Raw genomic sequence first — 106,325 nt, forward strand, 5'->3', positions numbered from 1 at the left:
CACTGATGCTGGGATTTCTCCATGAACACCGTCAGGAAGTGTAGGTCTGATATAGATCTGGGGTTTCTGTCGGGCAAATCTGACAGCCTCGGACAGAGTCAGAGAGGTCAGGAGAGCCCACTGAGAGCTCAGCTGCTGGGATGTGAAGGAGCGGGTGGGGCTCCTCCCCGGGTGGAGTGAGGGTGGAGTGAACCCCCCAGCGTGCAGGAGGAGGTCAGACTTCCCCCAAACAGCCCAGCAGCCATCCTGGAACTCCTTGTTCAGCAAGAAACACTGGGAGGCGACAGTTTGAGGAGAAACAAGATATTTACATCTTTCCACAGCATCTCCCCAAATATACTGTTTCACAACAAATAGAAAACAGGAGCCAAATTCAAATCCAATTTAGAAAATTACTTTAAATGTGATATACATTCAATGCCACATTGTGGCCAACCCAGTCCAGTTGCCCGGGGCCAGTCCATGAGGCAGTGCCCGGGGCCTGTCCTGCTAAGATCGCAATATTCAGACAGGCAGACAGCTGGGGTCTGGTGGGCCCTCTGGGCTGGCCAGGGGGGCTGGGGGTGTGGTCCCTGAGCGCGAGGCAACTGGCGCTCTTCCTCAAGGCTCTTGGGAGCTCAGGCTGCAGCAGAAGGGAGGCCCCAGGCCCTCACTGGCCCATGGGAATGGCATGGGGCGTCTCCAGCCCTACCCCAGCAGGGGCTCCACCTCTCCCTCCACTGGAGGAGATGGAAGCCAGCCCAGGGGGGAGCCCCCAGGCCTCCCCGCTCCTGTGGTTCCACCAGGTAGACAGCCTCTTTCAGCAGCCGTCGCTCCGGGTATCTCTGGCGTCGGGGTACAGAGTCTGTAGGTCAGTGGTTTCAGCTCCTCCCAGTGAATGCAGGTTCTGTCTCCTCCACGGCCACCGTGGTGATGTCCGGAGGGGCCTGCACGGCCTCAGTGACTATGGCTTCACCTTCTGCCTCCTGTCTTTTCCGCTGCGGGCACACAAAGCGTGGAGACCCCGCCTGCTCAGGCGCCCCTGGGACTCCAGGTTCTCGGTTCATTTTACTGTTTTCAATTTGAGGAGTTGGGTTCTCTCCTGAGCTACCGTGGCTGTACTTGAAGGACTCGGGACCCTCAGAGAACTGGGAGCCCCCACCATATACACCAGAAACACCAGACTCAGCGGGGAGGGGGGAGGGAGAGGGGGAGGGGGAGGAGATCAATACCTGGACGGAGACGATCACCTTGACTACATCGCCTGCAATGCACAGACACACAGGTCAGGGAGGGGCAGTGTCTGATCAGGGGACACACGCTCATGGCAATTGGGGTCTCACGGTGGTGGCAGGGGCACCAACTCCTGCTTCTCCCTGGGAGACCGTCCCCAAGGGACTGACCCTCTCTGAGAGCGGAGGAGGCCAGCTGTGTTGGGACTACTAGCCCAGCCCATCCCCCCAGGAGGCCCAGCATGGGTGAGAGGACTGGGGGCGCCCAGCCCACCTCCCCAGCTGCCGCCCCCAAGTGCATAACTAACCCTAATTCAACCGTCGTCTATGGGAGGGGGACAAGTGCTTCACAGTGGCGAGGCCCTGCCCACCACACCAGCAGGTGCCCAGCTGGCTGAAACTAAGCTGCTCCCCCGCCTGCCCCAGAGCCTGAGGCCCTGAGACCTCCCTGCATTGGAGGCCCCGGGTGAGGATTGGGGGCTTTGCTGCCGCCTGGCCGGAGGATGGGGCTGACTTTCCCTTCGGACCTCAACGCTTAGAAGCTGCATTCCCAGGGACTGTGCACAGGGCTCCCAGGGCCACAGCCAGGTCCACACTGCTGGGTCAGTGCCCAGGAGGCCAGGCACAGCACAGGTGCCCAGACCAGGGCGGGTAGGTGGAGGAATGAATGAATGGCCTTACTCAGTGAGGATATAGCCTTGTCCCCAGCAGGGCGGCTGTTGACCCTCAACCCAGAGCCTCTCCCAGCTGAACACAGCCTGTCCTGTTCCCCACAGCCCTGGGAGGCAGGCGGAAGCATGGGGTCATGGAGTACGTGGGCAGGGGCGGCAGAGGGCTCCCTGGTCGGGGTCCCACCTTCCCTTCCCCCAAGGAGGCCACCTGACATCTGGGCTCCAGTCACAGCAGGAAGCCCACCTGCCCCAGCCTGCAGCTCCCCCTCCTGGGAGGAGCCGTGGATCCTGGAAAAGCTCTGGGGCCACCTCCCAGGTTTGGGGGGACAGAGCTCCGAGAGGCAACGACTGGGGACATGAGCCCTGATGGGGCTGCCGTGTGCTCACCCCTTGACTTTCTTCTTTTCACACATATGATTAGGCGAAGTATGATTAGGCCAACAATGACAATGACGATGAGGCTCCCTGAGAGAAGCCACCACACCCAGCGGGAGCTGCTGGTCCCAGGTCCGGCCTCCGTCACCAGCCATTTGCTGCACCTGCGGGAGTGGGGCCGAGGATGTGGGAGCGGCAGGTGCAGCAGCCGGTGTTCACTCAGTCCCAGGGAGCGTCCCTGGCTCACAGGGCCCCAGGCAGTGAAGACAGGTCCCAGGGAGGCTGTGCTGGTGGCAGCTCCTCAGGATGAGACCTCAGAGGTCTGTCTGACTTTTCCAAGCCCGGCTATGGGGAGGTGGAGAGAAGGAAGGAGGAGAAGAGAAACAAGGAGAGATTGGGCAAAGAAGACAGGACAGCAGAGGGAGGGGGAGAGAAGCGCGAGGCAGCCAGCAGTGCAGAGACCCCCAGAGAAGGGGAGACCAGTGGCAGACAAGGACAGAAAGTGGAGGGAGAGCCAGTGTCGGGACAGAAACGGTTAGAGCTGGAGATGGACAGGACCAGAGGACGAGGAGGGCAGAGTAGGATGGAAGGCCCCACCGCCGCCTCCCTGGGGGCCACCCCTGCCCTATCCCAGGCTCCACTGGAGGACCCCAGCTCCTCCCAAGAAGCTCTGAAGTCTCAGGTCAACCAGAGGCCCGGGGTCAGCATTTAAAGGTGTCCTCCCATAGGCAGACGAAGAGCAGAGTGCTCACTTTCCCCCTCCCCTGAAGCCCAGGGGCTCCTCCCATGGCCCTGACATTCAGGGACACCCTGGGTCAGTGACCCAGGAGTGTCAGGGAACAGGGGCTCTGGAGGCAGCCTGCCTCTGGGCCTGCTTCTGGGAAGGCCCATCCTGAGCCTCCAGGAAGCTCGGCTCTGATAAGGCTTTGTCTGGGCCCCTGGAAGGGGTTATCTGGGGCACACAGGCTTCAGTCATGCAGCTCTCCTGGACGCAGGCATGTAACCAGGGTGCCATCCAGGGTGGGACCTTTAGGCCTTTCTGCTGGAGAAGACGGTCATCTCCCAGGGAAGCAACGTGGAGCCCCCTCCCCCGGGCACAGCGCTGGGCCTCCCCCGGGGCCGCTTACTTGTTCCCGTGCTGGCATTCCTCCAGGGTCCCATTGGAAGAGAAGGTCCCCGGGGGGCAGTTCTGACACAGGGTGTCCTGACTCTCGGTACCTGAGAAGAGAGTAACAGGCAGAGGATGCTGAGGGCACCAGGTGGGGAGGGGCTGGCGGCTAGGGACTGTTCGTCTGTGAGCTTCTAGACCTGGGTGCTCTGCGGGCGATGGGAGGCCTCGCCGGGAGGGCCAGGCCCGCTGTTGGCAGTATCAGAGGTGAGGCCTGGGGCGGTGGCTCTGGCTGTCCTGGACCTTGAGTAGTTGGAATTTCATGAGTCCAGGAGTCCCTCTGTGTCCACACCCTGCAGTGTTGTGGCGGCTGCCCGGCCAGGTGCCAGGCCAGGGCTGGACACTTACTCCTCCTAGACTTAGCTTGAACAGTGGCATTGACCGTGGTCACTCCCATAAACCCAGGCACCATGCCTGGGACCCGAGAATGAGGCCTGGGGACTGGGGAGTCCCAGAACCCCGAGGTGGAGCCACCTGGGGTGGCCTTTCCCTGCCCCCTCCCCCACCTCCATTGCCTGTTCCCCACTGGGCTGCTTCCAGGACAGGACTAAAGTGGGTGGGCCTGGTGCTGGCCAAGGTTCTGTCTCACCAGGGCCCCTGGGCAGGCCATGACGTCAAGGAGACCTGGGGCTCCAGACAGCGGGGCACTAGGGACTAGGGTGGAAATGGGAGGGATGTCCGCCACCCACTGCTTACCTCCCTTCTGTACCCTCTGGCCCGGGCTGGAGGTGGCGTAAGCGCGGCACGCGGCACAGTGGTCCCCATCCTGGATGATGCAGAAGTGGCCTGGGCTGCAGCCACACAGGGCGTTCGCTGTCGTGGAGCAGTTCCGGCTTGTGCGCAGGCCCATGGCTGGGGTCCAAGAGGAGGGGCTGAGAGGGATACGTGGAGGCCAGGACACCACCCACAGGCCAAGGACTGCTGCCAGGGCCCCCGGCCAGGCTGAACCCCTGGCTCAGCCAAATGAGGTGCCCGGAGGTGCCTGGCATGGAGGACCTGAGGCTGGGAGGGATACCCAGGGACGGCAGAGTTGCGTGTGGGATGAGGGCCTGAAGGCAGGTCCTGGGAGGGCCTTGTTAACGAGAGCCAGGCCTCCTGGAGAAACCAGCCTTCTACCAGATGGGCAGGATGCCAAGCTCGCACTGTCAGTTCCAGGACAGGGTAACTCAGGCGGGTCCTCGCCCCACATGCCCACCCCAGACACCTGCCCCTCAGATGGGCTTCCCATCTATGCAAACCAGGCCATTCCAATGGCAGAGGCAGGTAGGGTGAGAGCCCCACTTCTTCAGGTACTGGTGGAGGGGAGGTACCAGCTGGGCCTGAGCCCCTCCTGAGGGCAGCCTCACCTGCCACCTGTGCCCCCACATCCTCAGCCCAGGCAGATAGGTGCTTTCACAAGAGGGGAGGGGCATGGGGGCACGCAGGTTGAGGTGTGAGCCCCAAATCCCAGCCTGCATGCATGAACCCCCAAAGCACTCCAGCTTCCTCTTCTGTTCCTGGCTAGCCCACCTGCCTCGTGCCTCCCTGTAGGCTCAGGCCCTGCCCCCAGGTGTGCCATCAGCCCTGTCCTGCAGATGCCGCACTGCCTGGCCCCAGGGAGCACTTGCCATGCTGAGCCTGGCATGAGGCTCCAAGAGGACGAAGCCACTGGCCGCCATGGACAGGCTCTGCGCTCAGTGACTCAAAGGCACGCCTCTGGGTCTGGCTCCCCTTTCTGTCTGCCTGGACTCAGGTGGGCACCAGCCTCCAGGTGACCCCTTCCCCTGAGGTCATGGGGAAACCAATATCTGGAGGAGAAAGGGACAAGAAGCCCTGTGGGGAAGCAGCAGGTCCCAGTGCCGGCCGGAGAGCCCCAGCACCACCCCACTCCACTTTGCAGCTAGGGACGTGGGAACAGGAGAGGTCTGGGCACCCACCCAGGGCACCAGAGGAGCCAAGGACGAGGGCTAATGGTCAGTCGCCAAGCTCAGGATGGCCCACCTGATGGCCCCGTGACAAAGTGAGAGGTGAGACAGAGGTAGACGGGGGCCGGAGGCTGGCCTGAAGGTGTCCCCTGCAGGATGCACTCATGGAGATGGGGTTGGGACCTGGCCTGGGGCAGCCAGGGCCCTCCTGGGGCACTGTGGTCATGGAGAGAGGGTGTGGGGTGCCCGAGCACAGGCTGGGCCGGCTGTGTTGGCCTCCTACCTGGGTCACACATTTGGCACTGCAGACACTTGCTCAGGCCATTGAAGTGAGCAATGTAGGTCCCCGGAGAGCAGGGTTCACACACCGTGCCCGTCTGCTCCCCACAGGCCTGCCTCACGTGGAAACCTGCCACCCAGAGAGTGGGAACTTCGCAAGTCTGCAGGAAGCCCCTTCAGGAGCCCATCCACCACTCCGCCTGCGCCCGGAGCCTGAGCAGGGAGACACCAGCTAAGGGGACTCAAATGGCCCATGAGCTGTTCCCCGAGGGACACAGCAGCCCATCAGCCACGAGTGGAGCCGCTCTGGGGAAAATCAGAAAGTTCTGGAAGCACGTGGGGCCTCCTGGGACACCTGGCCCGGCTCTGGTATGAGCCTGTGTCTCTGGTCACGGTGGGTCAGCCACGTCTCTCAGACCATTTCCCGTGCAGTGTGGCTGTGAGGGTCCCCCAGGGTGAAGAGTCCAAGCTGCTGGCCTGGGGCTCCTGCCCTCCGTGTCTGTGCACCTGGGCCCACACCCATGGCCAGGGAGCAGAGAACACAGGGGTGTCTGGGGCAGGACAGGGCAAGAGTGTCTGCCCTCGGCCCACGGAGCTGGCCGCCAAAGGGCCGCACATACCTGGACCGCACTTGGGACAGCACTCGGAGCCCACTGGGTACTCGTCCTCTTTGCAGGAGGGCAGAGCTGGGGCGTAGCAGGAGGATCCCAGGAAGGTGAGATACAGCACCTAAGGGGGTCAGGACAGGCGTTGGGAGATGTCCTGGCTGCCCCTGTGGGCTCTGCCAGACTTGGCGTCACAGCCTGAGTCTCCCCTCTGTGCAGTGGGGAGGAGCGGTAGTGCCTGGTGGAGAGGAGAGAAGCGGGCCCCAGGCCAGGCTCATGGGACAACCTTGCCAACCTGTGGAGCCCGGGACTGGGTGGGGACCGCCCTTCCTCCAGCCGTGATGACCCTGCCTTGCAGCATGGAGCCCTGGGAACTGGCACTCTGCCCTCGTCAGGGACTCCCCACCCCACACCTGGGAGCCTTGAGCCCACCGGGCAGACAACCTGTCGGCCCCCTGCTGGCCTAGGCTGGATCTGCTGACCCCGAAGAGCCAGCAGGGGCAGCCGGGGATGGGCCCCAGGGGCTCACAAGCCAGACAGTGGGTCGCATCAGCGAGGGTGGCTCTGCTGTGACCTTGTTCCTGGGCTGGCTCATGGGCAGTCGGGAGCCCCTGATGGGGAAAGGGGCTGGACAGACAGGAGGGTCACATGAGCACGGAGGGTGTCCCCACCCCTGTCCAGCCCCCTGCTGCACACTGATCTTATCACCTGTCACCAAGGTCAGGGCTGCTGGAGAGTTGGGTCACCTGCTCCAGGGCCCCGCCCAGAGACGCCCAGAGACACCCAGCCCCCAGAAGTGCCCACATCCTGCCAAATGGGGGCTCACCAGCTGCCCGTGGATGGAGTGGTGAGTGGGGAGCACACACAGGAAGAGGTCTGCTGGGTAGGGCTGTTGCTCTGCCACTCACCTCACTGTGGTAAGCCCAGTGCTGGGGGTCTGGGTTGGCCCGAGATCCCCGGGCAGCTGGGAACAGGCTAGACGCAGGACCCAGCAACGGCCAGGACAGGGGCATGGGGAAGAGATCTCCGGGAGGCCCTGGGGTCAGAAGTGGGATCTGCGAGGCTCACCAGCGTCAAGATGTCGGCTTTGGGGGCGGGTCTCCGGGGAGGAGACCCCCAACCTCCAGGAGGCTCCATGCCTCAGGCTCAGACTGGCAGCCCAGGAACCCAGCTAGCAAGACGAACTCCAGCAGAGGAACTCAGCGCCATTGCTGCGACCGTCAGCTAAAAGAGAAAGCAAAAGAGAAACCGCCTCGGTGTGACAAGCTGTGCCTCAGAACCCCAGTGGCAGGAGAGTGGGCAGCGGTGGGTGTCTGGGAGCAGAAAGGGGCTCAGGCCTGCTGGGCGGAGCAGCGCTGGGGGACACAGGTGGGCCCTGCGGGAGGCAGGAGCTGTCCAGGCAAAGCCGAGGGGAAGGGCCAGTGTGGAGGAGGCACCTGATGGGAGGGGCCATTTCTCCCCCTGCACCGTTCCAGTCGGCCATGGGTTTCCTGTAGAAGGGGGAGCCCCCCAAAGTGCATCTGTGTTTCCCCACCTCACTCACACACTCAGGGACCCCTGGCTGCTCCCCGTGGCGCTGACTGACATTTTTGCCGAATAAAGGGGCCCTGTGGGTTTCCTGTTCCCATCTCAACTTCTGCTGAACAGGGTAAACTTCCCTTCTGAATCAAACCGCCAGAATGCGGTCTGGCCAGTTTCAGTCACAGGCCCACCAGGGCTGTGTCCCTGTGTGAGGGATGGGAAAAGCCCAGAGTGCCCCCGCCCGTCCCCTGGGAGGGTGGAAGCGCAGCTCTTACTCCCCCTGCAGAGACGCTCCTCGGGCTGGGAAAGCTGCTGGCCTCACCCGGTATCCCTGTGGACCCTGCACCCCAGCCTCCTGGCTCCCTGTGCCCCACTGGGCTTCCCTGCCCTGCAGAGCCTGGCGGTGGGGAGACCACTGCACGGAGGCGGCCCACAGCCCCAGAGCCCCAAGGCAGGCACCAGTGACTCCCTCGTGATGGCCTCACTCCCCACATCACATGGAACCTTGTGACCCATGTGACGACACTAGTGCCCCGTGGCCCCTTCCTGCTGCTGGACGTGGTGCAGCCAATGGAAGCCCAGGTCTGTCACACACCGCCTGTGCTTGCCCAGAGCAGGTCCCGGTCACCCCCTCTGGGAGCTCCCGCTCCATACCAGGAACTCCCCACCTCCAGCAAGCCCATCTGCTGGACGCCTGGCCCAGGACTGCCCCAAGCCCCTCCTGGTCCTGACTTCTGCCGGGGACTCCCTCCAGGGTCCAGCCCTGGCCCCTGGGGGACTCAGTGGCATCTGGTGGAAAGGACCTTGGGGATCGTGCCCACCCTGACCTGCAGAAGAGTTGGCAGGGTGGCTGGCCACAGGAAGCTGTGGCAGGAGCCTGGGACCCGCACCCCGACTAGAAAGTGTGCAGCCCCGCAGGCCAGCACTGGAGAGGGAGCAGGCAGGGGTGAGGTGAGGCAGGCTGTGGTGTGCGCCCCTGTGGGACGAAGCATCCTGAGCTCCCGAGCTCCAGAGGCAGGTGCACCGCCGACCACCATCCGGGCTGGATGAGCCCAGGCCCCAGACCCCAGCACTCTGAGGCAGGGTGGGGGACCAGGTGGCACCCAGTGGAGGAAAAGCCCCCAAGAGACACCCAGGAGCATGGACTCCCACCCCACGGCTGGAGCCTGGGCGAGGAGCCCTCTCTGCTGTTTCCCTGGTGCACTCACATCCTTGGCCCTCAGTGCCCCCTGCCAGGAATGCCCCCCACATACAGAGCCCCCCCAGCCCACAGAGCTGCATGGGGCTTTCAAAGAAGAAGGGGGCCCCTTGCATCCTACACTCCCAGGTGCCCCAGGAGGGCATGGGGGCTCCAGGGTGCAGGGACAGCACATTCCCTCCCCAACTCCCCAAGAACGCCCAGCCTCCAAGAGCAGACACAGCGCCTACACCTGCTGGTACAGGCCTCCAACCCCACTCTCTCAGACACGTCCTCAAGTCATCTCATCCACCCCACCCTGGGAAGGAGGGAAACTGAGGCATGGCAAGAGACAAGGCTAACACAGGCATCAGTGAGACTCGGCCCCTCCGGCCCCCACTTCAGCTTCCCACGCCAAGGCCCCGAGCCTGACACAGGGTCCCAGGTACCAGGCCTCAAGGGGGCTGAAGGGAGCCCGTCTGCCCCACCGAGAGTGGAGACAGTGCCAGGTCTTTGTTGAAACGTCACCTCTTCCTTGAGGCCTTCTCTGATTGCTAAATAAGCCCTGTCCCCGGTCTCTGCTCCGTGTGTCTGCCCGCCTCGGCCCTCCGCCCGTTTTCTCTCCTCTCTGTGGTCTGCCCGCCTCGGCCCTCCGCCCCTTTTCCCCCTCTCTGTGGTCTGCCCGCTCTCCTGGAATGCAGACTCCAGGGGTCCAGGGTGTTCCCTCCGGGCAGCAGGAGGAAAGGTCCTGGGCTCCTGACCTAGCGCTCAGCGCCCCCGCTAAGTACAGCACTCACACCTTCATCCATCCAGCGCGGGCTCTCCCGGCACCAGCACCTCCAGGCCCTGTCCAGGACACCAGGGTCATCAGGGCATCAGGGAGGAAATGAGGCAGCCCAGGGAGGCCGGAGACGGGGCCCTCCCCAGCCCGCAGCCATCCCCACCCACACAGTTGCCTGCAGGATATCACCACCCCCATCCCCGGGCCCACCAGAACCAGCAGGGAGAGGGAGGCAGGTGAGCCCCCCAGCCTCGTGCCTGCGGTCGCAGGGACTCCACAGACCCAATGCTGTACCAGTGCAGGTCAGGCAGGGGACTGAGGCTGAGGCCTGGTCATTGCCTTCCTGGTTATGGTCTGGTGAAGGATTTGAGTCCAGAAGCCAAACATCTACAGTCGTGTGGTGCAGACACTCATGATGGACTGTCCAGGCCATGGGGGGCTCTAACAGATGAAGAGGGGCCTGCAGGGGGCGAGGCGGGCTGCGCTTCCCTGAGAAAGTGCAGGAGTTGAGCGCTGCTGCAGAGGGAAGCTGGGCTCCACTGCTGGTGAGTGGGGAGGGGACGGGACACAGAATAGGCCGTGGCCCACCCGGAGAGGGAGGCACAGACACCAGGCCCATTGTGTGCTCCGGAGGCTTTGGGCAGCTGTCAGGCTGGTTGGACGGTGTGCAGAGCAGATAGAAGCGTGAGGAGGAGACTCTGGGGTCACCCAGGTGGGCAGCCCTCACAGGGGAGGCCGCCGGGGAGGGCAGGAGGGTGGAGCAGGTGCTGGTGCAGGAGGCCCTCGGAACCTGGAGGACTCTGTGTCCAGCTCTCATGGCCTAAGGCAGGGGCAGCTCCAACGCCTCGGGCCTGGGGACAGAAGGGAGAGGACTTGGGGGTTGGGGGCGGTCAGAGCATTGTGGGAGGGTTCTGGGGCAGCTGGGGCTTCCCAGAGGGTGAGGCGTCTGCTGGGAATCGGGGCAGCCCCAGGCATCCCCAGGCCTCCAGTCCAGCCCTGCTTCCTCCACGCTGCAGGCCAGGGTATCAGTTGCCTGCTGGGAAACCTCAGGGTGCCTCTGACTCAGGTACCCACCCCCGACACTCCTGGCTCTGGGCTCCCCCCGCCTCCCCTCTGTCTGCTTCCCCCACCTCCTCCCCTCCCCTGGCCACCATTCTGCCTCAGGGATGGCGTCTCCTCTCACCCCATATCAGGACCCTGGGCCCCAGCTCTGTTCCCCACCTCTCCTTCCTAGTGACCAACTCCAGACCTCCCATAGGCTTCGGGTCTCTGTGGCCGGAACATTCTTCAGACCCTCTCCTCTAGCCCCGCTGTGTCCCACCACCCGGGCATCCCCACCTGGGTTCCAGCCCTCCAAGGGGCCCCACGCTCTGTGTCCATGATCAGGACACTCACACCCACCCAGCTGGCACCCTTCCTTCCAGACATTCGAGCTCTCGAAGCTCACAGTCACCTTAGGTTAGTGCACAGCCACAACCCAGGCACCTTCAACATCCCCACCTTCCAGGTGAGGAAACCGAGGCACGGAGAGCTGGGGTCCAGGCCAGCGGGGCCTCCCTGGGGGAGCAAAGGAGTGTCAGACCTCAGAAGAGGCTCTGGGGGTCTGAGCCACCACTGGGCACTGCCGTCCAGGTTCAGCTCAGGCACAGAGCTCAGGAGGAAGGCGCCTCCTGTCCTGGTTCAACAGATGGACCCCTGACCCTGGGAAAGGGACTGAGCCAGGGGAAGCCTCAGGTCACTGCACCGTGAAGTTGTGGGGAGCTGCGGGGGCCTTTGGGCTCTGAGCTGGGCAGGCACAGTGTGGGGACCACCTGCTGAGGGGAAGAAGCGTGCCAGGGTGGACATCTCTGCACACACAGGAACCTGAAAAGGCTGAGGCGGCCCAGAGAGGCAGCGGGGCGTGTGCGGGGCAACTGGCACAGGAGCAGCAGGATCCCAGGCGGGAGCGCACGGCCTTTTCGGAGGCAGGTTCCAGGTCAATACTCAGTGTTTACATCATTACACTATTTGATCCAGGAGATCCCATTGGGGCGTTTCATGGATAAACGCACATGCGAGGTGGAGGGTGGCCGGTGTGGGATGTGCCTGGAAGCCTTCATAGCAAAGGAGAATTCTGGAACCAACCGGAGTGCCGCTCTGAAGGGAGCTGGTCCCGTCGGCTCCACCTGCCGTGGAGTAACAGAGCTGGCAGTCTCCCTTCTGCCGCGGAAGCTTGAGACTGAAACTCAGGATGGACTGTTGTCAGCACCAGGGCACCATGGAGCCGGATCCCCAGCAGGAGGGGCAGGCGGGCTCGAGCGCCAGGAGGGTTCCCCAGCCCTGGGGTGGAGGCCCATTGAGGACGGCCGGGCAGGGGCAGCCGTCCAAGCGGGTCGGGCGGTCCTCGGGGGTGAGGAGAAGGAGGTCAGGGCTCAGGAAGGCGTCTGCAGAGGGACCTGGAAGGCAGAGCTCCGGAAGGGAGGGAACTGCGCAGACACAGAGCTCCAGAAGGCTGCCTGAGAGTCTCTGAGGCCTCCGGAGTCGGCACCACGCATGTGGAAGGTGAACTCTTCAGCATGGGCGGGAGCCCTAGGGGGACCCCCGGCCCCCAGAACTCACAGGCGGGAGACAGGAGTTCCGACCGCCAGAGGGAGAGTCCTGGAGGATCCTGGGCTGTCGGCAGCCACCCAGCAGGGCCGTCCTGGGAGTGGGGCTGGACTCTTCCTGCAGAAAGGCTGGGCCAGACCTGCTCTAAGAGGCTTCAGAACCAGCCACAGGAAGACCAAAGTGAACAGGAAGGAGCTGAACTCCACGCCGGAACACAGCGCAGCGTCCTTTAAAGGAAGGCCAAAACAACCCAACAAAAAAGGTAGGTGATGAAAGCCGCCACAACACAATGTCCACACCCAACAAGCAACCGCTGCTATGCCCAGACGCAGGGCAAGGTGGCGGTGGGAACGTGAGTCAGCGACAACAGGCCCAGAAGGGCAGCCACGGTGGAACTGTCAGACGTGAATCCTGAGATAACAATCACAATGTCCTCTAAAGGAAAATGGAAGCCCAGTGTGAGAAACGGAGGACAAAACAAAGAACCAGGTCTGAAATGAATAACGTGCTTGTAGGCGCACCAGTCCCCCGGGGTGGCTGCGCAGTCTGCCTGGCTTCCCCGACAGAAATGCTGTCTCAGGCCCGGAGGCTGGAAGCCGGGGTGAGGGTGGCAGCAGTTTTTGTTCCCTGGGAGCTCGGCTGTGGTCTGCAGATGGCGTCTTTCCGTGTGTCCTCACGTGGTCTCTTGTCTGTGCGCGCTGCTCCCGGACGTGTCTCTGTCCAAACTTCCTCCTCTCAGGAGGACTCCAGTCTTTCTGGACCGGGGCCCATCCACATGGCCTCATTCAGCCGGTCACCTCTTTACGGTCCAATCTCTGCATCCCGTCCCATTCTGAGCGTGAATTCTGGAGGGTTGCAGTTCAGCTGATAACAGTAGGATTAGGCCAGGTGTGGTGGCTCACACCTGTTATCCCAGCACTTTGGGAGACTGAGGCAGGAGGATCGCTTCAGCCCAGGAATTCCAGACCCGCCTATGCACAGGCAAAACTCCGTCTCTCCAAAAAAGACAGAAATTAGCCAGGCCTGAGGGCGCACACCTGGAGTCCCAGCTACTCGGGAGGCTGAGGAGGGAGGATCAGTTGAGCCCGTGAGCCCCAGAGGTCGAGGCCGCAGAGAGCCATGATCACACCACTGCACTCCTGCCTGGCCAGCGACGGAGGAGGCCCTGCCTCTAAACAGAAACAAAACCAGGAGGATTAACAACAGATCAGACAGCTCAAAAGGAAACACCAGGGAACGTGAAGATACAGTATCAGAATCTACCCCAAATGAAAAGCACACAGAAAATGAATAAATGAATATGTTCTCAAAGATCTCCTGGAAAATATCGAGCTGCCTAACAGAAGTGCACTTAGAAAGATCTCCTGGAAAATATCGAGCTGCCTAACAGAAGTGCAGTTAGAGTCCCAGAGAAGCAGAGAGAAGAAGGAACAGAAAATCATTTGAAGAAAAAGTGGTGAAAATTTTCTAAACTACAAGAAAACTGTGATCCCACAAATGCAAAAAGATCAACAGACCCCACGACGGGTAAATAGAGAGGCACCCACAGCCCAGCAAATCCTAATCAATGGCCGGAAACCAGGGACACAGAGGGGACCTGGACACCGGGCTCAGGGGAGGCCACCTTTGGGTACAAAGACGCAAAGATAAGGGCCCCGTGGACTTGTCCCCAGGAACGGTGCAGGTCAGAAGGGAAGCAAAGCGTTTTTATGATGCTGAAAGAACATTTCAATTTTGAATTCCAAACCCAGTGAATCTGTCTGTCAAAAGTAGGCCAAGCACAGTGGCCTGCGCCTGGGGTCCCAGCAACTCGGAAGTCGAGGCAGGAGGATCACCTGAGCCCAGGATTCAAGGCCAGCTCGGGCAACACGGCAAGATCTTCTCTGTTCAGTTACAAAAATAAATGAACTGGAGGCCGGGCCCAGTCTGGGGCACTGAGGCGGGCGGATCATTTGAATTCAGGAGTTTGAGGGCAGCCTGGCCAACATGGCGAAATCCCATCTCTACTAAAAATATAAAAATTAGCCAGGCGTGGTGGCGCACGCCTGTATTCCCAGCTACTCTGGAGGTTGAGGCATGAGAATCGCTTGAACCCAGGAGGCAGAGGTTGCAGTGAGGGAAGCTCATGCCACTGCACTCCAGCCTGGGCGACAGAGTGAGACTATATCGCAAAAAAAACAAAACAAAACAAAAAATATATATAGAGAGAGAAATGAATGGAAGCAAATCAAAGACTGAGGACACACAGTTGAGAGAATTTCTCAGCAGCAGACAGACTTGCATGACAAGAAACATCCAAGGACTTTCTTCAAGCACAAGGAATTTTTTTTTCACATGGACATTTTTTATTTTTTGTCTTTTTGAGAGGGAGTCTCCCTCTGTCGCCCAGGTTGGAGTGCAATGGCACAATCTCAGCTCACTGCAAGCTCCACCTCCCGAGTTCAAGGCATCCTCCCGCCTCAGCCTCCCCAGCAGCTGGGACTACAGGGGCACGCTGCGAAGCCCTGCTAATTTTTTGTATATGTAGTAGAGACGGGGTTTCACCGTGTTAGCCAGGATGGTCTCGATCACCTGAGCTTGCGATCCGCCTGCCTCGGCCTCCCAAAGTGCTGGGATTACAGGCATGAGCCACCGAACGTGGCCCCCCTTTTTTTTTTCTTTTTAGATGGAGTCTCACTCTGTCTCCGTGCAGTGGTGCCATCTTGGCTCAGTGCAACCTCTGCCTCTTGGGTTCAAGGGATTCTCCTGCCTCAGCCTCCCGAGTAGCTGGGATTACAGGTGTGCACCACCACACCTGGCTAATTTTTGTATTTTTAGTAGGGATGGGTTTTCACCATGTTAGCCAGGCTGGTCTCGAACTCCTGACCTCAGGTGATCTGCCCACCTTGGCCTTCCAGAGTGTTGGGATTACAGGCGTGAGCCAACTTGCCTGGCCTCATGTGGAAATTGAAATCTGCTGAAAGGAATTATGGATGAAAGAAATGGCAAATGTGGGAGGAAATTTTTCTCATTTTTAAATATCTTCAAAAATAATAAAATGCTTAATGCAAGCATGTTAGCAATGCATTGTGACACTTATGGCATGTACAATTAAAACCTACCACAGGAGAACAAGTTACGAAGGGGAAAGGCAAGGGCGTGACTGTGAGGTTCTTCTGCATTTCACGCTGCGTGGGAAGGTGCAGGCGTGTTCAGTGACCACACAACCTGAAGACAGGCTGTGATAAGTGCAGATGGATGTCACAAACGCTGCAACAACCACTAAATAAGGAAAACAAAGATGTATCACTAAGAAGCCAACCACGCGGATAAAATGAAATACTACAAAAAGAATCAAACAGAAGAACAGCAAGTCAGAAATATGAAACAGCAAATAATAGAGAGATAGTATGCCCACATTCAACCGTATAGGTAATGACTTTGATTATAAATGATTTAAATATTCCAGTTAAATACAGAAATGGCCATATTAGATACAAAACCAAGAGCCAACTAAAGGCTGACTACAAGAAACCCACTTTACATTTTAAGAAATGGTCTGGTTAAGTCCAGTGAGGTGGCTCATGCCTGTGATCCCAGCACTTAGGGAGGCAGAGGTGGGAGGATCGCTTGAGCCCAGGAGTTCAAGACCTGCCCGGGCAATATAGAGAGACCCTGTTCTCCAGAAAAAGGGGGAAAACAGATACACACAAAACAAGAAAAATTGGCTGGTTAAAAGCAAAAGGATGGCAGCTGGAAATTGCAAGACAGAGCTTCAGAGACCAGGGAGCAGCACAGAAGCTGAGCCAGGAGGCGGCATGCAGAGGGGCCCCATGCCTCAAGTCTGCAGGTGAAACGGGACACGTCTTCCTGGGGGTCAGGAGCCAGGGAAGGACTCCCGTCCCACCACCTGCACTCAGCATGGCACTGGAGGTCCTAGCCAGTGCAATAAGACAAGAAAAAGAAATGGAAGGCAAAGAGATTGGACACAAAGGGGGAAAAGATATTTTGCCTCTTTGCAGAGAATGTGCTCGTGTGTATAAAAGTCCTAAGAAATCGACAAAATGGCTATGGGAACTAGTAACTTTATTATCAAGGTCACAAGATGCAAGGCCAATATTTTAAAAAGTAAACACTGGATTTTGAAGTATAAGGGAAACAAGAACATATTAGCATCAAAAAACAGGAAATGCTTAGGGGAAATTTAACAAAAACCCGCAAGGCCAGCAAAAACGTTGCCGAGAGAAGTGAAAGAAGACCTAGTAACTGGAAAGGAATGGCATGTGGATAAATGAGAAGACTGAGTATGAGGAAAATACGCATTCTCCCCCAAATGGACCGATGCAATCTCAGTCAACATTCCAGGCGGCTTGGTCATCTAGAAACTGATTCTAAACATGTATATGAAAACAGACAGGACATTTGCCAGCCAAGATAATAGTGAAAAGGAAAAGAAAAGTTGGGGTATTTTCATTTCCTGACTTAAAGACTTACTGTAGAGCTTCAGCCATTGAGAGAGACTGGGGCGGGCGTGAGGAGTGCCAATAGGTCAATGAAACAGGAGCGGCCAGAGAGACCCATTCACGGATGATGCAGACGTTTCTGACACGGGTGTCGAGGGAATGCAACATGAAGAAGATAGCCTTTTTGGCAAACAAGTTCTACAATACTGGATAAATGACAGGGGACAATGGCCTTAATCCTTACCTACATGACACAAAAAGTTAGCTTGAAACAGACGATAGGCCTGAATGTAAAGCTCAAACTATAAAGCTTCCTGGGAAAAACACTGGAGAAAATATCTGTGATCTGGACGTGAACAAAGATTTCTTGAACAAGACACGGAACACAAGAGCCACGAGAGAAAATGAAATTGGGACTCATCGACACTAGCGACTCCTGCTCTTGGAGGTATGCTTTTCAGGAAATGAAAAGGCAAACCGTGCACTGGGTGGCAATTCTCACAACATTTCTTAGAAAATTCTTACAAGTCAACACGAGGACAAACAGCACTATTGTTTTTTAAAGGGCAGGATTTGAACCTCACCAAATCCACGCCCCCGTGGCCACGAAAGGGTGGCCAGCGTCCGCAGTCATTTGGGAAACGGCGTGAAAACCACCGTGAGATTCCACTCCACACCCGTCACGGTGATGGAGAGGAAACGCTCTGACCACACCAAGTGTGGGAAGGACACAGAGTAATTCAAGCTTCCACGTGCTGCTGGTGGGAGCCTAAAATGGTACAACTTTGGACGCCAGTTTGGCCAATTCTTTTAGAGAGAAACATACACCTTCCCTAGGGCCCGGCAACTCCACTCCTAGTAACCAAGTGAAATGAAAGGATTTGTCCTCAGCAAAACCTGCGTGCGGAAGTTCACACTCACTTTCTCTGTGATAACCAAGAGCTGGAAACCACTGCCACGCCCACCAGCCGGTGAACAGATTAACCCACTGGGCTAGAGCCACACAATGAGATGCTACTTGGCAACCGTGGACACACACTGCATGGCAGACGAATGTGCAGACATGAGGCCACGTGAGGGGAGCCAGGCCCCGAGGCGCCACACTTTGTGCTTCAGGTGAAATTCTGGGACAGACAGATCTAATCTGCAGAGAGAGAGAGGTCAAGGAAGAGGGGGCCAGGGCTGGGGAGGGGTTGGGAAGGGGTTCATGGTGCTGGGGTATCAACACAAAGCAAAGGGCCACAGAGTTGGGGGTCCAAGAGATGGAAGCACGATGTTCTCATTGTTCTGAGGGCTGGAAGTCCAAATGCAGGGGCAGGTGGGGTTGGTTCCCTCCTGGGCCTGAGACGGTACCTGCTCCCTATGTCCTCACAGCTTCGTCCCTCTGCCCCCAGGACCCTGCTGCCTCCTCCTCTTCCTGGCTGCAGGGAGTGCTCGTGTCTGAAGAACGCCAGGCAGGTGTCCCCAGACGGTGGCTGCAGGGGCTCCGAGGCCACTTTCACTTTCTCCCTCCTCCACGTCTGCATTGTTTGGGTTTGCATCCGTCTGTGTCGCTTTTGCACCGTAAGTGGGATGGAGAGACGTGTGAACCACCATTGCTGGGGGAAGGCTGGCCCCAGGGGACCATGGCTTTTCCAGAAGGGAGCCCTGCCATTGGACAGCCGGTCTCAGGCTGCTGCACAGGCCCCTCCCCGCCCTCAGCCCTGGCCTGCTGGAATCGGGAAAGGGTGGGGTCCAGCTGCATTACAAAGGGACTAAAGCCACTGATTTGCACACTTGCCAGTGGCTGAAATGGTCAATAAAACGTCATGTACCTTTTGCCACAGAGAAGAAAGCCTGCAGCCAAAGAGTGTAAAGAAGCTCCAAGGAGGCCCGGGTGCCCTGGAGAGACCCTGCGTCCTCACGACACGGCGTTCCTGTGCTGCAGCGGAGGTTTCCTAGATGAAGGGGTCCCTGGCGGGAGACAGGGCCCTGCACACGGGTCCTCTGCCATGCTGCTCACCATGCCTGTGCGTTCTCTCACCATGAAGTCACCTAGGCCGGGCATGGTGGCTCATGCCTGTCATCCTAGCACTTTGGGAGGCGGAGGTGGGCGGATCACCTGAGATCCAGAGTTTGAGACCATCCTGACTAACATGGTGAAACCCTGTCTCTATGAAAAATACAAAAATTAACTGGGCATGGTGTTGGGTGCCTTGTAATCCCAGCTACTTGGGAGGCTGAGGCAGGAGAATCGCTTGAACCTGGGAGGCAGAGGTTGCAGTCATAGCGTTTACAGCAAAGTGGCTCCCAGAGCTGGGAGGAAACCCCGACGGCAGCCAAGCTCCTGCTCCACCACCCCAGGTGCAGAGGGGCTGCCCCAGTCTGGGGACTCCAGCTCCCTCTCAGCCAGGGCCAGGCCTCTGGGGTCGGGGCTTTCTCAGGGCCGAAGCCTCACTGCCCGAGTGCGGGGCCTGCCTGCAGCAGCCACGCGGACGGTTCTTTTTTAAACGCAGGAGCCGCTGTCACCTTGTCTCACTGAACGGTCATGATGGAGAGTGAAAAAGACGGCACAGCTCCTTCCACGGAGGAGAGACAAGGTCACAGGTGGGGCAACCAGACCCTCGAGTGTGAAGTGGGGGCACAGCCCTGCCCTCCCTCAGATGCCCCGAGATAGGCCAGGGTGGGAGAAAGGGGCACCTGTCCTAGGCACTGAGTGGCCACTGCCCGGCAAAGGTTCTCTGCTCCCATCAAAGGGAAGTGGAGGCCCCCAGGGTAGGTTCTGTTCAGCCCACATTTATGAGGCACCTGCTGTATGCCTGCCAGTGAGGGGGCCCCCAGGGGTAGGTTCAGCCCACATTTATGAGGCACCCACTCTATGCTGGGCAGTGGGCACAGGGATGGCTGCCCAGGCTGGCCCCTCCCACGGAGGAGAGACAGTCTCACAGCGGGGAAGCCAGAACCCCAAGTGTGAAGTGGTGGGTACTGGATCGGGGTGGCCCAGATTCCATGAGCTGGGGCTGCACCAGGCACAGAAGGAGCAGTGGCAGCGACTCATGACTTTGGGCGGCTCAGGTCCTGCCCATGCCAGTCTGCAGGAAAATACCAAGACTTCCGCCTCCCTGCCCTCCCTCCCCCACACCCGCCCACGTGGCCAGGACGTGACTGTCACCATGGGGACTTCCGCAGGGCCTGGTGCTTTCCCAGACAGGTGACTGCCCGTCTGGTCTCAGCCTCCCCTAAGCAACATTCCAGGATCCCGCGGAAAGGCCCACCCAGGCCTGGGCCTTCCCTGGTCGGTGCGGGGCTGTGGCCGTGATCCCTGGCAGCAGGCCAGGATGTGGGGGCCGCCCTACGGGAGCTGGGGCAGGGCCCAGGCACCCTCCACCTCTGAGTTTGTCCTGGGAGCTGAGACTTCCTGGTGGGAGACCTAGACCTCTGTCTCTTCCTCTGAGCCACTGGGGCTGCAGGTCCAGGCCTTTTGCCTGGACAGGCCACAAGCCACCAGGGGGCAGCAAAATCCAGGCCCTGCCTCCCTGGCCGCAGATGCCGCTTCCCAGAACCTGGGCTCCCTGTGCCATCACCTGCATGCCTAACCCCGGGTGTGCATTTGCGACCACACCCGCTGCAGCCCTTTAAAAATCCGCGTCCTCCTCCCTTCCCTCCCTCTGGGAAAACACAAGGGCTGCCCTCCGTGGTCTGGTTGTCAGTGAGGGACACTGGGCTGGACCTAGACATTAGAATAAATTATTCGGGGAATACATGGGGTTTGTTGAGGGGCCAGGTAAGACTGTGGGGGCGGGGTAGCCATGGTCAGGGCGGATCGAGGTCCAAGGCCAGCCCCCGCTGCTGCAGGGCCTCAGCCCCCTCTCTCACATCCTGTGTCCTTGTCATGGTCCCAAAGTGCAGGAGCCCCCATTTGGTCATCTCTAAAATGGGGTCATGTCGCTCTGCCTATTGGGAGGCGACTGGCGGACACTCCCACAGGTGGTTGACACACAGCGGGGCTCACGGGGGCAGTGGGCAAACCGGGGCTCCCCCAGACTGCTGTGGGCAGGAAGGAGCTGTCCCGGGCTCAGAGCAGCCCTGAGGGGCTTTCCAGCGGGGCCAGGGGAGAGCCAGCAGGGCAGGGCCCCAGCCCGGGGAGCCCCAAGCTCTCTGCCCATGTCCTGAGCAGAGGCCTCTAATCTCAGGGGTTGCAGTCGGCCAAGCCGTGGGCCAGAAACTCAGGAAGAAATTGCAGGGCCAGTGCCTTTATTAAAGCTCCACGGAGGGGCAGCTCCAAGGCCTGCACGCCACAGTTGGCCGCCATTGTTCAAATGACACACCGCATCCCCCCCAGTGCCGCCACAGCCCCATACCGCGGGGCAGTCAGCACAGGACCATGCTCTTCCATTGCGCAGCGTTCACCCACCCCACCACCACTTCAGCATAAACCGTGGAGTCCTTTCCCAGGCTGAACGGAGCCGGGGTACAGCTGCAGGGCCTGACTGGGGAGGCGCTGCCCAGGCCCGCCCCACACACCTGCCCCTCCCCACCAGGCGCCTCCCCACCTCCCGCTGCCTCCAACCGCCTGCCTAACAACACCCGTTCCCCAGAGCCCCTCCTCCAACACGTAGACTGGCCGCTCCGTCCATGGGAGGGGCTGCTCAGCCCCCGCCCCGCCCTGGCGCTGGGCACCAAGCAGGAGGGGAACGGAAACCCCCTCTGGTTATCTGGGAGATGAGGGGTCTGGCAAAGTGGCCACCAGGGCGTCCACCGGTCCCCTGTAGGCAGGTTTGCTGGGCGCTGCTCCTGGGCAGAGGCCGAGGTCTCTCCGGCCCGTCGCTCTTCATTCACCGTGGTCTGAGGCTCCCCAGTACTCGGTGCAGGGGGAAGGTCCGAAGGCTTCCCGGAGGCGGCGCGCTAGGCCTTCCCTGAGGTCCATCCGCGGCGCTCTCGGAGGCCTGGGCTGCGGAGTGAGGTGGCTGGTGAGGCGACTGGTGAGGCCTGCGGAGCGGGAGGCCGGTGGGACGTGCGCCCTGCCCAGCGCAGGCGACAGACACCCCTGCCGCCACCCCCGCCAGGCTCGCCGGGGACGTTTCCTGCTCTGTCCCCAGCTGGGGGCTGGGCTGGCACCGCAGGAACTTCTCGGACAGCAGGGAAAGCAGAAAGGTGGCAAGGAGCGCCCACCAGCCCCTGCCCGGCCCGGCACGAGCGCCTTGCGCTGCCGCCGCACCGCCACGCTCCTCACTGGAGCACCGGCCTCACCGAGGGCGCGGATCGGAGGCCGGCCGGGGGGAGGCGGCGGCGGCGGCGCAGGTGGTGGAGGCGCCTTTATGGGCGCCCGGCGGAGGTACACGCTTTCCCACGCCCGGCAGCCAATTGGCGGCCAGGGCTGGAAGACGCATGGCCCCCGCCCCCTAGCTCCGGGTTGGGCTGGGGTAGGGACGAGCCCTCCCTCCAACCCGCCTCCAGCAGCGGGTGTGGGCAGGCGTGGCCGGGGGACACGTGGGGCCTGACCCGGAGGAGGTGCCTGCCCCTAAGTCCCTCCCTCAAACCTGATCCCTCCCTGTTCCCAGCTTTCCGGCCACCTGACCTGTCCTCCGTCTGACAGTCTTCCCGCCTGGCCAGGAGCAGCCCCAGCCCAGGCGTCTGCCCAGGCCTGGCCCCCTTAGGGGTGAGGACAGAGGCCGCAGAAGCAGCTCCAGCTGTGGAAGCAACAGGGAGACAGAAAGGCCAGGGAAGAGGCTGAGCAGCAGTCACTGCACAGGGAGGCCAGGGCCACTGCTCCAGGAAGCCCCCACCCTCCTCCTGCACTTCCTGATAATCCAGGCCAGCGGCCACCTCCCCCAGGAAGCCCCCTGACTCCTCCTCCCTCCCCTGGGCTGGCTCTCATATTAAAAAGTCATCCTTGGAGGTGCTCTGGGCAGTTAATTCCGGGGAGCAGCCCCCCGCCGCAGCTTCTCCAAACCTGCTATTCGTTAACCAACCGCTCTCGGGGGTCTTTCCATCAGCCTTGGGAGGCGGCAGTGCTGTCCCACACCTCAGATGAGGAGACAGGTCCAGGGAGGAGGCCTTGCCCAGCTCGCTGCCCCACCATGCCCCTCTCCTGCCCCCTGCACTGAGTGACAGGGTGGGTTGCTGTGTGGGCAGGAGGATGGATGCAAAGGGTGTGAGAGCCATGCAGGCCAGACTTGGAAGCAAGGAAGGTGCAGCCCCAGGGACTCACGGCCAGAGTGTGGGGGCGAGCGATGGGTGGCCTGACAGTGGAGGCACGACGTCAGGCATGGCAGTGGGTGCCTGCAGGGTCCTCCTAAGCCATCCTTTACCCAGGCACCCATGATAAATGATGGGCCCAGGAACGGTGCCAGTGTCGGGCCAAAAGAGAGGGGGTGGCAGCTGGCCTGGGTGGTTGCACAAGACTGCCCCTATGCCCCCAGCCCTGCAGACCTCCCGCCCCGATGGCCAGCAGGGAACTGCCTCCCTATCACGAAAGTCCTGCTGGGGGTGGCCAGGTAGGCTGTGACTGCCTCTCTGCCAGCCCCGCCTGCCTGAGGCCATGAATGGCCGGGAGCCTTTTGTGGGTGAGCAGCTGGCTGCCGGCCCTTTCTGTGGGGCTGTGGGAAAGTCCTCGGGCCAGCCTCTCACAGCCTCTCAAAGCCCGGATTATCTCTGGGTCTGCAGGACACCCTCTCAAGGACGCCCCCAGCATGGCTGGGGGCAGGGGCGCCTCTGCAGAGGCCCTGTCTGCGGAGCTCTGGCCCCAGAAGTCTCTTGGCCAGGAACGGTCTCCTGAGTGAAAATCCCCTCGGATACCCGGCTCCATGCCCCCTACCCCATCCGACTGCCCAGACTCAGAAATGCCCACCACGCCAGGCAGGCTGTCCTGGAACCCTGGTCTGCTGTTGTCCTGGCCTCTGGCCCTCTGGGGGAGGGTGTGCTCAGCAGAAGAGCTTGCTGGGGGCTGCCAGTCCCCCGCTGACCCCAGGCCACGTGGCTGCACCCACAGCTGGGCAGACCCAAGCCAGGTCCAGGGCTGAGATCAGACTTGGAGATGCTCAGGGCTGAGGGCCTCAAGGCAAGTGCTCACTTACTCAGCACCTACTGCATACAGGCCATACCTACTGCATACAGGCCAGGCAGAAGCTGCTCAGAGTCCTAAGACGGGGGCAGGACCACAGCTGCCCCATCCCCACCGAGCAGGGGTGGGCCCAGCTCTAAGCATAGCTGCTGGCAGCCAGCTGGCCTTTCCCTGACCCCCAGCCAGTTCCCAGGAAGCCTGGGACATGGGCAGGGGTCGCCCACCCAGGAAACCGAATGAAGAAGGTGAGCAGAAGCAGAGCCTGGCAGTGCCTGGGGCAGGGGTCTGCCTGCTGAGGCCACTGCGCATGCCTCATCCACTCTCCGTCCTCAGCACAGGCCTTGGGTGGGACTGTTATCAGCTCCATTGCACAGTGAGGAAACAGCCCCCAGAGGGCCCACCTACTGAGGGGCACTCCCTAGATTTGAACCCTGTGCCCACAGCTCTCCCCACTGGGCCATGTGCACATAGCCTGCATCACGGGTAGGGCAGGGAGGCAGGTGCCTGCCTTGGTACCCTTCTGGTGCCTAGTGCCATGCCAGGACCAGAGCATGCAGGGGACAGCCAGGAGGCTGTGGGAACTGGAAGGTTCTGAACAGGCCAGATGTGTGTGGTTTCCAGCGCGGTTGCTCAGGGAGCCTCGGCTGCTTCCTGGGCCTCAAAGGCAGCCTGGAGGGGGCCCTGCCGCCCGCTGGGACGACTGCTCCCCAGATGGCCTCTGAGGCCCGAGCTCAGCACACAAAGCCCAGGCAGCCCGTGGCGAATGAGTTTGTTGCCGCGCACGCGCCTTTTGTGCAGGATGAATGTCCGCGGAGCAGGGTGGGGTGTGGGAACCCACCCAGAGCGGGCTCCAGCCCAAATGCCCCTCCAGGCAGGGGAGGCAGGCGGATGCCTGGGGCAGCACACAGACTCGGTGCCAGCCCCAAGCCCTGACACAGGCAACAGTGCCAGGCTCCCTCCCTCCCCCACACCTCACGTAGGAGCCACAGGTGAGGGAGGGCTGAGGGTGGCTGCCACTCTGCTCTGAGGGTGGCTCCAGGGCAGGGGAGCTGCCTGATGGGACTGGAGCCCAGTGGGCTGAGGGCCACTGAGCAGGAGGCTGGACACAGCCCCAGGGGCTCCAGGGGCTGGGTCGGGGGGTTGGGGGGAAGCAGGATCTTCTGGAACCTGCCCTGGGCACCTTCAAGTCCAGAGGGTGGCTGCCCTCCAGAAGCCAGAGTCTCCCCTGGTTGAAGCCAGGATGCATCTCAGTCCGGGGGTGGGGACAAGAGGCTGAAGGTCTCTGCCAGACCTGGGGGTCAACCAGAGGATGAAGCCCAGACTCCCAGAGCCCCTCCCGTTCCTCTTCCCCCACCTCGGGACCAGCAGACTCAGCCCTGAACCCAGCACGCAGAGGCCACTTAATGAAAAGGGGTGTTTCCTGCCCTGCTGGGCTGGCAGCCTGACCTCTCCTCTGCCTAAGCTGGCCAGGCCTTCCCTCCCTTCCCTCCATCTGTGACGGTGGTGCCGTGTCCACTGTGCTGCAGCAGGTCCCGGGAGACCCCCATCCGTGGCTGTCGGGGTGCCCCAGGCATGGGTCCTCCCTGCTGGTCACTGCTGAGAGTCCCAACGCTGGGCTGGAAGCCCCTGCCTGAGACAGCTGGCCCTCCGTAATGGGGGTGGGGGGGATGGGAGCCCCACTCGGCACCACACCCCAAATAGAGTGCTGGTAAAGGCCAGCATCCCCTGTAAGAGTTAGGGTAGGGGTTGGGGGTATGTCAAGGGAAGGGCTGGGATCCAAGGCTCAGAGAGAAATGATCACTGGGGCCTGGGACCTGAGCCCACATCTGTGATCTCCCTGGCCCCCACACGCGGATGACAGAGGTTCATAGACGGAGGGTCCCCCCACCCTGGCCAGACAGTGCTTACAGAGCTAGGGCACCAGATGGGGCAGGTGCTGGCACAGGGGCAGTGCAACAAGGCCAGGGCCACAGTAAGGGCCAAGCATCTGCAGGCCAGTGGGACAAGAGAATGGACTTCCAGATCCAGAGTCCCGGAGCTGCCTGCCCTCACCCAGGGCTTCCTAGGTAACCAGAGCTGCCGGCCCCCACCCAGGGCTTCTTAGGTAACCGACAACCAGCAGCCCCCTCCCACCCCCCACCACCCCGGCGGTGTGGCCCAGACTCCAGCCCCTCACAGGCCCTAATCTGCTTCAGGAGCAAGCAAGCTGCCATCTCACAAAGCCCCCAGCACTGCCCCAGGCTGCTGCTCCCCCTGGACTCTGCTCCCCGCAGAAGGCATATTGACCCTATCCTGTGTCTGTTTGGGGAGCCCCAAAGATCAACCAGGCCACCCCCTCAATAACAGATGGGGAAAAAGGCAAGAAGTCAGCCCACGACCCCAGCGAGTTATGTGGAGCTGCCAGACTAGCTGGGAGGGGAGCTGGGACGCTTTTCGGTACAAAGTGGGTCTTTCCCAGCAGTGGAAGAGCAGATCCGCATGCATGCTCTGTGGCAGGGACCCGAGGAAGTGCTTGAGGCCAGCGTGAGGGCCAGATAAGCAAAGCAGGTGCCCGACCTGGGTGGGTGAGGCTGCCCACCTGCCCTAGCCCAGGGTTCTCTCCAGACTCTGCCTCCACCTGGCAGCTGGGCCCTGGGTTTCCATGGGCCTCAGTTTGCCTCCCTGTCCAATGGGTATGATGATGAAGCCTCAGGATGGTGTGGTCACACCCGAGTGCACACTCACTCAGTCCCCTCCTGAGGCTGCCACATCAGCCCCAGAAGTGAGAGGAAAGGGGCACACCCCCGGGGGCAGTGAGGACAGCGATTGTGGAAGGCTCTGCCTGGCACAGGTAGTCCTTCACTGTGGGTGGGGCCAGTGCTTATGAAGAGAGCCAAGCAGTAATCACTGCAGACCGTGTGGCCAGGCGTCTGTCCTCCCACACCACTGGTGTTGCACCAGGAGGTGGCCCTCCTGGACAGCAGTGGCTGTGGTGCCTGGCTATGTCTCTGTACAATGTTATTTATGGATGCTGAAACTTGAATTTCATCTTTTTCACATGTAGTGAAATATCCTTCTCTATTTATTTGTTTCAGCCGGTGCTGAGACCCGCTGGCCTATAATCCCAGCTAGTCAGGAGGCCAAGACAGGAGGATCGCTTGAGCCCTGGAGTTCAAGACCAGCCTGGGCAACACAGGGAGACCCTGTCTCAAAAAAAAAAAAAAAAAAAAAAAAAAAAATTAAAAAACACTCTTGGGTGGGGGTGGGGGGTGGTACAAAATCAGTGAGAGGCCCCGACGCTCACTCCTTTTCTAAAAACTTTACAAATATTAACGCGTCTGATCCTCCCAAAACCTAGTGAGGGGCCTATCACTGTCTCCATTTAACAGATGAGGAAACTGAGGCACGGGTAGGGTTAAGTGCCCTGCCCGAGGTCCCACAGCTGGGGGATACCCTGGGAGTCCTCCCCGCTCCCGCCTCCCCAGCCTCTAAGAACCAGGGATTTTGGGGCTGGGGACGAGCCTGCTGAGCGTTTCCTCAGCCCCTAACTCGAGAGCCCTCCCGACCTGGGCGAGCCAGGACGCAGCCCTCCCCACCCCTCCCCAGCTCTCCGGTGCGCGGGTTTCCGAGCCCCTCCCTCCGCGGGGCTGTGGGTTCGCGCTCGCCGGCAGTTCCCACACTGCGCGGGCGGGCGGCGAGGGAAGCGTGCCTGGGCCCCCCCGCGGCATTAGTGCCGGGGTCTGACTCTGAATGAATGAGGGCGGCGGCGGGGGGCGCGGGGGGGCAACTCCCAAAAGACCATCTGGCTCCGCGTTATAATAGAGCAATAAAGGGCTTGTCTGCCTTTCAGAGGTTGGGAACGAGCTGCTCTCTGACACCGCGGGGTTTTTAACCAGCTTGGGACGGCGACCCGGCCCTGCCCCGGGGCGCACGGGGGCTGGGGGGAGACAGGCAGGGCGGGGCGCGCGGCCACGTGGGCCCGGGCGGCCCCTAATCCCCTCGCCCGTGAGACCGCGGGCCTCGGGCTTTCCCACCGCCCACCCCTGCGCGCCGGGGGAGCCCACCCCGCAGGTGTCCCCATGGCCGCTACAGCAGCCTGGCTTTACACTAGGGAAACCGAGGCCCGGAAGGCTGGGCAGGGGGAGCCTGAGGTTGTGCCCATGCCCTCCGGGTTGTGGACTCCAGCCCCTTGGAGAAGGTGGGGTCTGGAATGGTGCACAAAGCTGAGGCCTCAAGCCTGGCCTGGGACTTGGGAAGGCTGCAGTCTGTCGGGGGTGCCCTCATGGGCTACAGGAGCCCCCTCGGCTTCAGGAACACTCACCCCATCTCTACAGATGCCCAGGTGCGCTAGGAGCAGTTGGTGCACCCTGCCCAGGGGTGTGGGCTACTGTCTCAGTGGGGGCCCCAGTGGCCTGTCAGGTGTCAGCCCCAAGAGAATGGGGTCCTGGAGAACCCAGGCCCAAGCCAGGGCACCAAAAGGCTTCAGCTCAGTGGGCCTGGTGCACCCCCAATTCTCCAGCAAGGGCCTTTCCCCCGAGGTTCTTGGGCCAGGGAGCCCGGCCACAGGTCCCAGTGGAGGGATGGAGCCTTACCTTAGTCAGATGAGAAAAGGAGCCCTGGGCCCAGAGCACTCACCAGGCTCTCACCACAGCCTGGAGAGGAAGCCTCACTGCCCCCACTCTTTCCTGAGTAAACTGGAATTCAAAGCTGAGCAGCTGGCGGGGAGAAGGATCTGCGTCCCTGAACCACAGAATCTCAGTCTGTGGGTTTGAGACCCACAGCCTCCGCAGAGAGTCAGACCCTAGCCAAGATGGGCCTCGGAAGTGGTACCTCCACGGCCCAGCCCAGCCCACCCATAGTGCTCCCACACAGGGCTTTAGGCTTGCCCTCCCTGTTCAGACCCCACAGGTCCCCGTGTCTTGGGCCAGGTTGGTGTGAGATCAGGAGATGGGTAGAGGGCCCTGCCGCCGACCAGGTGCCCCTGGCCAGGTGCGGTGTGCAGTGCGGGGACTGGGACACCTGTTTGGGCCCACAGGCCAAATTTCAGGTGAGAATCAGACAACAGGTGACCTGCCCCAGCACAGAGACTCCTTCTGGGCTGGGGCTAACTGGGTATGGAGGGGGTGGACGCTACTCTGCAGTGCCCCAGCTCTTTCCCAGCCATCTTCAGGGTTTGTCTCACTTCCAGCAACCTGGAGCCAGGCTTCCTGAGGCCAAGATGAGCCTTGGCAGGGAAAGCCCATTTTACAGACCCATAAGCTGAGGCTCAGAGAGGAGTGGGGTGTGTCCAACAGTCTCTGAGTGAGAAAGACAAGGGCGGAGCCCAGCCTTGGCCTGGACCTGCCGCTTTCACCAAGCCACTCAGTGCCTGCCCCGGGGCCTCTCGGAAGGAAACACTCCTGGGGGACCCCTGCAGGTTCTAGCTGCTCCCAGACTCTGCACCCCAGCTCTGCACCCCAGCACACCACTGAAATGCCGCAGGAGACAGGGCAGTCTGTCTCCACAGGCACAGGAAGAGCAGACCTGAGGAACAGTGGGACCCTGCTGCAGGGCCTGGCCCGCTGGCAGAACAATTCCACACAGCCACTGTCCTGGGCATTGTCAGTGGCTGTCAGTGGTGCCGCTGGAGATGACAAGCAGGTCTGGGAGGCACCCAGCTCACGGCGGGGGATGTGGAGGCCCCACAGAGATGGTTTAAGCAGGTGTCTGTGTTCCCAGCCTCAATAACCCAGAGCCTGAGGAGTTGCTGCAGAGTGGGAGCTGAGAGGCTGACCCCCGTGAGGGCCCCAGGAGCACACCTAGACAGGCCGGTCCCCTCACTTTGTGAAGCCTCAGTTTCCTCATCTGTACAATGGACTTGATCATCATAATCCAGAATCACAGAGCTGCTGTGCAGGTGCGAAGCGCTTCTGGGCTCTGCACACAGTGGGTGCTCACTTGGAGGTCAGACTGCAGAGGCTGCGAGCCCTGTCCCACCACAACCCAGCTTCTCAGCCGGGTCTCTGTCCCACCACAACCCAGCTTCTCAGCCGGGTCTCTTGCCGGTTGTGACACCCCTAGGTGCTGCCAACAGGTGTTACTCAAGGCAGACTCTCTAACCCGCTTGGGATGCTTAGGACCCCCGGTAGAATTCAGGCGCAAGGGGTGATTGGGAAGGGGCGTCTGATGTCCTGACCTCAGCAAATGGGAGTGCCTCACATCCAGGGGAGGCGCCACATACTGGGGGGCTCAGCACACAGCAGTGGCTCAGCACACAGAGGATGATCTGCACACAAGAAGGGCTCTGCACATGACAAGTAACGACACACAGGCATGCTCTCTACACGGGAGGGGCTCTGCACACAGAACACAGAGGGGACTGCACACAGGAGGGGCTCTGCACACAGAGGAAACTCTGCACACAGGAGGGGCTCTGCACACAGGAAGGGCTCTGCACACAGGAAGGGCTTTGCACACAGGAGGGACTCTGCATACAGAGGGGACTCTGCACACAGGAGGGGCTCAGGAACTGCTATTTACTTTAGCACAGTGTGAACAGGGAGGCCTGTCCAGCCTCCACCTTGGATGATGAGAGAGTTCTCAGCCCACTCTCTCACCGAGGTCACTCCAGGTCAGGGGTGCAGAGACAGGCCCAGCAGCTCCCAAGGACATCAGACCCCCCTTCCCCAATCACCCCTTGGGCCTGAATTCTACCCTGGGGCTTGAGCATCCCAAGCGGGTTACAGAGTCTGCCTCGAGTAACACCTGTGGGCACCACCAGGGGTGTCACAGCCAGTGGGGGGACCCAACTGAGAAGCCAGGCTGTGGTGGGACAGGGCTGGCAGCATCTGCAGCCTGACCTCCACCCCAGGAGAAGGCTCTGGCCCCTGCCCACCTCTCCTCGGGCCTCGGCTTCCCCACTGGACTCTGCACGCCCTGACCCCCCTCCTGGGTCTGAGCAGCACACAGCAGCACCTCCTATGGGAAACCAGTGTCACCCTGGGGAGGAGTGGCTGATCCTAAGCACTGAGGGCCGCACCCTGAGCTCTGTCCCTTCTTGGTTCTGCTGCCAACTGACTGGCAGCATGCCCCTCGCCAAGACCCGCCCCCGGGCGTGGGGGGGGCACGGCCGTGAGACCCGGGCAAGTTACTTTGCCCTTCAGCACCTCTGTCCCTCACCTGCAGATGGGGATGCACTTACCTGCCTCGGAGGGCTGCCAGGGGCCTGGCTGAGCACTGTTCCTACTGGGCAGGGCAGGGTGGGGGCACTCCTGTCAGGGTTTTTCCCCACAGTCACCCCAGGGCCCAGGGTTCACGTGGCACAGAGCAGTGCTCGGCCAATGCGGGCACTCTGGGAGTGAGGGCAGTGGGGCAGGGTGGGGACGGGTGGCCCAGCTGAGGACATCTGAGCAGCCGTAAGCATTCCTGGGCACATGCACACAGATGTATGTATAGACACACATGGGCACACAGGCACACCCACACTGGTACACACAGACACATGGGCACACACACACAAGTACACAAGCGCACACACTTGTACACACAGACACATGGGCACACACACGTACACAAGCACACACATTGGTACATAAACACATGGGCGCACACACACTGGGACACACAGGCACATGCACACACACATACACACAAACACATGGGCACGCATACACACAGGGACACAGACACACACATGTACACAAGTGCACACACACACTGGTACACACATACAGGCACACACACACATACACATGCACAGGTGCACTCACACAGGTGTATACACAGGAGCCTCCTGGGATGGGCACGCTGGCTCACACCTATAATCCCAGCATTTTGGGAGGCTGAGGCGGGCGGATCACCTGGGGTCAGGAGTTCAAGACCAGCCTGGCCAACATGATGAAACCCTGTCTCTACTAAAAGTACAAAATTAGCCGAGTGTGGTGGCGCGTGCCTATAATCCCAGCTACTCAGGAGGCTGAGGCAGGAGAATTGCTTGAACCCAGGAGGCGCAGCTTACAGTGAGCCCAGATCATACCACTGCACTCCAGCCTGGGCAACAAGAGCAAGACTGTCTCAAAAAAACAAACCAAAAAAAAAAAAAAACACAGGCGCCTCCTTCCAGACTTGGAGACGTGGGTCCTGGTCACTGGGTCTCTCCTGCCCCAAGCTGGTGTCCCTGTAGTGCCCTCTGCCTGGAAGGTGCTTCCCAGAACTCCTCACCCAGAACTCGCCAACACCCTCCTCAGTTACTGCCCCGTCTGGAAGCCCCTCTTGGTCACCCACCTTCCCCTTCGTCTCCATCTCAGGGATTCTTTCTCGCCCTTCTGAAGATGCAATGACTTCCTCCCAGGGACCCCTGCAGGAACCTATGCGTGTGGATGCATGTATGTGTGTATGTGGGTGTGTGTGTGTCTGTGTGTGTGCGTGTCTCTGTGTGTGTGTCTGTGTGTTCGTGTCTGTGTGCATGTGTGCATGTCTCTGTGTGTGTGTGTGCATGGGCGTGTCTGTGTGTGTGTGTGTGCGCGCGTGTCTCTGTGTGTGTATGTGTGTGTGCGTGTCTGTGTGGATGCACATCTGTGCGCGCGTGTCTCTGTGTGTGTGTGTGTCTCTATGTGGGGGAGCCCTTTCAAAAACTGCACAAGTAATAAATGCTCATTCAAGAAAACACAGACATGAAAAATTAACCAAATCTATGCCCCCAAAACTGTGTTGGCTCTGCCAGGGGGCGTGTTGCTGCCCGATTCTGCCCCCAGTGTCAGGCGGGCTCCAGCCCAGCTGTTGTGCCTGACTTCACCACAGGTCCATGCCGGGCCCAGTCTACATCCCCAAGGCATCTCAACAGGTAAGAGTGTCCCCCGCCCCCAGTGCAGGAGCCAAGCCTCAGTCCCTGCTCAGCGTGTGTGCCCAAGCACCTGCTGACCAAGGAAAGAGAAGCTGCCCACCGAGGGGGACTGGCTCTGGGGAGGAGCTGGAACCAGCCCCATTTCTGGACCCAGGTCTTTGGTCCAGTTCTTTATTTAGAAGGGGAGGGGTGCAAGGAACTGAGGCCACAGGGAGGCCACCACCAGCCTAGCAGAGGGGCCAGGGTGTGGAAAGGGCCGAGGACTTCCTCTTGGCCTCATGGTGGTGCCACCACCCCCACAGAGCACCCCCAAAGACGAGAGCCAAGAGGAGGCGTGCAGCCGGCAGTTCCCACACTCCACGCTCCTGGCAGCCTTCCCTGGCGACAAAGGGCATCGCGCGTGCCTCGCTGGCCGCCTTCATGCTGCAGCCTCCCTTTGTCTGTGCGTCCGTGCAGGCCACCCGCCATCTGGAGCTCCAGCTCCCAGCGCTGATCGGATCGATGCGCTGCTCTGCCAACGCCAGAGGGTGGAGGGCTGCAGGGAGCGGGGGAGGCCACACTGTCCCTCAATAATGCCCCCTCCCCACCAGAGGGCTCCGTGCACGTGAGCACCCCAGGCTCCCTTCCCCAGCTCCACTCACCCCTCCCTTCCCACCACCCCACCTCCCTAAGCTCCTCAGGAAGAAGAGGGGGCGCACCACTGCAGGTCCCGTCTCACGTCAGACCCTCACCAGTTGTGCGGTGTGAGCACCGCTCTGCACTGCAGACTCAGTGTCAACAGAAAATAAACAGCACTTACCTCCCAGCTTCGTAGTCAAGTCTAAACTGGCAAGTACACGTGAAGTGCATAATAAATACTTGAGTGTTGACTCCTCCTATTAGCTGACCCAGAATACATGTGACCTTGGGCACGTCACTTAACCTCTGTGACCCTCTCGCCCCCAGACCCCCAGCGGTAGAGTGAGCAAAGGGCACACAGGAAGTCGGATTTCCACGTTCCATACCTGCCTGGTGCTTCACAGGTAGATGCTCAGCGCCTGGGACTCTTCCTCCCTCCCCCACTGCAGCTCCTGCCTGGAGCCTCAAAGAGAGATCTCAACCCCCTCCCAGCCACTCCTCCTCCCGTGAACAGGTGCCCTCCCTGGCTGTGGGTGGAGACTCGGAGCCACACCTGGTCCAGCTGCATCTGTTCACACCTGGGGAAACAAGCCGGTGCCTCCTTGAGGCAGATGGACTGACTGCTGATGGAGGGGGTGGCCTGGCTCCAGGGCCACCGTGTGTGGATGGGCCCAGGGCAAAGGCAGGCAGTGCAGGACGATGGCAGGCAGTGCCAGCCACCGTTCAGGCAGGGGTCCTGGATGTGGGGGAGGCCACTGTCTCTGAAATCCGGAACGGGGCCATCTCCCGGAACTCGCTTCTCAGGAAGCAGAGCATTTTGCAGACTTCAAGCAGAGTTTCCACCCAGAGGCCCGCAAGCAAGGGCTTCAGGGGCTGGAAGAGGGAAAAGCTGGGAGCTGTGGTTACCCTGACCCTCCTTCCCCAGGTCAGCCTGGCTCCTGGACCCCACCAGCCTGCCTGCTCCCCACACCCCAAACTGGAAACCCTTGGGGACAGGAGCACCAGGTTGGGAGTGCCCGGCACCACACCCGGCTCCTCTGCTGGAGGCCGGGGTATGGCCATAAGGAGGCGGGGCCTGAGGGGGATTGGGGGCTATGACTGCCTGGGTGGGGAGGGGGCAGCAGAAGGGAGTTCATAGTTCTTCTCCAAAAAAGCTCCTCCTTCTTGTTTTCTCCAATTGTGGCAATATATATATAACATAAAACCACCATCTTAGCCATTTTTCAATGTAGAGTTCCGGACCATGAGGAGTATTCATGATGTTATGCCCCTGTCACCACTGTCCACCTCCAGAAAATGTCCATCTCCCAAGTCGAACCTCTGTCCCCAGGAACAGAGGTTCTGCCTAATCACCCCAGCCCCTGGCACCCACCATTCCACTTTCTGTCTGTGAATCTGACGACTCTAGGGGCCTCGTACTGTGGCATCACCTGGGATGGGCCCTTTTGTGACTGCTTTACGTCACTGAGCACAGTGTCCTCAAGGTGCAGGCCTGCTGTGGCCTGCGTCACAAGCTCCTTCTCTTCTGAGGCTGAGGAACGGTCCACTATGTGGATGGACCACATTTGTCTGTTCACGGACACTGGGGTGGGGCCACCTCTTGGGTTAGGGAACCACGCTGCTCTGAAGACAGGACCCAAATACATCCCTGAGGTCCTGCTTTCCATTCTCTAGTGCATGGACCCAGAAGTGGAGCTGCTGGGTCTGTGCTTCATTTTTTGGAGAACTGCCAGGCTGTTTTCTAATGTCTGCACTGTTTGACCTTGCCAGCTTCACGTTCTGCTTTGGAGCTGGGAGCAAATGCCCCTGGAGCTTCCTACCGCTCCCCACCCCCACGGGTCCCTCCTCTCCAGGGAGCTCTTCACTTTACTGTCAGCCCTGGAGGGGAGTGGTGCTGGGCATGTAGATTATTTAGAAATGGGTCATGATTCTAGACGCACGCATTCTAACTTAATCATGCCCAACTTGTAGGTTTTGCCTGAAGGCCCCCAGCAAAGTGCCCAGCCTCAACAGCTGCTGAGCTGCAGAGGGGAACAGGGAGTCCGTGTTTCGTGGGGACAGAGGTTCAGCCTGGGGAGAAGGACATTTTCTGGAGATGGACAGTGGTGATGGTGGCACAGCATCGTGAATTGACGCAGCAAAGCGCCCTGCCTCAATGGCTGTGTGTGTGGAGGCAGGAGGAGTATTACCAACTCTAGATGCACCAACCCCACCCCAACTATCAAGCCCCTCAGACTTACGGAGCCCTCCAGGGTAGGGGGCTCAGACAGGTGCAGGCAGGACAAACTCCCTCCCTCCTCAAAGCCGGGCTAGGGGAAGAACTCCCCCATCCCACACTGAGGCAGCCAAGGTGGAGGCTCCCAGCCCCCCACACTCCACAGCGTGTCTACGTGGCAGAGCCTCTGCCAGCCTGGAGCAGCCTCCAGCCCTCCCTCCTCCAGCCCCCTCCGCAGCCCGCCGTGGATGGTGTGAGCCGGGAGCCTAGTGAGTTTCCCACACTTTGGCCCCATTCACAGTGTTAAACGGCCCACAAAGGCCAGGCGTGTGCCTCGGAGGCCGCCAGAGCTGCCATCTGGCCCGAACTCAGGGAGGGAACCAGCCTTTCATCCGGCCAGGATTCAACACCATTCATTTCATATTTCCCACAACTGAAAATTGGATCAAAGCTGCTCCAGTCCAGGGGGAGGGAGGAGGAGGCGGGAGGCGGCAGCCCCCACATGGCCCACCCACCACCCTCACCGCCGGCAGGCCGCCGTCCTGGCCCACTGCGGGTGGGCAGGCCGTGGGGGTGAGGGGGGTTGGACCACATCTCCCGGCGGCACGTGTCTCCTGTGGGCCGAAGAGCTGGCTCAGGGGAAGGGACCAGGACACAAGCCCCAGCCACCTGCCCCTCCAAAGCCTGCAGGAACAGGGCCTGGCCTGGGTGCCACCCCCATATCTGGGCACAGGCCCGGGTCCTCGCTGCCAGCAGCCTGGTGGTCAAGGCACACGTGGCTCAGGTTCTGTTTCCTGCTGGCAGAGGTGGTGGCCAGGGCCTGCCTGGGCTGGGGCCACCTGCCCATGCTCCTGCATCTCCTAGCCCGTGGCTGAGCACCTCCTTGGTGTGGGCACTGGACCAGCAGGGTGTAGGTCATGGGCACACAGGTGACTACCTCATCCTGCCCTCCCCATCCCCAGTCCAACCCCAGGGAGCCCATAGCCAGGCAACGGACATGCCACAATGTCACTGCCGCCAGTATGAACCCCACTTTGGCTGCAAAATGGCTCCACTGAACACTACCAGATCCCCTGTGTAGCTGAGAGTCCACCACCCATAGCCAGTGCCAGCCGCCATCAGTGCCCAGAGCTGTGGGAGCCATGGCATGAGCGTGTGGCCTGCACACCCCCACACAGGTTTGCCCTCCTGCATCCATCAAGTGCCAGAGCGTTCTGGTGGGACCCCACCTGCTCAGAGAAGAGCCCCCAGCTCAGGGTGCAGCAGTCCCAGCCCCCAGTGTCACTGCCTCCCTCTGACAGGCTGGGGCATGAGTCCCCTTCAAGGGAGGTGTTGTGGGAGTCCAGCGGGGCTATGACGGTGAATAGGGGTTCCCTTCCTGCCACCTCCAAAGTCACTTGAGGTTTCCGCCTGGGAGCCTCCCAGCCTAACTCTTCACGATGGCGTCCAGCTGGCCTGTGGGAGGGCCACCCTGCACTGGCTTGAAGTCCTGCCTTCCCCTGCTGTCCCAGCACTGTCCTGGTTGCCCCCTGGACCATCCATCCTTGTGCTGAGGGCCTCCTGGAGCTAGGCCCACCAAGCGGGTCACTCAGAGCCGGGGTCACTGCCAAGAGCCTCAGGGGAAGGCTCCTCATTGGACTCTGCCAGCTGGCCAGGGAACCCCACTCCTGGATTCAAACTCTGCCTAACCAGCCCTGATGCCAGCCCCAGCTCCGGGGGCTGAGGCCCTTCCGCTAGGACCTGGCAGGGTCCCAACCTGTCCCTAGGAGGCAGCCCAGGCCCCGAATCCTCTCCTAGTCTTTGCTGCAGAGCATCAGAGGAACTGTAACCACAGGCTACGGGGTGGGGGTCTCCCAAGGGACTCTCCCCTAAGGACCCAGGGTGGGATTCATTGCTCCAAAGTGGCTGCGGGCGCTCGGCTCAGTTGGCCAGGTACCAGGGTTATTAGCTCATCCCACGGACCGGTGTGGGGAGGGGGGTCTAGGGCTGGCATAGCCTCTGATCCTCAAGTCTGCCACCTGGCACCCACTCCCCTCCCACTGGCAAAATGCCGGAGGAAAGCAAGCCCTACAAGTGCCCTGGCTGCCAGAGGGATGAGGTGGGGCTGTGGCATGCAGGAACAGTGGCCACAGCAAGTATGCCAAGAGCCGAGGCCTCCCAAGCTGCATGGACACCGAGTCAGATCCCTGGCCAGACAGGGGTGGGGAGAGGCCCCTGAGGGACAACTGCCAGCTCGTGGAGCAGCCCCAGTGCTGCTGTGGGTTACAGTGCTCCTGGGAGGACAGAGCGCAGGAAGCGGAGAGAGCTGCCGGGTGCCGGGCTCCACGTGGAGCACAGGCCCCAGCTTCGTGGAGCTGCCCGGAGCCCAGCCAGGAAGGTGCGAGGCCCGTTTTCTAGGTCTGGAGATGTCAGGAGTCTCAGGTGACAGTCAGGGGACTTGTAACATAGGCACGTAGGGCTGATCCTGAGTGTAGACCCCTCTGTTCCCCTCCCCTGGAGAGGCAGCAGGTCCCAGCCAGGGAAGATGCCCATCCCCCAGGAAGCCGTGGCACTTGTTCATTCTACAGCTTTTCCCTTATCTGTGCCTGCGGCCTCTGCCAGCCAGCAGTGGGGAGCCGCTGGGGAGAGGCAGGGGAGGGGAGCTGAGGGGAGGGCGGGAGAGGGGGCCCTCCTTCCTGCCCCCCTCCCCGCTTGGCGGCCTGGGAAAAGGCAGCATATTGAGGCGCGGGGCTCCCGGCATCAGGCCCCGGGATGCTAATGAGGGCGAGCGCGTTCCCACAGCCCGGACATTGTGCCGCGCGGCCCACCTGCTCCTTGGGGAGCGCCCATTGTGCCCGCGCCAATTCACAGGCAATTTAGCGTGCGCTAATGGGCCGGCGCCTTTGTGCGGCCCGCGCGGCCATTGGCCGCGGAGTGTGGGAACGGCGGCGGCGCCCGGACCCCAGGCGCCAGGCCGTCGCCCGCGCCTATATAGAGCGCCAGCGCGCGGGGCCGGTGTCCGCTCCAGCCCGGGACCAGCTCGGCCCTGCCCGCGCCCGCTCGCTTCGTCTTGCCCGGCCTCCCCGCGTTGCCTCCTCGCCTGTTCCGCGCCAGGCATGGCCCCCAGCACCGTGGCCGTGGAGCTGCTAAGCCCTAAAGAGAAAAACCGAGTAAGTATCGGGCTCGCCCAGCGCGCTGTCCCCGCGGCGTCTGGTCCCCGGGTGTCCCCGCGCCGGGCTGGGCCAGCCTGACGCCCTCTCCTCCCGCAGCTGCGGAAGCCAGTGGTGGAGAAGATGCGTCGCGACCGCATCAACAGCAGCATCGAACAGCTGAAGCTGCTGCTGGAGCAGGAGTTCGCGCGGCACCAGCCCAACTCCAAGCTGGAGAAGGCCGACATCCTGGAGATGGCTGTCAGCTACCTGAAGCACAGCAAAGGTGAGCGCACCCGGGCCCCCCGGGCTCCGAGTTCCCACCGCGCCCCGGCTCCCCCGCGCCCCGCCGTCCGCTCACCGCCGCCGCGTCCCCCCGCAGCCTTCGTCGCCGCCGCCGGCCCCAAGAGCCTGCACCAGGACTACAGCGAAGGCTACTCGTGGTGCCTGCAGGAGGCCGTGCAGTTCCTGACGCTCCACGCCGCCAGCGACACGCAGATGAAGCTGCTGTACCACTTCCAGCGGCCCCCGGCCGCGCCCGCCGCGCCCGCCAAGGAGCCCAAGGCGCCGGGCGCCGCGACCCCACCCGCGCTCTCCGCCAAGGCCACCGCCGCCGCCGCCGCCGCGCGCCAGCCCGCCTGCGGCCTCTGGCGGCCCTGGTGACCCGGCGGGACCTGCGGGCGCGCGGCCCGAGGACCAGAGAGCGAGCCTGCTCCTCTCGCCTGTAGGGAAGCGCCTTCCCGCCGTCGTCCGCCCAGGGCTTGGACGCGCCCTTCTTCGGAAGGCTCCAGCCCCAGGCTGGCCGGCCCGCAGGAGCCCCATTCTCAGAGAATGTGTGTGCAGAGTCCCTGCCGTTTTAGGACAGTCAGGGCCCATCTTCTGCCAAGTGTCTGACCCCATGGGGTTGTTCTGTGTTTGCATTTAAGCAAGTGACTTCTGGGAAGTCCCTGGCCGCCCGGGGTTCTATGATATTTGTAGTGCCGGGGTTCGCACGCCGGTGCCCCCAGCCTGTAGAGGACTTTCTTCAGGGCCCGTAGCTGCTGGGCGCACCCCTGGCAGGCGGGCTGTGCCGCGGGCACATTTGCCTTTTGTGAAGGCCGAACTTGAGCTGTATCCTCATAGGAAGCGGTGATCACCCCGGACGGGCGCCCAGGACCCTGCGGGCTGTGGCCAAAAGGCTCCCAGTGTGCCTGGTGGTCTGGCTGGAGCTCACAGTGGGCTGTCTGGGGAGGGTGGGTGCCTCCACTATGATCCTTAAAGGATTCCTCTGTGTGGGTGGATGCGTGTGGCATGACTGCACTCAGAAATTGAACTCTCGGTCACGTGGAAGCCACGGGACTGCTCTGAAGCCGCTAATAAAATCTGACTGTTCAGCCCCTCTCCCCACCCATGGTCTATCTTCTGCTGTGCCTCACACCTGTCCTTGGCAGCCACGGGGCGGGTCTGCAGGGGGTGAATGGGAATGGGCAGGGCCACGGTAGCAGTTAAGCAGGGAGGGACCCCTGCCAGTGGCCCGCTGGACCCAGGAAGAAGGGTGGGATCCTTGCTCCTGAAGAACAGCGGGAGGGAGGGAGGGAGGAAGGGAAAGCAGGTGAGGAGCAGGGGCGGGGGAAGGTGGGCTGGAGGGGTGGAGGTGGTCAGAGCCCTGGGTGGGTCTCCCTCCCACGCCTTTCACTAGCTCCCAGAAGGTAGGGGTGGGGCAAGATGACAGTGCAAGACCTTAGGCTCTGTCCACTGAGAGGGGACCCAGGGCCACAGCCCACAGTAGACCTCTCGCTACAGTCAAAGGGGCTTGACCGGGCCAAACAGGAGAAAACATTTGCCCCTAGTTGCTGCCGCACTCCCACGGCCTGCAGCACCCGTCCTGGCATGGGCTCCAGGGACACCTGCCCACTGGCCACTGTGACAGAGCAGAATCCAGCAGTCCTGGCGGGAGCCTGTGCGGGGCCATCCCTCGCCTCAGAAAGGGCATGTATTTTTAGGCAGGCCACAGGGTGTTGGCCGAGTCTGCAAGAACTGAGGCCTACAGCTCCCAGGAACCAGCTCCCAGGGGGCAAAATCCATCCAGCAAGGATTGGGCCCGAGTGGGCCGCATTCCCATCCCCATTGAGTGGCAGCCCCGGGTGTGGGCCTGCCCGGCCTGCTCCTTCCTGCTCAGCCCCTCTCACCCTGCTCAGCCTTCAGCCCCTTTCTGGCTACTCCGCAGACAATGTCTAGACAAAGTGCCCCCCGCCAGGCCAACCCAGTGCCTGCCAGTGGCCTCCTGAAGTCCCTACCAAGCCGCCAGGAATGGTGGGCAGAGCACAAGGAGGGCCCCCATTCGCCTGCATTTTTCCAGCATGTTCAGTGGGCACACAGGTGGGCGCCCCTCGTGGAGGGCACCTCCTGCCAGGCTGGCCCATGGCACACCATGCTGCCAGGGGTCTGAGCTGCCAGAGGTCTAAGCCGCCTGGGGTGTGCTCCACTCTTCCACTCAGGCCTCCCTGGGGCAGGCTCCGCGTCCAGAGCCACACACCCACACCCTTAGAAGACACAGGCAAGGATGCTTCCTCTCCAAAGCCTTGCCCTGCGCACACAGATGCATTATCCCTGGGGTTTGTGCTGCCCCACAGGCCTGTGCTCCCAGGAGCCCTGCCAGGCAGCTGGTGGCATTCTCCACGTGCAGACAGAGGCTGAGGGCCAGAGACGTGCAGTAATGACCCCGGATTACCCGGGAGGGGCGGATCTGTCTGCTTCCAACACTGGGCTCTTTCCCAAGGTGCCCAGAGCCTCTAGAGAAGATGCATCTCTTCATGCCAGCACGGCTTCCCAGCCACTCACCCTGGAACCCTGGCCTGCCCCACCTATACCCCTCTCCTGGCTCCAGTTGCTTCCGAGGCTTGTTCCTGCAGCCTCCCAGGCATCTGTCTTGCCTGCAGGCAGCCTGCCTGGCTTCTCCCGACCACAGCACTTTCCACGGATCGCCATTACAGCACACATCTTCCCTTCCCGCAGGTGCTATGCCAGGCTGGGCTCCTCCCACACGGGGCACAGTTCCCTACTCCTCTAGTTTGCATGGGACTTTTAACATTGAAAGTCCCACGCCCCTGGGAAGCCAGGATTGAGTCACCCTGGCAAAGACCGCATCACATTCGCCCTGGTGTGCAAGACCAAGCTTACAGCAGGCATTCGCTGAAGGGCAGGGCTCTCTGACGGTCTGCAGACCCACGTGCCCCCTTAGAAGCAGGTGGGCGGTCTTCGCGGCCTCCCTCAGCAAGGCTCAGAGCACCTGAGTTAAGCCTGTGGACAGCGCGGTAAAAGAACATCAGATGTTCTGCGCTGATGTGCGATCTCTGGAAAATAACCGCCCGCCGCCCCGGGCCTCTCGGACCCCTGCCCAGGACTGGCCCTAGTCAGCGGCCCAGACTTCAGTGGCCGGGGGGCGGGGCCGGCACCTCATTAACATAATCTATGCGAGGGGCGTTTAGCAGTCAAATATATGCGCATATATCTCCATGGCTGATGAGCTGGCCGGGCACTTTCAAAATGGCGGAGTGTGGAGCAAGCGGCAGCGGGAGCAGCGGGGACAGCCTGGACAAGAGCATCACGCTGCCCCCCGACGAGATCTTCCGCAACCTGGAGAACGCCAAGCGCTTCGCCATCGACATAGGTAGCCGCGGGCCGGGCGCTGGGTGCGGGCGGCGGGGGCGGGCGGGGCGCCGGCGGTGGGCCGGCGAGCGGGGGCGGTGGGAAGGACGAAGGGCGGGGGCGCGGGCCTCGCGCACAGCCTCACGGGCCTTGTAGTCCGCGGACCCCGCGCACAGTCTCACGGGCCTTGTAGTCCGCGGTGGCGCCGATGCGCAGGCTCGGGGCGACGGCCGGACTACAGCTCCCGGCAGGCGCCGCAGGGACCAGAGCGGGGCCTGACGGGCCTGGTAGTTCGCGCGGTCGTCCTGGGAGGCTGGGGGCCGGGGTCCTGCGTTACCCGCCGCGAGGTGGGAGGGTCGGCGGCCAACCTGGCCCTGGAGCAGACGGAATTTTATGTCTTCGGCTGCATGGGCAGCTGGGCGGCCCGGCTCTGCCGCTTGGCCGGTGGCTGGCCTGAGAATTGGGGTCCTTAGTTCTGGTCTAGATGAGGACGAGCTCGGCGGGAAGCCCTTGGTAGAGTGGCCCCGAAAAGGCCGCGCGTTCCCGAGGCCTGGGCAGCTGTGGCCCGCGGGCCGGACAGGCCGTGCATAGGTCCCGCTCTCTGGAGAGTGGACACCGGGCGTGAGTTCAGGCAGCCGTGGTCGTAGGTCCTGGGAACTCGTGCCTCTGGTTTAAAAGCCACCCGTGCCTTCCGTGGCCTTCAAGGCGGCCTACATTTCTGCCCTGGCCTCTCCAGGGTCCGCTGCAGACCCTCCTGCCTGATAGCAGTGCTCTCAGTAATGACGGCTGGCCAGGCTCTGTTCTAGACCCTTTTCCCACGCTCCTGACTCCTGGACACCTCCCAACCAGCCACCCCTAGAGGAGGAACGCGAATTACTCCCATTTCCTAGATGAGGATACTAAGACCCAGAAAGGTGAACTAATTTGCCCAGGGTCATCCGGCTAGAAAGTGGCAGAACCAGGATTTGAATCTGCCACTCCCTGCTCTCCTACTCTGCCCATATTTCAGACGTGAGGGCTTCCTGGGGGCAGCTTCACCAGGAGAAACCCCCTTGAATAGCCACTGCCGCTTCACACATCTCTCCCTCTTAGCACACGTTTCTGCTGTAGGCTGAGTCCACTTATGTGTGAATCCCACAAAAGCGGGGGTGTGTCTTGTAGCCCCAGCCCCCAAAAGGATACCCGACCTGTCTTTGCCACCCAGTAAATACTGGGATGAATAGGCCTGCCGCTGACTGCTTCCCACCTCCCTGGAAAAGTTGGGACTCAGACCCAGGCCATTCCCTCTGAACTGTGTGCTCCTGCATCCAACATGTTTGCTGCTGTGATGTCCTTGGGGTCGTTGGTGTCACCATCTCTCTGAGGTGCCCAGCCAGGGAAGGGTGTCCTCTAGGGAAGTGGGGGCATGAGAATGGAAGCAGCTGTAGGTCCTGGCTCCCACCTTGCAGTGAGCTTATGAGAGGCAGTGCTTCTTAGGGGTGTGGCCTGGTGCCAGGTATGAGGATGTGTGAGTAGCATCTTTAGGGAACCCTGATAGGACTTGGAACCGACTGCCTATTGGACTGCAGGTGCTGAGCTTGCAGCCCCAGCTTAGGGGATCGTCTACTGCAGGCCTCGCCAGAGGCTCCCCAGCCTTCTGAGACCTTTGGGCTCGGTAGAGCGTGTGCTCTGAAAGGTTCTGCTGCCCTTACACTGGGGGATTCTGTTACTGGGAACAAGTCGGGATTAAATATCTGTGAAATGCAATTGCAGTTGACCTGCATAAGTCACCTGGGGAATGGCCAGGAGAACAGGGCTCACCATGGATGTTCTGTGTGGCCACCAGAGGCCAGCGAAACTGCAGAGCTGGAACCGTCCAGGAAGGGCTGTCGCAGCCCTGCAGGGCCCTGGAGCACCAGCCTCTTCTCCGGGCTGAGCCCAGAGGGTTTCCTGGTAGAAGAACACTCTAAGAGGTCTGTTTAGTGCTGGTATTTATTTCCTCTCTTCAGAGTTTCTCCCTGTGTCTGGGTCCTGTGTCTCTGGTTCTTAGGAGGACCTATTGACTGACGCTGAGAGAAGACCTTTTGTTTGTTGCTCCTGACCGAGCTGCTGGGAGGCCATGGCTGAGGGTGGGGTGTCTTCAACCCAGGAACCCTCAAAGACAATGTACTTGTCAATAGTATTGTTTAAAAGCAGGCTTCTTCCATTTCCTCTTCCCTTGCCCATGTTTCCCGATCCAGGAAAGCTCACCTGCCCTGGGTTTTGGCAAGCTGGTTTCCCCTCGATGGGACGCTGGTATCTGCTGAGCAGGTTCACCTCTTTGAAAGCAGCAGGGACATTGTGTTTCTCCAAACATACCTGCAGCTTTGATCTGATTTTAGGTTTCTGCGGGCTGTGGAGAGGGTTTCTCGGGGGCTTGTGGGACGGAAGGGGCCACAGGGCCGTGGTGTCTGCTGGGCTGTCCTGCCCTCCATTGGTGCCCAAAGAGGAAAGACAGGACCAGAGGGAGTGGAAGAAGGGACGGGGGCCTGTGGGACAGGGAGAACTACAAGGCCTTGGCTCAGGTGTGAAGAGCGCATGTGACCAGACCTCTGGGAAGCCCCCTTCCCCACCAGCCAGGCAATACTGTTGGCCTCAGAGCGGAGCGCGGGCAGCCTGGAGAGCCCTGGGGGCAAGCCTGTCACTGCCTTGCCAGGCGGTTTGTTGTGATTCCAAGGGGCCCCTGAGCTCAGCCCGGAAGGATCCCCACGCACAGGCTCCCTCGCTCCAAAAGACCTCCTGCCATGGGTGCCCTCCTCGCGCCTCAGGCCCCCTTTTGTTCCCCCGGGTGTGGGGAGTAGGAAGACGGAACACTGGCTTTGCTAGGCTTCTTAGTGCAGGGGGTCTCGGGGAGGGAGGATGCGTATCTTGCAGAAACCAACCCACCCCCACCGGTGTCCCAACCCCAGTACATCCTGTTTGGGCGTGTATTTAACACAAAGAACCCAGGTCCTGAAACTGGATTTCTGTGACCTGAGAGTTTGTTTATAGTGACTTTTGATGAGTCTCTTAAAATAGATCTTCATCCTCTTGCATCATCTGTCATTTTAGAAAATGATTTATTTGCCGAGATGAGTCGACAACATGGTGCATTTTAGTGAGACTCTCCAGGCCTGGCCAGGATTGGGGGCAGAGGGAGGGACGAGGAGGCTTAAAGCCACGGGCCAGGGGATCAGATTGATCCTGTGACGCGTCCACTGGACTGTACGCCGGCCGTCAGGGAACCCGCGCTCACCACCAGGCAGGCAGTGCCATGAGGCAGCTGCTGTGGGGCCTGGCCACGATGGGTTTTGTTACGTGAACAACACTGGCTGTTTCCAGATCTCTTTACTGATGAGCGTTTGTTCTCAACCTTATAGTATTTTGTCAAAACACAATCATTTGAACATCGCTTTAGCCTCCTTACTCTCATGATGCGGGATTTTTGCCTCTTTTTTCCAGGCCCCGTAAAAAATGCACTCTGTTCAGTCACTGTACACCACACGGTGAGCTTAAAGTCACACATTTTGTTTCTTTTTCTGTTTGTCATTCATGGAGCTTCAAATCTATGAATACTACTGTAGCCTCAAAAATGTCCTTTTTTTTTTTTAAAACTTAGAAGAATTTGTCCTTAAAGGCCTTCTCCGAGAATCTTTTCACCTTTCCCTGAAACCTGGCTCAGGTGCGTAAAGCCCCTTCCAACCTTTGATCACAGCATCATCCTGGGAGCCACAGGGCTTCTCTGGAACCGCAGAGAGACGTTGGCCCATGGGGAAAGAGACTTTGGTGGCCTCTGGCTTCTTCTGGCTACTTTGGGGCTGGGCCTGCATTTTCTGCCCAGAGCCTCTCAAGAGTAGCCAGCGGCACTGTTTGCCTCTCCAGGGTAGGGGAGCTGCTCAGGCCGGGTTACTGTCCTGGGCTGTGAAAAGAGCCTCCTTTGTGTTGAGGGTGTACTTCTTTTTTTTTTTTTTTTTTTTTTGAGGCGGAGTTTCGCTCTGTCGCCCAGGCTGGAGTGCAGTGGCCGGATCTCAGCTCACTGCAAGCTCCGCCTCCTGGGTTCACGCCATTCTCCTGCCTCAGCCTCCCGAGTAGCTGGGACTACAGGCGCCTGCCACCTCGCCCGGCTAGATTTTTGTATTTTTTAGTAGAGACGGGGTTTCACCGGGTTAGCCAGGATGGTCTCGATCTCCTGACCTCGTGATCCGCCCGTCTCGGCCTCCCAAAGTGCTGGGATTACAGGCTTGAGCCACCGCGCCCGGCCAAGGGTGTACTTCTTAAAATGAGGGTGTACTTCTTAAAACGCCTGGATTTGTCAGCTTTTTGCTTTGGGTCATTAGCAAGATCACTTGAAACTGAATTTTCTTAAAGCAATGAGGATAACCAAGGTTACCCAAAGCAAGACAGCTCTCCCTTTCATCTGCAGGACTTGGTGCCATGGGGAAGTGGGACCTCTTGAACTCAGTTTAGCCAGGGAGCTGAGGAGGAACAGAATTTGGAAAAAGAAAAGTGTAGATTTGATTGTTCATTTTCCCATTGTCTCTTTTGCGCCCACAGGGTTTTTAAGTTCCAGTAGCCCCAAACCCCTCATCCACAGAGATTTTAGTCTCCAAGACACCCAGAGAGCGTGGGGGATGGACCCCCAGCCCTGCTCTGTCCTGGTCCTGAATTCTGCCCGGTGTATGTCTCCCCTGCAGGCGGGTCGTTAACCAAGCTGGCCTACTATTCAACAGTGCAGCACAAAGTCGCCAAGGTGCGGTCTTTCGACCACTCGGGAAAGGTGAGCCTGCGCCGTGACCTTCCGGGGCGGGGCAGCCGCTCCTCTGTCATCTTGAACCTGGCACTTGTCACTCAGTCACCCCTCTGCTGCTGCAGACCTCGGCTTCCATGTCCTGGGAGTTTCTAGCACGGACAGCCTCCCCTGCCTCCCACCGTGTCCCTGTAAGACCCTTTTCAGGAACCTGTGCCTGCCCGTGCTCCCGCTGGGGGAGGCTTATGCTCCTGCTGGGTGGCCCTGAGGTCGCCACAGTCCTGGGCTCCTCCCTCTTGCCCAGAATTCTGCCTCAGAGCACTGCCTGGTTGAAGGCTGGTGTGAACGGCCAGCTCCGCTAGGGCAGGGTGTGCCCCGCCCAGCCCAGCACGGTGCCCCACACTCATGCGGCCTCCCCTACTCTGTTTTCCAGGACACAGAACGTGATCACGAGCCGCCCTACGAGATCTCAGTTCAAGAAGAGATCACTGCTCGACTGCACTTCATTAAGTTTGAGAATACCTACATTGAAGCCTGCCTGGACTTCATCAAAGACCATCTCGTCAACACAGAGACCAAGGTCATCCAGGCGACCGGGGGCGGGGCCTACAAGTTCAAGGACCTCATCGAAGAGAAGCTGCGGCTGAAGTGAGTGGGGACCTTGAGGGTGAGGAAGGAACATGTGGCTGCCCTGAGTCCCTGGTGCTTGTGCGTCCGATCGTGCCTTGGATCATGCATGGGCCCGGCTGCCCCTCTGGGCCGGGCAGGCCTGCGTGTTGCACCCGTCTGTAGCCTGTACTGGGCCCGGCTGCCCGTCTGGGCCGGGCAGGCCTGCGTGCTGCACCCGTCTGTGGCCTGTACTCTTTAAAGGGTTGGCACTTTCTTTTCAGAGTCGACAAGGAGGATGTGATGACATGCCTGATTAAGGGGTGCAACTTTGTGCTCAAGAACATCCCCCACGAGGCCTTCGTGTACCAGAAGGATTCCGACCCTGAGTTCCGGTTCCAGACCAACCACCCCCACATTTTCCCCTATCTTCTTGTCAATATTGGCTCTGGAGTCTCCATTGTGAAGGTGAGACCTGGCTTCGTGAATGAATGAGTGGATGGTTCAGCCACAGTTTGTTAAGCTGTGTGCAGGAGCAGGAGCCAGGACTGGGGCCCAGTGGGTGGGGGGTGAAGCCATGAGCGCAGAGCCGCTGTGGGAGGGGCATCAGCGCCCCCAGGCTCTGCCATCGAGAGAGTTCGCCCACTGGTGGTTCTGGGGTGGGGGCGGGGCTCACCCCAGCGCAGCACATGGTGCGGGGATGGCGGGGGGGACCTGTGTGGCTGAGGGCCTGCTGTGCACACACCTGCCCTGGCTTTGCTGCAGGTGGAGACGGAGGACAGGTTCGAGTGGGTCGGCGGCAGCTCCATTGGAGGCGGCACCTTCTGGGGGCTCGGGGCTCTGCTCACCAAAACGAAGGTACGTGGTGGCTGCCAGAGGCCCTCCAGGGTCTGCAGAGATGTCCACTTCTTGTTCTCCAAAGGCCTGTGGCTGGGAGGCGCAAAAGCTGCTTCCGGGCCTCCATCCTGACTCGCTTCGGCGGGTCTCTGGCCTCTGCGGCTCGGCTCTGCGCCCTGAAGGATGGGTGTCCCAGCAGCCAGAGCTGCTTCTGACTGGGTGGCCTGAGGGTCCCCCTTGGTGCCTCCTGCCTTTGGTCCCGCATGATGAGGGCCTATTCACCCCCTGCCCACGTGTGCCTCCTCCCGTGGGCTTGGTTTCTGGGGTCGTGGGGATTCCAGCAGCTCCCGGCGCCTCACCCGCCCCCTCGCCGTGTCCCGCAGAAGTTTGACGAACTCCTGCACCTGGCCTCGAGGGGCCAGCACAGCAACGTGGACATGCTGGTGCGGGACGTCTACGGTGGTGCCCACCAGACACTTGGGCTGAGCGGGAACCTCATCGCCAGCAGCTTCGGGAAGTCAGCCACCGCCGACCAAGGTGCTGACCCTCGCCTCTGCCGCCAGAGAGAAGGGGGGTGGGGACACTTGGGGTCTTGGGGACAGGAGCTTCCCCCATTGTTAACTTTCCCACACCCGCTCCCTGGAGAGTCGGTGTCCTGCAACCTCTTCCTGCCAAGTCACCATGGCGCAGGCCGGGTGCTCAGAATGTTGGCGAATAAACACCGTGGTCTTGGTTTTGGAGGAAAAAACAGTTCCTCTGAGTTAGGAAAAGCGATTCGGGTTTTCTTCTCTTTGAAAACAAAGCCTAATCCGTCCAGGAATGATTCACGCATCACACACAGCCTCCCACGCTCGGGCTCCGGTTCCCATACTCAGCTCTCTCTCCCCTCCCATGCTCGGGCTCAGGTTCCCCCACTCAGCTCTCTCTCCCCTCCCCTCCTGTGCTCGGGCTCAGGTTCCCCCACTCAGCTCTCTCTCCCCTCCCGTCCTGTGCTCGGGCTCAGGTTCCCCCACTCAGCTCTCTCTCCCCTCCCCTCCTATGCTCGGGCTCCGGTTCCCCCACTCAGCTCTCTCTCCCCTCCCCTCCTGTGCTCGGGCTCCGGTTCCCCCACTCAGCTCTCTCTCCCCTCCCCTCCTGTGCTTGGGCTCCGGTTCCCCCCCTCAGCTCTCTCTCCCCTCCCCTCCGGCGCTCGGGCTTCGGTTCCCCCACTCAGCTCTCTCTCCCCTCCCCTCCGGCGCTCGGGCTTCGGTTCCCCCACTCAGCTCTCTCTCCCCTCCCCTCCGGCGCTCGGGCTTCGGTTCCCCCACTCAGCTCTCTCTCCCCTCCCCTCCGGCGCTCGGGCTTCGGTTCCCCCACTCAGCTCTCTCTCCCCTCCCCTCCTGTGCTTGGGCTCCAGTTCCCCCACTCAGCTCTCTCTCCCCTCCCATGCTCGGGCTCCAGTTCCCCCACTCGGCTCTCTCTCCCCTCCCCTCCTATGCTCGGGCTCAGGTTCCCCCACTCAGCTCTCTCTCCCCTCCCCTCCGGCGCTCGGGCTTCGGTTCCCCCACTCAGTTCTCTTTCCCCTCCCATGCTCGGGCTTCGGTTCCCCCACTCGGCTCTCTTTCCCTTCCCCTCCGGCGCTCGGGCTCCGGTTCCCCCACTCAGCTCTCTCTCCCCTCCCCTCCCGTGCTCGGGCTCAGGTTCCCCCACTCAGCTCTCTCTCCCCTTCCCTCCCGTGCTCGGGCTCTAGTTCCCCCACTCAGCTCTCTCTCCCCTCCCCTCCCAGGCATCATACGCAGCCTCCCACACTGGGGCTCCGGTTCCCCCAGTCACCTCTCTCTCCCCCTCCCCTCCCACTCAGCTCTCTCCCCCATCCCCTCCCGCTCAGCTCTCTCTCCCCCTCCCCTCCCACTCAGCTCTCTCCCCCATCCCCTCCCACTCAGCTCACTCTCCCCTTCTGCTCCCGCTTGCTGTCACATCAGGCACTTGCTGTGCTTGGACGCGAGCGCCTTTTCCTTCCCTTCTCCAGAGTTCTCCAAGGAAGACATGGCCAAGAGCCTGCTGCACATGATCAGCAACGACATCGGGCAGCTGGCCTGTCTCCACGCGCGGCTGCACAGCCTGGACCGCGTGTACTTTGGAGGCTTCTTCATCCGGGGCCACCCCGTGACCATGCGCACCATCACCTACAGCATCAACTTCTTCTCCAAGGTAACGGGCGCGCCGCCTTCCCCGGCCTCTGACGCGGACCCCCGGGGTCTTCAAAATCAGTCGTGCTGGTCAGACACCACAGCAGCCCAGGGAGGTCGAGAGGCCGGGGGGCCTGGAGGGCGGGTGGCCGAGAAGCCCAGCACCCCTCTCTTCTGGCTGGTTCTGGGGAGCCTACGTTTTGTGGCACCGTGGCCGCCTGAGTCTGAGCAAATCACCAGTGATGAGCATTCTAGAGAGTTCTGGGGGAGTCCACCGATCTGCACTGGGGTCAGGGTGCCTGTGCCCCTGCAGAGGCGCACCCACCCACGTCCCCGACGCAGAGACTTGTGGGCTAGGGACTCGCCGCATGGGAGAAGCTATCTCACACCCTTAGCTTTCTTCAAACAGCAGCCCGCCCTCTGGCGCCAGGCGCGATTCCACCGGCAAGTATGCTGTGGATGCCTCTTGGAGGGTTTGGGCTGCGCAGTGCGAGGCCCACCCGTGCTGAGTTGGTTTGCGGAGGCATCGGGTGTTGTGTGGGGCCGACAGCAGCACGTGTGCTTTGGCCATGGCAGGGGGAAGTGCAAGCGCTGTTTCTGAGGCACGAAGGCTACCTGGGAGCCATCGGAGCGTTCCTGAAAGGAGCCGAGCAGGACAGTGAGTCGCGGTGCTGGTGCCCCTGAGCAGCGTTGGGCCTCAGCTGTGGTCTGGGCCAGAGCGGCCCAGGGTGGAGGTGGGGTGGGGAGTGTGAGTCCTCAGAAAGTGACAGCAGCAGGCATGTCTGACGTTTTAACAATTTAGTTAATCGGTTTTTATACCCTTTTTTCCTCCACTCTCTTGCTTTTGAATCAAGGACAAGGTTAACACAGGTGACCTGACTCTCTGCTTTCCAGATCCCAACCAGTACAGCTGGGGAGAGAACTATGCAGGCAGCTCCGGGTTGATGAGCACATCACCAGAGCTCGGCCCAGCGCAGCGGGCACGGAGTGGCACCGTGAGTAGCGGGCTCTGGCCGTCCCGGGCCCCGAGGGAGCGGCCTGTGCCGCGCTCCCCTCTCCTGTCCCTGAGAGAAGCCTCTTGTGGCTGTCCCGGCTGAAAGCCGCCTCTGCCCATGGCGAATCCTTCCAAGGACCTGGGGTATAACTAGGGGCGGGGGGAGGACACTGTGGCTTGCTTTCCTCTCTCCCTCATTGGGTGCTTTCGTGTTTTGGAAACATTCATCAGGAATTACGGAGTCTGTGTGATCCGGCCTTCTTGTTTGCAGAGAGATTACTAAAATTCAGGGGTGACGGGGGCCTCCCCACCCAGGGGGCCTCCCCACACCAGGGGGCCCCCCCACACCAGGGAGCCCGTCCACTTTGGAGCTGAAACTCGAAACCTTGGGAGCCACCCAGGGCCCTGCGCTAGGACTGCGCACTCTGGCTGACGGTCTCTGTCGGTTAGCGTCTGCTCTCCTCGGGATGTCCAGGCTCATTCCTCGGATCCCCAGTGGATTTTTCCTGGCCTGAGCTGGGTGGCACTGGCGGGCTGGGAGCTGCACCCCATGTCTGCCGAGTTAGAGCTGCTTCGGAAGGGTTCCCCGCCAGGACCTGTGTCAGCCACACGGAATGCCCCCAGCACAGCCCCACGTGGCAGAAACCGCTCCCGTGTCACAGGCTGTCAGGGTCCTCGACCGTGTCCCCCCCGGGGGCTCGTTCCTTCTGTAGCTGTGAACAGTTACCTGAGGTCATGTACAAAGCTAGTCGGACCCCTCAGGACAGGCCACTGGCATTGTTGGCAGGAAGTTGCTTGTCATTTGTAGACACGGGGTTCCTCACGAGTCCATGTCAGTATTTTCAAGACCGCGCCTGGTTGAGTTCTGGCTTCTTAGGAGGGCGCCTCCCTTTTGTGTGGGTCCTGCGGTTCACCCTGGGCCACAGCCCTGCACGGATGCGCCACCCTGGCCGTAGCCCTGGCCTGCCTTTCCCTCCGCCCATACTAGGCCCGGGAGTGGGGGCAAGGCCCTGGGGGCCTGGCAGAGCCCCAGCCTCTCGGCTTTTGCCAGAGGCGCTTGGTGTCTCCCAGTCTCCATTTCTGCCACGTGTGCATGATTTGCCAGATGTCCTGTACTGTAACCTGGAGTGACTGCGCGGCGGCCACAGCGCCTCGGGGGCCCCGTTCAGGAGGCACTTGTTACCTGTTTGGTGCCCACCAGCGGCACAGCCCTGCCAGGCAGGAGGTGCCCCACCTCACTGAGGATCAAACTGACATGCGGAGAGATGGAGTCATTTTTTCGAGTTTATATTCTCCAAAAAAGGCAAAGCAAAGATTTGAACCCGTTTGTCGGGATAGAAGGAGCCTGCGACCCGGCACGGCAGCACCGGGCGGTCCCGGCTGTGGTCTGTGGTAGTTAACGTGGGGCTCCTGCCGCCTTCTGTGCTGGCTTTGGGAAGTCACTGGCTTTTTCCATGTGGAGCCTCTGCCCGCCGTGGGCTTCCCGCCTGGAAGGCGTCCCCCTTGCTGTGGAGTTCCTCGCCTGGAGGTCCCTGCCCACCTGGAGGCTGCTTCTCCAGCCCCAGCAGTTGCCGGCAGGGGTGCCTTGGTGGAGAAGGTCAGAGGGCTGGCATGTGACCTGTGGGGTAGTCACCGGAGGGTGGGAAGAGGCGGCCAGCTGCACAGTTCCCCCCACAGCCCCTCTGGTCCCAGAGCAGCGGCTGCTGCAGTTAGCGTGCAGAGAACTGAGTACTGGTGTGTGTGTTGGCTCAGCTCAGTTCAGTTCCTCCCGGAATAAGGTAGAAGGAGCCAACAGGGCCCATGAGCGCACCTGTGCTGGGTACAGGTGGCCCCCGGATGCCCTGGGCGCATAGTGGCCTGGCCTTGCCATAGCCCTTCATGGAGAAAGGAAGGTGCATGTGGGGCGTGGGGGCTGCCTGCCTGGCACGGGGTGGAACACTGCCCAGCACTTAGTGAGGACAGCACCCAAACCTCTGTGTGCAGACATGGCCACCTGGAGGACCAGAGGTGGGAACAGCAGGGGTGACGGGGAGGAGGTGAAACTGTAGGGGTGACAGGGAGGGGTGATTGCAGGGAGGTGGTGATGGGGAGAGGGATGGTGGGGGAGGGTGATGGTAGGGTGACCGCAGCAGTGACTGGGGAGGGGTGACCGCAGCAGTGACTGGGGAGGGGTGACCGCAGCAGTGACTGGGGAGGGGTGGCCGCAGCAGTGACTGGGGAGGGGTGGCCGCAGCAGTGACTGGGGAGGGGTGGCCGCAGCAGTGACTGGGGAGGGGTGGCCGCAGCAGTGACTGGGGAGGGGTGGCCGCAGCAGTGACTGGGGAGGGGTGACCGCAGCAGGGAGGTGATGGGGGCAGGAGGCGTGTGGTGAGCAGACGTGACCTCAGTGTCAAACCAGGGGATGAGTCAAGGTATCCGGCTCAGGCCGCTGGGCAGCTGAGAGGGCCCGCTGGGGATCTTCTCTGTGGCCCAGAGGCATGGCAGAAGAAGGCGTTACATCTCCTCCTTTATTAGAGTGGAAGATTCTGAGCGTGGCTTAGGTTGTTCTGAACTGTGGTGACGTTTCCACCCTGCCACTGCCTGTCTTCTAGTTTGACTTGCTGGAAATGGACCGGCTGGAGAGGCCACTTGTCAACCTGCCGCTCCTCCTGGACCCGCCCTCCTATGTGCCCGACACGGTGGACCTCACCGACGACGCTCTGGCCCGAAAATACTGGCTCACCTGCTTCGAGGAGGCCCTGGACGGGGTGAGGGCTCTGGGTGCCAACTAGAGGATTCCGAGGCCGCGGCCCGGTCTAACCTTCCAAGGCTCCCGGGGGCAAAGACAAGGTGGCAAAGTGGGACAGGCCAGTGTTTCCCAGAAACCCCTTGATCTCCATCTGAGTGTGAGGGGGGTGGTTTCTGTTTCTCAGGCAAAAATACCGCTCTTGGCCACTTGGTGGGTCAGTTAGGACGTGACGTCATCGAGGCACGTTTCTTCTCAGGGCAGCCAATACTTTTGTCAGCTATTACATTTGTTCAGAAAGCGATTTAGTAGACTTTTCTGCTCCGCCTGAGGTGCAGGAGGCCCTGTGGGACCCTGACTCTGAGGGTGGGATGAGGCTCAGCCCCAACAAGCTCCGGTGAGGCCACCTGGGGGCTCCTGCGTCCCACCTCCAAGGCCGGGGTGGTCCTGTGGAGCACATGCCAGGCCCGGGGCCACGCTGCCCCTCGGGAGCTCAGCTTGGGGCCGGGGAGCCCCAGTAGCAACACGCATTCGTCATGAAGCCCTCGCAGAGGCCGGGTGCTGCCGGGGTTTGTCCTGAGGGAAGAGTCCCAGCCCTGCCGGGACCCGGAATGAGCTTTGGGCATCCAGAGCCCCGTGGCCCCGGCACAGGGTGGGGACTCCAGTCTGAGCCCGGCACAGGATGGGGCTCGAGTCCGACGACGTGGGTCTCAGCCTCGGGTTTCCTGAGTGGTGAGGAGCCAGGGTCACTCCTGTTCCTGCCTTCCAGGGCAGCTGGGAGGGGCGAATGCCAAAGGGAAGCCTCAGGGGACCGTGAACTGTCACCGTGAGCCTTTCCTGTTCCAGTAGGAGCTGCCCTGACCACAGCCCGGGCAGCCCCCACCCTGCCCCAAGTCCCCCACAGCAGGCCCTAACCCTGCCCTGGGCGGCCCCCCACAGCTATCTCCTACCCTGCCTCAAGCAGCCCCCGACAGCTGGCTCCCACCCTGCTCTAGGCCCCCTTCAGCCGCCCCAACCCGGCCCTGGGCAACCCCCCACGACCAGCCCCCACCCTGCCTCAGGCCCCCTGTAGCTGTCCCAGACCATGGCCTGGGCAGTGCTTAACAGGCAGCCCCCACTCTGCCCCGAGCCCCCTGCTGTCACATGGGGAATTCCCAAGCAGCAGGGCCATGCTTGGCTGACCCCTCCTGTCGCTGGCAGGTAGTGAAGCGCGCAGTGGCGAGCCAGCCAGACTCCGTGGATGCAGCTGAGAGGGCAGAGAAGTTCCGACAGAAGTACTGGAACAAGCTTCAGACCCTGAGACAGCAGCCCTTGTAAGTGCCCAGCATCCTGGTGTGTGACTGCCTCTCCTGCCCAGAGGGCCCCTGCATCTCTGAGAAAGTGGCTGTGATGCTGGCATTCGGACCCCAACTGGCTGGGGGTGGGTGTGGGCCCCGGTGGCACAGTCCCCCCGTGCCCCACCTCAAGCAGCGTTTACACTGCCGGGCCCCCGAGGACATCCGTGGCGCAGCCCAGGATGTGCAGATGGGCGGGTGTTCGGCCTGTCCTGCTCAGCACCCTCTGCCGTGTCTGTCCCCAGCGCCTATGGGACCCTGACCGTGCGCAGCCTGCTGGACACCAGGGAGCACTGTCTGAACGAGTTCAACTTCCCAGACCCCTACTCCAAAGTAAGTGCAGTGCGCCCTGGCCTTCCGCTCGCTCCTGTCCCCGTCCCGCGGGCGCTGTGGGTCCTGTCTCTCTCCCACTGACTTGGGGCATCCTGTCCTCTCTGAGGCCATGCAGGTTTGGTAGCAGCCCCACCTCCGGCACTGGCACCACACTAGCCAGGGTCTCTGTTGGCAGCGTCTGCTGAGGAGCTGTGTTACCCCCACAGATGCTGGTGCCAGTTAGGGGTGGGGACCGCTGTGACTGGAGAAGAGGCGTGTGAGCCCCGTGTGGACATGTGTTCCTGAGAGACACAGGCTGCTTGTCTGCAGGAGCCGAGGGCCTCCCAGCTTCTGCAAGGGTGGGCGATTGTGGTTGGGGACTGCCTGCCTCTCCTGGGGCACCCTCGCTGCCTCCTAGGAGGCTGGGCAGTGACCAGAGACCTCTTATCCCGGCAATGTGCCAGTCCATGGGAGCCCTCTGAGATGGGCCTTTCTGGGCATCCATCTTGCTTCCCCAGGTCTGGCGGCCAGGAGGGAGCGGGCAGCAGCGGAGGCATGGACTTCTCCCACCCCTTCTGGGAATGGCCAGCGCCACGCCTCCCCCTCCCCCTCACACACCGAGCCTTGTGACAGGGAAAGTCTGGGTGTTGAGGGTTTTGAGGCCAGGGCTGTGGGTACCCATGGGGGCCTTATCCTCCACCCGTGTCTTCCCCTTCACCCCCTGCTGTCACGTGGGGGCTGAAGCTGTCCTGGGCCTCTCTTCAGAGCCCCGTGCAGCTGTGCGCTGGCCACTGTCCCGGGGCCGATAGGCTTGTGCTGGTGGGCTTCCAGTTGGGCCTGAGTCTGTGCTCCTGAGGGGTGTGCTGTGGAACAGGCTGGGCCTGGCGGGTGTCCAGGATGGTGCTCTGCCGAGGGCCTTTAGAGACGCGGCCTGGTGGAAAGCCAGGGGCAGCCCTGTGGGCTGAGGCCATGTGTCCGCTCAGGCCTGGCGTCTGGCATTTTCCGCAGGTGAAGCAGCGGGAGAATGGCGTGGCACTGAGGTGCTTCCCCGGGGTCGTGCGCTCCCTGGACACGCTGGGCTGGGAGGAGCGGCAGCTGGCGCTGGTGAAAGGCCTCCTGGCGGGGAACGTCTTCGACTGGGGGGCCAAAGCCGTGTCTGAGTAGGTGTCTGCGGGCTCAGGGCGGGCTCTGCAGCCTGCGGGTCCCTGTCCTGCCCCAGGCTTGCGTGCAAGGAGGTGGAGCGGGTCCCTCAGGGGTTGTGTAGCACTTGGTGGCTTGGTGGCTCGGGGCTTTGGGGCCCAGGGAGTGCACATGGCAGCAGCCCCAGGGGCTGTGCAGGGCCCAGCGCCCTTGTCTGTCCCCTCAGGCTCTGAGGATGCCCCTTCCTTAAGCACAGATGCTGAGGAGGCCTAGGGGTGTGGCTCCCGAAATACGGGGCTGACATTTTCTATTGTCAGAATCCAAATTCATGTTTCCTACATGTGGTAGGAATTAAACATTTCTGATGTGATGATCAAAGGGTGCTTTGCAAAGGAGTTCCCTAGACTGGCCTGTGGGACAGGCAGGTATCTAAAGCTCGGGGCTCTGAATCTTGGAAATGAACCATTCCCACCGTAATTTACCTTCACTCCCGAAGAAGCTGCTTCCAGTCTCTGAGCCTCCCCAGGCGGCCGCACCATGTGTTGTGGTCCCTGCTTGTTTTACATGTGGGGCTGGAAGGAGATGCCTGGGTTCCTGGCCCTCCCTGGGTTCCACTCGTGTCTCCAGACATAGACAAGAATGCTGCCCCCAACCGTGGCTGCCCTTCTGGGACACAGGTCCCTCCTGCAGCCTGTCGGGAGCGTTGGAGGAGGGTCCTGACCCATGGGCTTGGCCTTGGGGCCGGGAGCTCCCACACCGCCTGCGTGGGCGCCGAGCACAGGGACGTACTGCAGCTGCCAGTCACCGATGGGCTTCCGTGGTCCCATGGCTCTGAGTCCACCTTAAGAAACAGCCTGCGCTCTCTCAGACCTTTGCTCAGTGGTCCCCTGAGCCTTCTGCTGATCACTGCGTATCAAGAAGGCTGCATCTGTTCTGCCTGGGAGCGAGTGGGGTCTTCACGTTGAGCAGCTGCCTCTGTCCCGCCTGGGAGCGAGTGGGGTCTTCACGTTGAGCACTCTGGCCGAAGGTTTTCGTTCTGTTTTTTCTTGACTTTCTTTTCTCCTCCTGCATGCAGTGTCCTTGAATCCGACCCCTACTTTGGGTTTGAAGAAGCAAAGAGGAAGTTACAAGGTACGGATGGCCAAGTAACCTGCGTCTTGAGCTGGGGCCGTGCCTGAGCGTTCTCTGCAACAGCGAAAGCAGTTGCCGTCAGGGTCCAGGCACCTCCCCTGCTGGAGGCTCTGTCAGCCAGGCTCGGGGGCGGGGAGAACTTGCTTCCTGGAGAGACGACCCCTGAAGACGCGTCTCCTAACCCCTCACCTGAAGCGCCGAGCTGATCGTGTGTCCCTCCCTCTCTCTCAGAAAGACCGTGGCTTGTGGATTCCTACAGCGAGTGGCTTCAGAGATTAAAGGTATGTGGAGGGGCTTCCCGCCTCTGCCCCTGGGGACACAGTGTGGGGCCCGGGGGGCGGGTGGTCACTGGAGGGAGGTAGGCATGGGCTGCCTCCGGTGGCCTTCCCCTCCTGTTAAGAGTCTCACAGTCCTGCAAGCCGAGGGCCTCAGCGTTCCCTGCTCCACACTTGCCCTCCTGTCATGACCACTTCTTAGGTCACCTGCTCTAGGCACAAAGCCTTGCCAGAAGAGACAGTCACTGGCCCCTGCAGGCTGATCCATCCCTGGTGCCTCTGGGGCCCTGAAGCCCCTGGTCTCAGCCCCTGCAGCCCAGCCCATCCCGGCACCTCTGGGGCCCTGAAGTCCTGGTCTCGGCCCCTGCAGGGGAGCCCATCCCCGGTGCCTCTGGGACCCTGAAGCCCCCAGTCTCGGCCCCTGCAGGGCAGCGGGGCGGGCGGCAAGGGTAGGGTCTGACTCGCTTGGATGCACCTGTTCCCAACTGAACGTCCTGGTTTTGTCTTACAGGGGCCCCCTCATAAATGTGCCTTAATTTTCGCAGATAACAGTGGAATAGACATCATTTTGGGAGTCTTCCCCTTTGTCAGGGAGCTACTCCTTAGAGGGACTGAGGTGAGTGGCGAGGTGGTGGGTGGGGCCCTTCCCCTGGGCTTCTCTGCTCTTGGTGGGGTTGGCGCCGCCCTGGGCCTCTGGCGGTGGTCGGGCTCCTCCAGACGTAGCAGGTAGGTGCAGGTGGCAGCGTGTGGGAGGCGGCCCAGAGCCCTCATATGCTGGTGTGGAGGCTCCCAGCCCCCCGGGGCTCAGGCTGAGGGTCCATGTGCTGAAGCCCAGGGCTGATGCCAGGCTCCTGGAAGCGTGCTCCCAGCAAGGAGGCTTTGGGACTGTGACTTCATGCCAATTGGAGACAGGCAGGTCCCAAGGGCAGGCTGTGAACTCAGTTCTGCCCCTCGGCTTGGCTCCCTCCCAGGGGCCACAGAGTGGCAAGGTCAGGCAAGGTCCCTGCTCCTCAGCAGCGGGTGGCTGGCCAGGCCCGCTGAGCACAGCACCCTCACCCAGGCCAGCCACTCGAAGGCTGGGGTGCACACAGGCACCATGCTGGGCCGGCACAGGTTCCTAAAGAGCCTGGGCCCTCCTCCTGCAGGTCATCCTGGCGTGCAACTCAGGCCCTGCCCTGAACGACGTGACCCACAGCGAGTCTCTCATCGTAGCAGAGCGCATCGCGGGCATGGACCCTGTCGTGCAGTGAGTGTTGGCGGATGGTGCTGGGGGGGCCTTGATGGGGAGGGGCACCAGCTGGGCAGAGTGGGCCACGAGGATTGTCTCTGAACTGGGAGCTCCTGGGGGCCACCCTCCTGGGGGCGCTGACCACCTTGTGTCTGGCAGCTCCGCGCTCCGGGAAGAGAGGCTGCTGCTGGTGCAGACGGGCTCCAGCTCCCCGTGCCTCGACCTCAGGTAACCCCGCACCCTGCCCCTGCTCTCTCCCTCCTGGGCTCCATGCCCTCTGTGCCGTGCACCTGCACCCAGGCACATGCGGGACACCGACCTCAGGACTGCCCCTAGGGCCTCTCCTGACCCCAGGCCCGGACTGCCCTCAGGAGGCGACAGAGATGCCATCCCCCAAGGTGGCCTGGGGAGAGTGAATGGATTCAGGGTCTGAGGTGGCTACACCTGGGCTGGGCTGGGGGACTTGGGGCAGGAGGGGCTGATGTCCCTGTGGCCACTCAGCTGAGGCTGAGGGCGACCTGGGCAGCTGCCCGGTGTCTGTCAGCTCCGCGTCCCGCAGACAGCAGGCTCTGCTTCTGTGGTTCTGGAGGCCCTTAGTCGATTGTATGTGGTGCTCTCTGTCCTGCTGATTGCAGAGAAAGGAACGCTTTAAACGAGCGGGTTCTGAGTGCTGGGGCCACTGGTCTTCTCTGCTTGGTGGGATTCTCCAGTGCTGGCTTTATCTGTGCTCCAGTCCCACCTCACCAACAGGGAGGGCGTGAAGGTGACAAGGAATCAGTCCCTAGAGTTCGAGGGAGATCTCGGGCAGTTTCCAGGCTGCAGCTGCTCTGGCCCTGCGGGAGCTGCCGCTCTGAGGAGGCCCCGGGCGGAGGCACTGCAGCCGCTCTGGCCCTGTGGGAGCTGCCGCTCTGAGGCGGCCCCGGGCGGAGGCAGCTCCCAGGCGGAGGCTGGGTTTGGAGGCCCCCACATCAGGGAATTGAGGGGTGGGGGTTTCAGCCTTCACGTTGGTCGCTGCCCTGTATGGGAAGTGGGGTCTGGGGTCCGCTCGTCCAGTCTCTCTCTCTTCCTCCCCAAAGCCGCCTGGATAAGGGGCTGGCCGCACTGGTTCGGGAGCGTGGCGCGGACCTGGTGGTCATCGAGGGCATGGGCCGTGCTGTCCACACCAACTACCACGCGGCCCTGCGCTGTGAGAGCCTCAAGCTGGCCGTCATCAAGAACGCGTGGCTGGCCGAGCGGCTGGGCGGCCGGCTCTTCAGTGTCATCTTCAAGTATGAGGTCCCGGCCGAGTGAGGCACTGCGGCTGCCGGATGGTTCCGCTTGTCACTTGTCAGGAATGTGTTTTTGCCACCACAGGGAAACTACGTTCAAATCAACATATTTATATCGTACTACTGTGACACGGCACATCCGCCCCAGCCCGCACAGATGCGTGTGGTCGAGAGGCGAGACGCAGCTTTGTCCTGGGAGACGTTCGTATTGGAATCTATTTAACTGCTAAAGAACCTTTTATATATATGTATAAATAGAGAGATCTATACAGGTATGTCTGACGAGACGCAGCGCCGTGGGCATGCACCAAATAGAGTTTTTAAAAGAGGCCGGAGCCGCCTGTGCTGTTTTGTTTTGGAGCAGGAGCCTCTCCCGACTCTTCCCGTGTGGGGAGCCCAGAGCGGGAGCCCTTCCCTGCGCTGCTTCTAGACCTCGTGGGCACCGAGCACCAGCTTCCCCACAGACCCGGGCCCCTGTGTCTTTCACTGCTCCCGCCCGGCCAGAAGAGCCGTCCTCGTCCCTCCAGTGCCCTCCCGCTGCGCCTGCAGGATGTGTGGGTGCTGAGCAGCACTCCTGACTCAAGTGCCTGGGAAAGGAGCCCTCGGCATCGATCACCCTCAAGGGTTCTCGGGCAGCCGGGCACTGACGCAGTCCCTGCTGGGAACTGTGCGGACCGTGTGGGTTTTGTTGCTATGGCCTTGGGACCAGGCTCCCCGGGGCCCTGTTCTGTGGCTAGGGTGGGCATGGCTAGGGGGAGCTGGCAGCAGGGAGGCCTGCTGGTCCTGGCCCCTGGGAGCTCCAAGGCGCCTGGGGGTCACTCCCGTCTCAGCCCAGGTGTGGGATTGAGACCACACAGCCTCGTAGAGAGGACGGAGGGCGCGGAGCTTGCGGAGGCCCGGCTGAGGCGGGCTGGCTGCAGGCCCGCGGCTTTGACTTCCTGTGGCGGGAGCTGTTCCTGGTGCTGAGCTGCTGGGCAGGCCCCGAGGAGGCTGAGCTGCTACCTTGCCCCCCCCACCCCCCACTAGGGTCCCGCAGATCTGGAAGCTTCACTGAGACCCCCAAGCATAGGCTGTCCTAGGCCAAGGAGGTGGGGTGGCATGGACCACCTTCCAGACAGCTTTGCTTGGTGGTCTGGAACCTGCAGAGGCTAAGACCCCTCCCCCATGGAGACCTGGCCTGCCCAGAGGTGCCCAGTGGCCATTTCTGGACCCCACGGTGGTGTCTCTTCATGGCCTACCCTTGGAGTCTGCGTGGAGTCTGAGGCCCAGCCCTCGTGCATCGGCCACCAAGGGGGCTTCTGTCCTGTCCTGAGGTTGACTGTCCACCTGGCTCCAGCTTCTCCCTCCTGTGGGTCCCCAGGGCAGAGGCCCAGCCCCCAGGATCCCATCGGCCCTCACCACTTTCTGGCCCTCTCCTCAGGCCCTGCTCTCTGATGGGGAAGCCCTCCCAGCCTGCATCTCTGGCCTTCCCTGGCACTCCTCAGCCCCTCCAGCTCTTGCTACCATCCTGGCCCCCCTCACTGGTGGTGGATGGCAGCAGGGCACCCGGGTGTGTGACTGCCCGGCCTGACATCCACAGGGCTTGACCCCAGGGTTGGAGAGTCCATCTGTGCTGGGGGACGCACCCACTGCAGAGGTTTGGCCAGAGCCTGGCCCAGACAGGATCCCCAGGAGGAGGTGGGGGATGCACAGAGGCCTGGGAGGACAGAGCCAGGACAAGGACACCAGGGCCCAGCCCAGGCTGGTGAGCCCCTGCACACCCCCACGCAGGGCCTGCTGGCCTGCCTGTGGCCCTGGCCTCAGCTCCCCTCCTGCACAAGAGGCCACCCAGCCTATGAGCCAGGCACCCCTGTACCTCCAGGTAACCCTAGCCTCTGTGACCCCAGCCGGAGCAGGCGGGCTCTGGCCTCCGCCTTGCTCCCTTGACGTGGCCATTTCAACTGCGCTTTTCTCAAGACACGATCTGGCCCCAGGCTCTCAGCCCCTCCTTGACTCCCGCAGATCCCCAGCTGGCTCCTCAAGCCTTGCTCTGCGCACAGCACCACTCGGGCTCACTGGGAGGCCTCGGTCATCAGGCTGCTGTCATTGTCACCGCCAGGGGCTCTGTGAGTCTGCTGTCCCCGAACTGAGACTCCTCAGGCTCAGGTGCCGCCCTGGGCCCCAGGCAACCAGCTCACCACACCCCTGCTCTCGGTGGGGCCACAGCTGCCCACATGCAAACGTCCCAGGGCTCGAGGATGACGACGTCTTGCCAGGCTGTCTCTGAGGGGCCTGGTGGGGCTCGGGGGAGGGTAGCACCAGTGGCCCCTCTGCCTGGCTGAGTTTGGGAAGTGATGACAGCGGTTCCTGTGGCTGCCCACGATCCCTGCCAGTGCAGGAACATGAGGAGGGCAGAGCAACCCCCCAGAACTTCCCCAGCACCCCAGGATTCTGGCCTCCGGGCCTCATGCCCGCCTTCCCAAGGGTCCTGCCTAGGTGCAGCGCAGCCAGGGATGAGATGGAACACCCCGACAGCAGCACTCGTCCGGGTGGTGGGCTGGGCAGGCCCCTTGGGCAGCAGCAGGTGGTGGAGTCTCACGGGGCAGGACACTCCCTGACCTCCTTGGCCACGGGGTGGGCCACACCCACTCCCATTGTTGGGGCAGCAGAGGACGAGCTGCAGCACAGGCTCCTGGAGGCCCAACCAGCACCCCAGCCTCTCCAGGGGAGGGGCCTTTCTGGAACCACCATCCTCCAAGGCTTCAGGCAGAGCAGCCCCCAGGGTCGGGGGGCCTGCGGCCCGGGGTTAGGGTCTGTGCCCTGAGGAGCAGGCTTTGCAGCCCACCCTGGGAGCCCATCCAGCTCAGCCCTCTGAGGACGGGCCAAGTCCTGTCTTGGGGTGTCCTTTGGGCCTGGCACAGGCTCTGACGGACACTTGGTGTGGCACAGAAGGCTGAGCGGGCGGGAAGCCCGTGCATGCTGGTGAGCACGTTTATTGGAACCACGTTCGGCAGTTTACAGAGGCTGAGGCCTGGTGCAGAGGGCAGCATGGTCGCAGCAAGGCAGATGCAGCCTTCAAGGCGAGGCCCAGATAGCATCCCGAGCAGCCCTGGTGCCTCACAAGCACCCCAGCCTGTGCCGTGGCCAGGTCAGCTGCATCTCCCAGGGCAGGCTTAGGACAGGTGTGAACAGATGTGCACCACACACACCCGGGGCGAAAAGCCAGGTAAAAATGGAAAGGGACTTGGTATCATTTTAATGTTGTATAAGTTTTGCTTCTAAAAATTTAAATATTTCTGTATAGATCGATCCTAAAACACCGGAAAATCTGCCTGGCGGGGCCAGCCTCGAAGCCCCTCCTGTGGGCCCCAGGCCGGCAGCTTCAGCCTTTCCTCCCCGGGAGCAGGGGCAGGAGGGAGGCAGGGGCCAAGGGGACACAGGGCAGCCAGGGACACAGTTTTGGGGGCCTGGCTGCCCTGTTTCCTGAGCAAACACAACACGCCCATCCCTGTCCTGGGCCTCCAGAGCCGCCCAGGTTCCCACCACTGAGGTCAGAGGCGGAGCAGGACCAGGTTTTCAGCGGCCACGGATGCTGACCCAGGGGCTCCCTTGGAGGGTGCTGGCACATCCACACTGCCCTCGTGGCCCACAGAGCAGGCGCCCTCGGGGGTGCCCCGCTCCTCCTCTGGGGGTCCCTGCCGGCCCAGGTCCTGTAGTCTCTGCTGCCGCTCCTGGGCCTGGCGGGCCCGATTGGCAATGGCACGCACACGGCTCTGGCTGCGGGAGGAGGAGCGCCGCAGAAAACCGGGGCCCCCCGCCACCCCCTCCCCAGCCGGGCCCAGGCTGGTGGGTGACGTGATGTCTCCTGCCTGCTGGAAGACCGTGAGCCAGCGCAGCTGCTCTGTCAGAGCATCCCGTCTCACCCCTGGCCCCGACACCCGCCGTGTCCCTCCCGGGAGGCCCAGGCTGTGGCTCAGGCTTCGGGAGCCGCCCTCAAAGCTAGGGGCAAAGTCATCAGCAGTGAGGTCCCCCAGGCTCTTGGACTTGGCAGCCACAGGGCAGTCCTGCAGGCCCACCAGGGAGAGGCAGCCCCAGGGCGGCCGGAGCAGGAGGCCAGGCATCCGTGGGGCCAGAGGCCTGGGCCGCAGTTCGCCAGGCGTGGGAGGCCGCTGGCCCGCAGCCCGCAGGTTTGGGTTGGATTTGCTTTTGGTCACAGGTGGCAGGTCTGGGCCGGCAGCTGAAGCTGAGTGGGGCCTGGGAGGCAGGCGTCCCATGTGGGCTCCGGGGAGGCTTTCATGGCTGCGGCCCAGGCCCAGGCTGGGCAGGGAGAGGTCAATGACAGTGTCGCTAGACGACATGCTGGAGGAGGAGGAAACGCTGTCTCGGTGGCCACATGGCTCCAGCCGCTGCCACAGCCGGTCACTGCCCGTGGCATCGAAGTACACGGCAGGGGCTGGAAAGGGACCAGCCAGGGGCCGCCATCCTCCCAGGGGCTCTGTGGTCACCTGACCCTCACTCTTCACCCTTCTAATCACGGGCAGGTGGCCCGGGGTCCGGGGCTGGCTCCTGCCGTCCAACTGGCTGCTGGGTGCCCCCTCGTATGCCCCGCCAGGACGCTTGCCATTGCACGGCTGACGCCTGCCGTCTCGGTGTTCCTCAGTGTCCTCTGGGGGCCTTGTCACATCGGCTCCGGGTCCTGTGGGGTACGGGGGCCGTTCCTGAGAAGAGCTGGTGGGGACGGCCACTGGTGGTGTGGGGCCAGGGCCTGGGGCGGGCTCCTCGGCAATGGTTTCCAGGCTGCACAGTGGAGGGAGCGGCCGCTGCGTGGAGAGGGGGCGGGTGTCTGTGGGGAGGTAGGGGAGTGAGAGCGAGCGAGCCAGAGGGAGAAGCAGAAGAGAGAAAGAGAGGAAGACAGGGAGAGAGGCGGAGAGGAGTTGAATCAGGGTGGTGTCCCCAGTACCCTGTGCCGAGGGTCGCCGGGCCCAGCTCCCACCCCGAGGCATCCCCCGGGTGTGGCACACTCAGTGCCCCCACCCTGCTGCTGGTGAGGCCCAGTCCATGCCCTGTGCCACACATGGGGCCCTCCTGGGGCTGGGACAGCATGGGACAACAGGGCTGGGCCCCGTTACCTGTCGCTCGCCGCTCTCAGTTCCTAACTACGGAGGCAGCGTGGGTGGGGGCAGAAAGGAAAGCTCGGTCAGGGGGTCTGGAGGGGCAGGGTGGTGTGGGGTGGGCTCCGTGTATGTCCCTCCCTCAGGGCCCAGGGAATCCACTCCACACAGCACTCGGCAAGCTCCAGGCGTCCCAGGGACGCAGGAGACACCCAGCAGCTGCACTACCTGCCCACATCAGACTTCCCAGGAGGGACCCCTGGAGCCTGCCCTGGAGGGCAGTGGGAATGGGATGGGACGTGGCCCCCAGTCCCAGGAAGGGCATCAGTCGCCAGCCGCCCGGGAGGTGAGTCTGAGGAAGCGCCCAGTCAGAGGGGCCCAGCATGTCAGGCCACACTCCTGGTCCTGGACCCTCAGCAAGAGCAGCTGGTTCTTTCCAGCCTGTCAGGCCTCAAACCAGCTCCACCCCAAGTCCCAGGGCCTCAAGGTCAGACAGGAGGGCTGGGGCTACCGGCCACAGGCAAGCCAAGGGAGCAGAGTGCCACAGAGACAGTGCCACGGAGACAGAGCCACGAGCACACGAGACGATGCCGTCTACGCAGAAGCAGCAGCAGGTGACCCAGGCCCAGCCATGCCAGGGGCGTGCGGGAAGACCACGCAGGGCAGGAGGGGCTTACCGGTGGAGAACATGGGGGATTTACTCCTGATCTCCTCCAGCTTTTGAGCAAACAAGGCACTCATCTCTCCCTGCAGGGCCCCCGGTTGCCTGCAGGCACCCTCAGGCCAGTGGGGGGACCTTTCAGGGATGCCCAGGCTGTCTGGGCTGCTGGAGTCCGAGGACACGGAGCCGCTACCGCCTGGACCCTGCCTCCAGGCCCCGGGACCCTTGGGGGCCTCTCTGCTTCTCCCTGCGATAGCTTGAGGGTCCAGGCCGCAGCAGGGGGCCCCCAGTGAGTCAGCCCAGGCCCGGGGCTGCTGGCGAATGGCCGCCTGCCTGCTCGCGAGCCCCGGGCTGGGTGGCCGCTCCCTCTGCAGGCCCTCGGTGTTCACGCCGGCGCAGGATCCCACCACACACTTCATGCACGTGGCAGCCATCCCAGCAGCCCCGGGGCCGTCCAGGGCACTCGGGGGCTGCACTCGCACAGGGCTCTTCTCTGTCACTGCAGCTGGTGCCTTACCTCGGGGGCTGCCGCTGCCAGGCCCCTCCTGGGCTGGGGCTTCCAGAGCAGGTCTGGGGCTGGGGGGCACCATGTCGTCTGCCACCCCCTGGGAGCCTGTGTCCTGAGTGCCCAGGACCAGCTCCGGGAAGCCCTTGCGGCCCGGCTTCTGGCTCTTGGTTGGGGCGCTGGCTGTGCGCCGCAGGAGCCGCTGGCTAACGGAGGGCCGGGCCGGGGGCCGCCCAGCAGCATGACTGTCCAGTGAGCCGGGCTTTGGGCCTCGGAGGAAGAGGCCTTTTAGGCCCAGAGCCTGCTTGACCTGCAAGAGAAGGAACCTGCATAGCTGTTGCCAGGGGTCCCAGCCCAGCTGCAGCTGCACCCCCAGGGCCAGCTCTCCAGACTGTGCCACAGATGTGCCGTGCGTGTCTCAGTCCGAGGGGCCGGGCCACCTCAGGCTGGGGGCGTGTGGACACACCTGGGCCTTCAGGAGCAGGGTCCCTAGGGCACTTCTGCCCGGGACAGTGGCTGCTACAGATCTAAGTACAGATGGCCCACCCCACCCTCCTGGGCATGTGGGGCCTGTGAGGGGCATGGAGAGAAGGTCCTTCCTCCGGAGGAAAGACCTCAAGTCCCAGCCTGGCCCACCACAGCCTGCACCTGCTCAGAGACCCACAGCCCCATCGCTGGCAGGGAACACTGGTGTGGCACTCCCTGGTTGCGTGTGCCCCACTCTCAGGCAGGAGTAGCTGGTCTACAGCAGGAGTAACCAGGTGCAGTGGGAGGCCTGCTCGCCCAGCCCATGTCCTGCTCACTCTCATGGTGATACTCCTGCCCTGGGAAGTACCACCTCTTCCAGGAAGCCTTCCTGAATTCCCCCAGGCAGCCTTTTCTGGTCTTGCCCTGCCCTCTGCTCATGTGAACCCCCAAGGCCCACAACTGGCTTGCTGACCCCTGAACCCTGCCAAGATGGGCTCAGGCTCCTGGCCCACCAGTACCTGGCCACAGCCAATCTTCCTGGACAGCTAGGTCCAGGCGGTCCCTGCCTGAGCAGAACAGCTGCTGAGAGGGAGGCAGCTGCATCTCCAGGGTACAGAGGCCAGAGGGGCCCTCACATGCCAGATGCCCCCGAGACCGGCAGCACCCACTGTGCCCCCATGATGAGCCGTGCTTGTGCACAGAGCGGCCCAGGCCCGGCAGGTGGGTCACCTCCCTGCAGGGGCACCTCTGGGCAGATGCGTTCAGATGGCCAGCACTTGAATCAGCTTCCTGATTCAAGATTCCAAATCCACGCATTTGGTCACAGTGGCTGGGAAGCCATTTAGAAGCAGATCCGGGATTCCAGCTCGGAGCACCGGCCTCAGGGGTGCCCTCATCCCAGGCACTGGGCATGGTTGGCAAGGACAGGGAAGGAGCGGGAGGGGAACTCAGAACCAGCAGCCTGAAGGTCCAAGGGGGGCAGGAGAGAGAAGGAGGGGGATAGGAGGGGCACAGTGGGGGCTCCAGCGGGCTCCCCACCAGGGAAGGGGCTGAGGGAGGGGAGGGAGGATTGAGGGAGAGGAGGAGAGGGGAGGCCAGTGTGAAGGCGGCCACCCAGCTGAACCCTGGATCTGCCTCGTAAATGCCACTCTGGCTGGGGATGGCCAGGGCCCCCAGAGCCATGTCATGATCCACGTCACAAGAGCAACAGTCCCCAAATGCTACCAGGAATCACGGATGCTAATGGGGCATGGCCTGGGCATGCAGGGGTGGCGGGCTGCACTGTCCCGCGCACCGGGTACCTTCAAGGCTCCTAACAGAGCTGGGCTTCTAAAAGTAGAGACTGAGGCCATAGAGAAACCGACTGCAAGACCAAAGAGACAGAGGGAGCAGGTGAGGCAGCCACAGCAGCGGCATGGGGAGCCCTGCGGCCTGGGGGACGAGGAACAGATGGGTGTATAGACGGCAGAGGCCGGATGGCACTTCTGGGCCCGAGAGCACGGCAGGAGAGTCAGCACTGGGCTTGGGCAGGCCCCTCATGCTGTGTGAGCAGGGTCCTCCGAGGGCCAACTGCAATCAGCAGGACCCAGAGGGCACTGGGCCTCAGCTGAGAACCAGGGCCGGCACCAGCACCCCTTCCTGCGGAAGCCGAGTCCCCACTCTGACCTGGGGCAGGGGACAGACATGCTGGGTGTGGAGTGACAGGCAAACCCGGGCAGCTGCCTTCCGTGTGACAGCAGGAAGTAGAGGGGTGGGGGGTGAGAGAGGGGAGGGGCACCACTCAGTCCCTGCTGAGAAGCCAGATGGCAGCACTGTGGGGGTGGAGCCTGTGAGGTCGGCGGGGCAAGGCCCAGAGCACTCGGGACCCGCCCTGCTGGAGATGCCCACAGCCAGCCCTGGGGTCAGAGGTGGGCACTGGTGGCTCAGGAGCCAGACCCCCACAGCACCCCCTCTTGCAGGTAGAGGAGCAGAGGCCCGGGGAGGGGACCCTAGGCCTCACTGCCTGAGTTCAGGACCCAGCCCTGGGGACACATGGGGGTGCGTAGGACAAGGGGCTGGTGAGGCCCCTCCCCATGATGGCTGGTGGCAGGGGGTGACACTCACCTTACCACTGATGTCGCTGACAGCCACGTGCACGAAGATGGAGGCCTCTTCTATCCCCTCCAGGTACACGTGCCTATAGCCTGGAGCAGTGTGGGTCATCAGGGTCATGAGGTCACAGCCCCCCGAGGACCCCACCTGCTCTGCCCCCCACTCTACTCAAAGGTCCCAAGACCCCAAATACAGCTGACAAACCCAGGCCTGGGACCTCTGCCTCCCATGGGCCCAGCACTACCCCCACCTCCTCCAGGAAGCCCACTGGCATTGCACCAGCCTGCAGGGACCTCTTCCTGGGGGTGGCCCCTCCCCGACAGGTCATGCCCCCCGCCCGACCCGCAGGTCCCCAGGCTGGCTCTTGTCCTGTCCTCAGCCCTCTTCCTGGGGGTGACCTCTCCCGCACAGGCTACATCCCCATCTGACCCACAGAGCCCCAGGCCGGCTCTTCTCCCGTCCTCAGCTCCTGTCTCTGGTGCCAGGTGCAGGCCCGCCCACACAGGCACTGACTCGCAGGGGAAACAGTGCCTGCCCTGCCCGGGGGCCCTCGGCCAGTGTGGGGGGCACCGTGTCCACAGCTGCTCACCTGGCATCATGCTGCTGAAGGCCAGCGTCCTCTGGCCAATGAAGTCACGCCCGATGGGGTCGTGGTCCCAGACGAGGAAGCGGACCAGCGCGATCTCCGGCATGTGCACTGTGAACACCAGGGTCTCCTCCCAGGTGGGGTTGAACCCTGGGGAAGCAGCGCCAGGAGGAGTGTCCCGTGGGCAGGGCCCGGCCCAGCACCACTCCGGCCTGGAGCCCCGACCCACACCACTCCCAATGCCGCTCCCGGTGCCGCTCCCGGGCCTGCCCACCTAGAGGGGAGCGGCACCCAGGACTGTCACCGAGGGAGGCCTGGGCAGAGCACCCGGCACACCAGGTAGCCCCAGCCCTCCCCTCAGACTTCCATCACCAGCGTGACAGAGCCACGGCCGAGCCTCACCGTTGTCGTCCACCACGCGGGTCTGCTCCCTGCTGCAGTCCACGGGGAGCCCGATGATCTCCACCTCCACAAAGGGGTCGATGATCTGGGACACAGGAGTGGGGCTGGCTTTGGGACCCATCACGATGCCCGGCCCGCTCCCCACTCCCACCCGCCTGTGCAGGGCTGGCCCCCACCTCCCCGCGGTCCCCCAGCATGGAGTCGCGTGGCTTGGGGAGCTGCTGGCCACTGATGATCCGGAGCACCAGCTGCTTCTTGAGCTGCCCGGGCAGGGGGTCCTCCGAGTTGGGGTTGAACATGCCTAAGGGGATGCCGGGCAGGTGGTCAGTGGCCCAGCCCTCAGCAAGCCCCCTACTTGCTGGGGCACCGCTGCCCCTCTCTGGCCCCCACATAGGAGACTGGAGCCAGTGCCAGGTGGAGGGAGGGAGACAGCAGTCCGGGGGGACACCTCAGGGGGGCAGGTGCACCTGGCCCAGTATGGATCACCTTTGTGGCCACCGCAGCACGTGGGACAGAGCCCATGCCTCCCACGGCTGAGCCGAGGAGGTCACACAGCTTCTGGGGTTGGGTCTGGGTCCCTGGGGGTTTGAGGGGTGGGGGGTCTCTGGTGACAGTGCCCTGGGGCCCTCTCAGGCTGAGAACTCCGAGGAGGGCAAGCCAAAGGCAGAGGTGGAAGTGGCCGGTCCACAGCAGTAGCCAGGTCCAGCGGAAGATCCACTGCCCACTCCCATGGTGATACTCCTGCCAGGGCCACAGGGGGACCAAGCTAGAAGTCATCCACAGCAGACAAAACAGAGGTGTCTGAGAGCTGGGAGGAGGTTCCCTCCAACACCCAGCCCAGACCCAGGTCCTGAGACCCACAGAGGGGCCAGGCACAAGGGGCTAGGTCGCTGGCACTGGGGCCCCCTCAGACAAGTCCTGCCATGAATCTCACATGGGGCCCAGGCTCCCCAATTCTCCATCCCTAGATTCCTGGCAGAGCTGGGCCCTTCTTTGCAACCCTAGCAAGGAGGGTTTCCCCACCCACCTCCCCAGCATCCTGGGAGCTTCATCCCAACCTGACCCTCCAGGGGACTCTGCCAAAGCCGCCCCCACCCCCTTGCTAGCCCGTGGGGCTCCGATCTCCGTTCTGGGGACACCCAGGAGGCCCATCCGAGCCCTGAGCATCCGAGCGCCTCACCCTGGCACATGCACTCGGGCTTGAGTACGTAGCCACAGCCACCATTGGCGCTGAACTTGGCTCGGTTCAGCTGCAGCATCCGCCCCTCTGACTGGTAGTTCAGGGCAACTGTGAGGGGGACACAAGGCTGCCCCAGTCAGCACCCGACCTTCCAGGTGTGTCCCCCACCCACCTGCCACCACACACTAGCCTCCCCTGCACAGCTGCTGTGGATGTGCTGTCTGCCGCTCGTTCACCCAATATGAATGGGACGCTGGGGCTCGCACCTGTGCAGGACTGAGGACAGCACATCCTGGAGGAACGTTCCTGGAGCTGGCGCAGCCAGCCTCGCAGGCAGGTGTCCCTGGGAGTACATGGACAGGCCTGCATCATCGCTCCCACATCCCCCTGAGGCTTGAAGGACCCTGCCCCAGTGCTAGCCTGGTGTCAGTGGCAGCCTGGTGTTGGCAGCACGCCACGGAGGTGTGGAGGCTCCAAGGGCAAGAGAGCTCGGACAGAACCAAGGCCCCAGCAGGTCCCCTGCTCACTCCTTGGGCTCCAGGGACCATCTGAGCCGAGCCCTCCCCACCACACCTGGTTGCCACGCCCGCACCCACCCATCTGGCAGCCGGCATTCCAGAAGGGCTGTGGGTTGTAGTTGCTGGAATCCACGCGGTAGGAGGAGGGGTAGATGCGGGAGAGCTGGTGCTGGTTGAAGCGCAGGTACTGCGCCGGCTTCTGCTGCAGAATCTGGTGGGCCTTGGTCTCGCTGAAGGACGACACCTGCCAGCTGGACACCGCTGTGGCACCGGTGACCGGTCGTCAGACTGCGAGTCCTCGACCTCACCCGGCGCCCAGCAGCATAGCAGGGATTGGGGACAGGGGGGCCTCCACCCATGCCCAGGTCCCTGAGCCACTCACCCTCCATCTCTATGTCGTGGGTGGCCACGGACTTGGTGTACTTCACCAGGTCAGAGAGGGCCCGGGACAGCTTCATGGTCTTCTTCTGCCGCGTCGTCCTGTGGCAGGTACAGGGTGTCAGAACCCCTCCCATCCAGGGCCAGCCTGGCACCCAGCTCCGTGAGACGGGCTCCAGGACTCAGGCAGGTTCATTAATTCACACAGTGGGCCCTGAACCCTGAGAGACAGACCCCAGACTGGGCTGCAGGCTGCGGAAACCCGAGTGCCAGGCAGAATGTGGGCTGGCTCGGAGCTACCAGCAGAGGCAAAGGCTCCAAGCTCTGTGTGCAGTGGAGGATGATGTGGTCTGCCAAGCGGGGCTTCTGGAAGGTTCTGAGCAGGGGAGAGCTGGGTTCAGGGCCTGGGTCTGGACTAGAATCACTATGTGGAGAGGAGGCCGGGGTCCAAGGGGGCCTCCGTGTCACCCAGGTGGCAGCAGCGCATGTGGATCAGGTGTGTGCTGAAGGCAGAGCCTGGCTGGCATGTGGGACAGGACTGGACAGGAGGGGGCTGTACCCAGGCGAGGGGCACAGAGGAACCGCTGGGGGATGAAAGTGAGGGGAGACGGCAATAGGAGGGAGTGGGCAGCACGGGGGAGCCCAGGGCTGGGGAGGGGCGGAAGCTCCTTCTGGGCTTGTAGGTTTGAGATCCCAAAGAGACTCCAGACAGTGCTGAGGGAAGCCTCAGACACACGGGCCGGGCCTTGAATTCAGCCTGACTGGACGGGAAGTGGGGGAGCCACTTCATGGCAGGCATTTGATGCCCCCTGGGGAGGGCATGAGGCTGGGGGCCTCATAGGAGGAGGCGAGGACCAAGGGCCGACAGCCCAGCAGCATCCAGGCCTGTGGGGACCTGGACCCTCCAGCCACCTGCTCGGCCACCCCTGCCCCCACTCCTCGCAGCCACCAGCCTGCCCTGCACACCACACTCCCCACCACTTCCCACTGCTTCCAGGGGCCAAGAAGGGGGTGGGTCCTGCCCGGCTCAGGGTTGGCCCTGGTGGGGTCACCGCAGAGAAGGGGCTGGCTGGGCCAGGCTTCCAGGAGTGTACAGGGCCTCCCCATGGGGCAGGGCACCTACCCTCGGCTCTGACCTCCCGGGGAGTCCTGGCCCTCATCTCCCTCCTCCATGCTGGCCGCCGCCTTCAGCTTGCTGCCCTTCTTCTGTGCGGGGGGCAGAGGCATGAGCTGTAGGGCCCCTGGCCCAGGTCAGGCCTTGGCGAAGCTAGGGGGTTGGGGAGGGCCTGTCCTCCAGGGTCCCCAGTGGCCCACGCAGCCTCCCATGTCCATCCCGCCCGGCTGGGCCTGCCAAAGCCGCCTCGGTGCCCTCCCAATCTGGGCTCCGGCGGACACCCAGGGCAGCCACAGGACACCTGAGCTTGGGACAAGGGCCAGCGTGGGCCAGAGAAGGGATGTGAGCCAGCGAGGCACCTGCTCCCACCAGCTCCAAGCCCAGGCTCCTGGCCCAGTCCCTGGCACCTGCAGCCGATAGCTCAGCCCGACTCAGAAGGGATCCTGCAAGCCAGGCTGGGAACCCTGGGGGCTGGGGCAGGGCCCACTGGGGCACTGGGAGCAGGCAGAACACTGGGCCCAGACGGGGACCTTGCGCCTGGAGAAACTTCCCACGACGAGGCGGCCGTTGCGTCTGCTGGCCCCGGCATCCTCCCCAGACTCCACGTCCTCTTCAGCCTTGCTCTGAGTCCAAGGGAGAGACAGGAACAAGGTGAGCCCAGCCTTGAACCAGGTAGGGAGGCCGGGACAGCTCCCTGGTGGCCACAGGAGGCCTTCCTGGAAGAGGCGGGCTTGAGCCAGGGCTGAAGTAAGGCAGACAGGGGAGGAGAGGGCAGGGCGGGGACAGGTTGGGGAGCCCCGTGGCCGCCGTTCCCAGTCCACCCTGGGGCAGAGCCAGCTGCTGAGGAGAAGCAGCCTGGAAGGCAGGCCCCAGTGGAAACATGTGCTCACACCTGCCTCAGCGTCTCTCATGCGTTATTTTAAACTCATTAAGTTCTGAATCTTTTTTCCCCACCAGTGGTGACTACATAATAACTGCATTTGTGTGTCTGGAATATTCCTCGGCCAGGCCTGCTTGCGTAACCCTTTTACGAGTGTTCCGTGGCCCTGCCGCCCTGACCTGTTCTCGTAACGCGCAGGTACCACGTAATCAGACAAACAGCTCCAGGTGGGCGCTCCCTGAGGCGGGCTGTGAACCAGGAAACCCCAGGAAGCCACTGGGAGCCTCTTCCTACCACTGTATAAGCAGCAGGCACATCCGGGGCTCCCCTGCTTGCCCCCGCTGAACCCCGGGCCACATCACAAACTGCTCATTCATCCCAAAGCTCGTTCCCAAGGGAACCAGCAGAGCCTGTGCTACCACCTGACCCCTGCAGCCCCTCCACAGACACCCCCAAAACATGGCCCGGCTGTCATGCACACCCTGTCCCCCACCAAGGGTGGGGGCTGCTTTCTTTGAAACACCGAAGCTGTGGGCTTGCAGCAGGGGTCCCTGTTAGAGAGGAACTTCCGCCAGAAGCGGACACAGCACCCACCCGTGGTCGTGCCCCTGTAGACGCCCACCCCTCTGGACACACCCCTGCAACACCCACAACACACCCCTGCACACACGCCCGCCTACACCCGCGGATGCTCCCACACTGCTGCAAAGAGGCCACTGCAGCTCTCACGACCACAGACTCGGCGCTCAGCCACGCCGCAGCAAACCGCTCCTACTGCTCCCCGCTCTCACCAGCCTGGACCTGTGCCTGCCTGGACACTCCCTCACCGGATGCTTCGGAAATCAGGACACATTGTGTCCGCAGGCCCCATGCCAGGCGGGCCTCTCAGTCCTGTTGACACGGCGGGGAGCTCCTGCCAGCCTCCCTGTGCTCTAGTACCATGGCCCGGAGGTGTGCCCTGCCCCTCCTTCACCCTCACAGGGAGCCAGGATGGGATTGGACGGCCCTTCCCACAGCCCAGAGTGGCCGCGGGGCCTTCCCGTCACCAGGCTGCACTGGCCGGAGCCCGAGGCCCCGCGTGCACCGCAGCAGGAGGCTTCTGGGTTGTCCAGGTCCACACGGCTCTCAGACATGCTCATCTCTCTCCACCTCCAGAAAAGCCAGCCCCGGTTTCCTCCTAATTTATTGACACCACAGCTGCCGGGAGAGGCGCCAGGAGCCGGATTCACAGTGCACCTGGAGCCAGTCGGGGCCACCACACTTCACAGCTCCTTAAACATCCCCAAAACGCCTCAGTGACCCAGAGCCACGAGTGGCTGTAAATCCAGGCATGACCGAGGAGAAGCATGCACTGACCCAGGAGACGGACGGCCAGACACAGCCCGTACTGCATGGCCAGACCTGCTGTCACCCCTGGGGCTCCCAAACAGAGGAGACAGCAAGACCCAACCATGCTCCAAGGGGCAGCAGAAGGCCCAGGAGGTGAGGGGGCCTGGAGGGTAGTGGAGGGTCTCAGCCACCCCCCAGCCCTGCCTCTGTCGGGGAGGCTGGGTGCTGGGCCTCAAGGGGGTGCTCAGGAAAGGGTGCCTGCCGGGTGAGGCTGTTGGCAGTACAAGCACTCATTGGGTTGTGCCCAGCTGTCTGGGGGTGGGTGCCCTCCTTACCCATCCGGCTTCTCTCCCCAAGATACCCATTCCTGCTCACAGGCCTCAGGGACCCATGAGTAGAGGCCTTACGTCCTCAAGGTTCATGGGCAGAGGGGACACCGGCTGGCCCAGGGGGACAGAGAGGCAGGTGTCCCTCAGTGGGATTTGCCATTCCCACGACCCCCAGTGCACAGACACCCCCTTTACCTGGGCCACGCCCCCGGTGAGCTCCAGGGCCGAATGCATCCCGGCCTGGCCTTGGCATCAGCTCCGCCCCTCGCCTGTGCTAAAGGCTCTGGGACCCTTCTGGGGTGTGTGTCCGCACCCAGCAGGGAGTGTCTCTCATGAGGGTGGGATTCCCGCTCCTCCCGCAACCTTAGTGGCTGTGCCTGAGCCCCTCCTCCTCCTGCAGGAAGCCTTCCCTGAGCACAGAACCCCCAGTAGCAGCTCAGATGTGAGGTCTGCAGGGGACCACTTTCCTGGACCTGCAGACGCAGCTCCAGGTTTTGCACAGGCCCAGCTGGCTGCCCAGCGGAGCCACAGATGGCCACTCTCCCCCACCTAGACACCTTGGGATAAAAATAAAGGAATGCCTCTCAGCTCGGGCCCCGCAAGAGCCACCTGCACAGGGCATGTTCCTCGAGCTCTCCTGTGGTGTCAGCTGTGCCAAGTGCTCCGAGGCCCGTGGGCGGAAACGCAAACACCTGAGTCTAAAAATACTGGTCCTGGAAGGGGACACAGCACCCCCACTTGGCCAGGAGAAGTCACCTTCCCACCCTCTCCAAGGGTTAGGAAAACAGCAAGCTCCCTGCAGGGACAGGCAGAACGAGCCAGTGCCACAGGGCACAGTAGGGCTCTCCAGGCACAAGGAGACTGTCCCCAGCACAGGCGCCCACCAGCACTGTCACCCTGTGGAGGGTCTTTAGGGCCCACCCACGCTCCCCACTCGGTCCCACCCACAGCAGGACTGCAGGATCTGCCGGCCACAGCTCCTGGCTCCTTTGAGGTCTGCAAGGAGGTTCTGTGACCACAGGACCCGGCCCGCCCTGCCTGTCACCTCTCACCCCACACACACTCCACTGTGTCTGCCATGACAGCCCCTGAGGGCCATTCGCTTCACGTGGAAGCTTCCCCACGTGGCCACAGGCAGCTCCAGGCGGGGTGTGGGGGGCTGGGCAGGGAAGGCCGTCAATTCCCCACAGCGGGGCAGCTCCCACGACTGACTGGGTTTTGAGACCCCGCTGGTAGGTGGGAATGGATCATGCAGGTGTATGTGCAGAGGTGTGTGCAGAGGTGTGTGCAGAGGTGTGTACAGAGGTGTGTGCAGAGGTGTGTGCAGAGGTGTGTACAGAGGTGTGTACAGAGGTGTGTGCAGAGAGGTGTGTACAGAGGTGTGTACAGAGGTGTGCTTGTGTGCAGATTTGTGTGTGCACAGGTGTGAGCGCACAGACCCATACGTTCGGGAGCCCTGGCTGGCCCACAGGCTGGCTGTCGGGGAGACCTGTCGGCATCAGGGGTGTCACCTTTTTGGCCTCTACCTTGCGTCCGAGCTTTCCAGATGGGGACAGTGTGGAGACGGAGAAGTCGTTGGGGTCCTCACAGTCCCGAATCTTCGACTCCTTGATGAGGGAATCCAGTTTCCTCTTAGCAATGTTTTCTACACGCTTTCGATTGGTGGATGCCTGCAGGAGCCAGAGGCCGGCCTGTTGGCATCTGCCCCAGCCCTGTGAGCAGTGGCAGTGACAACCCGCAGGGTCACAGCACTCTGCCCACCCCAGGCTCACGGAAGGCGTGAGTCACCTCGGGGCCTGCAGGCAGCCACAGGCAGGACAGGAACCCAGGCCCACCTGACTCCTCCAGCAGCACAAGGCTGCCCTCAGCAGAATGTGTGTGGCTTCTGGCCCTGTGGCCTGAGAGGTCAGTGCGCCAGCAGGCGGCACAGGGTCTGGAGTTCCACCACTGGCCACCATGTGCCTCAGAAGATGGCAGGGCCAGGGGCAAACTTCAGGGTGACCTCTGAGCTGGGCTGGATGCCCTTCCCTGCCACAGTGCAGCCCCTCGGGTGCCCCTGATGAACTTGGAATCCTTGAGGGCAGGGCCTGGGCCTTGGGTGTCATATGCCCCTGGTGCCAGGTTGGAGTGGGCACAGAGCCAGGAGCACCGTGGAGCTGGCTTTGCTGTCACACAGGCCACACAGAGGCGAGCGCGGCACATCCCAGGCAGGATGAGTGCTGCTGCCTCAGGACTTTCTAAAATGGTTGGCCGCGTGACCAGGAACACGCCACACAATTACCTTCCCATGCACGGCCCCTCTGGGAGCAACGGCCTTCACTGCCTCACAGCAGCAACCCCAGAGCAGTGTCCAGAGGAGAGGAGATCAGCGCCCCCAAGCCCAGCACCTCACAGTCAGGGGCTCCTGACTCCGCAGCCCCCCGCCTGGGCCCTGGTGGGGACACGGTGACAGCACTCTGTGGAGGTGCTGCTGATGGGAACCCCACATCAGAGTTGACCTTAGAGATGGCACTGCTCGGAGATGAGGCCAGCACTGGCCACGGGGGTGGTTGGGCAGGACTACCAGCCACTCAGCGTCCAGCCAGACTTGGTGGGATAAAGGGCAGGAAGCTGGGAAATCCTGTGCCAGGGCCTGGGTAGGCCAGGTACCGGTGGAATGGGGTGGAGTCTGGCGTGGGACCCAGCCCCCAGTGCTGCCCCCACTTACTGAGGGGCCAAGAGGACAGGGCAGGGGGAGTGGATGGCACCCCAAGAGTCAGCTCAAATGTGGGAGCTGAAACAGAACAGGCAGGCCTGCAGCTCTCATGCAGAGAGATGGGTGGGCAGGGAGGACCCCCCCAGGCTCCGGGCCACTGTGCACATCTGCCCCAATGTCCCTCTGTCCCGGACACCTCCCTTTCTAATTCGCCCCAGTAGCAAGGACGGACAGCTGTTCTTGAGAACTGCACGCTCCACCCGCCCCCCCACCCCCAGCCCGACTCACGTCCCCATTGAGGAGCTTGCAGTCATCATCAATCTCATCAGCGCTGTCCTCATCAGACACCTCGCCTTCCTCCGCATCCTCGCTAATGTTGGCTGGGAGCTTCTTCCCCTGAGGGAGGAGGTGCATGGTGGGAGGGGCCCTGGAGAAAAGGCTGGGAAGCCAGCACCTGGCACCCACAAAGAGCCGCCAACCAAGGAGAGGGGCCTTTTCTCAAGCTCAGTTTTGGAATCTCAGCCATGGGGCAGGGGCCAGACTGGCCAGTTCCTTGTGGCTGCAGCAGCGTGGAGGGAAAGGCCTGGATGTGCATGAGGAGGTCCTGAGCCAGAGTGACCACCATGGGGAGATGGAGCCAGGTCAGGAGCATGGCCAGCCCTCAGCCCCCCAGATCTGCCCACAGATGGCATGATGCCCCTGCCTGTCTGGAGCAGGGCACTGCCCCAGGCCCAAGACTCTATGTGAGCTGGTCCCAGGAGGGCAGAGGCTCACTCACCTTCACGAGGATCTTGCCCTTGAGCATCTGTGGAGAGGGGAGCATGGTGGCATCTTCACTGCTCACTGATGACAGGTCCAGCTTGTCCCCAAGGATGTCAGTCAGATACTGGGCCATTTTCTTCTGCTGGATGACACTGCAGTGGTTCTCAATGGACAGGATCACTGGGTACCTGTGGCCCCAAAGCAGAAGGAGCAGGATGAGGCCAGGGCCTCAGAGGATGGGTAGGCCCCACCTCTGCAAGGGCCCACCTCAACCATTGAATGAGGAGGGATCTTCACCAGGAACCCAGGATAGCTGGGACTACCAGCAGCTCTGGGAGGTGGCTCACCCATCAATGGCTTTGAAAAGCAACTGAGTGGGTGGGAAAGGAGCTGGGAGAATCTTAGGGACTGGTAAAGACAGCATGAGTTTCTTTCCCCAATAAGGAAAAAACCAAAGGCAACTAGAAACTCCAGGAAAATAAAAGGAACGTTTGAAAAAGTCATGATTTTAAAATGATGTGGACAAAACCAAGATACAGTATGGAGAAATAGATAGGCTGGGAAATAGAATCCTTTTGACCTAGATACTGGGGACACTGTCCTCTGAATGGTCCTGGGGTCCTGACACTGGTCCCATAAAGAAGGAGACATAAGCCTGGCGCACACCATCTGGTGGAACATGGTTATTACCTGCACAGTGCAGAATGGGGAGTGTAGCAGGGACTTTTAATTAGAAGCTTTTCAGCTTCATTTTTAACCATGTATACATTTTACTTGGATTTTTACCAAAAGGCAGCCATGATTATTTTAGAAAATGTAAGTGACCCAGAACAAGAGGTTAACCAGGACAAGAGATGAGCAAGTCCTGTGATGTGGAACAGGCAGGCAGGGCACCGGGGTGCAGGGGCTCGTCTCCCCACTTCTCAGGCAAGAAACTGAGGCCTGAAGCCCAGGGCCTACGGGAAAACATTGTGCCTGCACAAATTACACTGGTCACAGGTGCAACCCTGTCCTGAGATCCCAGCAGGCCTCTGGCTCCTCCCAGCTCATCCCTCCTCCCCCAATCCCCACCCCTGTGCCCTGTAATGCCCTCCCCACCTACAGTCCCAGGGACGGGGCTGGCTTGAGACAGTAACAGCAAGGGTCAGCTCTTCCAGGAGAGGCCCATCTATTTCTGTCTCCTAAATCAATCTTGCTTCTCTTCTCTTCCTTCATGCAATTAGCTCCTTCCCTACCTGTGAGCCTCGTGTAGCCAAGACTCAAAGGTAACTCAAACCACACGGGGAGGTGGTCTTCTAATTCCAGAAACTAAATTGGATGTTTTTCAACAGTGTCTACAGCCACAGCTGAGTGACAGTAAATTGAGTCTGGACATAGAGTGGCTTCTCAGGGGTGATGAGTGTGGGAGCCACGGCTGCTGTGGGCACTGACACTGGGAGGTGCTACCAGGCGTGTGGACGAGCTGCTCCTGCGAGGCCCCTGCCTAGACCTGCGGCCACAATCTCTCCCTGCCCTCTCTCCTCAACCAGAGATGCCAGAATGAAACCAGGCCCCTGGTCACCACAGTCACTGCTCCCAAAGAAAGGACATGTGGGTGTGGCAGGAAGAGCTAGAGCCTGGAGACCCTACGCTGCCCACCTCTGGGGCCAGCCACCCAGGCCCAGCCACTCACTCATTCTTGATGAAGGCGTATTTGTTGATGGTTTCAATGACATCTTTGAAGAGGATCTTGGAGGTCAGAGTGTAGCCATGGTGCACGATGGGCTCCCCATCGGGCCCATCCCAGCAGTCCACTGTAGGCAGGTAGACCTTGGTCAGCCCAGGCAGGCTGAGCTTTGACCAAAAGAGGGCCTGTCCCATTGCTCAGTGAGGAACACAGAAGAGGCCCTCCCAGCCTCTGCCCAGAGATCCCCCTAGGGGCTCCTCAGGGACAGCCCAACTCCCACAGCAAATGCCAGCCCACGGCCGCCGCCCGAGGTCCAGGGCTTACCCTCCACGCAGCGGCAGCCAGCCTGCAGGACCCAGGCGTACATGTCCACCCGTGACTGGGACATGAGCTGGTCACCCACGAGGTAGGTGTTGTGGGACGAGGTGATGAAATAGTGGCTCAGTGGCTGCGTCATGTCCTGGTGCACGTGGTGGTGGTCAGGATTGAAGATGTCACCAGCAGGGCTCCTCGTGTAGTTGGTGAAGCCTGCAGGATGGCGTGGCATAGGGGCCATGTCAGCCCACCACCAGCCTCATCTCATGACCACCTGCCCCCATGCCACACAGAACACAGAGCGCCTGTCCCGGCCCACAGGCTGGGCCCTCGTTGCCCCTCCAGCACCCCAGGACAGCTGGGCTGAGAGCAGCGCCCCACTCACCATCAATGCCCAGCAGCCCCTTACTCTTGTTTTCTGGGCATGGCTCAAACTGCTCGATGATGTCCTGGCAGCTCTCGAGGGTCACACCCGTCATCTAGGCCAGAGCAGTGGCATGAGCCCAGGTAGCCCATCCCTGGCCTGGGATAGCCTCAGGCAGCTCCCCCATCACCACTGTCCCCTGCCTGTCTCTTACACCAGGGATGACCATGGTGCCCAGGGGCACTGGCCAGCCAGCCCCAGTGTCACATGACTTGGGACTACCATGGATCACGTGGCCTTTGGATATCTTGCTCTGACTGTGAACTCTGACAGCACAGGAGGGGCCTCTGACCTCATCAGCTGGACCACCCCCAACCAGTGCAAGAGCTGTGGCCCAGAGCGGGCCTGGCGTGGAGCAGAGGCCATGTATGGGTGGGTACAGGAGAGCGAGAATCTTCATGCCCCCTTGGCAGAGCCAGGCAGGCACAGGTAGCCCCCTTATGCAGCCCCTCCCACTGTCTGCCCAAGTCCCCACACACAAACCCTCCCAAGAGATCTGAACACCACAGTCCAGCCCAGCCCAGGCCGCCCCAGGCATCGCAGGCTGACGAACCTCCAGGGCGCTATGGTGCAGCTGGGCCAGGAGCTACCCAGCCCACCGACGGGGCTTCTCGGAGTTCCCTGGGAACATGGTGAGGTAACAGGTGGGGGATCCCAGAGCCAGCTGTGGGCCCCTGGGGAGGCCCAGCAACCAGGAGGCCAGGAAAGGGCACCAGTTGCCGGCTGGAGGACTCTGGCTCCTGAGTACAGGGAGGGTTCCAGAAGGCTTGGGGCGAAGGTCAGGGAGGGAAGGGTCACTTCTGCCTGCCAATCCCCCATCCAGGCCCCATTCCCACCTCTGCCTTTACTGGGACAGAGGACCTACTGTCTGCAGCCAGGTCACCCACAGACACATGCCGGTGCCGCCCCTGGTGGCCAGGGCACAGGGCATCTGAGACAGTGGGGTCCAGCCAGCTGATGCTAGCCTCCCCAGCCTGGGCCATGCCTCCCAGGCATCGTGCCTGCAGGATTGGAGAAGCGGCTGCCACGGGATGGAGCCTGGCAAGCTGCACTGTCAGGTCGGGGCATCCCGGGAGCTCAGGCCCAGGGGCAGCCCCAAAGGCCAGCTCTGGGTTTGTGGTAAGCTCGGGGGTGGGCTACTGCTGGGAGATCCTGGGTAAAACCCACCCAGACCCTACCTGGGATTCCCAAGGCTCCTCCTGCCATTCCCATCCTCCCCCTCAGACCATCACCGAGACGCTGACGCAGCACAGGTGGCCAGTAGAGTGGAGGTGCCTGAGCAGCACCCCCAAGCCGAGCCATCTTGGTCCCCTAAGGCTTGCCCTGTCCCTGCTGTCCTCCCTGAGGAGGGTCCAGGGTCCTCACCTGCACTCCTACAAGGCCGGAGGGTGGCCACACAGAGTCTGAGCCCCTCCCACGGAGCCCTGTCCCCACTGGGGCTCTGGCCTTCCCGTCCACTGCCTGGCTGGACCTGCAACTCCTGCCACCAGGGCATGCGGTACCCAGTCTCTGCCTAGGCCTGGTACAAGATGGCCAGAGCCCTGAACCTCTGGACATGAGGTCCCCAGTCAGTGGGGCAGCGTCCAGGGAGCACGTGGCCTTTGCATTGGTCTCTAAGGATGGTCAGGACTTCTTGGGGTCTAAATAAAGGGGTGAACGTGCCCCTCTGGACTCCACGAGGCATCTGAGTATCTGCTAGACAAACGAGAGTGGACATTGTGGCAGGCCTGGCACCCTAGGGGAGCAAGTCAGCCAGATCCATGTGGCTGGAACACAGGGGCAGATCTCAAAGGCTGGGCCACACAATGCTAGTTCACAAGATGCTCAACACCAAGGCAGGAGGCGTGGTCAAGCTGTGGGAGGCGCAGGGTGTCCACAGTCAGGACCAAGCCATTCAGAGGCCCCTGGAGGAGAAACCACAAACCTTCCCTACCTGCTTGGTTGCCCCATAGGGTGCACCCTGTAATATCAAAACTAAAGCCAACTTGGGGGGCTCTCAAATGCCAGGCTGTGACCTGCCCCACCCTAATCTCTCCATCTCAGAGCAGGGGCATGAGCCCAGGTAGCCCAGGGATGGCCTGGGATAGCCTCGGGCAGCTCCCCCATCACCACTGTCCCCTGACTGTGAAGCTCAAAGCTCAGAACAGAAGGCAAGGCCTGATGGCTGGCCCCCCAGCAACTGCCCAGGCAACGCACCTTCTGTTCCACCTGCAGGAAGCGCTGCAGGCTGGCGGCATCCAGGTGGTCCTTGTGGTTGCTGTAGGTCAGCATGAGCAGGTAGAGGTCCCGGCGGGTGGACATCATCTTGTAGAAGGCACAGAACTCTTCAAAACCCAGCGTCCCTTGGTGGTCGTCCGTGTCTGCTTCCTGCAGTGCAAGGTCTTGGGTCCCCATTGGCACCTCGACCAGGGCTACGTGCACAGGGGTCCTTCAGGGCCGCCCCGCTCCCCAGTCAAGACCAACACTCAAGCCCACCCTCCTCTAGTCCACTGCCCTTGTCACAGCCTCCAGTCACTCCCCAGGGCACGGGCCCACCCACCATGAGGACAGCCCCATGAAAATGCAGAACTGACGCACCTGCCCAACGCCATATGCCTTTCACCTTCAACCCACAGCCAACTCCATATACTCACCCCACACAGCAGTTAACACCACCCACACGGAAGCCACCACCACCCACATGGGAGCCAACACCACCCAGACAGGAGTCAACACCACCCACACGGGAGTCTACACCCCCCGACACAGCAGTCAACACCACCCACACGGGAGCCAACACCACCCACACGGGAGTGAATACCACCTCACACAGGAGTCAACACCACCTCACACAGGAGTCAACACCACCCACACGGGAGTCTACACTGCCCCACACAGCAGTCAACACCACCTACACGGGAGCCAACACCACCCACATGGGAGCCAACACCACCCACATGGGAGTCAACATCTCCCACCCAGAAGCCACCACCACCCACACGGAAGCCACCACCACCCAGACAGGAGTCAACACCACCCACATGGAAGCCACCACCACACACATGGGAGTCTACACCCCCCCACACAGCAGTCAACACCACCCACATGGGAGTGAATACCACCTCACACAGGAGCCAACACCACCTCACACAGGAGTCAACACCACCTCACACGAGAGTCAATACCTCCTACACGGAAGCCACTACCACCCACATGGGAGCCAACACGACCCAGACAGGAGTCAACACCACCCACATGAGAGTCAACACCTCTCACACGGAAGCCACCACCACCCACAGGGGAGTCTACACTCCCCCACACAGCAGTCAACACCACCCACACGGGAGCCAACACCACCCACACAGGAGCCAACACCACCCACACGGGAGTCAAAAACACAGGGGAGTCAACAACACCCCACACGGGAGTCACCACTACCCACACGGTAGCCAAAAACAACCCCCTACACGGGAGCAAACACCCCCCACACGGGAGCCAACACCCCCCCACACACGGGAGCCAACACCCCCCCAACTCAGGAGCCAACACCACCCCAACACAGGAGCCAACACCACCCCAACACAGGGGCCAACACCACCCCAACACAGGAGCCAACACCACCCAAATGGGAGTCAACACCACCCACACGGTAGCCAAAAACACCCCCCCACACAGGTGCCAACACCCCCTGCACACACGGGAATCAATGCCCCCCACACGGGACTCAACGCCACCCACCTGGGAGCCAACAACACCCCACCCAGGAGTCAATGCCACCCACCTGGGAGCCAATGCCACCTTACACGGGAGTCAACACCACCTCATACAGGAGCCAACACCACCCACACGGGAGCCAATAATACCCCACCCAGGAGTCAACGCCACCCACATGAGAATCAATGCCACCTCACATGGAAGTCAACGCTCCCCACACAGGTGCCAACGCCACCTCACATGGGAGTCAACACCACCCACATGAGAGCCAACAACACCCCACCCAGGAGTCAATGCCACGCACACGAGAGTCAATGCCACCCACATGGGGGTCAACAGCATCCCCTGGGCTGGAGGCCGGGCAGCCCAGCAGAAGCCCAAGATGATACAGGGGCCGTGGGAATCCCATGGTGGCAATAAAGTCCCCATGGAAGGGGATGCTTGAAATCCTTGAGCCCTAAAGATTGAGGCCTTTGCCTCACAAGGGTATGGGAGCCCAGGGCTGGGCAGGGCAGAGTGAGAGCATGACCTACTTGGGGGTGACACGGCCCCAGTGTGACACCCCAGCTCAGTCGCCACTCACGAGGAACACCAAGCCTGAAGGGACGCAGTGCCTCACTCTGCTCTTCAATGAGTTCCAGAGCTCAACATTTCAGGCAGCGGCAGCCCCGACAGCTCGTTCCACACATGCCCAGCTGCCCAGCATCTTGAGGGGTCCTAGGCTCCCGGTGAGCCGCCTGCTGTCGCTTCGGCCCTGGCCCCCCACTGAGGATGTGGCCAGAGATGGGATGGACTGATCAGATGTACCTTGAAGGCAGGGTTCTGCCCTGTGCCTGCTCACCCCAGGCCTGGCCACACCAACACCCAGCCGGCAGGTGTCCACCTACACTGGTGAGTCCTCGGGCCTCCACGGAAGGCCCAGACTGGGTACCCCGAGATTAGGAAATGCCTCCAAAAGTCGAGGAGGTGCTGCATCCGCCACAGTGGTAGCCTAGAGGCTTCGTGATTCGGGCTTTCAAACAAGCCCCATCAGGTCCTCTTCCCAGAGCCCACACAGGCTCAGGACGGCATGCTCTCAGCAGCCCACCCAGGGGCTCCAAGGGGGCCTGCGAGGAGCCCAGAGTGGGGTCGAGGGAGCAGGCCACAAAGGGCTACCTGCATGCTGGCCATGCTTCTCAGGACAGCTCAATGTCCTGGTCCACAGGAGAGTGCCCAGGGCCCCGCCTCGGCCTGCAGATGTGCCTCAGCTGAACAGGGACCAGGGCCGGCTCAGCACCATGGACAGCAGCAGCCACCAGCCTGCGCTGGGGGACAGCCTTGCCTCCTCCTGGGGCCACGATCTGGGATGGCCAGGGGTGGTGGTGCCAGCTCCCCTGGGATCCCCTCTGCACCAGGGGAGTCACTAGTCAGGTGGCCCCATCACCCCCTTTGTCCCTGTCCCCAGGGCAGAGCCCTGGCTGCTGCACGCCCTACACCCATGGCTTAGCGTGAAGGTCAGGACCCTAGGGACAGGCTGTGTGCCCACACTAAGGCTGGGATGAGGCCAGCATGGCATGAAGGGCCCAGCTAAAGCCACATGCACTGGGACCCAGCAACACCAGATGAAGCCCCAGGTTGCCTGGTGTGAGGTGTGAGGGTAGCCCCAAGTCTGGGGGTGCCCACTCACTGTACCCAGGACAGCCGTGAGGGGGACAGGCTGCAGCACAAAGGGCCCCCGTGGGACAGAGTCTGGGCTGGTGGCCCTCCCAGGGCCTGTGGCTAAGCTGGGCAGAGACACAGCCCTTCCACAGAGTGGCTGTGTGCCAGGGTAAGCCACTCGCCGCTGAGCAGGAACAAAAATGCTCGGACAGTGAGGCCCTCAGGGGGCCTGAGCCCAACCCTAGAACGCCCGTGACAGTCACGCGGTATCTTTTCTTTCCACAAAGGGAAGCCACCGCTGCTGAACATGTACCTCGGCCGAGCCTGCCTCAGTGTCCACCCAGCACACTCTGGCAATTAGGCCCCACTGGGTCCAGCCCACTTCCAGCCTTATTTTAGGTTTGATGAAATTAGCCTCAAGCCAGGTGTTTATCCACCATGCACGTCTCTCTGATTAGGCCATGCCAGGCAATGGGAGCTGTTTCCAGATTTCTCTACAGTGAAGCTGATGCCACTTCTCAGAGCCCCTCCAGCCTGGCTGCAGGCTCCTTCTTCTCTCGGCTCTGCAGGGCCCACAGAGGATGCAGCACAGATGGGCGGGGAGGCCCAGCACCCTGAAACTGGGGCCATCTCCACCTGGCTTGACCACCAGAGGCCAGGGCCACTGGGCTTCCACTGCATAGGGCTGGAGTGCCAGGCCTGTGACGTGACAGCAACAGCTGCCCTGCCATTCCTCTCCAGAGCCAGCCCTGCAGCCTGGTCCTGCCTCCGCCTGCCTGGGGTTCCCTTAGGGAGGTCTGGTTGGACCTTCAGGCCCCAGAAGCCGTGCACACTGTTGCTGGATTCAGTGAGGGGCATCTGTCTCCTCCCACTCAGAGGCCACTCTGGAGCCCGCACCCTAAGCCAGCCTGCTGCCCGGGCCCTGGCACAGTCTCAACTCTGTGGAGGGGCCTGCTGGCCCCAGAGCTGCCCCTGAGCCCAGAATGTGGCTGGGGATGGCCCTAGGCAGGCAGGGAGAGGGGGTGCAGACTCAGCCATCTGCCAGCCACCACAGCCCAGGCAGACTGTCTCCCCACTGGGGCCTTCACCAGCCCCGGACAGTCCCCAGAGTGTCTGCGAGCACCCAGCCCCTAACTCACGCACAAACCCCGTGCTGTGAACAGTCCAGCCTCCCTCGCTCCAGCCAGGCATGACCAGCTATCTACAGTGAAAACAGGCAGGAGCAGGCAGGAGCTGACAGGGGCTGGACACGGCGGAGCTGTCAGACTGTGAGCATGTGTGTGTGTGCACGTGTGTGCATGGGCGTGCCTGTGTGCACATGTGTGTGCGCACATGTGTGTGCACGTATTTATGCACATGCATGTATGTGTGTGCGCCTGTGTGCCTGTCAGAGACCCCAGGGCCTGGCGCTTGTGCCCACAGAACCCACTTTCCAAGCTGCAGCAAAGCAGCAAGGCCCTAGGGCCTGGTTTGCTGGCTCAGCCGGCGCCGCCCGGAACCAGAACCTGCTGACGGGCAGAGTTTCTCTCCCCCGGCCCAGCAGGCTTTCCGGAAACAGAAACTAATTACAGACAATAAAGGCCGCAGCTCAGCTGAAGGCTGCATTTTCATAACTCCTAACATCAGGGTGGCTGGGTGAGGGCCGCATGGGGAAAGTAACAAGAAACTGGGCCCCGCCAGGGCTGGGGTGCTCCCCTCGAGGCTCGCCTTACCCTGAACATCTGCTTCACCCTCTGCCGGGGCAGGTTCACGTTGAGCTTGTGCAGCAGCTGCAGGACCTCACCGATGCTCAGGCTGCCATCCCCGTTCTTGTCGGCCTCATCAAACGTCTGCTTCAGCCACTTTGGTGCCGAGTTAGGAGCCAACAGGGATCCACGGGTCCAGCTCCACCGCCCCCACCCTCTGGCCTAGGGGGGAAGGAATAGGGGACCCCAGCCTATGGGCCGCTTCCCCAACATGTGACCCAGCAAAGGACAGGGGCCCTCCCAGGGTGGGCAGCCAAGGGGCCGGTCCCTGGGTCTGCCCTGCCTGCTCAGTGCCCAAGGATATTGGTCCCTGGTGCGCTGGCGGCGAGCCAGGCTGTCCTCGTCGCTGATGCCGGCCATGAGGTAGCGCAGGCCAGTGACCCAGGTGCGCGCCACCTCGCTGCTGGTGGAGACCAGGTCCAGCGACTCGCGGTGGCTGCCGTGGTAGATACTGAAGCAGCAGTTGGGGTCAAAGCTGCCGTCGGGGTAGCGCTGGAAGACCTCCGACTGCCGCCCCTCACTCACCTCCTGGATGGAGTCGATGGAGACTGCGAGGTGGGGAGGGAGCACAGGTCAGGCCAGCTGGGGCCCAGCGTCCCCCTGCTGGCAGCCCCAACACAGCAGTGACCAAGCAGCTGGGAGCTCCTTGCCCACCTATGCGGGACCCTCGGCAGGGCCCAGGGCAGGGTTCAAGAACAAAGGGTGAAGATCTGCGAGACTGCACAGCCCCCTACTGCTGACCCGTGTCCATCCCCCTTTCCCTTTCCTGTGGAAAAGACACAGCCCCTACAAAGGAAAGCATCCACCTCCCCCCACCTGCAGCCCCGGGTGCCCGGCTGGCCCAGGGCTCCACGTTTAACCAGCACATCTCCACGTTCCAAGGAAGACCCGGGCCACCTCCAAGGCTCCAGTGCCACAGGTGGGGACAGCGGCTCCAGGGACCCCCAGCTCTGTGCTCAGGTGCATCGAGGCTGTCATGACCTCAGGACCGCCTGGGGGCTCCACAGCGTGGCTCTCTCCAGGGGCCCAAAGTGGCTACATGCTTGGCAATTGCTGGGCTGAGGCCTTGCCGGGCATGCCTGGGTCCTGCCCATCAGCAAAGCCCGCGGAGACCCTGGCCGCACCCTTATCCCAGCCTTTGAGGACTGCCACGTCTCTCCCCAAACTGTGGGACCCCACCCCATTCCCCGTGTGCCTCAACCCTGCCCGTGCACCCCCTGCACAGAGCCTCCATCTCCGGTGGCCCCTGCTCCCTCCAGCGGCCCTGCCCAGTGGCTGCCTGGGCCACCCATCAGCATACCCCTGTGGGGTTCGTTTCTGTTTATGGGGAGCTGTGCCCCTCCTCCCAGCCCAGCACTCAGCACAGGTCACTGCGGATCCCCAAGGTCACTGAGCCCAGAGGTGTCCAGGCTTAGGGTCTCGTTGCTCCTCAGCCATCAGTGGCTGCCCTGGGAAGGTCCCTACCCTCGTGTCCCCCCGGGGACTCTGACCTGCCCCCCCGCCAGGGCTCCCACTCACTCTTGGCCTTCTCATTCTTGCGTGAGGGCCTCCAGCGGATGCAGGAACGGTGCTCATCCAGGTAGTAGAAGCGGACCAGGCCCTTGGAGCTGCCACGAAGCTTCACCATCTGCATCCCCTCTTGCATGGCACCCATGCACCGCTCCACTGGACATGAGAGAGACACGGCCGTCAGCAGAGGCACGACCACTCCTCACGGGAGAGACACAGCCATCAACGGAGGCACAGCCACACCTCACCTCGCCCGGCGCCACCCACACCACCCTGCCAGCAACAAGGCAAAGGCCAGAGCCCAGGGCCACCTCCACCCCAGGTGCCGGCTTGCCTGGGTCACACAGCCCAGCTGGGCCCTGCCACTCCTCCCCAGATGGTCCTGGGGACTGAGGACCCTGCTCCCCACCCTGCTCAGCCACCTACCGCTCCCAACACCTCCTGGACCAGTCCCAGCAGCCCTGGGAACCGGTGCTGGGCCTGGGGCCCCCAGAGCCACCACTGAGACGGAGCCAGCACTGAACTCAACAGTGGGAAGGCCGGGCGTGAGGCAAGACAGGCGAGGTGGCTGGGCCTGCTGTCTGGGGCCACAGTGCGGTGGAGGCCCCTTGCCAGGCACAGGGTGGACCTATCAGGCAGTAACCCATACCCCTGCCCCCGCCCCCGGTCACAGGCCACTCCTGGGAGCAAACAGTCACATTCCTGAGTGACTATGCCCCTGCCTGGAGCGTCTCCAGGAAAGCCCTTGCCCCTCACGTGCAACAAGGGCCACGAATGGTGCCACAAATGTCCACGTCCCAGGCCCCGCACGGCAGTATGGACTTGGGAGGCTGTGGTGCCGGATCGAGCTTCACAACCCCTCCCCTCCCTCAGGCCACCTGCCTCGTTCCTTCTCTCCCCTCCTCTGCCCATTCAGCCTCCTGCTGTAGCTTGTCCCAGGGGAGGGGGCTACAGGCTCCAGGGAGTCCAGGCCAGAGTCAGCTGTCCCACCCCCTCGGTTCCTGTGCACCTGCTCACAGAAAGCCCAGGTCCCAGAGGTACCATCTGCTAAAGCACAGAGACGTTAATCCCCACCCCAGGTCTGCACACTGAGGGACCCCGGCGGGGCATTGTGGAGGACCAAGGGCAGTACTGACCAGGCCTCCCTGGGGAAGCTACTACATGATCACAAGCAGAGGGGAACTGAAGGGATGGAAGGCATGGCACCGGGGACTGGGCTCTCCGGGGCACATGGCAGGTGAAGACACAGGTGCGGCTGCAGGGATTCAGAAGAGGGGTGAGGCAGGACACGGGGGCGGGGGGTGGGCAGAGGCCTGCAACAGGGCAGCCTGGATGGGACCCCGTCTGCCGCTGGAGCAGAGAGCTGGCAGGCCAGCATGGACCAGGGCCCTCCACAGGCCACCACAAGACACACACTCCCCCCTCCCAGCCATGCCCAGCCAGTCTCCTCTGCAGAGTCTCCTAACAGCAAGGGCCCCTATGTCCAGCCCAGCCGCCTGGGCTGCAAGCACCAATGACCCCCAGAGTGCAAGGGACCCCATTAATGAGAGCATTGGAGCCACCTGAGGTCTCCCCCTGTCCCTTGGGTTCAGCCCCCAGGCCCTGCACGTGCCTGGGAGACCAAGGTGTGCGGAGCATGCCTCTGAGCGGCCGAACGGCAGGGCCAGCCGACGCTGCTGGACCCACATGACCCCTAGAGCACCCAGGGGGACGGGAGAGGCGAGTGCAGGGATGGGATGGAGGCCCAGGCTTCCCCCACCTCCAGGAGCAGCCCCCACCCGCCAGGCACCTGGACAGGGCCAGCACTCATTCCGGGTCACTCCCCTGCCCCTTCTTACCCAGGGGGCCGAGCTGCCACTGTGAAGACAGTGCCACACTCCCTCCAACCCAGAGGAGTACCTCCGCCAGCCAGGCCACCGTTCCCTTGGTCCGGCACTCGGGGGAGGGCCAGGGGCCAGACATGTCCTGACGACGGCCGGACGGTTCACAGAGGCCACAGAGGCCTTCCCCGGCCCTCAGGCAGTGGAGGTCAGGCACTGGCAGTGCTGGCGGCAGGACCTCTGCCGGGCCTTCTCTCCTCCGCCTCTTCCTCCTCCTCCTCCTCAGGGCCCTCTGAAGCCCGCACAGGGCTGTGCCCGGGCCCGGCTGGCATTGGCCTGACCGTCACCTGCTGGCCTGATGGCCCCCAGGCCAGCCTACCCACCCTCCAGGGCCACCAAGGAGTCCCTGACGCAGCCGCCTCCCAAGGCTGGGGGAGCGAAGGGCCTCAGCCCCGCCCAGTCCCAGGCCCAATCCCTGTGCTAATCCCAGCTCCAGCCCAGCTGGCAGAGGATTTAGGCCGAGGGAACTCCCAGCTGGGGACAGGAGGGCACTGTGGAGGCAACAGTGTTTCCCAAGGCCCAGACTACCAGACCCATACCAGGGCTGAGGGACAAGAGCAGGACCAGTGGGGGCCCTCCTGGGACCCAGAGGGTGCAACTGGAAGGCCTGCAGGGCACCATCCTCAGAGGACCCTGTGTGGGGTGGGCCTCCCCGCTGTGTGCCCACCACGGATGCCGAGGCTGGGCCTGGAGTGGTCCCTGCCCTCACCCCGCATCCCTACTTATGGGGACCTCTGAGTGGATCCCCAAAGTCCGGAGGCAGGCGGTTCGGAGCAGGGGCAGCAGCTCACCTCATCCCCACAGCGCCCAGCCCGGTGGCTGCAGAGGGGAGCCAAGCCGGAGCCCTTTCAGCAACAACTCCCAGCCCAGGCCCAGGATGTGGGTCCCTGAGCCTGGGTTGGGGTCTCCGTGTCTCCCTCATGCAGCTGCAGGCCCAGCCTGACCTTTCTCCATGGTCACCGAGCCGTGGTGGAGGAGGTGGCCCCATGCCCAGGGCATGTTTATCCCCACATTCTGCCCTACAAGGATGACAGTCGTCTGACCTGGAGAGGGGCCGCACCCAAGGAGGACCCACCCCACTGTCTCAGCTCCCACTGAGGTGAGGACTCGGGTCCCACTGCCACCAGGACCACACAGCCCGCCCTGTTTACTGGCCCAGCACTGCAGGACGGCACAGGCTCTCCCATCCCTGAGTCCAGGCCGGGACACCAGGGGCAGCTGTGGGAATGGGAGGTGGCGGACCCCGGCTGAACACCCCGCCTGTGTCCTGGCCATGCCCGTGCTTCGTGACTACGCTAGGGGGAACCCCGCCCTTCTTCCCACCCACTGCCCAGGCTGTATTGGCTCCAGCAACAAGGACTGCAAGGTCCCGGGCAGTTGCCCTCCTCCCCTGACACCAGGGGAGGAGTTTGGCCTGCAGAACCCAGGACAGGGAGGTGCCAGGGCTGGGCATCTTGGCAGAGCTCCGGGGCCAAGGTCAGGCGTGGGAGGTGGCAGTCCCTGAGGAGATGGCCAGGCATCTCTGGCTGACCACTGACGACCCGGGCCACACCCAGCCAGATCAGATGCAATCACTGCAGAGTGAACCCAGGCCCCACCAGGGGCCCCGACACAGGCTCTGCTGCTCTTGGCGGAAGCAGGTCAGCAGGCGTTTCTGGGCTCTGCCGTGGAATTAGATTAGGGAGTCATGAGCCGTGGAGAGAGGAGAGGGGCTGGAGTCCCGGGCGTCCTCAGGAAGACAGGGCCTCGGGGCACGGCCACTGTGTAAGGGGCAACACAGGGGCCAGGAGGTGGCCCGAGGGCCTGGAGACAGACCAGACGGCCACAGCCCTGGCCCAGGGCCCCTGCCCACCCCACACTGGGCTGCTGTGGGTTTCCACTCTGACACAGGGGTCCAGTTCTCCTTCCTGCACCTCAGAGGCCTCCTGGCCTGCGACACACCTGCTCTTCCCTCACCCTGGGCCTGGCCCCAGCTGGGGGTGCTCCCGCCTGTCACCCATCCCTCCTCGAAGTTCCCCAACGCTGGGCCTCTGCCCCTCCCTCTCTCCCTTAAGCTCTCAGCCACTAGCTGATCCCCCATCAGCTGGGGTTAGGGCGCGGAGGCCCCCATCTGCCTGGGCAGGGGTTCTGAGAGGGGCCACACATAGAGTGCCTGGCCCCAGCCCCCCAACGTGGGGCCCAGGCTCCTGCACCCCAGGCCCCCGACCTCCTCAGCAGCCGAACCGGGCTCCTCCACTGACCAGGCAGGTGGAGGCCAGGCTAATCCTTCCTGACGCAGGCCTCTGCCGGGGGCTGCCCTGCCTGCCCTGAGGACCAAAGGGACCGCCCACTCCCCTCCAAAACTCAGGCAGACACAAAACTGCAGCTGCAGAGTGAAGCCAGGGGTGCCCCAGGCCAAGAGACGTGGCAGGGGCCCAGGCCCAGGGACTTAAAACCCTTCCCCACGTGCTGCCTATGAACCAGCCCAGGGCCCAGCCCAGCCCCCACACAAGGTCACGGAGGGGGTGCCCCACCCCCATGCCGGCAGGCGAGCCCAGCCCCACAGCCTGCACTGGCCGGCCCCCATGCTCACCCTGCCTGCCCTGAGCCAGGGGCCGGCCATCCCGAAAGCCCACGGGGAAGTCGAGGAAGCCATGCTCTGCTCTGCAGTTCCACACAGGGGCCCAGCCCTCAGCCATGTTCCACACCCACCCCAGGCCGCTCGGCCCCTCCCGTCAGCCTGAGCCAGGACACCTGATGTGGGAGCTCAGGTGGGATCGAAGCAATGCACCTGACTGTGGGCCCGTAAAGGGGGCCAGACTGGGAGGGGCCGGCAGTCCTGGTCAGGGGCAGATACAGGCTCCGTCGGGTAGAGGAGGGCCCTGGCTCACCTGCTACTCCCCCAGGTACCTGCACACCACAGTGGGGCTCCCCAGTCTCAGAGCACTGCCTGACCCCAAGACATCCCTAGGGCAGGGACCTCAAGTCCTTCTCCCTGCTCTGCCCCTGTGAGGCCATGACCCAGCACACAGCAGGCACTGGCTAGACACAGGTGGACAGGGAGGGACGGGCAAGACAGAGGCGGCTAAGGCCACCAGGCCTGCTCTGAGGAGGTGACGGGAGCCAGCGTCCACACTGGTGTCCTGGGTGCAACTCTCCAGGGTCTGCTGGGCCTGGAGAAGCCTCCCACACAGATGCACCCAGACAGGCGGATGGGCAGGCAGACGGGGCTGCACCCCAGGTGGGGAGAGCGCACGGGAGGGCTGTGCGGGCCCCACGGTGACACCCAGAGGAAGCCGCCCGTGATCCCCTGGGCTCGGCCCCTGCACCTGGGCTGCACCGGCTCGCCCTGACTGCCTGGCTCTGGCAGCTGCTGGGAAGCAGGGGTCCTGGACCTGCCCCTGACCTTGGGTTGTCCTCCCTGGCTCAGTGCCTCAGTTTCCCCACTCTGAGAAGTTTGCTCCTGCAGCCCCTTCCTTTCTTCCCAAGGCTGGAACCGGGCGGGTGGCAGCTGACTAGAGGAAGAGCACGCACTGTCAGAAGCCAGGGCAGTGTTGGCTTAATTTTGTTTTTATGGCGGAGATCGATCTTGTCCTAACACAGCAGGCATCACGGACCTCGTGGCTGTCATCGACAAGGGGCCGGCGGGGGCTCAGCGTCTCCGCCTCTCCCCAGGGAAGGCTGGAAAATCAATGGAACCTTCCAACAAAACCCACAAATCACACCCACAGGCCTCCCGGCGCGTACACACACCCGGGGCACCTTTGGGTGCCGCAGCCCCTCCCACGACAGGGGTACGGGGACTGCACACGCCCCTCCACCAACCTCTTCCCTTTGAAAGCACGTATGGGGCGGGCAGGGGCCCCACCTCTTCCAGGCCTGTCCAGAGGTGGCCCTGGCTGCCTCTAAGCCCCCTCCTCTCCCAACGCTTGCTGCCTTTCAGCAGGACCTTGCAAAGGTCCTCCCCAGGCCCACCTGTGTCTCCCTCTGAAGCCCCCACAGGGTTGTGCCTGGGCCCGGCTGGCATTGGCCTGACCGTCACCTGCTGTCCCGATGGGACCCAGGCCAGCCTACCCACCCTCCAGGGCCACCAAGAGTCACTGAGGCAGCTGCATCCCAGGGCTGGGAGAGCAAAGGACCTCAGCAGCAGTGAGGCATGAGGGCCGGACGCTCCTGCAGCCCCCTCCTGCCCCTCACAGCCCCAGCATCCCCCTCCTGTGCTGCCCCCAAGGGCTGGCCCAGCATGCAGGAGGGGCTGAGCCTGTGCTTGGGTGGATGGGAGGGAGGAGGAAGTGGCCGCCTTGCCCCAGCCACGGTACCCACTGGAGATCAGCCGGGCCCCTGGACTGGCGCCGCACAGGAGGGAGGGCCGGGCCCACACACATATGGCGGAGATTATTTAAACGTCTGAGAGAAGCGACTTGTCCCCCCGCACGTCTGGGAGCCTCGTCCCCAACTATTTTTATTTTATCAGGAGTGTGAGTTGGTGCCTCGAGCCCTCCCCGCAGGCAGGACCCCAGGGTGGCCGTGCTAGGAGCTCAGGGATCCCAGAACCAGGCTGGGCCTAAGGGGAGCCAAGGGCAAGTGCCTGGGGCCCGTGGGGCTGGGGCCGCTCCAGACACGCCTGGAGGGCACCACAGGGACAGACACTCTGCCCTCTCCTCTGGCAGCACCCTCCACGTGGCAGCCACGCCTGCTCTCAGCAGGAGGTGGGGGCATTGTGGAGGGGAGGGCCTGACCCCATGGCAGTACCCAGCTCGGCAGGGGAGCAGGCCGGAAGGGCCCTGGGGCCTGACTTTGTTCTGCCCCCTTGGGTGGCTCCTGGTCAGTATGCACAGAACCCTGGGGGAGCTGGAACTGCCAGCGCCCTAGAGGGTGGGGACAGGTTCTCGATGGTCAGCCGTACTCCATTGGCTGTGCCGCCTGACCCGCCCACCACCTTCCACTGGCTGCAGAGGAGGGGGAGGACGGCAGCCAGGCTCATGCTCCCCTGGTGGCCCAGCTGCTGCTAGAAAGATCCGGCTCCCATGGGGCCCAGAGAGGGCGCCATCAGACACCTTTCTTCTGTCATCCGGCCACCCAGTGTGGAGGGATGGACAGGAGGACGTGTGATGGTCACAGGTGTCCAAAGCAGTCCCAGTTGCACAGAAAGGTGCCCCTCATCAGGAACTTGAGGCCACTGGACCCTCCAAGCAGCCGGCAGTGGCAAGTGGGCAGGACGGCCTCTGAGGCCAGGGGACCTGTGCCCTGTACCTTCCCCCGGAGCAGCCCCTTCTTATGCAGGTGGGCGCCTGCCCAGCCCAGGCCCAGGCCTCCACACTCTCCGGCCAGCCCACTATGGCCAAGGAGGCCCCAACATCTGGCCTTTCTCTAGCCGCTTCAGGACAGCCAGGGCCAGGTCCCCATCTCAGTGAGGGTCCCTCCCAGAGTGGGCTCCCCTTCCTGCCCCCTCGCCGTCCCCAGTTGGTGGCAGCCCAGCTCACGGCGGCGGTATTAATCGCACTTGACAGCCCCGTCAGGAAGGGGACCCTATGAATAGCCCACTTCACAGCTCCCCCCCACCACAAGTGCCCCCCGCTGTGTGTCCCTGGAGGCTCCTGTCCCTGCCACCAGCCACTGGCTTCTCTGAGGCCCTGGCTGCCTCTCTGTCTTCACTGAGCAGGGCATGGCCAGCCGGGGCATCGCACCCACCTGGCCTGGGGCTCTCTGAAGGCAGGTGCACGGCCTTGCCCCCAGCCACTGTCCAGGACACCCCAGAGGAGCTGCAGAGGGAGCCAGGCTCGTGGCAGCCACAGTGTGCGGGGGGGGGGCTTTCCTGAAAAGTCACCAGATGGAGCCTGGCCTGCCAGCTGGGAGAGAGGGAGCGCCTGCTGAGTGAGGGGAGGGGGCTGCAGCTCCAAGGGGAGGGTCCTCGGGCCAAGTGGGCGGAGCCAGCCCTGCCCCCAGCCCAGAGCCAGGCACGGTAGGGAGGGTGGCAGCTGGGCCGCCGCCAGGCAGAGCAGGCACAGAGCCATGGAGGAGGCGAGGAAACAGAAGGAGGCTGAGCCCGCCACGTCCATCCCGGCACGGGGCTGCTCCTCCCGGCCAGAGCACCCCAGGTCACTGCCAGGCCGGAGAGCAGCTTCCTCGAGCAGCCTCATGAATGAGCTGCCAGAGAGCCTTGGACAGAGAAGGTGTCCTGGAGATGAAGCTGGCCCTCCGAGCTCCCCTGCCTGAAGTTTTTGGCGTCTTGTACATTCGTTCCGTCCCTGTCTGGACCTCTTTGCTCAAGCTGGCCCTGGGGCTGGGCTGGCTGCCCTGTCTCCCACTCCTGCCTTTTGGGAGCCAGTGAGGTGCTCCCTGGGTTGGCCCCCACCCACACACCAGCTGACCCAGGAAGGGCACAGGGCTGCCCCTGAGAACTGGGCCACCCAAAACCCAGCCCTTGGTCAACTCCACAACAGGGGCCTGAAAGTCGGAGCAGCCGGGGGTCTGATCAATGTGAAACCAAAACCACTCAAGTCCCTCAGAGGCGTGTTCCTGGGTCGCCAGGTCTGAGCAGGTGGAAGGAACCTACACCCAGGACAGTGTGGCCACCATCCCCAAGTCAGGGCTGCATCCTGGTGCTAGGACCTGCCTGCTGGAAGAGCCCCCTGTGGCCCCCGCCCAGGTACTGCTCTCTGGGGCAGAGCTGGAGGGGGCCCCATAGCCCCACCAGAGTGGCTCACTTGTATCTCCAGTGACCGTAAGCCACAAGGCTCCCTCTTAGGGTCTTCACCCAGCTGGCATGGAGGCCCCCATGCCTGGGGCCACCCCAGTGAGTGACTTCTCAGGAACCAGAGGAAACGTCCTGTCCTGCGAATGGTGTCCACCAACTCCACCCTGCCCCCACGCGGGAGGCCCGCGCCCACTCGCCTTGCCCACACAGGAAGTCCGTCCAGCCGGCGGGAGCCCACGTACGCAGTGCTGGGAGCAAAATCCCGGGAAGAAACAGGCACGTTGGATTACTCATCCCCTTCCCCAATCCCTCCCCCAGCCCACCCTCGATGAAGGTGGAGCCGCTGGGCCTGGGTCCCTGAGAGAGCCCCAGGCATCCCCCACAAAACTGCCCCAGCAAAGGGCACTACCCGGGCAGGGCCAGCCCATGGCTTCTGCAGAAGTTGCCAGGAACTGGGAAGCCATCGTCATCAGCTCATTAGTTGTGCAGATGGAGGGCTGGACCCAGGACACCGGCCCATCTGCTCCGTCCTCGGCGGCACGTGGAGTCTGTAAGGACCATGCTGCTGGCTCCCCTCCCTCTGCCCAGAGGATGCAGGCACAGAGGGTGGGCTCAGAGCCACTCCCACCACTGCCCCCTCCTAAGACTAGGCCCTTCCCTGGCTGGCTGCAGACCCCGGGTGTGCTGGGTCTCCTGGAACCTGCGGCTTTGGGGCCACCTGGCAGCAGCCAGCCCCTGTCCACAGCAGGCAGGCATCCTGAGCCCAGTGGCCAGCACAGGGCAGTGACTCCAGGGAGCTCTCTGCAGGCCAGACAGGCAGGAACCGGGGACAATGTGCTCAGGAGAGCCCTGGGATGGGGGCTGCAGTCAGCGACTGGGTGCACTTGGAGTGACCTGAATATGCAGCACATCCTACAAACAGAGTGTCTGCCCCAGCAGCCCTGGTTACACCTGCCACACTGACCTCCATTCAGAGAGGGCACCTCCGACAGGGGTGGGGCAGAGGAGGGGACGGGCACCCTGGAGCAGTGGCACGGGCCAGGCACGGCACAACCACTTTGCAGACACGCTTGCTCTGAACGCTCCCAGCCACCCTGTGAAAGCACCCCATGCTATCCCTCTCGCCCGTGGAGGCTCAGAGAGGCTCAGTCCCTTGTGTGAGGTCACACGGTTCATCAGAGACAAAAACTAGCAACCCATCCCCAGTCTGCTCCGCAGCGATGCCATGTCCCACCCCACGTGTCCACGTCGATCAGAGGACAGAGCAACCAGGTTCCAAACCACCAGGAGGCAAGCTCCTACTGTCCCTGGAAGCCCAGGAATTTCCTCCTGGTGTCCGGCCTGAGCCACTCCTTCTGCAGCCATGGCCACTGTCCCCCTTCACCTTTTCCTCTCCCTGCCCCTGGCCCAGAGCTAGCGCTGTGTTTGGGGAGCTGGAGACCCTGCCCCAGACAGTGCTGAAGGTGCCTGACCAGGATGCCCTTCGGAAGCTCCTGCTGTGAACAGCCCGGGGCTCGCGCCACCCCTGCCACTCTGCTCTTTCTGCACAGGGCAATGTCCGGCTCCCAGGTCAGGAAAGCGTGACAGATCACAGCAAGAAATCTCCAACCCGGAGCGGAGTGGGATGGACCAGGCCAGCGTGTGACTCCAGGGAACCCTGAGGATGCACAGCAACTGCAGGTCCCCAGAGAAAGCAGCAGCTGTTCTGTCCATGGTGCTGACTGCAGCTCAGGGCCACCTCTGCCGACCTGGATGAGGGGCTGGGGTGGGGTTGGGCCAGGAGAGCCCCCAGAGCCTCAAAGGCCAGAGCCTTCCAGCCCCTGGCACCCCCAGACCTGCCCCCCACCAGGCAGTGTGCATCCGCTGGGGTCAGGCTGGAGGGCAGGACCTGTGTTAGCATGGCTGAGGGCGCCTCCCCCACTGCCCACCTGGACTGTGTTGGGCCCCTTGCAGGGAGCAGACCCTCTCGCTGCCAGGTGTCAGAACACGGCACATGAGGCAAGGTGCAGGCAACAAGGGGTGGGGGCCGCATCCCTCCTCTGGGACCGCATCTGAGGGATGTGCAGGTAAAGGGGGCGTCGGGCCGTGCTCCCGGAGACCCTGCTGGGAGGGGCCCTGCGCCGCCCTCGAGGGGTCAGTGGGTCACCAGTGAACAGCTCTGGTCCTGGGCTCCCCACGGGGACCATCACAGCCCCCTTCTGGGACCCCACCTGCCCCCCTTACCTTGGTCCTGGCTGAGCCCACCCGGGGGCCCAGGCTCTTCCATGGCTGGCAGGCGCCAATCCCAGTTACCGGCACGGCCCGAGGGACACCGGGCCCTGTGCTGGCCCCCGGCGTCCCCTGAGCCCCAGCCCGAGCAGGGGCACCCCGTGCGCTGTACCCATGCCGACTGCAGCCCCACACACTGCCGCGCCCGTGAGGAAGGCGAGGGGAGGGCGGGACGGGCCGCTGCTGGGACCGCCCCTCCCGCGGGAGCCCCTCCCACTTAACCCTTGGCTGCCCAGCCCAGGCTCAGCAGCCTCTGCTGGGGTGGCGGGGGAGGGCTCCCGGGCCGGTGTCTCTGGCGGGAGCTGAACTGGCTCCACTGAGAAGCCAGAAGGGGAGGCGGGTTGCCTGCTGACTCTTCCCATAGCAGCATGAGTGACCACCCGCTGTCCATCCTGCCCTCCCTCCCTCCCGGCGGGGCTTCTCCTACTGAGGGGTGGCTGCACCCCCAGGACCAGAGCCAAATGCTCCCTGGCTGGCTGCCCCTCCATCACAGGGACCCTCTGGTAATTACACCCCAGGCCCCGCAGGCTGCAGCCAAGAAGAGCCACTCACCCAGGAGGGTCTCTGGGAAGGGTTAAGCACTGCCAAGGGTCACTGAGGTGACATTTCACTGGCTGCCCTGGGGGGCGTCCAGTGTTGGGGGAGGCCGAGCCCCAGCAGTAGCTCCTGGTGATGGTGAAGGTGACAGCTGCAGCCCTGCGTGCTGCTACACCCCTTCCTGCACTCCCTCAGCCCCTCGCCTCCCCATCCTGTCTGTCCAGTGCTGAGCCGCCCACCCTGGGGTCCTCGCCCTTGCCAAGCCAGCATTCTGCCTCCCCGTGCACACGCTGCTCCCAGCATCTGAGAGACGTAACATTTTCCAGACAAAAGAGACATCCATCCATGAGGGGTGTTCTGAAAGGAGCCACCTCTGCCCCAAGGGGTCTCGAGCCCCCATCGCAGAGCGCGGCCTGGGAAGCTTGTGTGGATGCTGAGTCCTGGATGTGGGCAGGGCAGGCAGGCACGCACGCCTGAGCAGGAGGATGTGGGGCCACCTCTGGGCTCTCTGAGCTGCTGCCACCTCAAGGTGTGACCACCTACTGCCAGGTGGGGCCCCAGTGTGGAGGGGGAGGGGAGCCACCAGCAACTGCAGTCACCACCTGGGTCCTGCCAGGGAAGGCCCTTGGGCCCAGCCACCTGGCACCCTTAAAGGAGCTGCCTCCTGCCTTCACCACAACTCAGGGTGACCTGGGACCCTCGGCTGGACCAGCCCCTACCCTGGGCTCTTGGGACATGCCCTCGAGAATGAAGAGTCTCACGGCCCGTTCGGCACAGCCAGGGCCCCAGGCCTGTGTCCACCTGGCTGCGAGAAGGGAGGGGTGGTCCCTCCCCGTGGGCCCCTTGTCTCAGTGGGTCCCGGCGCTGAGCTGAGTGGCAGGGCTGAGGGGAGGCCAGGCCACAATGGGGGCTGTCCGGGCAACGACACGGCAGTGGGCATGTGCCAGAGGCAGCCAGTGACCCAGGAGCAACAGGCATCCCGGCACCCCCCACACCTGGGCTCTGCGTGTCCCCTGGGACAGTCCACTCAGGAAAGGGCCAGCAGCCCCAAGTCTCAGAAGGGAGAAACTGAAGTGGGGAGAGGAGACAGAAGGGGGAAGCCACAGACACGCCCGAGGGTGGGAAGGAGGGAGAGAGGTGTGCGGACTGCAGGTCCCGACCCAGCCACACCTCCCTGGAGTGGACAGAGGCCCCTGAGCCCCCGTCCAGAGGTCGGTGAAACCCAGGTTCAGGTTCTAATGAATAATCCATCCTCAGGGCCAGCCCCGCCCGCCACTCAGCCAGGAGATGATTTCCATCACCGCGGCCTGCGATTAAAGGCGGTGATTAAAAGCCGCCCACTGCACATGTTAATTTGCTTAAGATTCTGATCTCCTAAATCTCTTTTCTGGGCATTTAAGCAGAATTCTGTCTTTGAGAGCATTTGGCCTGGCGGGTGGCGGGTGGCGGGTGGCGGGTGGCAGGCAGGGAGGTGCCATGGTGGCAGGGGAACCAGGCCCCCAGGAGTTTAATTTTCTCCTCATTTGAAGAAGGCGACTGGAAGGAACAAATGTGCCCAGGGATGCAGAGCCAGCCAGGAGCCCGCCAGAGCCCCTGCCCCTGCCCATGGACCAGCACAGCTGGGAGGACCATACCTAGCTCTTGCCTTGGCCAGAGGGTGGACGGCAGAGGGCAGAGGGTCCCCACCCTGTGGGCCCAGAGCTGTGTCTCCTCAGCCCCGCTTGCTGGGATTGGTCCTTGCCTTCTGGGTCTGAGAGGCTACCCCTGTCCCCACAGTCTAAGGCTGGATCTGGCTGTGAGCCCTGGCTGGATCTGTCCTTGGGTTCATAGGCATTGCCAGGACAGAAGCCGGAGGACACCACACCCTGAGACAGGGTGAGCTTAAACCTTGGGCCTGCAGCCCTGGGTTCTCAGCTAGGCCTGTAGGTGGACAGAGCTGATCCCCCTTCCCCTGTGCCTCAGTTTCCTCGATGTGCATTGGAAACACTGCACACCTGTGCCCCGGGCCCAGACGCTGCACACAAAGGCAACCACTCCCCTTGCCCTCCTGGGCTGCAGTGACACCAAACCCAGCCTCAGGGCCTGCTGAGGCCCTAATGCCTCCTACAGAGCTGAGCCTGAGGGTCCCACCTTCAGTCTGTGTGAGTTGACCGAGAGCCAGCCATGAGCCCGAGGCCACCTGCACCAGGTGCTTCCCTCACATCCACGCTGCCCACCCCAGACTCCGCAGTGTCTCCATCCTCCCTCTCTCAGCTGGAGAGGCTTTCTTGCCCTGCAGGCTGGACAGACGCCCCAAGTGGGCAGGGCATCGCCCAGCATCTCACAGGGGTAGGGGCAGGAGGCAGCCGAGTCCAGACAGAGCCCAGGCCCCGGCTTCCCTGCAGCGCACCTTCCATTCCTGCTTTCTCCATTGGCTTGGGGAAGCAGGAGATGACCCCTCTTCTCAGCCATCCTGCAACAAAAGTTCCTTTACCTCTCATCTCCAAAGAAAATCATTTAGGTGGCCCCTGCCCCAGGGCACAGGTTCAGGAAGACATGGCCAGACCAAAGATGGGGGCCACAACAGGCCAGGGTTGCTCCAGTCTCCCGGGCACCCCGAGGGCCTGTGTGTACTCGTGTGCATACCTAGGGGCCAGACAAGCGCTCTGTGCACCAGTCTGCGTCAGGATCGCCAATTCTGGGCCCTCGGGTGACCCAGAGTTTGAGCAGAAACAGTCCCAGAGAAAGCCAGGGATGGAAGATGGAGACGCACATCAGGGGAGGACCAGAGTGAGGGCAGAGTGGGGAGGTAAGAAGCTCGTGAAGCCCCCCTGCCCACACGCGAACCCCACGAAAAGAGACCTCACCCCCAGGACTTCCCACAGGCCAGCTGCTCCGGAGCCCCAGAGCCCTCTCCTGGACAGTGGGCCATACCCTGTGCAGCTGGGGAGGCCAGTGGCCTGGTCACACCCGCAACCAGCTGCCAAGCGGTCCCACTGTGCAGGAGCCTAGCACCATGTCCTCCAGGGCTGCTGGCGAGCGAGGGGTGCCCTGAGTATGTTCCAGAAAATGCCCCTGTAGACAGGAGCCGGGGAGGGCAGTGCTTTGGAAAGCTCAGGAGACCCCAGTGCACGCCCTGGCTCTGCCTGACTCTGTGTACCCCATGGGAGTTTACTGTCCCTCTGGCTTCAGTTTCCCCGTGTTAAACCAGGGAGGACCAGCAGTTCTCCAAGGGCCTGGCCAGCTGGCGCCTTGGCTCAGGCCATGGAGGAGGAGGGTTCCTGGAGGAGGGCGGTGGAGAGGAGGGTTCCCGGAGGAGGGCGGTGGACACCTTCAGTGGAGTCTGGCGGGAGACTCTTGCACCAAAGTCCAAGTGCGATATCCCCCTGGGTGGCCACTGCTGTGCAGAGGGGCTAGGAGCCCTGTTCTCGGGTCATGGGCTCCGACCAGTCCCGGGGCGGCAGCTGTGTCCCAGCAGCCTCCAGGAGCAGAGCCCTGAGAACCGCCTCCCGCCAGCGGTGTGGGGCCTTCGTGGGGCGCCTCGGTTTCAGCTTCCGAGTTCTGTCCTACATATGTCTCCAAGGAAACGCTTCCCGATGACCTGCTGCAGTAAACAGATTCTCAGCTGCAGCCCCGTTCGGCAAACTTCAGCAGGCAGGGCTCTGCGGCCTGCCCACCAGCACCAGGGCGACCCGGGGACACAGCGAGGTCCCCCATGTGTCCCTGATTCTGCTCCTCCACCACCTTGGAATGCCTGAGTTAGACGGGCCCCCAGAGGCCCCTGGATCCAACCTCTTCACTTTTCAGATAGGGAAACTGAGGCAGGGAATCTTGCTCGGGGTCTCACAGCCCAGCTGGCCCTGCAGCTCCCCCTCCAGGGTGGGCTGGTCCCCAACAGTCACACTGGCCCTGCAGCCCCCTGGAGGTGAGCACCCCAGCCTCCTCATCGTGCACAGAATGTCCTAATTACGTCTCAGAGGTGCCAAGCGCGTGTTTAAAAACAGAAATGCAGGCCCCTCCAATGGTGAGACGGTGCTGACAGCTCTGCGGCTGGGAGAGACACAGCCCAGAAGCCCGTACCTCAGACGTTGCATT

At 62.3% G+C, this 106,325-nt stretch overlaps 4 protein-coding genes and 1 long non-coding RNA gene across 11 annotated transcripts; 2 read left to right on the forward strand and 3 right to left on the reverse strand.

The window, feature by feature from the left end:
- Positions 1–372: 372 nt before the first annotated feature.
- TNFRSF14 (TNF receptor superfamily member 14) lies at positions 373–8,196 on the reverse strand. Of its 5 annotated transcripts, none has more exons than XM_073007918.1 (9): positions 8,010–8,196; positions 7,282–7,437; positions 6,229–6,337; positions 5,613–5,738; positions 4,122–4,277; positions 3,385–3,475; positions 2,270–2,421; positions 1,212–1,243; positions 373–977 (listed from the first exon to the last, which is right to left on the reverse strand). In XM_073007918.1, exons 2-9 carry the CDS (start codon positions 7,348–7,350, stop codon positions 861–863), a joined length of 852 nt encoding a protein of 283 aa, XP_072864019.1. In that variant the 5' UTR covers positions 7,351–7,437; positions 8,010–8,196; the 3' UTR covers positions 373–860. The 5 variants fall into 5 exon arrangements, with proteins under 5 accessions (XP_072864019.1, XP_072864020.1, XP_007979094.2 ...); XM_073007919.1 differs by lacking the exon at positions 8,010–8,196 and adding an exon at positions 7,757–7,868; XM_007980903.3 differs by lacking the exon at positions 8,010–8,196 and having other exon boundaries at positions 7,122–7,624.
- A 12,740-nt stretch (positions 8,197–20,936) lies between these two features.
- On the reverse strand, positions 20,937–22,384 carry LOC140709312 (uncharacterized). Its single transcript, XR_012089827.1, has 2 exons — positions 22,278–22,384; positions 20,937–21,688 (listed from the first exon to the last, which is right to left on the reverse strand). It is a non-coding gene; the product is annotated as an uncharacterized lncRNA (long non-coding RNA).
- A 15,705-nt stretch (positions 22,385–38,089) lies between these two features.
- Positions 38,090–39,901, forward strand: HES5 (hes family bHLH transcription factor 5). 2 transcript variants are annotated; one of them, XM_007980907.3, is made up of 3 exons: positions 38,090–38,544; positions 38,644–38,809; positions 38,906–39,901. In XM_007980907.3, exons 1-3 carry the CDS (start codon positions 38,491–38,493, stop codon positions 39,184–39,186), a joined length of 501 nt encoding a protein of 166 aa, XP_007979098.1. In that variant the 5' UTR covers positions 38,090–38,490; the 3' UTR covers positions 39,187–39,901. The 2 variants fall into 2 exon arrangements, with proteins under 2 accessions (XP_007979098.1, XP_007979097.1); XM_007980906.3 differs by having other exon boundaries at positions 38,644–39,186.
- Positions 39,902–42,020: 2,119 nt separating this feature from the next.
- On the forward strand, positions 42,021–61,241 carry PANK4 (pantothenate kinase 4 (inactive)). 2 transcript variants are annotated; one of them, XM_007980908.3, is made up of 19 exons: positions 42,021–42,172; positions 46,842–46,924; positions 47,328–47,542; positions 47,785–47,968; positions 48,266–48,358; positions 48,721–48,874; positions 50,346–50,527; positions 51,082–51,163; positions 51,400–51,500; positions 54,091–54,246; positions 55,425–55,537; positions 55,804–55,891; positions 56,879–57,030; positions 58,086–58,141; positions 58,373–58,422; positions 58,928–59,032; positions 59,562–59,662; positions 59,804–59,872; positions 60,721–61,241. In XM_007980908.3, exons 1-19 carry the CDS (start codon positions 42,025–42,027, stop codon positions 60,932–60,934), a joined length of 2,346 nt encoding a protein of 781 aa, XP_007979099.2. In that variant the 5' UTR covers positions 42,021–42,024; the 3' UTR covers positions 60,935–61,241. The 2 variants fall into 2 exon arrangements, with proteins under 2 accessions (XP_007979099.2, XP_007979100.2); XM_007980909.3 differs by lacking the exon at positions 58,373–58,422 and having other exon boundaries at positions 58,962–59,032.
- Positions 61,242–63,637: 2,396 nt separating this feature from the next.
- Positions 63,638–93,235, reverse strand: PLCH2 (phospholipase C eta 2). The gene is made up of 22 exons (XM_073007922.1): positions 92,729–93,235; positions 90,900–91,046; positions 89,676–89,929; positions 89,349–89,477; positions 84,502–84,672; positions 82,267–82,360; positions 81,891–82,094; positions 81,573–81,693; positions 79,917–80,088; positions 79,427–79,534; positions 77,970–78,113; positions 74,436–74,528; positions 73,915–73,997; positions 72,796–72,893; positions 72,492–72,674; positions 71,896–72,003; positions 70,892–71,016; positions 70,716–70,800; positions 70,317–70,463; positions 69,740–69,819; positions 67,181–67,478; positions 63,638–65,734 (listed from the first exon to the last, which is right to left on the reverse strand). Exons 1-22 carry the CDS (start codon positions 92,850–92,852, stop codon positions 64,443–64,445), a joined length of 4,260 nt encoding a protein of 1,419 aa, XP_072864023.1. The 5' UTR covers positions 92,853–93,235; the 3' UTR covers positions 63,638–64,442.
- Positions 93,236–106,325: the final 13,090 nt, after the last annotated feature.

Source organism: Chlorocebus sabaeus, chromosome 20 (assembly GCF_047675955.1).
Source record: "Chlorocebus sabaeus isolate Y175 chromosome 20, mChlSab1.0.hap1, whole genome shotgun sequence".
Classification (NCBI taxonomy): Eukaryota; Metazoa; Chordata; class Mammalia; order Primates; family Cercopithecidae; genus Chlorocebus; species Chlorocebus sabaeus.

What these genes read in the sequence shown, in the direction of transcription:
- HES5 (XM_007980906.3), top strand. Translation starts at nt 38,491, where the DNA reads ATGGCCCCCAGCACCGTGGCCGTGGAGCTGCTAAGCCCTAAAGAGAAA. An exon ending in GCCCTAAAGAGAAAAACCGA is followed by an intron (nt 38,545 to 38,643) that starts GTAAGTATCGGG and finishes CTCCTCCCGCAG; the next exon opens with CTGCGGAAGCCAGTGGTGGA.
- TNFRSF14 (XM_007980903.3), bottom strand. Translation starts at nt 7,226, where the DNA reads ATGCCCCTGTCCTGGCCGTTGCTGGGTCCTGCGTCTAGCCTGTTCCCA. An exon ending in GTGCCAAATGTGTGACCCAG is followed by an intron (nt 4,278 to 5,612) that starts GTAGGAGGCCAA and finishes CTTGGACCCCAG; the next exon opens with CCATGGGCCTGCGCACAAGC. An exon ending in GAAAAGAAGAAAGTCAAGGG is followed by an intron (nt 1,244 to 2,269) that starts GTGAGCACACGG and finishes TGTGCATTGCAG; the next exon opens with GCGATGTAGTCAAGGTGATC.
- PANK4 (XM_007980908.3), top strand. Translation starts at nt 42,025, where the DNA reads ATGAGCTGGCCGGGCACTTTCAAAATGGCGGAGTGTGGAGCAAGCGGC. An exon ending in GAAGAGAAGCTGCGGCTGAA is followed by an intron (nt 47,543 to 47,784) that starts GTGAGTGGGGAC and finishes CTTTCTTTTCAG; the next exon opens with AGTCGACAAGGAGGATGTGA. An exon ending in GTCAGCCACCGCCGACCAAG is followed by an intron (nt 48,875 to 50,345) that starts GTGCTGACCCTC and finishes TCCCTTCTCCAG; the next exon opens with AGTTCTCCAAGGAAGACATG.
- PLCH2 (XM_073007922.1), bottom strand. Translation starts at nt 92,852, where the DNA reads ATGTCTGGCCCCTGGCCCTCCCCCGAGTGCCGGACCAAGGGAACGGTG. An exon ending in GTGGCAGCTCGGCCCCCTGG is followed by an intron (nt 91,047 to 92,728) that starts GTAAGAAGGGGC and finishes TCTCATGTCCAG; the next exon opens with TGGAGCGGTGCATGGGTGCC. An exon ending in GGGTGAAGCAGATGTTCAGG is followed by an intron (nt 84,673 to 89,348) that starts GTAAGGCGAGCC and finishes CTTGCACTGCAG; the next exon opens with GAAGCAGACACGGACGACCA.